Source organism: Heterodontus francisci, chromosome 9 (genome assembly GCF_036365525.1).
Source record: "Heterodontus francisci isolate sHetFra1 chromosome 9, sHetFra1.hap1, whole genome shotgun sequence".
Taxonomy (NCBI): Eukaryota; Metazoa; Chordata; class Chondrichthyes; order Heterodontiformes; family Heterodontidae; genus Heterodontus; species Heterodontus francisci.
Window position 1 is genome coordinate 38,837,157 of NC_090379.1, and position 144,179 is coordinate 38,981,335.

The following is a 144,179-nucleotide window of genomic DNA, read 5'->3' on the forward strand; positions in this document are numbered from 1 at the left end:
CAAGGAACCTCATGATCGACTGTGAGAATGCACACTTCTCATTTAATGTGAGACTGGCCTCTTGTAATCTGTGTAATACAGCTCTTACCCTTGCACATGTTCTTCTTGGTTTGCTCCATGAATCAGAACATCAGCCATGTGGCAGATAATGCCCTTTAAGCTTTCTAGGATTGTCGGCAACCTCTGCTGGAATATCTCTGCTGCCGGTGCAATGCTGAATGAAGGGTGTGATAAAGGTAGTTAACAATTTAGACTCCTCATCTAAAGACAACTGCCAGAACCCACTATTTGCATCTAATTTGGTGAATATGGAGCTTTTTCCCAATTTGGCAAGGCTGTCATCGACTGACGCCATGGAGTGAATCTCTCTCTCTACAACTTTATTGTGTTGGATAAGGTCCACACAAATCCTAATAGACCTGTTTGGTTTTCTTACTGGAGCCCATCTCAGAGCATCACCTGGTGGGTTTAGACAGTGCCGAAATAACTCTTTGGTTTAGCATGGCAGCGATTTCCTTCTTTATTTTTACCAGGAGTGGCCATGGAACCTTTCTCGGAGTGAAAAAACATACTGGTTCTGTCTCTTCATTGAGATGGCGGGGTGCACGAGCGAGATTTACTCTGCGGAGCTGCTACAATATTTAGCACAGCAGCTCATTAACATGGCCGGGGCGGAGGGCCCACCCCCACCAATGACGTGGGAGGGGGTGGGTGTCACTGCGCAGGCACTGGCGCCATTTTTAAAGGGTTTCAAACCCTTCCAATACATTTAAATTTTTAAAGTTCTATGGAGTGTGAATTAAAAATGAAAAACTTAATAAATGTTTTGATACCCTCTCCTACCCCACCCAATGACTAAACAAATTATTGCTTGACCTCCCCCCACCAAATAAAACTTACCTTTCAGTCCTGAAATTCCCCCCCAAAGTTTATAAACTTTGAACCTTACCCCTTCCCATCACCCCCGAGACTAATCAGAAAGGTTTCACCCTGCTCTCCCACCTCCGCCCTGAAAACATACCTCCTCCCACCTCCCCACCAATGTCACGCATCAGATCTCCGGTCAGAGATCCGAAGGTGCAGGAATCCTGGCAACCAGCCGGAATATGGCAGCGGGACGGCCGACGGGAGCAGATAGGTCATTAATTCATTAATTAACATATTTAAATCCTACTCCAGTCGCCAAGCAGTGGGGAGGCCACCACGAGGCCTCACCGCCACTGGTAATAAGGGGCGGGGCCTTCCCGTCCTCGAGGCCTGTGGTAGGCCTCTCCCTGAGGCATTTTCCAGTACCCTCCTCCACAACCCCCGATGTCGAGGGGCCGGTAAAATTTGTCGCAGTGAGTGCATTGTTTTTACACCAATGGAAAACAATTTGTGCCCTCTGGTAGTCTGGAGAGGTATTTACATAAGAACTTCCTGGGTCAGCGTTGGAGGTGTCCTTTGTGTAAATCCCAATGAAAGCAGTTGTAATCTGCAGTGCTGCAAAGGCATTAAAACTTGCAAAGCAACATGTTTGCACCTTGGACCTTGCAAAAGCCAGCAATCCCACAAAACTGGATGGCCTTATCATGTGATACCAGAGGTGACAAATTACCCAGCTCCTTTTTCAATGAATATGCCTGTTCTGCCATTATGGGCAGCCTGAAATGATCCAGTGGCAAAAAAATTAAGTGTTATGGATATCTTTATAGCTACAGAGATAGCAGTGTGGTCAAATGGCCATGACTACAGGTCATTATGCAGTAGGTGATGGAACTGTTGCCTGTTTTGTGAAACTCACTCTACTCATACACATCTCCTTGTTAAGGTCCTCAAATGACCTCTGCTGCCGTTACATTCTATACTGTCATGCTCACAGAGGGAACAGAGATGAAATATGAAATGAACTGATGGAATTATGAAATAAAAGTAAACTGGTGAACCAAGCTACATGAAAATTAACATTTTGCTACATGGCAACAAGGAGGGAGAGGTTAGGTGATTCCCTCCTGTATTGCCAATCAACATGTTTGTCTGTCGAAGATGGGACTACTATTAATGTCTGGAATTCCCTTGAGGAGGCACATTGGCATGTAAAACAGCCCTTTCCATGCTAATAACTCCTATCATCAAATATTGGGTTAGCAAAGGCTTTTGCAGACAGACTGACTTCGAAGCCAAGGCCAAGATAATAGGTGTGAAATAACACCTATTTAGCAAAATGGACCATATTCACTCACCATTATGTAACAATGGTCTACACGTCCTGGGACATTGTATGAACACCACAGAGGAGAGTGTCTTGAGGCATTTGACTAAAACCAAAATCTGATAAGTTTTTACCTTAAAAGAAGTAACTTCTCAGAGAGGGGTTGTGCGACAAAAAGCCATTCTAGCCAGAGAATCTATGAGATCAACCCAGCTAAGCAAGGAACCCTGCCAGTACCATCTTTAAACTACTGAGGCGGAGAGATTGCAAGGTGACCTTGAAAACTCCCCATCTGAGAAATTGAACCAGGATTTCCACCACCAACTTCAGACTGAATTTTAACCAAAGGAGTCTGCAACACTTCATCAATTCCAAGACAAGGAACATTCAGGCCTGCAAATGCTGTTAAAAATTCCTCTCAGAAAACCAAGAAGGTTTCAAATTGAATTCTTTTTACAACAATAAGACTCTAATTGCATGCTACCCTCTACTCTATCTTTTCTTGTGTGTGCATGTATATGAATGCATAAGTGGGTGAGGTTGCGAACATTTTTGGGCATTGTTTAATAAATAGTTAACTTTCTTTTTTATACCAGAGTTGCCTAATCTTTTCAGGCGGAGGGCCGCATGATGATTTTTGCTCAGCCTGGGGACTGGTGAGTAAATTCCGAAAGATAAAGGCATTAAAAATGTATTTTACTAATAAAAACAACAAATGTGCATTTTTGTGAAGAAGCTTTAAATGTGAAGACTAATTTATTGACTTACTTTCTCGTCACTATATTGAAAACTGATTTAGTGATGTATCTGGCACTGCTGTGCTTGCATAAGTAGTCAATCTCTGCCTGCATGCTTGATGTAGTGATGCAGAGTATTCTGGATAGATACCCATCTGTCAGGAGTGATCTTGATATCTCTCTCTCTCTCTGAGAGACAGAAAGTGTGGAACAGAGAGAGAGCGGGAAACAGAGAGGGGGGGACAGAGAGAGAGATGGGGGAACAAAGAGAGGGGGGACAGAGAGAGAGGGGGAAACAGAGAGAGAGCGGAGGACAGAGAGAGAGGGGAAAACAGAGAGAGGGGAAAACAGAGAGAGGCGGGAAGAGAGAGAGGGGGGAACAGAGAGAGAGGGGCAGAGAGGGCGGACAGAGAGAGGGGGGACAGGGAGGAGACACAGAGAGCAATTTCTCAGCTCTAGTCACGGAGCCCTGGCAAGGATGAGATACGGCCCTGGGTACAGTTTACACCCACGGGCCAGATGGACACCTTGGAAAACCTGTCCTTTGCTTATTTGACTGTTAAAACACTCAGGGATTAAAACACTTCCTTTCAAAAAAACTATCTGCGGTCAGTTGAAAGGTGAAAAGTGGACGTCACCCACACCATTTCACTCCTGCCCATAACAATACATAATCTGCGGTCAGTTGAAAGGTGAAAAGTGGACGTCACCCACACCATTTCACTCCTGCCCATAACAATACATATTCTGTGCATCCTCCTTAAATGGTGCCTGACTCTCCTTTTCTCTAACCTATGCTGCACTTCCTTCATCATAAGAAAGAAAAAAAGAAAGACTTGCATTTAAAATACCACTTTTCACAACCACTGGATGTCTCAAAGCATTTTACAGCCAATGAAGTATTTTTGAAGTGCAGTCACTGTTGAAATGCAGGAAATGCAGCAGACAATTTGTGCACAGAAAACTCCCACAAACAGCAAAGTGATCATGATCAGATAATCTGTTATTTTGTGATGTTTATTGAGGGATAAATATTGGCCAGCACACCGAGGAACTGTATAAAACGCTAGTTAGGCCACAGCTGGAGTACTGTGTACAGTTCTGGTCGCCACACTATAGAAAGGATGTGATTGCAATGGAGAGGGTGCAGAGGAGATTCACCAGGATGTTGCCTGGGTTGGAGCATTTCAGCTATGAAAAGAGACTGGATAGGCTAGGGTTGTTTTCCTTAGAGCAGAGAAGGCTGAGGGGGGACCTGATTGAGGTATATAAAATTATGAGGGGCATAGATAGGACAGATAGGAAGAAATTATTTTCCTTAGCAGAGGTGTCAATAACCAGAAGGCATAGATTTAAGGTAAGGGACAGGAGGTTTAGAGGGGATTTGAGGAAAAAAAATTTCACCCAGAGGGTAGTTGGAATCTGGAGCACACTGCCTGAAGGGGTGGCAGAGGCAGGAACCCTCACAACATTTAAGAAGTATTTAGATGAGCACTTGAAACACCATAGCATACAAGGCTACGGGCCAAGTGCTGGAAAATGGGATTAGAATAGATAGGCTTGATGGCTGGCGCGGACACGGTGGGCCAAAGGGCCTGTATCTGTGCTGTATAGCTCTATGACTCTATGACTCTATGATAACTCCCCTGCTCTTCTTCACAATAGTGCCATGAGATCTCTTACATCCACCCGAGCAAGCAGATGGGATGTTGGTTTAATGTATCATCCGAAAGACGACACTTCCAACAGTGCAGCAGTCCCTCAGCAATACACTGGAGTGTAAGGCTAAATTACTAATTGTATACAAGGACATGGACATCATCAGGATCTGTTACTCCTCACTTACTAATCAGTTGATGCAGACAGCAGATGCACCATATAATTCTCAGTCTAAGGACTGAGAGGGAGATAGAGAATATGATGAAACATGTATGATGCATGTCTGGTGAATTCTTCAAGTGAGAACCAGGCCAAATACAGTAAGAAGGGAAGCAAAGAAGAAAATAAGACTGGCAAAGAGAGACTATAAGAAGGGCAGTTAACATAAAAGGGAGCCCAAATATATCTTCTACTGGCATGTAAGTGGTCAGCAGGTAGTAGGAGGTGAGGTGGGGCCTATTAGGGACAAAGAAAGTGATATATGCTTAGAGGTGCAGGGCAAGGCGAGAATACTTAATGAATACTTTGTGTCAGTATTTACTAAGGATGCGAATGCTGACAAAATATTGGTAGAAGTGCAGATGGTAGAGGTAATGGATGGGGTGAAAATTGGTAAGAAGGATGTACTGGAAAGGCTGGTGAAGGTGGATAAGTCGTTTGGTCCGAATGGCTTGCATCCCAGGTTGTACAAGGAAGTGAGTGTGAAGATAGCAGAAGGACTTGCCATAATCTTCCAATTTTCCCAGAGGATTGGAGAGAGGCAAATGCGACACACTTACTCAAGAAAGGCTGTAAGGACATTCCTAGTAACTACAGGCCCATCAGTTTAACATCAGTGGTGATTAAGTTTTTAGAAACAATAATCTGGGAAAATATCCACAGGCCCTTGGAGACGTTTGAGTTAATTAAGGAGAGCCATCATGGATTTGTAAATGGCAGATCGTGCTTAACTAACCTAATTGAATTTTTAATGAAGTAACTTTAAAGTTGTTATATTGCTGAAAACATAGACATTGTGTTGAAACTTTTCCTCTTGTACTCATCAGGACAAATCGCAAGAATACCAATGCAAGGGAAAGCAACAAATTTATACTGTATGAGAAGAGTTACTCAAGTTATGTGCTAGCAAATGACTATTTAAAGTTGTTAATGAGGTAACAGAGAAGGTTGATGAAAGGAAAGCAATGAATGTTGTCTCTATGGATTTTAAGGAAGCATTTGGAAAAATACCATAATAAAGGCTGGTTAACAAAATTGGGGCTCATGGAGTAGGAGGGCCAGTGTCAGCTTGGATAAAAAATGGGCTTAAGGACAGGAAGCAGTGAGTCGTGATAAATGGTTGTTTTTCAGACTGGAGGATGGTAGACAGTGGTGTTCCTCAAGGTTCAGTTCTAGGACCACTGTTTTTTGATATATATGTAAATGACTTGGATATTGGAATACAGAGTAAAATTTCATATTTTGCCAATGATACCAAACTTGGAGGTGTGACAGACAGTGAGAATGATACCCATCAACTGCAACAGGACATAGCTAGGCTAGCAGAATGAGCAGAAAAATGGCAGATGGAATTTAATGCAGTAAAGTGTGAGGTGATGCATTTTGGCAGAGGGATGGGGGAGGCAATATAGACTTAATGACACAGTTCTAAAGACTGCAGGGACAGAGGGATCTGGGGGTGCATGTGCATTGATCTTTGAAGGTGGCAGGACATATTAGAACAAAGAACAAAGAAAAAAGAACAAAGAAAATTACAGCACAGGAACAGGCCCTTCGGCCCTCCAAGCCTACGCCGATCCAGATCCTCGATCTAAACCTGTCGCCTATTTTCTAAGGGTCTGTATCTCTTTACTTCCTGTCCATTCATGTATCTGTCTAGATACATCTTAAAAGACGCTATCGTGCCCGCGTCTACCACCTCCGCTGGCAACGCGTTCCAGGCACCCACCGCCCTCTGCGTAAAGAACTTTCCACGCATATCCCCCCTAAACTTTTCCCCTTTCACCTTGAACTCGTATCCCCTAGTAATTGATTCCCCCACTCTGGGAAAAAGCTTCTTGCTATCCAACCTGTCTATACCTCTCATGATTTTGTACACCTCAATCAGGTCCCCCCTCAACCTTCGTCTTTCTAATGAAAATAATCCTAATCTACTCAACCTCTCTTCATAGCTAGCGCCCTCCATACTAGGCAACATCCTGGTGAACCTCCTCTGCACCCTCTCCAAAGCATCCACATCCTTTTGGTAATGTGGCGACCAGAACTGCACGCAGTATTCCAAATGTGGCCGAACCAAAGTCCTATACAACTGTAACATGACCTGCCAACTCTTGTACTCAATACCCCGTCCAATGAAGGAAAGCATGCCGTATGCCTTCTTGACCACTCTATTGACCTGCGTTGCCACCTTCAGGGAACAATGGACCTGAACACCCAAATCTCTCTGCACATCAATTTTCCCCAGGACTTTTCCATTTACTGTATAGTTCACTCTTGAATTGGATCTTCCAAAATGCATCACCTCGCATTTGCCCTGGTTGAACTCCATCTGCCATTTCTCTGCCCAACTCTCCAATCTATCTATATTCTGCTGTATTCTCTGACAGTCCCCTTCACTATCTGCTACTCCACCAATCTTAGTGTCGTCTGCAAACTTGCTAATCAGACCACCTATACTTTCCTCCAAATCATTTATGTATATCACAAACAACAGTGGTCCCAGCACGGATCCCTGTGGAACACCACTGGTTACACGTCTCCATTTTGAGAAACTCCCTTCCACTGCTACTCTCTGTCTCCTGTTGCCCAGCCAGTTCTTTATCCATCTAGCTAGTACACCTTGGACCCCATGCGCCTTCACTTTCTCCATCAGCCTACCATGGGGAACCTTATCAAACGCCTTACTGAAGTCCATGTATATGACATCTACAGCCCTTCCCTCATCAATCAACTTTGTCACTTCCTCAAAGAATTCTATTAAGTTGGTAAGACATGACCTTCCCTGCACAAAACCATGTTGCCTATCACTGATAAGCCCATTTTCTTCCAAATGGGAATAGGTCCTATCCCTCAGTATCTTCTCCAGCAGCTTCCCTACCACTGACGTCAGGCTCACCGGTCTATAATTACCTGGATTATCCCTGCTACCCTTCTTAAACAAGGGGACAACATTAGCAATTCTCCAGTCATCTGGGACCTCACCCGTGTTTAAGGATGTTGCAAAGATATCTATCAAGGCCCCAGCTATTTCCTCTCTCGCTTCCCACAGTAACCTGGGATAGATCCCATCCGGACCTGGGGACTTGTCCACCTTAATGCCTTTTAGAATACCCAACACTTCCTCCCTCCTTATGCCGACTTGACCTAGAGTAATCAAACATCTGTGCCTAACCTCAACATCCGTCATGTCCCTCTCCTCGGTGAATACCGATGCAAAGTACTCGTTTAGAATCTCACCCATTTTCTCTGACTCCACGCATAACTTTCCTCCTTTGTCCTTGAGTGGGCCAATCCTTTCTCTAGTTACCCTCTTGCTCTTTATATATGAATAAAAGGCTTTGGGATTTTCCTTAACCCTGTTTGGTAAAGATATTTCATGACCCCTTTTAGCGCTCTTAATTCCTCGTTTCAGATTGCGCCTACAATCCCGATATTCTTTCAAAGCTTCGTCTTTCTTCAGCCGCCTAGACCTTATGTATGCTTCCTTTTTCCTCTTAGCTAGTCTCACAATTTCACCTGTCATCCATGGTTCCCTAATCTTGCCATTTCTATCCTTCATTTTCACAGGAACATGTCTCTCCTGCACGCTAATCAACCTCTCTTTAAAAGCCTCCCACATATCACATGTGGATTTACCTTCAAACAGCTGCTCCCAATCTACATTCCCCAGCTCCTGCCGAATTTTGGTATAGTTGGCCTTCTCCCAATTTAGCGCTCTTCCTTTAGGACCACTCTCGTCTTTGTCCATGAGTATTCTAAAACTTATGGAATTGTGATCACTATTCCCAAAGTAGTCCCCTACTGAAACTTCAACCACCTGGCCGGGCTCATTCCCCCAACACCAGGTCCAGTATGGCCCCTTCCTGAGTTGGACTATTTACATACTGCTCTAGAAAACCCTCCTGGATGCTCCTTACAAATTCTGCTCCATCTAGACCTCTAACACTAAGTGAATCCCAGTCAGTGTTGGGAAAATTAAAATCTCCGATCACCACGACCCTGTTGCTCCTACATCTTTCCATAATCTGTTTACATATTTGTACCTCTATCTCACGCTCGCTGTTGGGAGGCCTGTAGTACAGCCCCAACATTGTTACCGCACCCTTCCTATTTCTGAGTTCTGCCCATATTGCCTCACAGCTCGAGTCCTCCATAGTGCCTTCCTTCAGCACAGCTGTGATATCCTCTTTGACCAGTAATGCAACTCCTCCACCCCTTTTACCTCCCTCTCTATCCCGCCTGAAGCATCGGTATCCTGGGATATTTAGTTGCCAATCATGCCCTTCCCTCAACCAAGTCTCAGTAATAGCAATAACATCATACTCCCAGGTACTAATCCAAGCCCTAAGTTCATCTGCCTTACCTACTACACTTCTTGCATTAAAGCAAATGTACCTCAGACCACCAGTCCCTTTGCTTTCATCATCTGCTCCCTGCCTAGTCTTTCCCTTAGTCACGCTGACTTCATTATCTAGTTCCTTACAGGCTTTAGTTACTACCTCCTTACTGTCCACTGACCTCATTTGGTTCCCATCCCCCTGCCACATTAGTTTAAACCCTCCCCAACAGCGTTAGCAAAAGCACCCCCAAGGAGATTGGTTCCAGTCCGGCCCAGGTGTAGACCATCCAATTTTTAATAGTCCCACCTCCCCCAGAACCAGTCCCAATGTCCCAAAAATCTGAACCCCTCCCTCCTGCACCATCTCTCAAGCCACGCATTCATCCTGACTATTCTTTCATTTCCACTCTGACTATCACGTGGCACTGGTAGCAATCCGGAGATTACTACCTCTGAGGTCCTACTTTTTAACTTGGCTCCTAACTCCCTAAATTCTGCTTGTAGGACCTCATCCCGTTTTTTACCTATATCATCGGTGCCTATGTGCACGACGACAACTGGCTGTTCACCCTCCCCCTTCAGAATGTTCTGCAGCCGATCTGAGACATCCCTGACCCGTGCACCTGGGAGGCAACATACCATTCGGGAGTCTCGTTTTCGACCACAGAACCGCCTATCTACTCCCCTTACAATCGAATCCCCTATGACTATAGCCCTTCCACTCTTTTTCCCGCCCTTCTGAACAGCAGAGCCAGCCACGGTGCCATGAACCTGGCTACTGCTGCCTTCCCCTGGTGAGCCATCTCCCTCAACAGTATCCAAAACGGTATACCTGTTGTGGAGGGAGATGACCGCAGGGGACACCTGCGCTGCCTTCCTGCTCTTTCTCTGCCTTTTGGTCACCCATTCCCTTTCTCCTTCAGCAATCCTAATCTGCGGTGTGACCAATTCGCAAAACGTGCTATCCACTACCTCCTCAGCATCGCGGATGCTCCAAAGTGAGTCCACCCGCAGCTCCAGAGCCATCATGCGGTCTAACAAGAGCTGCAGCTGGACACACTTCCTGCACGTGAAGGAGTCAGGGACATCAACCGTGTCCCTGAGCTCCCACATTGAGCAAGAGGAGCATAACACGGGTCTGAGATCTCCTGCCATTTTTAATCTTAAGCTTAACTTAGTCTGAAATTTAGATAAATGAAAAAGGAACGAAAAGTTTTTGCCAATCACACGATAAAAAACAAAGTAGAAAAAGCCTTACCTTATCTGCACACCACCGAGTCCTTTTTTTTTTGGTTAGAGGAGGAGGGCAGGTGGGAGACACTACCCATGTAGTGTCTCGGGTTCAGAAACGGCCCAAATATATAGGGTTTTACTTACCCAGCAGCCCCTTGGTCCGCCGAAAACAAAAGGAAATTAAGTTTAAGCTGAAATTGACCTTCCCAGCTGCTCACTCGCTCGCACTCTCTGCTCCCGAATAAGCTGCTGCAATGAAAGGCAAGTTATTTTAAACGGCCCAAATATATAGGGTTTTACTTACCCAGCAGCCCCTTGGTCCGCCGAAAACAAAAGGAAATTAAGTTTAAGCTGAAACTGACCTTCCCAGCTGCTCACTCGCTCGCACTCTCTGCTCCCGAATAAGCTTCCCAGCTGCTCACTCGCTCGCACTCTCTGCTCCCAAATAAGCTGCTGCAATATTGAGAGAGTAGTTAGCAAAGCATGTAAGATCTTGGGCTTCTTAAATAGAGGTATTGAGTACAAAAGCAGGGAAGTTATGCTGAACCTTTATAAAGCACTGGTTAGGCTACAACTAGAGTATGCATCCAGTTCTGGTCGCCATACTTTGGGAAGGATGTGAGGGTCCTTGAGTGGGTGCAGAGGAGATTTACCAGATTGGTTCCAGAAATGTGGGATTTTAACTACAAGGTTAGGTTGGAGAAGCTGGGGTCATTCTCCTTGGAGCAAAGGAGATTGAGGAGATATTTGATAGATGTGTACAAGATTATGACAGGTTCAGATAAGGAAAACAAATAAAAGTTGTTCCCATTAGCTAATGGTACAAGGATTAGGGGACACAGATTTAAGATTTTTGTCAAGAGATGCAGGGGGAGGTGAGGAAGAATTTTTTTATGCAGCAAGTGTTAATGACCTCGAACTTTCTGCCTAGTAATATGGCGGAAGGGTGGAAGCGGAAATGATGAATGATTTCAAAAGGAAATTGGATGGGCACTTGAGGGAAATAAACTTGTAGGGCTATGGATATAGCGGGAAAATGGGACTGATTGAATTGCTGTACAGAGAACCAGCATGGACTCAATTGGCCGAATGGCCTCCTTCTGTGCCGTAATGACTCTATGACTCTGTTTCCTTAGTGTGATACAAGTGTAAAAGCAGGATTTGCAATGTCACTTGTCCTTGATATAATATATCTAAATAACAGCACTCAGGACTCAGTGGGTGGGAATTCAGCACAAAGGAATTCAGGCAGAGCAATTTTATGACAGAGCACCAACAGAAACTGCTTCTGCCCAATTTTCTGTCCTGGCTCCGGTGACCCCACCTCACTTCCCTGAGGCCCGGGTTCCAGTGCTGGACGTGAGTCCAAGGCCTCTGCAGTACCAGCAGTGGCCACCGCTAGCAGTGGTGCTGCCTATACCAAAAGCAAAATACTGCGGATGCAGGTCAGCTATGTGGCCTGGTCCAATCTGCACCTTCTCCTTTGTTATCTCTTGCCCCACCCCCACCTCACTTGTTTATAATCTGTGACTTTTCTAATATTTGTCAGTTCCGAAGAAGGGTCACTGACCCGAAACGTTAACTCTGCTTCTCTTTCCACAGATGCTGCCAGACCTGCTGAGTGATTCCAGCATTTCTTGTTTTTGTTGCTGCCTACACTGCTGAGCTGCCGGCCCTGTGATTGGCTGGCAGCTCTTTAAAGGGACGGGGATCCCGGCGCGGGTCACTTATGCAGTAAAACAATGGAAGATCGCTCCGGGGGGACACGAAAAGACTGAGGTGTGGCTCCCTCCGTCTTTTTGGCCTGGCCACGGGAGCCTCACCTCCTCCACAAAACCCAGCCCAGAGGATGCACTTACACTGCAACTGTGATGTCAGTGCAAAGAAATTTATAGTTTAAATCTATATTTTAAGTGCAGCCAAATCCAGGGTCACAATCTAAGCTGACTCAAGAATGAAGTGGAATGAGCATCTCGAGAGAGGAGGGTCACACTCTGCTTTGTTTCCGAATCAGATCAGGCCATAACTCTGGATTTACACATCACGGATGGGTTTTCCACATATGTGCATATAGCCCATGATCCTTCACCCATTCACCTCAATGTGCAGAAAATCACAGCCTGATGACCAGTAAACCTAAATCTACAAGTTTAATTTACTGGGATGGAAAACTTGTAGCATTATGCACCCATTCATGTATTAGATCAAAAAATCAGTTTGGTATACATTGATACACCACCTTTAAATTCACAAAACGTTTTAAGGCACATCACAGTTGGAGATCAAACACTAGTAGGAATCAGAGGGAATGGAGGATGGAGACCAGAAATATGGTGAAAAAGTAGACTTCAAAGATGCTTTTGAAGGTTGGCAGACATATAGGAAGGTGAAAGAGCTTAGGGAAATAGTTATGAGAGAGCACAATGCTGAAGGCTCTACCATTGACACCAAAGCTTACCGGTGGTGAGCAGATAGTCTACCAGAATTGGAAGAGTAGTGGTCTAAAGAAAGTTGCAGAGATAGGGGGTACTGAGGCCTTAGAGGAACTTCTAGACAAAGACAAGGATTGGCAAAGACAGGAGTTAATTTTTATGTGGGATAAAACATAGACATTGGAGTTTTGGTTGAGTTCAGAATGCTGCTGAGAATGTAATTGAAAGAGTCTTATGAACAAAATGGATCCAGCTACAAGAACAGGAATAGAGCAAGAACAGAAGGAAAAGCCAGAGTGGGAGCCAGAAATGGGAAGATGTTGCTAATTGTAGTGAGCAGGAAAGAAGCACCATCCTTTACGCCATAGGCAGGAGCTTGGCAGTGTGGTGAGTTCTGGAAATTGTAGTCTATTCCACAGCAGAAAGACACTTGCACATGTGCACTTTAGAACATGGTAGTAAATTAGCTAAAAGAAAAGATAGACTTGGAGTTATATAGCGCCTTACTCGAGCTCAGGACCTTCCAAAGCACTATACCGCCAAGTAAGTACTTTTGAAGTGTAGCCAGAAATGCAACAGTCAATTTACATGCAACAAGGTCCCACAAACCACAAGTTGATGATGACCAGATAATCAGTTTTAGTGATCTTGGTTAGAGGGCTAAATATTAGCAAGGATACAGCTGGGTGAAGTTGGCAAAATAGAGGTTGTATCCAGAGTCCAGGATATTAAGAGGTTCAGTGTGACTATTGGTGAACAGGGAGAAAGTTATTGGAACTAGTTTTATGAATAAGTTTTAAGAATTGTGCATTTTTACTGTAATTACTGAAAGTTTAATTGTTCGCTGCAAATGGTACAGACATGCAATTGATAATTATATTATAAAACATTGAAGGATGAGGTCGCTTGGCTTTTAAAATGCATTAGATTGAAATTAAATGAACAGTTTAGCGTACATAGCTAATTGTTTACTAATACATGCATACATTCATACTTTGGCCCATATTCTTTCCATTCAAACGTATGCTGTATCTTTATACTCATATAATTCGTATTTGACCACACATGCAAAAATGAGCCTTGTAGACAGATGGTAGTTTTCAATGGAAATATCTCTACATGGGGCAATGTCATTTGGAGTCCCATCTTCATAAATTATTTGGGTGAAGGCATTCACAAGTTTGTTGATGGCTCAAGAATAGAGTTAGGAATTTAAATCAAATACACAGGATAAATACCAAGTTAGACATAGTGACATCAGTTTAAACATGGATAGGATGGGAATAGAGGGATACGGTCCCCGGAAGTGCAGAAAGTTTTAGTTTAGGCAGGCATCAAGATCGGCGCAGGCTTGGAGGGCCGAATGGCCTGTTCCTGTGCTGTACTGTTCTTTGTTCTTTATGGGCAAGGAAATCTCCTGCTGATTACCATCCACTGTTCTCCCTCAACTGATAAATCACTTCTCCTCCATATTGAACACTTGGAAGAATCACTGGGGGTGGTAAGGGCACAGAGTGTACTCTGGGTGGGGAACATCAAGTCCATCACCAAGAGTGACTCAGTCGGACCACTATTAACTGAGCTGGCCGAGCCCTGAAGTACATAGCTACCAGACTGGGCCTGCAGCAGGTGGTGAGACAACCAACACAAGAGAAAAACCAACTTGACCTCAGCCTCACCAACCCACATGCATCTATCCATGTCAGTATTGGTAGGAATGACCACTGCACTGTCCTCATGGTTACAAAGTCCTGCTTTAACACTGAGGACACACTCTATTGTGTTGTGTGACCCAACACCATGCTAAATGGGATAGATTCAGAACAGATCCAGCAGTTCAAAACTGAGCATCCATGATGCACTGTGCGCCTTCATCAGCAGCAGAATTGTATTCCACCAGAATCTGTAATGTCATCTCCTGGCATACCCCTCATGCTATCATTAACACCAAGCTAGGGAACCAACCCTGCTCATTGAAGAGTGTAGGAGAGCATGCCAGGAGCATCACCAAGCATACCTAAAAATGAGGTGCCCGTCTGGTGAAGCTACAACACAGGACTATATGCATGCTAACAGTGGAAGTAGCATGCTATAGACAGAGCTAAGCAATTTCACAACCAATTTATTAGATCAAAGCTCTGCAGTCCTGCCACATCCAGTTGTGAATGGTGGGGGACAATTAAACAACTAACAAGTTGAGGAGGCTTCGTGAACATCCCCATCCTCAATAATGGTGGACCCTGACATAGGAGACTTTAATTTTCCCAACATTGACTGGGATTCACTTAGTGTTGGAGGTCCAGATGGAGCAGAATTTGTAAGGAGCATCCAGGAGGGTTTTCTAGAGCAGTATGTAAATAGTCCAACTCGGGAAGGGGCCATACTGGACCTGGTGTTGGGGAATGAGCCCGGCCAGGTGGTTGAAGTTTCAGTAGGGGACTACTTTGGGAATAGTGATCACAATTCCGTAAGTTTTAGAATACTCATGGACAAAGACAAGAGTGGTCCCAAAGGAAGAGTACTAAATTGGGGGAAGGCCAACTATACCAAAATTTGGCAGGAGCTGGGGAATGTAGATTGGGAGCAGCTGTTTGAAGGTAAATCCACATTTGATATGTGGGAGGCTTTTAAAGAGAGGTTGATTAGCGTGCAGGAGAGACATGTTCCTGTGAAAATGAGGGATAGAAATGGCAAGATTAGGGAACCATGGATGACAGGTGAAATTGTGAGACTAGCTAAGAGGAAAAAGGAAGCATATATAAGGTCTAGGAGGCTGAAGAAAGACGAAGCTTTGAAAGAATATCGGGAATGTAGGACCAATCTGAAATGAGGAATTAAGAGGGCTAACAGGGGTTATGAAATATCTTTAGCAAACAGGGTTAAGGAAAATCCCAAAGCCTTTTATTCATAAATAAGGAGCAAGAGGGTAACTAGAGAAAGGATTGGCCCACTCAAGGACAAAGGAGGAAAGTTATGCGTGGAGTCAGAGAAAATGGGTGAGATTCTAAATGAGTACTTTGCATCGGTATTCACCGAGGAGAGGGACATGACGGATGTTGAGGTTAGGGACAGATGTTTGATTACTCTAGGTCAAGTCAGCATAAGGAGGGAGGAAGTGTTGGGTATTCTAAAAGGCATTAAGGTGGACAAGTCCCCAGGTCCGGATGGGATCTATCCCAGGTTACTGAGGGAAGCGAGAGAGGAAATAGCTGGGGCCTTAACAGATATCTTTGCAGCATCTTTAAACACGGGTGAGGTCCCAGAGGATTGGAGAATTGCTAATGTTGTCCCCTTGTTTAAGAAGGGTAGCAGGGAAAATCCAGGTAATTATAGACCGGTGAGCCTGACGTCAGTGGTAGGGAAGCTACTGGAGAAGATACTGAGGGATAGGATCTATTCCCATTTGGAAGAAAATGGGCTTATCAGTGATAGGCAACATGGTTTTGTGCAGGGAAGGTCATGTCTTACCAACTTAATAGAATTCTTTGAGGAAGTGACAAAGTTGATTGATGAGGGAAGGGCTGTAGATGTCATATACATGGACTTCAGTAAGGCGTTTGATAAGGTTCCCCATGGTAGGCTGATGGAGAAAGTGAAGTCGCATGGGGTCCAGGGTGTACTAGCTAGATGGATAAAGAACTGGCTGGGCAACAGGAGACAGAGAGTAGCAGTGGAAGGGAGTTTCTCAAAATGGAGACGTGTGACCAGTGGTGTTCCACAGGGATCCGTGCTGGGACCACTGTTGTTTGTGATATACATAAATGATTTGGAGGAAAGTATAGGTGGTCTGATTAGCAAGTTTGCAGACGACACTAAGATCGGTGGAGTAGCAGATAGTGAAGGGGACTGTCAGAGAATGCAGCAGAATTTAAATAGATTGGAGAGTTGGGCAGAGAAATGGCAGATGGAGTTCAATCAGGGCAAATGCGAGGTGATGCATTTTGGAAGATCCAATTCAAGAGTGAATTATACAGTAAATGGAAAAGTCCTGGGGAAAATTGATGTACAGAGAGATTTGGGTGTTCAGGTCCATTGTTCCCTGAAGGTGGCAACGCAGGTCAATAGAGTGGTCAAGAAGGCATACGGCATGCTTTCCTTCATCGGACGGGGTATTGAGTACAAGAGTTGGCAGGTCATGTTACAGTTGTATAAGACTTTGGTTCGGCCACATTTGGAATACTGCGTGCAGTTCTGGTCGCCACATTACCAAAAGGATGTGGATGCTTTGGAGAGGGTGCAGAGGAGGTTCACCAGGATGTTGCCTGGTATGGAGGGTGCTAGCTATGAAGAGAGGTTGAGCAGATTAGGATTATTTTCATTAGAAAGACGGAGGTTGAGGGGGGACCTGATTGAGGTGTACAAAATCATGAGAGGTATAGACAGGGTGGATAGCAAGAAGCTTTTTCCCAGAGTGGGGGATTCAATTACTAGGGGTCACGAGTTCAAAGTGAGAGGGGAAATGTTTAGGGGGGATATGCGTGGAAAGTTCTTTACGCAGAGGGTGGTGGGTGCCTGGAACGCGTTGCCAGCGGAGGTGGTAGACGCAGGCACGATAGCGTCTTTTAACATGTATCTAGACAGATACATGAATGGGCGGGAAGCAAAGAGATACAGACCCTTAGAAAATAGGCGACATGTTTAGATAGAGGATCTGGATCGGCGCAGGCTTGGAGGGCCGAAGGGCCTGTTCCTGTGCTGTAATTTTCTTTGTTCTTTGTTCTTTGTAAGTGGAATAAACAAGGCTGAAGCATTTGCAACCATCTTCAGCCAGAAGTGCCAAGTGGATGATTTATCTCAGCCTCCTCCTGAGGTCCCCACCATTGCAGCCGCCAGTCTTCAGCCAATTTGATTCGTTCCACATGATATCAAGAAACAGCTGAGCACATTGGATACAGCAATGGCTATGGGTCCCAACAACAACCTGGTACTAAAGACTTGTCCTCCAGAACTAGCTGCACCCCTAGCCAAACTGTGGCAGTACAGCTACAACACTGGTATCTACCCAACAAAGTAGAAAATTTCCAAGGTACATCCCATCCATTGAAAAGCAGGACAAATCCAATCAGGTCAATTACCACCACATCAGTCTACTCTCAATCACCAGCAAAGTGATGGAAGGTGTCATTGACAGTACTACCAAATGGCATTTACTCACCAATAACTTGGTCACTGTATGCTCAGTTTGGGTTCCACCAGGACCACAGCACCCAATCTCATTAAAGCTTTGATCCAAACATGGACAAAACAGTTGAATTCCAGAAGTGAGGTGTAAGTGACTGCCCTTGACGTTAAGGCAGCATTGGACCAAGTGTGACATCAAGGAGCCCTAGTAAAATTGAAGTCAAAGGGAATCAGGGGGAAAACTCTCTCCTGGTTGGAGTCATACAAGGAAGGTGGTTGTGGTTGTTGGAAGCCAATCATCTCAGCACCAGGACATCACTGCAAGAGTTCCTCAGGGCAGTGTCCTAGACCCACCATCTTCCACTGCTTCATTAATGGCTTGACTTCCATCATAAGGTCAGAAGGGGGGATGTTCACTGATAATTGCACAGTGTTCCATTCCATTCACAACTCCTCAGATAATGAAGCAGTCAATGCCAGCATGCAGCAAGACCTGGATAACATTCAGGTTTGGGCTGATAATTGGCAAGTAATATTTGTGCCATGCAAGTGCCAGGCAATGACTATCTCCAACAAGAGAGAATCTAACCACCTCCCCTTCACATTTAATCGCATTACCATCACTGAATCTCACACTATCAACATCCTGGGGGCCACCATTGGTCGGAAACTTAACTGGACTAGCCACATAAATACTGTGGCTTCAAGGCCAGGTCAAAGGCTGGGTATTCTGTGATGAGTAACTCACCTCCTGACGCTCGAAAGCTTTTCCACAATTTACATGGTATTGGTCAGGAGTGTAATGGAATACTCCTCACTTGCCTGGATGAGTGCAGCTCCAAAAACAGGCACTAAGCTTAACACTATCAGGACAAAACAGCCCACTTGATTGACACCCCATTCACCACCTTAAACATTCACTCCCTCCAACACCAGTGCACAGTGGTTGCATTGTGTGCTATCTGCAAGATGCAGCAACCCACCAAGGCTTCTTCAACAGCACCTTCCAAATCCACAACCTCTGCTGTCTAGAAGAACAAGGGCAGCAGACGCATGGGAACACGACTAGCTGTAAGGTCCCTTCCGAGTCACACACCATCCTGACTTGGAAATATATTGCCATTCCTTTACTGTCGCTGTGTCAAAACCCAAAATTCCCTATCTAGTAGCATTGGGGTTTACCTACACCACACAGAATGCAGCAGTTCAAGAAGGTGGCTCACCCTCACCTTCTCAAGGGAAATTGGGATTGGCAATAAATGCTGGCTTTGCCAGCAATACTCACATCCCATGAACGAATACAAAGAAAGGCATAACAGGTGAATGGCTGGTATCTGGCAGGTGTTCAGTGCGGTGTAATGATTTGGGTCTGGGTAATTCCTATCATATGTCTACAATGCAGTGATATCCGCTAAAGCTACTGGAGCAGGAGAGATACCTGTTGGTTATAATGAATGAAAAAAATGACAAGACCACTGGACTAGCAAATTTGGTTTCAAATGATATTATGAGAACAGGACAATATAAAACTACAGATACCAGAGTTGCATAAGTGCAGCCACTTTTAAGGTACTATGATTAGTTTTAGTACATGAAGATGATGGTTGATTTCGGATTGATGAGTAAATCATTGGAAAGGGGATGCTGCAGCTTTATTAATAATAGCAGGTGCATAGGAAACAAGGGTTATGCAAGCTTTGGGGAAAATACTGCAGAAATCTTCACGTAGCCCCTTCAATACTGCCACAGTGTTTTTGCAGGGTGCCCAAGTTAAGTATTGTTGATTTTGTTTCGACTCTAAACAGATTGTATTTTACGGCTACTGCTTTTTGAACAAAATCTTTACACTGGGCGGCCCCTCCCAGTGTTTTTTTACTTACTTTTGTCAAAGTGCCTGGACAACGCCGCCCACCCCTTTGTTCTTGTTCTATCCCCCTCACACTTGGTGTGAGTCGTGGTTGCAGATGGAAGCGCCGTCCGGCGAAACCTTAATCATTAACATTCCGCACAGGTTCAAAGACTCAGGAATGCCGGCTGCGGCGCAATGCGATTAAGTAGTGTAAAATGCAATCACCAGTTGAACTTCTAAGTGTCAGCGGCAATGGTTTGATCCTGTCCCACTCCCTTATTCCTTGTATTTAATTGTACCATAGCCACGCCTGAACGTAGATGCATGGGATGTTTGTGAGCACAATGTATACATATAAAACATATTATAGTATTTACTCATATTCTGGATCTAATTTATAAACGCAAAACGTTATAATATTCAGCCGTAGAAATGGAGTAAAAACATGAAACGTGTATGTTATTCAGAGATTTACTTCGCACGATACGATGCACATAAAGTTACACGTAGCCTGTAATATTGCAAACTGTTGTGTGTGTTTGTGTAACATCAGCATCTGCGCCTGGTAAATGGTGGAATGTTGCATGTAACAAGCTCTTACGAGACAAATAAATACGTAGACTATAGATCCACACTGATGTTTATACATCCATTCTGTAAATAGATACGAACACCTACATTTCAACCGCCACAGAAACAATAGTGTAAACAATCGCTTCCTTGGAGAGAATCCCTTCCAAGCGGCCTGATGTTGACCGTCCCCCCACCTCTTTGTGTCGGGAATGTTTGATGATGAGGTGACTGCTGGCTGCCGCAGGACACAGCCATGTGCCGACAAACCCAGGGTGTCTCCGACTCACAACTCCACCTAACAACACGACACAGCCACACACAGCCTCCATCTCCAGCCAAAACCAGCGAGTTCAACCTCTCCAGCCACTCCGGAAACAAGATCTGCTCTTCTCTACATAGACAATTTACTTTTGTTTTAATTGACATCAGCAAGGCAGTCGCATACAATTCTTTCTGCAGTGTGAGATCATTCACGCACCAATGGTTTCTGGTGTTGCTGAATCTCAGTCTGGCTTATGATTTTGCTTTGTTTTTTAATTCAGTTTTCTTTATTTTACCGACTGGCTTGGAATAAAACACATATACATAAAATGTTGATTCCAAAGGAAGGCCTTTCATGTTAAGTACGAGGATTCAGAGTAACTGACTGCAATTTGCGAATGCAAGAAAAGGGAAGGTTTTGGCGATCTAAGATGAAATTTCCAATAGAATCGTCAAGAAAACACACTAGTTGTGACCCTCCAGGTTGGTACTGTATTGCAGATAGAATTTGTGTGTGCGTGTTTGCTGTTAGGATTTTTGTTCCATGAATTAAACGGTATTTGTCCATGGGTTTGATATTCTTAGCGTATCATTTAAGGTATATATGCATAAACAAAACGGTAGACAATTTCGTGAGCGAGTAATTGTTGTCCTTAAATGGCCAAACGTTTTCCTGGTTTCACCGATATTTACTGGCGAGAATTCGTGTTAATGGGGTTCCCACTTCAGATGCTGGCATTTTGTAAGGCTGCACTGTTAATGGAGCAGTTGTATCGGGGCATCTGGCCGTACGGCTTAGATTTCAATAGAAGGGATCTTTGAATATGCAAATCTTTATTGATTCCAAAATGCATAGTAGGAACATCATTTATTTCTCCCGCTTTCCGTTTATTTCATTGCCGTTTTTGTTTGAATCAATGATTTGGGCGGCTGGTGCAGCTGTGGTGGAGTGTGTGTGGGGCTGGTTGGTGTTTTTTTTTGCTTCATTGCACCGACCTCAGCCAGCACACAGCTGAGGAAAAACCCGCAGTCTGGTTCAGGAAGAAAGGAACAAAAAAAAAACCCTCATTTTTTTGAGATTGCACTGTATTTCATTGACATATTAAAATGTAAGTCTAATATGTTTATACCTCTTCAGCTTTTAACCGTCTCCCCATTCGCTATTCCTATTGCTGCTTTGACATATTCCCGTTGAGGTGATGTGTGAAAATGGTTCTTTCAGCGCAGCTCCCCTAATACACACTGCACAACAATTTCAAAACATTCAACAGGAATACTTCCCCCATTGAAAACTAAAGTCTGTTGACTGCTGAATATAAGGAGGGCAGTATTAACCGAGACACTGCTGTGTATTTCAGGTAAACATCATTCCAAACAGATTTTAATTTCTCGTTAACAGACCCAAACTCTTCATCATATTTGTTAATTTTCTGACTGCTTTAAAAACTGTATTCAAACATCCAAACCGACTTTTGGATTAAGCAACTCCCATGACGGGTGGGTACATTAATTGGCCGCAATAACAAGTGTTGCCTCGGAGTTATCGCTTCGTTGCAGGCAGAATGAATTACATGCAAATCGACCGTTTCCGGTAACCCTACACAAGATGTCAGTTTCTGTCAATGCTTTCAATGATTCTAAGCCACTGCTGCTGGCTCTGGTCATCTTCGTAGAATGATATAATTGGCCATTAAAACAATGCCTAATAGATAGAGCCCTTATATATTGAAATGGATTTGGAATCTGGCCGAAGTAGACGCTTGGTATCAGTTAGCGCACATTTGACATTGTTGCAGTTAGTATATGTTCATTAACATTATTACAGCTGAGAAGATATAGGTATGGGTCGGGGGAGAATAAACGATTGAATTTATAGTATTGAGACACTCTCACCTCAGTGTCTGAATTCTGTTCGTATAGTTTAACGGTTCCATTTCCCCTACACGCTGAAAGGGGAATGACCCAGTGTGCCAGGGTCTACACGCGCGAAGTCTGACACAACTACAAGTAACTTATTTTATGAGAAACAGTACACGATGGTAGCGCCGTCACGAGGGAGCGCTACTGGTGTGCCCCTATTTAAAACTATGAAAATACTACTCCCGCAGTAGGAACACCTTTGCATGACATGATTGCAGAGGGCAAACTTGAAGAGGCTGATTTGGACATAATTGAAACAATGGGCGTTCCACTAACCTGCACACCTCCAGATAACATCTGATCACAAGGTCGGACTCGGAAGGAAATATGAAGTTAGTACGTAACCTAAATTGATATCAGACTGACAGTTAAAGCAGCACAATGCCCCGTCCTGGGATCAGAGTTATACTTCATTATTTTTGTTTCAGTCGCTGTTCAATCCACCGTACAAGCCTGTGATCCAAAGACTAACGGGCACTACCCCGTGTCCAGGCTGTCCATATCCTCCAGAAGCACGGTGGTAGCCAGCATGGAGAGTGGCTCCCAGTCATCGCCCACAGTTATGAAGTGGAAGACAGTGCTGGCCATCTTTGTGGTGGTTGTGGTTTACCTGGTGATCGGAGGCACGGTCTTCAGAGCCTTGGAAAAACCTTTCGAAAGCAAACAGAAGAATAAGATCACGACAGAGAAATCCAATTTTCTTCGGAATCACCCTTGTGTGAACCCCGGAGAACTTGACACGCTTATTGAGGTGAGGAAATGGAGTGACAGCTGTGCGCTCAGGTTCAACTACGTGCATCTCTTGTATGAAAGTGGTTGGATAAATGCATGGTGTCGATCAGCCGAATTCTCCTCACCAAAGAAAGTTTACTTCACTTTAAAGAGAAAGAGCTTGTTCGGATTTGATAAAGGGACGCGGTATGTTTTTGAGAGGGAAAGGAGGGTTTTGTTCAGACTTAATGCTCAGTCCTTACTGACGGGCCATTTCGAGTTTCTTTTTACCCATATGACCACCTTGATCCACACAACTAACCCTCAACAGATGTTTAAACACCGGGAAAGAGTGTCAAATTGTTCCGGTTACAATGACTTTTTTCAAATAATTATCTTTATTTTTCTTATTTAAACATCTTTGTTGTCTTAAAGATTGCATGATGTTTATGGTTAAACCTAAACAAGTTCAGGATGTTCGCACAGCCGAAAAGTAATTTTTGAACAACGTCTCGGGTGTAACTAATAACTCGCATCCATTTCTGGGAGTGAGAACATGGAGTGCTGGAAATACTCAGCAAGTCTGGCAGCATCTGTGAAGAGAGAAAGAGAGTTAACATTTCAGGTTTGCGACCTTTCATCAGAACTGGCAAAAGTTAGAAATGTAACAGTCTTTGAGCAAGCTAGAGGAAGGAGGGGGGGAAGAAGAACAGGAAGGAAGGACTGTGATAGGACAGAGAGGGGAAGAGATTAAATGACAGACGCCATGGAACAGAGAATGCAAATCGAGTGCTAAATAGTAGTAGCGAAAGACAAAGCACGAGTCCAGAGAGAGTGTTAATGGTAGAATAATGAACAGGTCTGTATGAAAGCAAAAACATGAAAAATAAGTTTAAGACCAGCACATGGTTAAAAAAATACATAAAAAATAAATAAACAAAAAAATGGGGCTCATGGTCTGAAATTATTGAACTCAATATTGAGTTGCTGTAGAGTGCCTAATTGGAAAATTAGGTGCTGTACCTTGAGTTTGCGTTGATGTTCACTGGAACACTGCAGCAGGCCGAGGACAGAAATGGGGGCGTGGGAACAAGGTGGAGAATTAAAATGTCAAGCAACCGGAAGCTCGGGATCATGCTTGTGGACCAAGTGGAGGTGTTCTGCAAAGCCAATCTGCGTTTGGTCTCCCCAATGTACAGGAGACCACACTGTGAGCAGCGAATACAGTATACCAAATTGAAAGAAGTACAAGTTACACTGTTTCACCTGGATGGAGTGTTTGAGGCCTTGGATGTTGAGGAGAGAGGAGGTAAAAGGGCCTACTCAGTCATACTCAGGCCCTCTTCCCCAACACTTTTTCCAGTACATTGATAACGGTTTTCCTGCTCTCGCCCCGAACTGGCAAACTTCATCATTTTGCTTCCCATTTCCACCTTTCTCTCGCCTTCACATGGTCCATCTCCGACACTTCTGTTCCCTCCCTCGACTTCTCTGACTCCATCTCTGGGGATAGGCTGTCCACTAGTATTTATTATAAGCCCATCAACTCCCATGGCTACCTTGACTACACTTCCTCACACCCAGCCTCTTGTATGGATTTCATTTCATTCTCCCAGTTTCTCTGTCTCTGACACATCTGTTCCAATAATCAACCTTCCACAACAGCACCTCTGATATGTCTTCCTTTTTCCTGAAGCGAGGATTCCCCCACACTGCAGTTGATAGGGCTCTCAACCGTGTCCAAGCCATTTCCCGCACATCTGCCCTCACCCCTTCCCCTCCCTCCCAGATCTGTGACAGGGTTCCCCTTGTCCTCACTTTGCACCCAACCAGCCTCCACATCCAAAGGATCATCCTCCGCCATTTCCACCACCTCCAGCATGATGCCACCACCAAACACATCTTCCCTTCCCCTCCCCTGTCAGCATTCCGAAGGGATTGTTCCCTCCGCGACAGCCTGGTCCACTCCTCCATCACCCCAACACCTCATCCCCTTCCCACGGCACCTTCCCATGCAATTGCAGGAGATGTAATACCTGCCCTTTTACCTCCTCTCTCCTCACCATCCAAGGCCCCAAGCACACTTTCCAGGTGAAACAGTGATTTAAAACAAAAACAAGAAATGCTGGATTCACTCAGCAGGTGATTTACTTGCATTTCTTTCAATTTGGTATACTGTATTCACTGCTCACAGTGTGCTCTCCTGTACATAGGGGAGACCAAACTCAGATTGGGTGACTGCTTTGCAGAACACTTCCGCTCCGTCTGCAAGCATGATCCCGAGCTGCCGGTTGCTTGCCATTTTAATTCTCCACCCTGCTCTCATGCCCACAACTCTGTCCTCGGCCTGCTGCAGTGTTCCAGTGAAAATCAACGCAAGCTCAAGGAACAGCACCTCATTTTCCGATTAGGCACTCTACAGCCTTTTGGACTCAATGTTGAGTTCAATAATTTCAGACCATGAGCCCCATTAGTTTTTGTTTATTTATTATCATTTTTAAAATATATTTTTAATTTTATTTATTTTTTGACCACGTACTGGTCTTAAACCTATTTTTCATGTTTTTGCTTTCATACAGACCTGCTCATTATTCTGCAATTCTCTCTAGACTCATGCTTTGTCTTTTGCTACAACTATTTAGCACTCTATTTGCATTCTGTTCCATGACATCTGTCATTTAACCTCCCCCCCACCCCCCTGTCCTATCACAGTCCTTCCTTCTTGTTCTACTTCCCCCTGCCCCCTCCCCCTCCCCCCTTGCTCAAAGGCTGTTACATTTCTAACTTTTGCTAGTTCTGATGAAGGATCGCAAACCTGAAAGGTTAACTCTTTCTCTCTCCACAGATGTTGCCAGACCTGCTGAGTATTTCAGAACTTTCTGTTCTCATTTCAGATTTCCAGCAACCGCAGTATTTTGCTCGACATTTCCAGAAAGTCGTGGTTCTTCAAACACAAGAACACTCACTTCACTTTTGATTTCGGCATTAATTTAATGCACCACCGTACCATGTGCAGATAATTCACTAGTTTTCAATCAGTGCATTAACAATGGCATCACCTGAACAGTGAAGTGTGCAGCGTATTTGGTATCCATTTAGCCAGTAGTTACCAGTCAGATGGTGCTACGAAGAATACAGGAAACGAAACAATGAACAAACGAAACATACCATACCAATTAACTGTTTTTTTAAAAAAAGAGCCGGCAACTGAACATAATATATGACATTTAAACCTCGATTAATACTCACCTGTGCATTCTCTGTTATACTGAATACATAAAAAGATTCACAATTAAATACCCCTTCCACCAACTCAAAATGTTCCAAAGTGCTTTACAACCAATTAAGGACTTTTGAAATGTAATCACTGCTGTAATGTAAGAAACATAACAGCCAATTTACACACAGCAAGGCCCCACAGATATGCATAAGCTAACGACTCAATATGTTGGTTGAGGGATCATTACTGGTCAGGAATAAATATTGGCAGAAATCCCTAGCTGTTCTTTGAGTAGTGTCATGGGATCTGTTACATAGTGGAAGTGGGTGATTTAAAAAAAAAACTTTACGAAACTGGCATATATTGGGAATCTGCAGAATGACAATTCCTGAAGAATAGTTCATTAAATAAAAAAGACTGTTTTACCAGAATTAGTTACAAACATAGATACAAAGGAAACAACTCTACCTCTCTTCTGCATGGATGCTGCCTGACATGAGTGTTTCCAGAAGTTTCTGTTTTTGCCTTAGCATAATCTGAAATATTCAAACCAGAAGTGTTCAAACTTTTTTAAAGTGGGCCACTTAGCTGCATATCATGAAACCCAATAGTACAGTTACAGTGTAAAACGCCAAATAGATAAAAACACTTCTTCATAAACTCAGTCAAGAGTTAAAATGCATAACAATACTTCCTTCCAAGCAACGTTGCAAATTAAATTTAAATTTAGTACTACAGTTTCAACGTGCTGCTGGTTTCTGGAGTGGCCAGTAAGACAGTTTCTAAGGCTTTGTGGGTTGGATAGTTAGGGTTCGTGGGCTGTATATGGCTTACATGTAGTATTTTGGACACCTCTGTAAAACTGTAGATTTGTACTCTCACAAGTATATATTTCTATTTCTTTACTGTGGATTTTAAAAAAAAGTACCATTTATTAATGTACAGTCGTTTCTTTCCAGCATGCAATTGAGGCTCTTGGTGCTGGAGTGAATCCTGTAGATAACTCAGCTAACAATACAAGTCACTGGGAACTTGGCAGTGCCTTTTTCTTTGCTGGGACTGTGATAACCACCATAGGTAATTTTTTCAAAAAACTTTGTTACCAATATTAATAGTGTATGTGAAAACAGTTTCAGCACAATGTAAAGTAGTCCAGAATCTCTATGTGATATTCTGCCCCTGTTATCTTTTACACGTAAACTAGATGCACACTTTACCAGTACCATAACTAAGAATGGAAATTTGGGTGAGCCCCAACTTACGGTGGATGGGCAATGGCCAGAGGTCTGCTGATGTCTCTTGTAGCGTGTATTCGCTTTGTTCTCTATTTTGAATAGTATTGAATAAATGCACAACTGGAGTAGGTGTGACTCAAAATGAAAAAAAGTTTTTCAATAGTGATCATAAATGATCATCTACTTAGAGCATTGGGTCAAGCATTCCAAATTAAAATTGAAGCATGTTTATGAACCACAAATTATGCTGAATGTATCAGGCCTGAAAACACTCTGCCTGTAAACTGTTTCGGCACACATACATGCAAAACTGACCTCTGATACTGTTTTCTTCTCCTCCTTCCCATTCATCCATTCAAAAAGTTTGCTTCCATTCTTGAATTTGCTAACAATTTGGGGGAAACATATGATACAATAATAGCAACTGTACCCCTTTTCTGCACCTGTCCTTCCTTCACAATGATTACATTGTTCCTGTTTGTGGGTTCCTGGAGCCTAGCTAGCTGAGCATCTGTCCTGGAGTGGCTCCGGCCCCCCTATTGCACTATCCTGTTGGCAGCTTATGATCTGATAGCCAAAAGCAGTCCATCCTTGAATGAGACTTGTGTGTTTGATGAATCTGAAACAACTCATTGAAAAGGATAAAAACTGTTGGTTGAATCCAAAGGCAGTGTAAAGAAAGAAAGACTTGCATTTATATAGCACGTTTCACAATCTCAAGAGCTCCCAAAATGCTTTACAGCCAATGAAATACTTTTGATATGTTATAATGGAGGAAAGGCAGCAGCTAATTTGCACACAACAAAATCCCACAAACAGAATTGTGATAATGACCAGATAATCTGTTGGTTGAGGGATGTAAAGGATTTTCTGACTGAATTGTAATAAGCAGTGGCTGCTTTATTTACTGCTGATGGACTGTCCAAAGAAACAAAAAACACAAAATAAAAATGCTACCTTATAAAAATACACACAGGCCTTACACTCAGCAACATTCCCGATCTCCTGTTCATCAAGATAAATTCAACACTTGTCAAAAAGCAAGCAGTCATAGAACATAGAACATAGAACAGTACAGCACAGTACAGGCCCTTCGGCCCACGAAGTTGTGCCGAACCTTTAACCTACTCTAAGATCAAACTAACTACCTACCCTTCATTCTACTATCATCCATGTACCTATCCAAGAGTCGCTTAAATGCCCCTAATGTATCTGCTTCTACTACTACCGCTGGCAGCGCATTCCACGCACCCACCACTCTCTGTGTAAAGAACCTACCTCTGACATCTCCCTGAAACCTTCCTCCAATCACCTTAAAATTATGCCCCCTGGTGATCGCCCTTTCCACCCTGGGAAAAAGTCTCTGGCTATCCACTCTATCTATGCCTCTCATCATCTTGTACCCCTCTATCAAGTCACCTCTCATCCTTCTTCGCTCCAATGAGAAAAGCCCCAGCTCCCTCAATCTTTCTTCATAGGACATGCCCTCCAGTCCAGGCAGCATCCTGGTAAATCTCCTCTGCACCCTCTCTAAAGCTTCCACATCCTTCCTATAATGAGGCGACCAGAACTGAACACAATATTCCAAGTGTGGTCGAACCAGGGCCTTATAGAGCTGCAGCATAACCTTGCGGCTCTTAAACTCAATCCCCCTGTTAATGAAAGCCAACACACCATACGCCTTCTGAACAACCCTATCAACTTGGGTGGCAACTTTGAGCGATCTATGGACATGGACCCCAAGATCCCTCTGTTCCTCCACACTACCAAAAATCCTGTCTTTAAGCCTGTATTCCGCATTCAAATTCGACCTTCCAAAATGAATCACTTCACACTTTTCCAGGTTGAACTCCATATGCCGCTTCTCAGCCCAGCTCTGCATCCTGTCAATGTCCCGTTGCAACCTACAACAGCTTTCCACACTATCCACAACTCCAGCAACCTTTGTGTCATCGGCAAACTTGCTAACCCAGCCTTCCACTTCCTCATCCAACTCATTTATAAAAATCACAAAGAGCAGAGGTCCCAGAACAGATCCTTGTGGAACACCACTGGTCACCGAGCTCCATGCTGAATACTTTCCATCTACTACCACCCTCTGTCTTCTATGGGCCAGCCAATTCTGTATCCAGACAGCCAACTTTCCCTGTATCCCATGCCTCCTTACTTTCTGAATGAGCCTACCATGGGGAACCTTATCAAACGCCTTGCTAAAATCCATATACACCACATCCATTGCTCTTCCTTCATCAACGTGTTTTGTCACATCTTCAAAGAATTCAATAAGGCTTGTGAGGCATGACCTGCCCCTCACAAAGCCATACTGACTGTCTCTAATCAAACTATGCTTTTCCAAATAATCATAAATCCTGTCTCTCAGAATCCTCTCCAATAATTTGCCCACTACCGACGTAAGACTGACTGGTCTATAATTCCCAGGGTTATCCCTATTCCCTGTCTTGAACAAGGGAACAACATTTGCCACCCTCCAATTATCTGGCACTACTCCAGTGAACAGTGAAGACGCAAAGATCATCGCCAAAGGTGCAGCAATCTCTTCCCTCGCTTCCCGTAATATCCTTGGATATATCCCGTCTGGCCCTGGGGACTTATCTGTCCTCATATCATTCAAAATTTCCAGCGCATCCTCCCTCTTAACCTCAACCTGTTTGAGCATATCAGCCTGTTCCACGCTGTCCTCACAAACGACCAGGTCCCTCTCACTAGTGAATACTGAAGCAAAGTATTCATTTAGGACCTCCCCTACCTCCTCTGACTTCAGGCACAAGTTCCCTCCACTATCCCTGATCGGCCCTACCCTCACTCTGGCCATCCTCTTGTTCCTCACATAAGTGTAGACCGCCTTGGGATTTTCCTTAATCCTACCCGCTAAGACTTTTTCTTGTCCCCTTTCAGCTCTCCTAAGTCCATTCTTCAGTTCCTTCCTGGCTACCTTGTAACCCTCTAGAGGCCTGTCTGATCTTTGCTTCCTCAACCTTAAGTAAGCTTCCTTCTTCCTCTTGACTAGCTCTTGTCATCCAAGGTTCCTTCACCCTACCATCCCTTCCCTGCCTCATCGGGACAAACCTATCCAGCAGTCGCAGCAACTGCTCCCTAAACAACCTCCATATTTCTGTCGTGCATTTCCCTGAGAACATCTGTTCCCAATTTATGCTCCCCAGTTCCTGCCTAATAGCATTGTAATTCCCCCTTCCCCAATTAAATATTTTCCCATCCCATCTGCTCCTGTCCCTCTCCATGACTATAGTAAAGGTCAGGGAGTTGTGATCACTATCACCGAAATGCTCTCCCACTAATAGATCTGCCACCTGGCCTGGTTCGTTGCCAAGCACCAAGTCCAACATAGTCTCCCCTCTAGTCGGCCTATCTACATATTGAGTCAGGAAACCTTCCTGGACACACCTGACAAAAACTGCTCCATCCAAACTATTTGCACTAAGGAGGTTCCAATCAATATTAGGGAAGTTGAAGTCACCCATGACAACAACCCTGTTACTTCTGCACCTTTCCAAAATCTGCCTCCCAATCTGTTCCTCCGTGTCTCTGTTGCTATTGGGGGGTCTATAGAAAACTCCCAACAAAGTGACTGTTCCTTTCCTGTTTCTGACTTCCACCCATAATGACTCAGTAGACAAACCCTCCTCGACGACCTCCCTTTCTGCAGCTGTGATACTATCCCTGATTAGCAATGCCACTCCCCCACCTCTTTTACCTCCCTCCCTATTCCTTTTGAAACATCTAAACCCCAGAACATCCAACATCCATTCCTGCCCCTGTGATATCCACGTCTCCATAATGGCCACAACATCGTAGCTCCAAGTACTGATCCATGCTCTAAGTTCATCACCCTTATTCCTGACACTTCTTGCGTTAAAATAGACACACTTCAACCCATCATACTGGCTGCAACTTTGCCCTGTCAACTGTCTAACCTTCCTCACAGACTCTCTGCACTCGGTATCTGCCTGTTCAACAGCTACCCCATCCACTGATCCGTAGCACCGGTTCCCATCCCCCTGCCAAACTAGTTTAAACCCTCCCGACGAGCTGTAGCAAACCTCCCGCCCAGGATATTGGTGCCCCTCCAGTTCAGATGCAACCTGTCCTTCTTGTACAGGTCCCACCTTCCCCAGAAGGTATCCCAATGATCCACATATCTGAATCCCTCCCTCCTACACCAGTTCTGTAGCCACGTGTTCAGCTGCACTCGCTCTCTGTTTCTAGCCTCACTCGCACGTGGCACCGGTAACAATCCTGAGAATACTACTCTGCTCGTCCTGCCTTTCAGCTTCCAACCTAACTCCCTATATTCGCTTTTCAGGTCCTCATCCCTTTTCCTAGCTATGTCATTGGTACCAATATGTACCATGACCTCTGGCTGCTCCCCCTCCCTCTTAAGAATCCTGTAGACAGTCATGTAGATTAGATTGAGACACCAGCAATAATAATGCAGTTACTGCTGATCTCAGATGGCACAATTATGATGTGAATGGTGTAAAGTTATTGAGGTTATTCGGTAGTAGTTATGGTGGAGGATGATGTAGACTAGGCCATAATCGGAAACTCCTCCTGCTCTTCTCCCTCTCGCCACTGCCTCCCCCTGACAAAAGTCTCTCACTTTTCATGCACATCGCCCTCATCTGGTTTCGTCCTTACAAAACAAACAAGAAGAAACAACACATAATGGGCACTGGCAACACATAATGGTGATTCGCACATCAGATTCCATCAGCCAGACATCCCCAGCCTCATTCCTCCTCCTCTTCTTTCCTGTCCTTCACACTCAGTGCACTGCTGGCTGGTTTACCACCAAATCAACATGACACTCACTAGTTATCTGCGGGGTGGCTCAGCCCTGGCTGGGTGTTCATTCTTTTTGTTGTTGTTTTTTGTTATTTTAATTGTTTCAAATTGAAACTTGCTGCGTCTGCTCTTGTTAACTTGGAGCAGAAAACTCCTTACATCACTCACAATGTGGCTCACGGCTAATTCGTTACTGGAGATTTTTTCTCCTCTTCATACCTCACTGCAACCTCAGGAGAAAATTTTGCAAGATCATCAGTGCAGCTCATTACCCCCACCCATGCTTCCACATCCTCCCCTCTTCCTCACACACAGACTTTATGGTTGGTTGAAGGGAACTGGGATATTACAGACACCAATATATGAGAACCAGTTGAGACTTCGCTGCATTCAGAGCACAGACTTAGATTTGGGTGGGAACTGATGTTAATTGAGTGGGCCCTGTCTAGACTCCTATGCCTTATTGCAATATCTTTCAATTATGAGAGGATAGATTTTGAGATAAGTCCTTTCAAGGAAGTATTTGTTGCACATACTGGTTTTACAAAATCATCTATATTTCCTTCAGCAGTTTTAGCCTTAAACACTGCAAACTTTTGACTAAACCCCGCACAATTCTAACTCTTTTCTTTCTTGAAAAACCTCCTCAAAACCCATCTCTAATTATGTCTTCACTCATCTTTTATTGCTTGGTGGCTGTTTCTTTTCTGTGAAGCTTCTTGGGATGTTCACTACATTAAAGGCACTATATAAATAGAAGTTGTCGTATATGTTGGGAGAAAACTACACTATCCTGGTCTGCTGCACTCCCAAGGAGACATCACATTACAGGTCAGATGGGGGTTTTGGTTTGCAATCAGCTTATGTGAGTGACTCAGTTAGTATTGTAAAAGAGAATGCATTTATGATTTGAATTGGCAACCTATCTTTCAATCTTCTAAAGGCCCAATGTAAAGCATAAGGAACGGCAGTACACAACCAAACCTTTTAAACATGTTTTTCACAACATTATGAACAGATTCATTTTGAATTCAGTGTGTATCAAATAAAGCTTCCATGCTTTGCTGTAGCTATTATCAAGTGTTAATACTAAGGATAGAAGAAATGAATAAGCATGGTCTTTGTTTTCATTTAGTTAATATGTAAATCAACTACGGGTTGAATTCTAGAATCGTTATTTTAAATCATTTTAGAAGTAAAATGCATTTGATGAAAATGATACAGAAAATGTGGTATGTTCTGCAAATTTATTGCATGATTGGTACCCAGAAATGAGAAGTATGCTCTTCTAGTGAGGCTTAGAAACTGATCTTATAATAAGGGCTTCTAGATGACCAGAATGTCATTTTTTTCAGCAGTGTGGTGTAGCAGTCTACTGTACCATTGTATTAACAGGTAAGGAGTTCAGAAATCCCATACCTGGTACATAGACAAAGGGAATGCACTTCATTTTGAAATGACTTTCTTCAAAGTACTAATCAAAATAAAAATACATTCCCAGTGGGGAGCTATGCTTATACCAGCAATTTATCATCATCTGAAAAAAGATTATTTTTTTCCACTTTTTTTCCACTTTCCTTTCTTCCATGTGTATTAATTTTCAAAATTCCCTGCCTTAGCATTTTGCTTTCAAGTCTTTGCTCTTGGTTATTTTTTGAAAACCCTTCAACATAAATTTTACCCTTTCTCCCTTTAGAATGTAATTATTTTTTAAATACCAAGAAAGATCCATTGGGTCCAGCAAGCCCATCATTTTCTTGTAATTAAAACCATTAATTTGCCTTCCCGCCATAGAGGCAGTCCAATGATCCAGCACTCCCAGAGAAGCTGCATTAGCAAAGGATGTGGGTCAGAGATAAGGCTACAATATTTTACCCCCCGTTCTCCAATCCTAATTTCCTGTAGGCACGGCTTACCTCTGGGAGTGCAAAACTACAAAATTTCTCTTTACCCTTTCTCTATCCTAAAATGAATCAAATTGTCTCTTGAACCCATTTTACGTTGCCTGCTTCAATGCTCTTCATGATAACTTACTCCACAATTCCATTACCTTATGGGTGTAAATGTGTCACTCGACTTCCCTTCTTACAACTAACTTCCTAATTTTTAACGTGTCTCCTGTTATTTGAATACTGCATCATAGCCACTAATTTTCCTGGAGTCAATCATAATGCTGGAAAGTTCACTTGGGTCATCTCTTCTCATCTCCTTCCAAAATAATAAAAAAAACTTCCGTAAACTTTTTGCATAACTTGGAATTCTAATATCCAGAAACGTACTAGCCTCTGCATCCTCCCAAGATCAATAATATAGTTCTATGATTAGGTGACTAAAACTACACACAATATTTCAGATAGGGTCTGCCTAATGCTTGCATAGTGACAATAGTTGATGCAGTCTCTTCTTGTGTTAATGCAATGAAATATCTTTTCTAACATTGTTTTGAAATTACTTGTCACGCTTTCATGACTTCTGAAAGATTCTTTGCATCATTTTTACATGTTTAATTGAAAACGTATCTGCTGTTCAGTGAATGTTCACTGAAGTAATTTATTTCATAAAGATAACATTTGTTTATCCTATTTTATATTTGTCTCAATGGAGGTCTCATATATTAGGCTGATTTCACATTAGCTTATTCTTATGTGTTTTCGACAGCACTATGGCATTTGAACATCTTGGTGCGGTGTTATTTTTCAACAGTACAATGCTAAGAAATGGGCACATGGATTGACTAATGACCTAAATTGACCCATTATGAAAGAAAGCACAAGAAAAAAGTATTATATTTTATAAAATCTCAAGCGCATTTAAAGGACAAATATTATGTATAACAACTTTTTAAAATAAGTAAACAGTTATAAACTGATTATTAGTTTAGTTTAGAGATACAGTACTGAAACAGGCCCTTCGGCCCACCGAGTCTGTGCCGACCATCAACCACCCATTTATACTAATCCTACACTAATTCCATATTCCTACCACATCCCCACCTGTCCCTATATATTTCCCTACCACCTACCTATACTAGGGGCAATTTATAATGGCCAATTAACCTATCAACCTGCAAGTCTTTGGCATGTGGGAGGAAACTGGAGCACCCGGAGGAAACCCACGCAGACACAGGGAGAACTTGCAAACTCCGCACAGGCAGTACCCAGAATCGAACCCGGGTCCCTGGAGCTGTGAGGCTGCGGTGCTAACCACTGCGCCACTGTGCCGCCCAATATATGAATATTTCTGTTTATCAATGATGAGATTAACTAGGGAAATTAACTTGTAGGAGTTACTGAATCTAAGATTGTGAAGGAGCAGAACTAATACACTCTGATTAAGATGAGGTCCCTTAACTTAATGACTGGAGAAATATAGGTGTTAATTCAGCTCCTTCACTATAAAGCTCAGTAACTCAATAACTCTAACAGCTAATTTCTCAAAGCTTGCCATCAATAATCACTGTTCAAACAAGCATCTTGAAAAAAGCATTTCACTAATGTGTTGGCAAGTGATAAGTGTGGGTCGGTGTTAAGCTATCAGTACATCTTGTAATAGATTCATTGATTACTATCACGGGATATGACCAGAGAACAGATGTCGTCAATGAAAAGAGCCCTCAAATTTAATATGATGTGGTAATGGTAAGACCAGTGTTACGACCAGGTGAGAAAGAGGTCTAGGGTTCCCTTTCTGCCTTCACCTGGTCTTACCATAACGGGGTTAAATTTTAAACACACTGTATTTTTAGCTCTCGCTTGGTGAATCCTTGTTCACCACTTTCCAATTATAAGGCAAAGAAACCAGCACAAGCAGACTTTCTTAGGTTTAAAGACGAAAAGTTGAAACTTATTAAAATCAAACTTAAACTCTAATTTGGTTAACACCTACTGATACATGACGTGCCCACGCTAGCATGCATACGCAATACACACATGCAAATAGAGACAGAAAAGAGCAAAGAAAAATAAAGTGGAAAAATTTGAGGCAATATCTGAAGAGCTTTTGTTATGGTTCTTCGAGCTCACTGTAGAGTCCTTGATTGTAGGTAGATCTTGCTTTTTGTTGGGGCCCAGTATTCTTCTTAAACCTTGTTAACTGTAGGAGACTTTTCTGTCTTGGGGTTCATGTGTCTTCAGTGATTTAGAGGCTTGTGAGAAAGAGATGGGAGCAGACAGGAGAGAGATCTCAGTCCAGAAGCAAACAGCTTTCTGCCCAAACTGTTTGTACATATTCAAAAAACTCAAGTTGCCCAGCAGGTTAGTCATGTGACTAGCTGGTTTGATCATGTCCGTTTGTGTATTCGGCCATCTTAGCAGTCAACCTGGAATGCGAGCTCCCCCACCTTCAACGTCTGGTGATCAAAAGTCCATTGTGGGTTGAATGTCAGGGAATGGCTGCTTTGTCCTTCCAAATCCTGTCTGTTAATATGCAAAAATGTCTTTTCCAGCCATGGCTAGAAAAGTAACAGTTTAAAATCAATGTTCATGACAAAATTCATGTACCTCATTCTTGCCAGGTGGGGGCCTAGCATTACACTAGCGTAAAAATAACTTTATCTTCACTGCTGGTATTACTCTACTGAAAAGCAAAATGTGAAATACAGGAGAGAAGGCCTGTGAGATAGACCAGCCCTTTTTGCTGAGCCTCAGGATTACAGAATGAATCATAGAAAGCTGCAATACAGGAACAGGCCATTTATTCCATCATATCTGCACCACTGTTTTTCTTCATTTGACATGACTAGTCTATCTCCACTTTCCTCCTTACACCCCATATCCTTTAGCATTGTGCTTTTCAAGCAACTAGTTACTTACTTTTCAAAATAGTTTAGAATTCTCTTCTACTCATTGTTGAGAAACTTTGTTTCAAATAATGGGTTGAAGGGAATTATAACTATACTTCTAGAGTACCTCCTTATCAACAGAGAAATGAGAAAATTTGGAATTTACTTTAACTCCCACTGTGGGCTATAATTTTCAAAAAGGGTGCCAATAAATTAATACTCTTGAATACCACTAGTTCAATTATCAAGCTGCTTGTATGATAAGAGCTCAACATTTATATTTCCTTGAAATAGCAGCAATGAAAGTGTGTGACAACATTGGTATATAAACTACTAAACCAATTTTAAAAGTTGCAGGTGGAAAATATATTTTATATTTTCACACAGCATAATCACAAATTGCCAACAACTGAATACTTATACTGCATAAGAGATGTATTCACAGACTGACTTAGCTTTTCCCAATTCCTTAACACTTATGATAGAATATTGTCAATATAATATTAAAGGCATATTTCATTTCGTAACCTTCAGTTTATGCATGACTAAAATTTGTTTGTTAATGAAAGAAAGAAATAAAGTAAGAAGAAAAAAGACAAAGAAAGAACTAACTTGCATTTATAAGTGCTTTACATGATCGCAGGATGTCCCAATGAAATACATTTGATGTGTAGTCAGTGTTGTGATGTAGGGAAATTTGTTACAAGGTTAAATAAGCGAGGGCCATACCAATATCCATTAAAGTTTTAAAAAATAGACTTTGGACATTTTAGGAAATGAGGAACAGGAGAAGGCTATTCAGCCCCTCGAGCTTGTTTTGTGCTACAAAAGGAAAATATATTTTATAAGCAAATTTTAATTTCCAAATTAAATCTGATGATTGTTCATCAACAATCTACTATAATAGTAAACCCGTTATTCAAAGCTTCGTAGAGATGTGCCTTGCTAATTAACTGAACATAGTTATTTTGTGCATTTGGATTAGGTCTAATTAGCATAATACATTAATGTATTATCTATAATGGTATAACATTTGCAACCTTCATATACTATAAACAAAGTATGTACAATTAATAACATGGAGAGTTAATGCTGGTATCATTCATTCTTCATGCTTATTTTTTCCCTGATATGCAGGCAAAGAAAGAATTACAGAACAAAAATAGATTTATTAACATTCTCTTTCAATCCATCATCTCTGAACTGTTTCTTCTGGGATATTGCCGATTTTATCGGTTGAACATTTTTGTTGGATACACAAGACAGATTTTTTAAAAAGGTGTCAAAGCTTCCGAGTCTAAACAGGCAAACTGAATATCAATTTTGGATTGCTATGGGGCAGGATTTTCAGGAACAGAGATGGACGGGGCCTGAAAATACCGGGACCGGCCGGCGTGCTGGTTTCCTGATCCCATTCTCAGCGTTAGCCATTTTGGCCGAGGTGGGTTTCGGGCCAACGGGGCTGTCCACCCCTACAAGGTGGGCAGCCAATTAGGCTCATTAAGAACCTTGTTAAAGTTAAGGAGGGTGACTGGGATGTTCCAGCTGGCCTCCAGTTTCCTGACGTGAGGGGAGGCAGATCAACTGCCTGGAGGCAGGCACCCAGCAGCTGGCTAGAGCGCCCATGCTCCAGGCAGGCCTACAGGCCCTCCCTGCCTGTCTGGGTTGGGGCGGGGCAGCCAAAGGCCCTATTTACCTCCCCCCCACTACCTCCACAGGGGTAACCTGGCTGCTTTCTCTATTTTTTATTTGAATTTTTAAAAATGTGGCTGAGGGCACCTTCCTGTTGAAGTGCCATCTCAGTTACTTACTACTCATTGCATTCGGCTGCTCCTCTGAAGCTGGAAGGCTTCTGATTGACCCTCCAGTTTCAAGAGCCCACCTTCATCCTGAATTGGACAGGAACATAGGACTTAGGAACAGGAGTAGACCATTTGGCCCTTCGAGCCTGCCCACCATTTGATAAGATCTGATCTGGTTGTGGTTTCAACTTGACTTTCCTGTCTGCCCCCCATAACCCTTTGCTCCTTTGTCTATCAAAAATCTATCTAACTCAACCTTGAATAAATTCAATGACCCAGCCTCCACTGCTTTCTGGGGAAGAGATTTCCACAGACTAACGACCCTTTGAGAAAAAAAAATTCTCCTCATCTCCATCTTAAAAGGGAGACATCTTATTCTTAAACTGTGGCTGGAATTTTTTGGCTCCCGGCAACTCCGGGGCAGCCGAGTTGGAAGAGGCCGAGAAAACCGAATCTGCTTCGCGTCACCCGCCCACCGGCATCATGCATAGGGCTGCCAATTAGCGGCCCCTCGGTGTATTTGACATCAATGGGGCGTGCGCAGCCAGCTGCAGCAGTGGGTTTGGGGGCGGGGCCGATGCCAGCCCTGTAAAAAGGCAGACAGCAGTATAATGGAGCAGCCGCTCAGGGGAATACAGCGGAGGAGGAGTTGGTAGTGTAACTGTTGAGGTGACCAGCTGAACAGTGAAGAAGTGAAGGAAGACTGACAGTGCTCAGGGGCAGGAAAGGAGCCAACATTTGCAGACGAAATCCAGAGTGATGGAGGGGAGAAGGTTCACCACAGCCCCCCGTTTCTCAGAAGAATCTCTGCAGGTCCTCCTTCAGGTGGTGGAGGCAAGGCGTCACATATTATTCAACGCCAATGGCCGAAGAAGGCCTGCAGAAGTGACCGAGAGGGCCTGACTGGAGGTTGCTGAGGAGGTCAGCAGCCATTGTGTGGTACGGAGGACATGGCTCCAGTACTGCAAGTGGCTCAATGACCTGCTTCGCTCTGCCCGGGTAAGGGGTACTCCTCATTAATCTCATTGTGAATGTGTCAGGGAAGGGTCAGTTTGTCCTAATGATGCAAGGTGGAAACCAGCAATGTGCAGTCCTTTCCTGCTGCATTGTATTGGGACGCAGGATGGTCAGGTCTGGGATGCATGGTGATCCAATAGTGTTCAAATTGGGCACTGCATTGCAGTTGCACTGAAATGCATCAACAAACCCAATGGGTGAGGGTGTGAGATACCAAATCATATGGCTAAACTAGATGTGCTTGTTTAAATAGGAGAAGAGGGCTCACAATGCCCGAGAGAGGTCCCGGACCGGTGGTGGCCGGGGCAATCAGTCACACCTGACCAGTATGGAGGAGGATGCCTTGATGCTGGCAGGGGAGGACAGAGGACGCGCCGTGGCAGATGGCGAGGTTGGCAGTCCTGGACAGCAGAGTGAGTGACCCATAAAGTGGTGGGAGGGTGTAAAGGTGGGGAGGGTGTGTTGGGGGGCAGTTGCAGTGGTTATTGTCTCATGCACTGAAGTGTGCTAATAAAAGTTGATTCACACAAATGTGTGCAAACTGTAGTAAGGGACATGTGCCTAAATCTGTGATGCTGATCAAACTGATCAATCTGATTCTCCCTGCAGGTGAAATACATCAGCGGCCAGGAGGGGTCTCGTGGGCTCAACAGTCCCCTCTGAGGATGAGAAGATCACCTCAGAGGGTGCACCGTCACATCATCGCACCTCATCAAGCACCAGTGCAGAGACTTCCACTACGGTTGGGATTGCTGTCTCCATGGAAACGATGTCACTTGCGGGTGTTAGCACAGCACAGTCGCTGGACCAGCCACCAGAGGCAGAACCTGATGACGCACCTCTGAGAACATCCATTCAGCGGGAGATGTTGCAGGTTCAACATGCAGTGCATGTACATCTGGCGGACTTGCCAGAGACGCTGCGAGCCATAGCACATACTCTGGAAACGTCCATCCAGGGCACGTCAGCTGCAAACTCTCAGGCATTTGTCCATCTGGCATCCTCCGTTGACAGATTGGCAGCTGCAGTGGAGGGACCAGCACTGGAAGCCATCTGTGATATCAGGGGGAGTGCAGCCTCCCTGGACCAGGCTATCAGGGCGCAAACTCAGATCCGCATGCGGCAGGTCGAGGCTGCTTATCCCTCTGAGGTCAGCTTTGAGGACCAATCGAGCTGCAGGAAGGCACAGGGGCAGTAGTGATAGCACATGGGAGCTCCTCTCAGGGCGCTCCTGATGCATCATGCAGCCCCTTGCTCCCTCCACTAGTGACGTCAACCGCAAACTCCCAGGGTGTTAAAGGGTGCTCCTGATATTTCTCATGAGCACCCCGATATGCCGCTGCCTGCACGGCCACGAGCAGACAGAGGATGTCCGCCAAAGTCATCAAGAGCAGGGCAGCAGCCCGCTCAGCCACCGGCCTCTGGTGAGTCTGGTGGCGAGGGATAAGAGCACCCGCAAATGTTTTAAGAAATCACAGTAACATCACTCCTGGTCACTGGGTTACCTTCCGATTATTTATTTCAATTGCACATTACATCACTGCAAATAAATTTGTGATTTGAATATTTAACTTTGCATATGTCATCCATGAGGTAGCATCAGACATGGTTGCGCTCCTGAAGTGGTTATATATGAAAGGTCACACACCTGGGTTGGGTTCATCATGACGTGATGTTGTTTTTAATCTGATCATCTCTTCCCTTGGATGTGCGTGTCTTTCCCCTCTCGCAATTCCACAATGGCTCAGTGCATGCCACAATGTGAAATCTTTGCACGGAGCGATCCTCTCAAGAGAAACGCCTGCCTATTAGGGCATCCCGGGTCTCTCTTGCTCTTAATTCCGGAGGACATTCTGCTTCCTCTACTATGAGATCATGTGGGTGTTGCCGATCGTTCACATCAGAAACTCTATCTTCATCTGATGACGCCTCACGTTTACCTTGAACTTCCTCAATGGTGTTTCCCCTTTCCATCGCCAGGTTATGCAAGGAGCAGCAAACGACAATAATCCTGGATGCCCGTGCTGGCGCATACTGCAGTGATCCACCCGAGCGGTCCAGACGCCTAAATCTCATCTTGATCAGGCCAATCGTTTGTTCGATTGTCACTCTTGTGGTCGCATGGCTCTCATTGAAGCGTTCTCAGCATGACCTCTTGGGATTCTCACGGGTGTCATCAGCCATGTGTCTTCAAAGGATAACCTCTGTCGCCAAGTATCCAACCTTACAGTCTGTCGGGGGGACTGAAAAGAGCAGGCACCTGAGAGTTTCTGAGAATGTATGCATCGTGGCAACTCCCTGGGTACCGTGTACAAACCTGCATGATTCTCTTCCGATGATCACATACAAGCTGAATGTTCAATGAATGGAAGCCTTTTCGGTTAATGAATGCCCCTGAATGACCCGCTGGTGATCTAATTGCCACATGCGTACAGTCTATCACACCGTGAACCATTGGGAACCCAGCTATTGCACTGAATCCTCTTGCTCTTTCAGCCTGACTGGTGTCGTCTGTTTTGAAACTAATGAAATTGTTAGCACGTCTAAACAGTGCATCAGTCACAACCTTTATGCAGTGGTGCACAGCTGCTTGGGAGACTCCGCACAAGTCTGCCGTCAAAGCCTGGAAAGAGCCACACGCATAAAAGTTAAGGGCGACGGTCACCTTTAGAGCGACCGGCATTGGATGACCACTGAGGTAGTTTGAGACTACATCCACTGTCACCATCTCACAGAGAAATGTCACGGTCTCACGTGACAGACGCAGCCTTCTTCTGCACTGGCGTTCCGACAGGTGCAGGTAGCTCAGACGCAGTCGGTATACCCCACCCTGTTAGGTAGGCGCGTCTCCTGATATGTGTTCGTTCTAACCAGACTCTGCCACCTGCTCTCCCTCCCACATAATGAGGAGACACTTGACCAGCTGATTGCACATGCCCATGCCCAGCTGTCCTTCTGCCCCTGATTGGGGCATGGTCCTCCTCCTCTGAAGAGCTGTCTCCAGAATGCACAATCCCCATTGTTGGACTGCTTACCAGATTCAATGACAAAATCTCTTAAGTTCCAGCTGTCAGGACAGGCACACACAACCCCCTCCCTTCCACTCACTGACTCAGAACAGATAGGGCCTGAGCTGCAGTGAGTCAGACTCAGTTGGAGCCCTCTGCACAAGCTACAAATGTCTACAATTTATATAACACACAAAAACTCTCAGAGATAAGCCAACACCAAAAACCTTACCTCCAACACACTCACTGATTGCCTGCCTTCCACCCTTTTAAAGCTTCCGGGTCCCCGACACGATCAGTGACCCGATTTACGGCCGTAAAGTCAGACGGCCACAAAAATTTCCAGCAATTGCCTTCTCAATTACTTTAAGTGCCTTGAAATTACTTGCAGTCGGATGTGCGAGCAGCGACTTGATCGTGCCCGACTTCCTGGATCGTAAAATGGCGTCTGTGCGTGATGACACCAGAGACTCAATCCGATGTCATTGGACGCCGTTTTATCACCCGGATGCCTCCGAACTGACCCAATTAAGGTAGGTAAAATTCTGGCCTGTATCCCCTAGATTCAGACTCCTCCACACGAGGAAACAACCTCCCGATATCCACTCTATCAAGTCACCTCGGGATCTTATATGTTTCAATAACATCACCTCTCATTCTTCTAAACTCCAATGGGTACAGGCCCAACCTGTTCAACCTTTCTTCATAAAATAAGCCATTCATCCCTGGAATTAGTTGTGTGAACCTTCTCTGAACTGCTTCTCACCTGTCTCCATGCCAATTAATGGGGTACCCCCGTCAAAATCCCAATCAGCAACTGTTTTCCCTTGGGCGGGGGGTGGGGTGGCTTTGGGACCTGGAAAAAGGACCCAGCTCCTGTTTCTCACCCCTCAAGTGAAAATTCAGCCCGATGGTCTCTAAACAGATCTCTAATTGTGGGTTCTCAGATAAAAAATTATTAAATGCAGTGCTGCATGGCACTGATCTAATCTACTATAAGGACTGACCTAACATATAATTGCTGAAAAAATACATTTCTTCTTTTGTTTTCCAATGTAAGGAATAAGACACCTGGAAATAAAAGATAGAGTAGTAGTTTAATTGTGCAGTTTGGTAATTCTCTGATTAAACCCCAGTTGCCACTTCTAAGCTATATCTTTTATGTCTATCTCTAGAACTATTTGATGATCTAGTGTTTTAATTCCTGACAACTGTCCATTAAGAAGCAGCAGCATGTCTTTACTGTTATATCCCAAAAAATATGTTCTTATTTATTTTAATAGGTTATGGGAATATTGCACCCAGTACTGAAGGAGGGAAAATATTCTGCATCTTATATGCATTGTTTGGAATTCCTCTCTTCGGCTTTCTGTTAGCAGGGATTGGGGATCAATTGGGCACAATCTTTGGTAAAAGTATTGCAAGAGTGGAGAAAGTATTCAGAGTAAGTTGACAGATATTCATTATTTTACTATATTATTTTATGCACTATGAACTCTATGGACTACTAACTGTTCATTCTCAGAAAAGTTCTGCTATACTGAACAATTGAACAAAGTAAAAATTGCTTATGTATTTAGCAAATATTACATCATTATAGATTCAAATGTTCACATGTTTTACTCTATTAATGTAACATAGTTCTCCCTTCATCAGAAAAGTTAGTAGATCACACTTCCTTTGATGCATTATGAGAGAATGATCCATGTATGAACAGACAGCAAAATAACTAGGGCAATTAAAATAGAAACTTGACCAAAACATTGTTTTTCAATGGAGCAGAGTTATTAGATACTAAAGTATAAATGATATTATATCAAACTATAAGTTACACTTACATGATGCTGTTATATGTTTTTAATTCATTTTTGGGATGTAGACATCACTGACAGAGCCAACATTTATTTCCCCTGAGAAGGCAGTAATGAGCCTAATTTTGAACCACTGCATAGTTGTCTTGATAAAACTGAGTGGCTTGTTAGGGCACTTTAGAGGGTCGTTGAGAGTCAACGCCACGTTGGTGTTGGAGTGGAATAGCATATAAGCCAGACCGGGTAAGGATGGCAGACTTACTTCCCTAAAAGACATTCGTGAACCAGTTGGATTTTTAACGACAATCTGACAGCTTCATTGTCACTTTTACTGGTACTGGCTATTTATTTCTAGAATTTTAAAAAACTGAATTCAAGTTCCCAAATGGCCATTGTTCTAAACTCTAGAATATCAATCCAGTAACATAACCAGTCCACTCCTGTACCCAATGTTATACCAAAGAACGGTGGCATTCCAGGCACTGCAGAGTGTCCTATGGGTTGAGAAATATTAAGATATCCTTAGAATTTAGAGGCAATTTTTCTAATGTGAAAAGACTTAATCAAAAAATTATTATGTCATTCTTCAGCTACTGAAACTACCGAAAGAAAATCCACTGTATCTTCCCTAACTACCTACAATGCTTCTTTCTACATAGGAAAAAAAAATGCTGTTGTGTGATAAATACTCAGCATACAGTTAAAGCACCCTCCCATATATCCCACCCAGAACCGAGGATGTTTATTAGCCTCAAAAATCCATATTCTTGTCTCAAATCAATTTGACATTTTTAGATGTTAGAATTTTGTTATGAAGACTCCAAAATAGACAACAGAGAAATAAATATTTCACTCTGCATAGACCCCCAACTCTGATGAGCGTCAGATTTGGGACGGATTGGTACAAGGAAAAAGCAGGATTTGTAAATAACTGTGGTTCGTAAATGTAGAAATGGTCTGCAACAATGTTTTATGGCTTATGTGTTGTTTTTAGAGTTAGCACTGAAACTTGAACATTTAATATGTGGGATGTAAATTAATTCTCTTTGTTGCTACACCAGAAAATTGACTGAGTATCATTTATTTAACTAAGTTGCTACAAATTATATGTAGCATGAATTTAAAGATTTTATGAAAGTAGCATTTTTGTTCAATTCAAAGGATCTGTCATAAAGGTTTTATTAGGCAACATACAGTTGTGAATGTGAACCTGAGAGGAGATAACACTTTGGAAACACCTAACAACAAAAATACTTGTGCTTTGCTGTAACTTAATTTGAGTTACTGCTCACTTAATTCAGTTTTGAACAATGAGGAAATAAATGTTAGCAGTAATGGCTGTGAATAAAGAAAATACATAATTCCACGGAATGTTTTCAAAGACTGTTTCATGAGACAACATAGTGACTGTGATGTCCTTGGGACTGGAGTGAGCTTTAGCTGAGTTTAGTATAGGGTATGAGACAGAGACTGAGACAACAGGCTGTTGAACACAAAGGCTTCTTCTTTATTCTGTTTAGCTTCAATTTCCCTTTGCTAGCATGTATGTTCTAGAGTAGCCTCAGAGTACACGATGCACAATGCAATTTCAAAACACTACAACACCACATCCCTCACCTTCTTAGTAAATGACAGACATAGCATATTTCAATGGTTTGTTTCCAATAAACTTAAACATAAATAGTTCACTTTGTAACATATTCACATACGTATGATGGGTGTTTTCTCTCACGAATAGGATATCATCTGACATCAGGTGTAGTCTCATTTGACTCATGTTCTTCATCTGAGGTGTCAATGTCAGAATTGGATTCAATGCTTGTGAGTAGTGTTTTCAGGGCTTTGAAGAATGACGGGTTTCTTGTGATGATTTGTGAATTGCACTTAGCAGTGATCACTGATCCTTTTGTGTTGGTCACAACAAACGGTTGGATGTCATGAAGGATTGTTTGCTTTCCAATATGATCATCGTGTTTCACAAGTATGTTATTTCCTGACTTTAACAGTGTAGCTCTTAATTTCATGTTTCACTCTGCATTTTCTTTCATTATATCCTTCTGTTCTCGATTGTGTTCCCGTACATGTTGATCATTAGCTCTGCGGGGTAGCTCAGGTAGACATGCCCACATAAGATGTGCAAAGATGAATGTAGCTGAAGGTTTTCCAGTAGTCGAGTGAGGTGTTGCTCTGTAGTTACGAAGAAAGTGATATAACTCTTGCTTTCATGACTAGTTCTCAGCTGTAGCTATATGTATGATTTTTTTCAAGGTTTGCATAAATCTTTTGACTTTGCCATTAGCTCTTGACCAATGGGGTGTGATTTTCCGATGAGTGAACCCTAGGTAGTTTGCGAATTTACTGAACTTATTACTGTTGAATGGGGGTCCATTGTCAATTCTTACCATTTGAGGAATTCCAAACAAGGCGAAGATCTGGTCAAGATTTGGGATAACTACTTTTGTTGAAGTTGACAGAACTAATTCCACGATTATGAATCTGCTGTAGTCGTCAGTGACAACAAGCAGGTGTTCTGGGCAAATCTGTGAAGTCAATGCTGACTTCAATCCATGGTCGTGGAGGTAGTTCAGACATCTTGAGAGGATCATGAAGATTTTACATTTTGGTTGCTTGATATGGCAAACACTGATCGATTTTGTGCTCTACCATGCAGTCAATTCCTGGGAACCATACCTTTTCCCTAAGGAGTTGTTTGGTTCTGACAATTCCTTGGTGTCGTTCATGTGCCATATCGACAATATATTCCCTCAATGAGTGTGGAATGACAATACAGTTGTTGTGTAATACGAGATCAGGTGCGGTTGTAACAGTGAGCTCATTTCAAACATTGTGTGTGAGCGATGTTATTTGTAGATGCTTTCTCGATCACATCTTTCCAATTTTGTGATTCCATAGCCTTCATACATGATTGCAAAGCCTCATCTTGTTTTGTTGCTGCTTTGATGTCAGATAATTTTAGTGACTTTGGCACCGCATTTATGCTTAGGTAGTTAAGATGTTGTTCAGCAGCCTTTTCCTCATGACTGTTGGCAACCACTGTTGCGAAAGATAATCCACCAGGTTGAGCCTGCCTGGCTGATACTCAACATGGAACTCGTACTCTTGTAGTTTGCATATCCAATGTTCTATTTGAATGGGTGGTTTGCTATGTGGATTGTTGAACAAATTCATTAGTTGTCTCGTGACCACTAGATCGGTTATTACTTTAAACTTGCTTCCATATAGGTTGAGATGTAAGTTTAAGATACCCCATGTGATTGAGAGCACTTCTCTGTTTGTGAATAATGTCGCTTTACAGGTGTTAGTGATCTGCTTGCCATTGCAACGATTGATGGGTTACCTGGCTTGTCTTCCTTTACAAGAACTGCTCCTAAGCCAACTGGGCTTGCATCCACAACTAGCTGGGTGGTTTTCTCAGGGTCAAAATAGGTATTTGTGCAACTTACTGACAAATGTTTGATCTGGTGTACCACCTGTTGTGTGATTTAGTCCATTCCCACTTGGTGGTCTCTTTCGTCAGATCGTGTAGGGGGACAGTTTGCATAGCGAGGTCCGGAATGAAGCGATTGCAGTACGAAACAAGTCCTAGCAGACTCTGAACTTCTTGCACATTTGTAGGATCCGCAGCTTCAACTTTCCATGGATCTGGTGCCACTTTTACACCATAGAACACTGAACACGTGACTGAAGAATTCAATTCTGCTTTCATTAAATGAGCGCTTGTCCTTGTTTGAGGTGAGATTACATTCTCTGAGACATTGTCGGCATGCATATAGGTGTGTTTTGAGCTCACTTTCAGTGCAGCCATAGATGAGAACATCATCACTGATGTTCAGGGTGCCTTCAAGTCCTTGAAGTGCAGATTGAATCAAACGTTGAATTACCTCCGCTGCTGAACTGACTCCAAAGTTGAGCTTCTTGTATTAAAAAAAGTCCGATGTGAGTAGAGAATACAGTAAGCTATCTCGATTCTTCTGCAAGCTCGATTTGGTGGTAGCCTGCATTGAGGTCAAGTTTAGTAAAGTGTTTAGCATCATTCACTTTCCCTATGATGTCATCGATTGTCAGTGTCAAATGTCTTTCTCGTTGTATGGCTTGGTTTAGTGATCACATATCAAAACAGATTCTAATCTGGTTCTCGTTCTAGGGTTTCTTGATGTCTTGTATGGGTGAGACCAAGGTGTACGCTCAACCCTAACTTTCTCTATAATGCCAAGGTCAAGTAGGCTTTGAAGTTTCTTCTTTGTCTGTTTCCTGACATGAAATGGTATTCGTCGCCATTGATGCGTAACATGAGGATCAACATGCTGCTTGGATGTAACACCTTCAGCTTGCCAATACCAGCAAAGTGATCAGCATACAGTTTGAGAATGTTTTTGTTATGCAAAGGAATCGCATTTGTGACTGCAATCATGTGCAGATCTGTTGCTGAATGGAAACTGATAAGCGTGCCACATTCTCCCAATATGACATAGAAAAGAGAATTCGTTCTAGTGTTTTTGAATGTGGCTAGTGTTTCAAAAGTTCCAAGGATTTTCAACGGTTTGTCACTATTGTAAGGGAAAGTTTTCATATTCGCTGGCTTGCAGCGAATGGGGCAATCTTGAAGTTTGTTGAATGTTTTTTTCCCCAGGATATTGGCAGACACTTCTGTGTCTATGAGAGCATCTACGTCCGAGCAGCCAATGGTCACAGTGACACATGGCTGTTTTCTGTGTCTGAGAGAGAGGACAAAAGTATGTTCAGGGCCATCTGCCTCTACTTTGGCTACATTCTCTTGCCTTTTTGCTGTGGTACTGCTACATGACATCCTTCTGTTGGCATTGGTCTTAGTAGTCGATTTTGCTGGTGAGCGACAAACACAAACAAAGTGGTTGGGTTTTCCACGAGCTTTACACTGTTTACCAGTAGCAGGACACTCTGTCCAGTGTGGGTAAGCACTGCCACAGTGGAAACATTCTTTTGATAAGTTTGTGAGATGGCTGTTGTTTCTTTGCAGGTGCTTTCCTGGCACTTGAACGATGAATAGTGTTCACAGGAGTTGAACTTGGGAGTGTGGCAGTTACTGTTAGCAGCCTCAACTTCAGTAGCTCTGGACTCTGAAAGCGATAGTGATCTTGCTAACTCTAACAACTCTGACAGATTTCTGTCTTTCTTCAGTGCTTTTCAGTGTAGTTGACTGGAGAGACAGATTTCCAGTTCGACATGTTCAACATCACCAAAGTCACATTTGGTTGCTAGTTGCTGCAAAATCATGCAATATTGGTCAATTGTCTTGTTTACTTCTTGCTTATTGCGTTGCAAGATAATGGTTTCGTATATGGTGTTTTTCTTGGGCATCAAGTGGGTCATCAGTGCATTTATCACTGAGTTGTAGTTATTTTTCTCAGGTGAAGTGTCTCAAAGATATCTTTTAATTTTTCACTTCCATAGTGTAGATGCAAGGCCTTTTTCTTGTGTCATCTGTGATTACGAAACCTCTCATCTAACCTTCAAAACGTCACAGTCACTTTTGCCAATGTGGGGATACAGATGATGGTTCTGAATGTACATCAAAGGTGGCAGGTTGGGCATAGATAACACCTTATTGATCAGCAACACAGTGATAAAGGATCTGAGATCACGTTCCAGAGGAAGGTGCTCTGTAACGATCCGAGATTAAATATATATATATTTCTTGATTGGATGGTTATTTTGGAGAGATTAGTGCGTGAGTATACACTGTACAAGCTTCCTGTTTGTCACTTGAACCCAGTCTGCAACTGAAAATGACGTCAGTAACAGTAAACAAAAGCTTCCAATATTTTCATATCTGAAAGCAATGTTTCCGTTTTTTTTAACCATCCTTTTCTTTTTCCTGTTTACCTCATCACCATTGTGATGTCCTCTGGACTTGAGTGAGGTTTAGCCGAGTTTAGTATAGGATATGAGACCGAGACTGAGACAACAGGTTGTTGAACACAAAGGCTTCTTCTTTATTCTGTTTTGGTTTCACTTTCCCTTTGTTAGCATGTGTGTTTTACGGCAACTTCTAGAGTACACAAAGCACAATGCAATTGGAATTTCAAAACACTACAACACTACAGTGTTGGGTGTGACAATACATTATTACATGCAGTAGAAGGACATACGTTTTCACCTGCAGTTCCCCATGTGGCATTTGTTTGTAGTAACAATGGAGTTGAGGCCTTTCTTCATAGAGAATACTAGAAAATTGAAGGCATACCATCTTGGGTGACTGTTATTACATCCTTGCAGATGGTTATGGAGCAGTCTAATTAGCAAAGCCACCATCCCACTGTTTCAGCAAGCGAATGATGTGTGACACCTTTAACCTAAAGAGGGAGGAAAACAAAATAAAATAAATAAAAAATAAAGGGAACCTTTTGCTTCATGTTTATGAGAAGTATGTTGCAATCTACCTTCTTTAAAGAAATAGGCTTTCTGGCAGCATATAAGTAATGCAGGAGACATTGGAGTCACAATCCCCTACATTATTTGTCTAAATGTGTACTATATTTTTACTTGTAATTGTTAAATCCTGCCAAATCATTAAACAGCATCCTAATTTTGGAGGAAACATTGAAAAGCCTCAGACAGGCAATGAATTGTATATATAACTTTCCAGTTAAATGGATCTTCTGAACAGATGAATTAGATTTGTCATAGCAATATCAATACCGTTATCAGTAAGTCATTAAAAGCTGTTCTCTGATGTGTAACTTTATATGAAATTGTTGCAACAATACCAGCAAGTAGTAAATTTTCAGATGTAACTTGTTTATTAATTATATGATTAATGCAAATATATGGGTCATCAGACTAAATTTGCTGGATTGCCAAGGCTGTCAACTAAAATGGCTTAAAGAATATATGGAAAAGACCTTGCCCAAAATTGTTTGTGCAGATTTTAAAGACAAAATAGATTTGCACCTTTAAATCCTGGGTTGATAGTTCATGAAATATCTTAGACCAGTCTCCCAACAGTTCTTCGAAATGATCAGTTTTCATGCAAAGGATTCTGAGTTCAGAAACTAATATCCACTGAGATTCAAATTGCTTTTACTCAATGGGCATATTTATCAGATCCCAACCTGATTGCTGGATGGAGTGCTGCATAACAGTGCAACAGTGAATCTCAGTTAGACCAAAATCAACCCTCCCATACTATGTGTCAGCCATTTATAAATGTGTACTGATGGTATAGAAGTTTATGATAAAGGCTATCATGCCTTTTGGGAATTATATTTGGAGACATCAGATCTAAAGGGAATACTGACAGTGATGGGGTCAAAGTTCCAGTCAGGCCTGGGATAGTTCTGGGGTTGGATTGCCTGAACAGGGACTGAAAAATTGATTTTGGTGCAACTGTTTTCCAAAGGGTGAGGTTCATGGGTAGATCATTGACCTGATTCAGCCCCCCACACCTCCCCCCCCCCCCCCCCCCCAAAATTCAAGAGGGGATGTCTGGGGAAGTTCCTGTGTTGCCCTGGGAATTTTTCCATTTACATCCTTAAAAGGTTTCATTTGGACTCATACCAATTAAAAGTTGGGCTGAGTTCAGCTGAGGCCATAGGAAAGGTGCCAAACCTTGCCAGAAGTAAAATAATAAATCCTGGAAGGGATTGATTATTGTACACAGCCAGACCTGTGGCTCCATTGGAATTGAAAATCTTCCAATGCCGGTTTCTCTATAGCCTGGGAACAGCCTTGTTGTGCGACCTAATGGGCTGCATGTGTTTCACTGTCTTCTGGCAGGCAGATTGGGAGTGGGTGCTTCTGATGTGTCTTATGGGTACCAGCCACCAGCTTTGAACATACTAACGACCCCCACAATTTGGGATAAGGTTGGTGTCGTTCAAAAGAGGTCCATCAAAAATTTGGCAGCCCTACTTCCCCACTCACAGTCTGATCCAGCTAAGCGATCTGAATTGGGTTAATTTATTCAGTTTTGTCCTGCATCCCATATGATTTTTTAAAACCAATAGTTCTTTTCTTATGCCACATCTGACTGAGATGGCAGTTAATTAACCAGCATTGCTCTTTGAGTACGGTACTAGGAGTTGTGCAAGAATGCCCTGGTTTGTCTTGCCTTTTGATTTTTCCTCCAGCCTGTATGGAAATATCTTGCTTTTGCTCTACACTTTACGCTGATAGCATGGCTAAGGATAGAATTTCACCATTTGGTCAATTGGAAAGGAGAACCCAAACCCTACCATTTTATGGGATAGTGCTCTGAAGTGCCAACATGCTGTGCTACCAACCTATCCTTCAATGCAGAATTTCTGATCAATTTGGACTTCAGATGCCTCTTGTATCCATTTCAGGTAAATGTAGTAATAGGCGTTTGTGAGTGGTAACTGAAACTACACCAGAGGGATTATATTATTTCAGAATCCAAATGCAAGCCTTAACCTCATGAATCCAAAAATCAAAGTTTGAACTTCATGTTCAGTTTTGGATTTATATTTCCTCAAACAGTATAGTGGTTTTTGGACCTCAGAGATATATGCCTGGAATTTCCACAGATCAGCAGAACTCCCGGAAAAATGGTATAAACAGCTGAAAACAGCCACTAAGTATAGTTTCTCCAGGGCTTCCACTGATCCTCTGTTGAGGTTTTTTCAGGAAATCAGGAGAAACTTCTGGAAATTCTCTTCCACGGTCTTAAGTCAATCCAGAAAGCCGTCACCTCTCTCTGATAGCTATTTGAAAAGCATTTTTTTCAATTGCTGACTCAAATGATTATGAATTTATTTCTTTTTCTTTAAATGTTATGCTAAATTTTGTGTATATAGCATGAGGGATATTAATGCTGGCAACAATTCCCCAACGACATGTCTTGTTACACGACTTACTGAAACAGTCATTTGTGATCTTTCATTTGTCAATTTAGGTCAAATTAGGAGCAATTTTATGTCCTGGGCACATGCTCATTGATATAAAATCAACAAAGTTCATTTCACGTAAAGCCCTTACACCCAGTAGCGAGAGGTGACTGTCGGTACATTTACTTCCTAAAAGTTGAGCTGATGACAAATTCACAGTACTCCCACTGCTGGTTGTACTTGGAAATATGAAAGAATGACTTGCATTCTTCTAGCGGCACTGATGGCCCACATTTCCACAGGTCTTGTGAATGTCACCACGTTTGATGGTGCCACACGTGGATAGAATACAGTGCCAAGTGGAAAAGTAACTAAGTGCAACAACGGGAGGCTGCTCTTCTGTAACTGGCATGGCAATGTGAAAGTCCATTTTCCTTTGATCCAGTATCTTAACAGAGCCCCCAGAAGTTAAAGAGCAGTATGATAACTACAGCAGCACTGCTGCAACCCCTCCACCCCCACAGAGTGGAGCCAGTTGGACAAGATCTCAGAGGTAAAAGGCACAACAGAATTTGTCCCCTATCTGAGCATTTCTCCTAAAATCCATGCTCAGAGGCTTCATTTTGCTTGGGGGCAAAGTAGGAAAAATGTTCCATTTCCCAATATCTATGACCTAATGACTATTTGGTTACAATTATCTCTACCAAACAATATAAATGTTAGATATAAATATTAATTGCTTGTCTCTTCTTTTCAGAAAAAGCAAGTGAGCCAAACTAAAATCCGAGTCATCTCCACAATCCTTTTCATTCTAGCGGGCTGCCTTGTTTTTGTGACTATCCCAGCAATTATTTTCAAGCACATCGAAGGTTGGACAACTCTGGACTCCATCTATTTTGTTGTTATCTCCTTAACAACTGTAGGATTTGGTGACTATGTAGCAGGTAAACAGTGTACTGGCCTAAGATTATTTCAGGTACAAATTTATGGCTTTAATAAGTTTGTTTAATTTATGTATTTCCTAATTGTTTAGCAATCAGCATTATATTTATTTTAAAAGCAAAATACTGAGGATGTTGGAAATCTGAAGTAAAAACAGCAAATGCTGGAAATACTCAGCAGGTCAGGCAGCATCTGTGGAGAGATAAACAGAATTAACATTTCAGGTAGATGACCTTCTGATGACCTATCATCAGAACTGGGAAAGGGAATAGGTTTTGAGAAAGTGAAAGGGGAGGATGGAAAAAAGAATAAAAGGGAAGGTCTGTGGAGGACAGGAGAGATGAAATGCCAAAATGTTTCATGGTACAAGGACAAAGGGAGTGGTAATAGCACAAATAAAGAAACAAAAGATGTGACTAGAGGAGGTGTGAATGGCAGGATCATGAATAGCTACTGTCCAAGAGAAAAGACAAGGAAATAACAGAGAAGCAAGGGAATTAAAAACAATCCAGCAAAGAAAAAAGAAATAAAATGCAGGCAGAGGTTATGTTCTAAAATTGTTGAACTGAATTTTGAGTCCAGAAGGCTGTAATGTGTCCAGTTTGAAGGATGAGGTACTGTTCCTTAAGCTTGCATTGAGCTTTATTGGAACACTGCTGTAGGCCAAGGACTGAAAGGTGTGTTTGGGGCCTTGGACAGTGAGAAGGGGACAGGAAAAAGGACAGGTGTTGCATCTCTTACTCTTACATGGAAAGCTGCTGTAGGAAGGGGAGGATGGGCAAGGGTATCACAAAGGGAATGATCCCTTTGGAATGCTGAAAGGGGAGGAGAAGATGTGTTTGGTGGTGGCAGAAGGTGGCGAAAATGACACAGCATGATCCGTTGAATAGGAAGTTGGGGTGAAAGGCGAGGACAAGGGCAACCCTCTCGTGGTTCTGGGAGGGAGGGGAAGGGGCGAGAGGAGAGATGCGTGAAATAGAATGGACATGGTCGAGGGCCTTGTCAACCATGGTGTGGGGGATTCCTCAGTTGAGGAAAAAGACATACCAGAATTGCTAATATGGAAGGTTGCATTGTCAAAACAGATATTTATTTCCATTTATTATTAACTCCAATCCACTTCATATGACTAGAATAAGGGATCAGGATCAGGCTACAATTTGTCTAACAAGGGATGCATGTAAATCTGAGTCAAAAAACCTGAGCTATCTGAGATATTGTTTGCAAAGTTGGGAAGCATGTACGCCCATGATTCGGAAATACTGACTTTCTGAGTTGGTCTTTGGCAGGCAGAGCATTGCATTAACGGCTGTCTGAGTGACCCTGGCATTTTAAACAGCCTGTCGCATAAATCTTACGTACTACAGCTCTGCTATAGCTATGTCTGATTATTTTACAATCCAGAAAGTTTTTAACTACTTGGAATGAAAATAAAAATAGTGAGTACATCCTCTTAAATTTAAAAAAATGTTCCCAATGCCCAATGCATTCCAGGAAGCATTTAAAACTCAACTTTGTAGAACAATTATACAAACTCTGGTGCATAATGAACTTTATGTTTTTATGCAAAGTTATGGGCATATAGTTTCCACTAGAGGTGCAATCAGCAAAAAAGAACCAGGAAGCATTGGACACTACATCGATTTTGCTGAGGTTGTCATGCTGACTTTTCCACACAAACTCATTAGCATAAGCCCGAACATAAAATATCCCATGAATCAGTACAAATAAGCAGTGTATTTGAATTAATCGATTCAGGAAAGGAATAGAGCAAATGGTGCCTGCCTCAAGGTACTGGGTGGGGTGATATAAAAGGCAAGAGAAAGGATTTCCTTTTAGAATGAGTGTTATGCATGTTCTTCTTTGGCCTCCTTATCTCAAGAGACAATGGGTAAGCGCCCGGAGGTGGTCAGTGGTGTGTGGAGCAGCGCCTGGAGTGGCCACAAAGGCCAATTCTAGAGTGACAGGCTCCTCCACAGGTGCTGCAGAAAATTTTGTTTGTCGGGGCTGTTACACAGCCGGCTCTCCCCTTGCGCTTTTGTCTTTTTTCCTGCCAACTGCCAAGTCCCCTCGACCCACCACACTCCAGCCCCGCCTCCATGACTGCCCGCCAGCTCTGGCGAACGCCAGCAACTGACTCCCACGACTTGTGATCAATGTCACAGGACGCCACGTCGCGTTTGCAGACGTCTTCGAAGCGGAGACATGGACGGCCGGTGGGTCTGACACCAGTGGCGAGCTTGCTGTACAATGTGTCTTTGGGGATCCTGCCATCTTCCATGCGGCTCACATGGCTCACATGGCTCACGTATATATGTATATATTGTTAAACTATCTGTAAAGTGTTAGGAACTAATTTGCTAGGAACTAGTTGTTATGTTTAAGTGTTCCAGTGGGGGCCTCATTCATGGCTGCACTGGGGTGTCAGGTTATATGTAACACAAGAATCAGGCGATACAGCACAAAGCATGTTGCTAAATTAAACAAGACTGACTCCAGCCTTTTCCAAGTTTAAGTGTGATTCTTTCCAACATCTGGGAACCAGAAACAACATAAAGACGAAACAGTCAGGCTGAAGATCACAAGATAAAACACTTGTACAATTGACTGCTGGTCCCTGCTGTCTACAGTTAACTAATGACTGCAGCAGAGTGGGACACACCTGCGTGGCTTCAATTGACTGCGAGTCCCAGGTTTTTGATATACCAAGGGCGGATCAATTGGCTGCATTTAGACTAATTTAAATGGAACTTAAAGTAATTGCAAAATAAGCAGGAGAAACAGACCAGTCTTCAGTTGACTGCTGATCAGATTATTAATGTTGGATTAATATGAGCCTGGATGCTTGTGCACCCAAGTGTCTGGGCAAGCTGGCTGGAATTTTATGTTGGACGGGAGGCCCCGCCCACCAGCCAAAAAGTCGGGGACGAGCCCGCCTCCGCCAGGCCTGGGAGCCACACTACGATTTTACATTGGCCTCCTGCAGGACTTCCGCCCCTCTGAAGCTCTGAAATAATTGCTCACACTTATGACACCTTCAACACTTGATAAACCACAAACAATAATGTGGTATTTTTAATCCCATTTGTGTGACTTTACAAGGAGATTTTCAAATGACAAATTTAGGTTCTTTTGGCAGTTTGCTGTAATTTTCTCATATGTAAGGCGCAGGCTTTAAGATTTTTTTCTAAAAATGACTGAGTGTGTGAGCAAGACTCCTGAGGTTGGATATTTTTAATATTTAATAGTTCATATTCTTTGGCTTGTAGCCTTTTCTGTTGCTTCACCTCAAGTTATTTCTGAGGCAATATAGCAATCCCACGGTAACTAAAACTTCTGCTTCAGTAAAGTTCAAATTAGAATAATGAGTAATTATTTGCATCTCCATTATGCAAGCCTATGGAAAATATGGATGCCTTCTAATACAAGAATCTGGAGACATGATGCTGTGTATGATTTTGAATATAGATTAATGTGATAGTGAAAGCATTTTCATCCTGTTGCATTGTTCCAGAGTAGTGAAGATAATCATATGCATTATGACAAACTAGAATAAAGTTGTGTTACTGTCTGAAGCTTTAGTTGTTAGCAAACCTGATGTAATATTTATTTTAAGACAGATAAATATAGATGGATGTGTGTTTGTACGGTACCTTTCACTACCTTCTTTTGTAATTTAGTCACTGTCGTAATTTAGGAAATGCAACAGCTAATTTGCGTGCAGCAAGTTCCCACTAACAGCAGTGAAATAAATGATCGGACAATCTTTTTTAGGTGCTGGTTGAGGGATTAATGTTAGCCAGGATGCAAACAACTGCCACAATAACTAAATTGTTACTGTAACAGCTCTGTTACTCCTTTGCTTTGCTTTTGGTGTTTCTTTGAGTGTGTTATGACCAGGTGAGAAAGGGGTCTAGGGTTCCTTCTCAGCCTTCACTTGGTCTTGCTGTAACAGGGTTTAAGTTTCAACACACCATTTTTTTGAGCTCCCCTTTAGTGAATCCTTGTTCACTAACTTCCAATTATAAGGCAAAGAAACTAGCCAAACAAGTTTGCATAGGTTTAAAGAAAAAAGGTTGAACTTTATTAAACTTAAACTCTAATTAGGTTAACACCTATGGAAACGCGACGCGCCTACGCTAGCATGCATACGCGATACACACATGCAGATAGAGACATAGAGACAGAAAAGAGCAGAAGAAATAAAGTGGAAAAGTTTGAAGCAATATCTGAAGATGGTTTTGGTTACTGTTCTTCGAGCTTGCTGTAAAGTGTCTTGCTTTTTGTTGGGGCCCAGTATTTTCCTTAAACCTTGTTCGATGTAGGAGACTTTTCTCTCTTGAAGTTTGTGTGTCCTCAGTGGGTCCAGAAGCTTGTGACAAAGAAATGGGAGCAGATAGGAAAGGTCTTCTCACTCCAGGAGCAAACAGTCTTTTTGAGTTCAAAAACTCTGTTAGCTAGTTCAAAAACCCTGGACCAGCCAGTTAGTCATGTGACCAGCTGGTTTAACCAGTCCTGACTTTTGTGGATTGTATCACCTTAGCAGTCTCTGGAATGTTCTTCCTTACAACTTCAATGTCTGGTGATCAAAATCCATTGTGGGTTGAATGTGTCAGGGAATGGTCCTTTTGTCTCCACAAGTACTGTCTGTTAGTATGCAAATGTTATGCAAATGTCTGGCAGCCCTTGTAACAGGCCTTCTCTTCCCAGTAACAGTTTAAAATCAATGTTCATATGACAAAATTAATATGCCTCATTCTTGCCAGGTGGGGGCCTGCTTGACAATTGTAAGTACCATTCCTTTGAAAACATCCCCATAAATTACAATGCAATAATGTCTGGAGTTCAACATCAAATTAGTAGCTAGTTATCCTATTGTTACAAATATCTGTTGGAAAAATTGTCTGATGTACATGTTGCAATTTAAGTAAATTTAGAAATGAATGGAGCAAATACAAGAGTAAAGTGCCAAATGTTTATTTTTCAAATGCATTTATCTCTGTGTCCAATGTTTATATCTTAGTATTTTCCTCCTTGTTTTACACTTGTATTACCTTTGCATTATCCTCTGTGGATGTATACTGGTAGATCACCTCCCTGCTCTGTCAGATAAGAAAATTATGAAGCTTGATGGACCTAAAAAGGCAGAAATTAACAACAAAATGGGGAGCATTAGATGAAAAATAGAGCATGCATTCCATTTCTAACAGTATAAATTGATTACTCAATTCATCAGAAGGGTTTTCGAATAAGTGGCAAATCCATGAGAAAAATGGTCAGTTGCATTCTAGTACGAATGCACTGAAGAGAACTTGAAAACTGATGATGTATTGTATATGCTGTAAGGTGTTGAAGGGATCCATTCTTTAACTTGTGAGCTAGCAATCAATTACTTAAGCACATATAACAGATGTTCTTCTGAATAGAAATATAACTCAAATTCACTAACTCAAACTGCAGCTTTCACTTTTTCTGTTGTTCTGTGATGGATATCAGTCTCAACTGATATGAAATTAGCTTCAAACTTATGAATACTAAGATAAGTTCAAATTTTACATAGAACTAAAAATAATTCAGGGATGAATAGCAATTTATGGTCTCAGACTGGTATTTTACATTGGGTGGGAGGTCCCACTCAATATTTCGCTCCCCAGGCCCTTATTGACCTTGGGTGGCACTTCCACCTCCTTGAGGCAGGAAGTCCCGCCTAATGGAACTGCTGGCCAATCAGTGGGCTGGCAGCTCTCAGTCCTAGCAGCATCACTGGGAACGGTGGCCACTGCTGGGACTATACCCAGCCATCGCAAGTAAGGTGAAGGACGGCCCTGGAACGAAGGTAAGTTTTTACCTGGCGGTGTTCTTGGGGCCTTTGCCATCTGCCCGCCGAGGGTAAAATACCCACACCTCCCACAATTTTACGCCCTCCCCTCCTGCCCCACCCCCCACCAGGTCTCCTGCCCGCTCTTTGGGGGGGCTGTAAAATTCCGGCTTCAAACTCTGTTCCTTTGTTTATCGAAAATCCTAAGTTTTTCTACTAGTTTGCTTCATGCATTTTTTGATACCTTGCCAATGGCAGGGCCCGATGTTAGACTAATCTCATGACTTAATGTATTACCTTCTATTAAGAGATAAATAATTAAAAGAGCAGGATGTACAACATAAATTAGGATTGTGATATGGCAACAGAAACAGCAAGACACATGCCCGATCTTGAAGACAGACAAAACAGTGGCCAGTATTGTATCTGAGGTCAGACAGACAGTAATGCATTTATGTCAGCAAAATACTGCCGTTTGTGACAAAGCCTGTGCTTTTCCTATTGATTTCTAATTTGGAAATAATAATTTTAGCTGTGTGTTTCCAGCTGAGTTTGATTGAAACTGGCCGAAGCCAATCAAACCAAATATCTGAACCAAGGTCAATTTACTTTATGCTAATCAGAACTGCTGCTATTTTGAGCGTTTTTGAGTTGGTGAGTATTTTTGCAAATTTTAACACTTACAAAAAATGCTTTACAAAATGTTGGTCATCATCAATGTTTCTGACATTGCTGAAAAGGCATCTTGTGTCTGTGTTCTACTGTCACTGAATGATTACATCAGGTGATAGAGGTTAGCAGTTGCAGTGAAATTAGATTATCTTTGAAAATTAAGTAATAGGCTCTCATTTTCCAATGTACTGTGCAATATCAAGAAACAGTTAAAAGTTATATATCTATAAAATGTGTGCACTTAGTTCCATGTAATCTGTTTATTCAGGCGGAAACATAGCTATTCAGTATCGAGAATGGTATAAACCATTAGTCTGGTTCTGGATTCTAGTGGGTCTGGCCTACTTTGCAGCTGTCCTCAGCATGATTGGAGACTGGCTACGTGTGATATCCAAGAAAACAAAGGAAGAGGTAAGGTGCTGTATTTACTTTTGAAACATGCAAGCCCTTTTGGAGCTAAAGGCCACATAGGATACCATAGGATATATGGCACAGAAATAGGCCATTAGGCCCAACAAGTCCATGCTGGCACATATGCCCCACTTGAGCCTCCTCCCATCTTTCCTCATCTAAATCTATCATTGTAATCTACTAATTAAAATCCAGATCTAGGGAGAAGGCTGAAGAGCAGGTTACTGTATTATCCCAGATCCAACAGATCCTGGGAATAAATGCATAAGAGGTTCACTGCATCAGGAGAAATGCCGAGATCAGTGTACCCATCATTGTGTACCTGCTTCTTACTCATCCACCCATGGAACAAATCTAAAGATTGCGCTGCTGCACTCTCATAGAGATAGCATGCCAGACATGGAGACAGCAGTTGTCCATTTTCTCAGCACACTATTGCTGCAAAATTAGTTGTAGGACACAACTCTAATACAGCACATTAATACTTTGCACAGGAGAATATGAAGCCCTTCTTCAAGCGAGTATGGTGAATACAAACAGTCTGTGTACTGCTTTGCACAGAGAGGGAGGTGGGAGGGGACTGAAAATGGAAGTTCAGCTTATAAGGAATGTATGGCATGTTCTTGGGTTGGACAATGTGTAGATTTTCATAGCAAAAACAAATTGTTCAGTGGGGTGTATCCATTACTAGGAGAAGTTCTTGATCACAGAATGCCTCACCAATCTCCCTGCCTGTACATCAACTCCTTCCATGTTGATCTCCTCCCCTGCCTCATCCTCTTTCTGTGGTCCTGCAGGCCCATTGGCCTTCTAATCGAGCTGCTACATGCTCCCTCCTCGTTGGATGGCAAATTGTATTGCAAGATGGTGATGATTTTGGAGACCTTGGCTGAAGTGGAAAGCAACATCCTGCCTGAGTAGTCCAAATAACGGAATCATTACTTTAGCATTCCTAAGGTGTGTTCGACAGTACAACGGTGGTGGCATGGAACTCGTACTTGTACTTTGCTATGCCGGGGTTTCTATCTGAGGACATGAGACAGATGCAAATGGTAGTTCTGTTCTCCCAACACCCATTCTATCGAAGGTTACAAATAATGTGGGCACTATGGAATGTTACATAATAAAAGCATCATGACTGATTCCTGGATACTGGGCATTAGTTTGCAGAAGCCATCTGAATATTTAAGGGCTGGTATCCCTTCCAGTTCAAGTATGCATTAGAGTTGATGTGTGGAACACTGATCGCAACATTTATAGCAGCCTGGGCTCTTGGGAAGCCTGCCAGTCAAAATATTCTGTGCCTACTCTAGTTTCCACTGGTAAACATGGCATCAGTCACTTTCTTTATACAGATATACACCAGTTTGTCTGGCAGATTTCCCATGCAGTGACCTGGAAGGATCCCATTGCATAGCAATTTGATGCCATTGAGACCTTTGCAGCTAGCTGAGAAGCTATCCCAGACATTGAAGTTGTCTGTAAGACAAACACAGCACAATCATTGCTTCTGCAGTTAAGTGGAGGCAGAAAACTCTGGTCTCCTCCAACTTAATCAGACACAAGTGTTGTAGTGTATAAATACAGGATATTGATGGGAATGAACTTGCTGCCCCCGTGAAGATTTTGTCCCCGCACGAAACTGATCTCATCAAATTCATGCAGCACAATGGGAACAGCGGTTGCAAAGACTGTAGAAACTGAAGGCTTTAGTAAAAGGTCAGAAATGCACAGTGCTCATTGCCAAGAAAAAACTACAGTTCATCACCAACTGTAACCTTGCTTCAAGGGGCTTGTTTCAAGAAGGTTTTAAGTAGTTAGGTCCATTTAACTGTCATTTGTATGGGTGAGGTGCACTGGGGCAGAGATTCACCAAAGTCATGAAGTTTAATTAAAACTAGGGTTCTGCCTACTGCTAGCACTGTTTCCTTTGGCTCATAAAAATCACATGTTACGAACTTCAGTACACAAAGTATCCAGCACCTGAGTTTGCGACACACCCGCCATCTGTGTGGTTCCACAATGCCAGCAGAGCCTCATAAAATCAGAGTTGGAATGCAAGCTTCAGTACTAAACCACAACTGTACCTCAGTGAATAACCCAGAAGCCAAGGATGCTACAGATATTAATGAGGGGCATTATCTGAAAAAGTTCATAAACAGCTTATCAAAGGTGATACAGTCGCCCTGCATTGCATGGCTCTAGTTTTAAGAAAACAGGGTGTGTGGCATTTAATGTTAAATCACTCTTCTTTCAGTTGTGAGACCTGCTTAGACAGGTGTAATTACAGTCTTCACTCTAAGGGGCTCTCGAGACTGAAATGAAGTCAGGGTGTCTCAATTTAGCTTCTGGGGATTTGAAACTAGCAACAAAGAATTTCCCTTAGAAAGCATTAATTGGCTTGCATGTTATTTGGTGATAGATCCCAAAGGTAATTTTTAGTATCTTGAACCTTTGTGCCAGCAGAATCAGAGATGATTGTTCATTTATTTAAAATCAAGAGTTCATTATGTTGCAGTCTTCAGTCATTTAAATATTTTGTTCCATTGGTACATTTTAAAGACTTTGTGAAACTCAAAAGGAAAAGCTCCATTGTACACATTAATGAGCAGATGGTTCAAGAAACGGGTTAAACCTTCACAACTCAACCACTACATTTATCACTTTGCACTTCAAGTGGTTAGGAAATTGAATAATTCTTATCTAAGTTGAAGGAAACAAAATGCTCAATACATCGCTGGAGAAAAAATATTTTGGCAATCCATTATCTAAAATAAACTGCAAAACAATTTTGCTTCTGTTCATATAAAAGTTCCAACATTTTGCAAACTTTTCAACATGCAAAAAAGTATAAACTTCAACATATCAGAGGGAGAGAAAAGAACCTGCAAGATGATGACAGCCTACCGAATGTAAACTGACACTGCCACAAACGCAGACAATTTTTGTTTTCTTTGCTATTTTGGATGTAAAGTTGCCTTTATTTAACAGTATTGTTGATCTTACACATATTAGTGTTGCCATGTTACTGAGTCATTCTTTGTGTTTGTGTAAAAATAAATAATGATTACTACGTTCCTGCAGGTTGGTGAAATTAAGGCTCACGCCGCTGAATGGAAAGCAAATGTGACAGCAGAGTTCAGGGAAACACGAAGACGATTAAGTGTGGAAATTCATGACAAACTTCAAAGGGCAGCAACCATCCGAAACATGGAGCGAAGACGGCTTGGCTTGGACCAACGAGCCCATTCCCTTGACATGCTCTCCCCTGAGAAACGGTTAGCGTTTGCGGGTCTAGAGACGGGTCAATTCAAGGCATCATCTCAGGAAAGTATAAACGGCAATTCTAACAATCTACAACAGAAAGGAACAAGGCAATATGACAAACACATGCAAGGAGCTTCAGAAGATAATATCATCAATAAATTTGGATCTTCAGCAAGAGGGGTCAAGAGATACAAAAATAAAGAACTAAAGAAAGAGATACCAGAGAATATTAGAAAAATATATGAAACATTTGGAAATTGTACGCTGGATGAAGAGAAAAAGGATCAGGAAAGCGAGAAAGAAAACAATACAGATGTTCCAGCTATAACAAGCTACGTTCAACATTCAGAAGTAGAGGATGACCGAACACCCAACGAAGCCAAAAATCCAGAGAATAGGAAATTACTTGAAAAAAAGATATGAAAACACTATAGTGAACAACATAAAAAGTTTGTTTGAAGACTTTTTTAACTATTGACATGTGCCTTATCATTTTAAAAATGTGAGAAAACCATTTTCACACGTGCATGGTCTACACAAACCTTTTGATTGATTGATTTATTATGCCACTGTGATATGAACTACCAAATATCAAACATCGGCTTGAATTAATCTGTTTGAACTATGGGAATGTGTTTGAAGACACATCAATACAAACTTGGGAAAATTATACGTGGACCTAGTGCTCATTACCAATGCAGTATATCTTAGGAAAGAAGTGGATGGCCCTGTATATTATCAGAAGTCCCACTAAATCTCCTTACATGTTTATTACTGAGAGGATTCAGCTTTGGAATATTTATTTCCACTAATTTATTATAACTGTTCTCCAATTTTTCAACAAACATTAGTTTGTTTTAGGAACCTTGTTGCATCTGCTTGGCGTGTGCTGTATGATCCTTTGAAGATGTTACATTTCTGATAGGTGTAAGACTTCTGCAGCAGAGCAATGCCGCAGAGTTATACCATTGCAATATTCTAGTGTAATTGTTGAAGATGGACATAAGCACTGAAAAAAAGACCGTGGTCTGCATGTCCGTGTCCATGTCTTTGTAATTTAATAAACAACATCTTGGATTGATCTTGATAAATGTTGATTTCTCAGGGCTCTCGTCCTGCTTTTACAAAGTTTCCTATATTAGGTTTTAAAAAATATAGGGTGTTGGGAATAATATTACACTAAAGTAATAACTCAAAGAAAGCATGTTGGTGTATGGATCTATGATCATTCTCTTGTTGTCTGTGAGTCTTCTGCAATTAATGCAATTAATTGGTATTGGTTCTTGAAAATTAACATCAATAAAATGAAGACAGAACCTGATTAAAATTAAGCAGATATTTTTCATCCATGTTGTGATATTTTTGTATTTTCCCCCGTATTAAGACTACCAGCCTCTACTCAGCCTCCTGCTTTAGAGGCTGGTAAAACAGGTTTACCCCACAGTTGCTTTCAATGCAAGTGCTGCATTTCAAAAAGGACCATAAGGATATTCTCCCTGGGATAGACACTTCTCCTCTGTGGACTGTTTCATTTAGCAGCTGGTTGGGGACTGATGCATGGATTCATATCGCTACCTAGTATACTTAGGTCAGATATTGCTGGGATTTGAATTTTCAACCTCAGCAATTTGAAAGGAGTGGTTTAATTGATACAAAACACAAAGACCTTGAAAATCCAACGAGTGGGGGACCGCATCCCAGTTTAAGTGCCAGTATCCACCCTGCCATTTTGGACTCAAAGCTCACAGATTGGAGAAGGGACCTTTGATAGCTTGGGGGAGTATTCTGCCTTCTGGTCGAAGAATCTGGGAACACCAGTCGAAGCTGTTTTTTTGCCCCCTAGCCCAGAACGGGAGCACTCCACTGTGTCAGGGAGTCACTTGTAATATATTAGAAAAATTTATGACCCTCCATCTTTGGGAGCTTAGGCTCTGATCCAGGCCTGAAACCCCAGATTGGCCTAATATCTGTAAGCACATGTAACACCTAGTCTCCTCAGGTACAGTCCTGACCCCACATTGAGTCCCAGCTGAGGGTTGGGGTGTGGGAACTCTTGACATGGGGAGTCCCTGCACCAGGTTAGTACCCAGTGTCTAAGTTAATATCTGAGTCCTGGCTGATTTTGTGACTGTTCCAGTGGACTCCCGTTAAAGCTACAGCAGGAGTCTGCCAGAAAGGCCAATGAATTTCAAGGCCAGATTGTATGTGTGTTTTTAAGTGTTGAAAATCAAAGAATCATGTTGTTTTAAAATAACACTGGAATAATTTAAGATCATTTACAACCGGTCAAGTGAGAAGGATGTGATGTTATAGCTAGAGCATTTCTAACGAATAATCCACATTTCATATTTCTTTATTTCTCTGAAGTTGTACAATTATTTTTTTACTAAAAAAAAACTTTAAGGTGTTTACTTTCTGTGATTCTTTGATGTCATTATTGATGACTGTATTGTATCAGAACAAGATTATTTTATGTCCAGAAAGCAGGAGATAAATAATGTGCTCTGAACTGATTGGGCACCTCAAAAGAATAGCATTCCTATGTGTTATTTTATGGCAATACTTTAATACTAAAGTACAATGTGAATTCTGCAAAGCTAAAAAAGAAATTTTCTGCTGAATCATCAGAGACAAATAACTCAGTGCAGGATGTCAAAATTCGGATAGTCAGGTGCTGAAAGATAGAATACTGGAGCCTCGTCTTTGTTCCCTTACATGCTTTTATTTACAGAGATTTTGTCAAGCCTCTAGGGACGGGCTGGGAGGCGGGGGGCGGGGGGTGGGTGCAAATAATGGCGATGGAAGGTGGGGGAGGGTGGTGTAGCCGTCGTCTTCCCGTTGCCATGACATTGTGCCAGTGGTGGGGTAAGTGGAGCACGGCCCGCCATCCATAGGCCAATTGTGCCACTTGTGGCCAATTAAGGGCCAATTCTCCCCTCTGCTACATCTTTCAGTGGTGGATGGGTCCTCCTGGTGAAACCTGGAGTCCTCCATGCAGGCCTCAGTGCGGGTGGGGGCCTTCCTAATTAGGCAATCTGTGGCTCACAGAGGGCCCCCCCCCCCCCCAGCAACACCACCCCCTCCATCCTCATCAATTAGGGCGGCACAGTGGCGCAGTGGTTAGCACTGCAGCCTCACAGCTCCAGGGACCTGGGTTCGATTCCGGGTACTGCCTGTGTGGAGTTTGCAAGTTCTCCCTGTGTGTGCGTGGGTTTTCTCCGGGTGCTCCGGTTTCCTCCCACAAGCCCAAAGACTTGCAGGTTGATAGGTAAATTGGCCATTATAAATTGTCACTAGTATAGGTAGGTGGTAGGGAAATATAGGGACACGTGGGGATGTTTGGTAGGAATAGGGGATTAGTGTAGGATTAGTATAAATGGGTGGTTGATGTTCGGCACAGACTCGGTGGGCCGAAGGGCCTGTTTCAGTGCTGTATCTCTAATCTAATCTAATCTAATCTAACCACCCCTACCCCCTCGTCAGGGCCTGCCTGACTGGCCCTGGTGATCCCCGACCCCACTTGCCTTCTTCTGAGGGCAGCATCCATTGCTGTGTCTCTTGGCTGGCTGCAATCTCAGCAGTGGTCACTGCTCCCATTGGTGCTGCTGAGACTGAAGAGCTGCCAGCCCTCCGATTGGCCAGCAGTGTCTGGAGGTGGGCTGTTGTCCTTTAAAGGGGTGGGAGCCCTGACAATTAATTAGGTACATGATGGGCCTGAAATATAGCCGGGGGTCTCCCAAACGGCAGAGGCAGTGTTGCCCCGCCCCTGCTTTCTGGCCCATCATTGGGGCCATGACTGCCCCGACAAAATCCAGCCCACGCATTGCATACCATGCGCCTCTGACAAAAATCCCTTTTTATACATATATTTTATATATAAGCACAGGTGAGTCCCAAATTAATACCCACTACCTGAATACAATTAACACCCAATTGATATGGTTATGACTGACTGCTCCAGTCAAAGCCCCCAATCAAAATATACGACTCTGATTGTGGTGGGAGAAACGCACTGTTAATTCAATCCCGTCCCTCCACAGATCGCCTAATGTATCATTTAAAACTTTCCAAATTAAAGAAAGAACCAGTCAAATTGTACCATCTATTAACCCCCGAATGAGGCTAACCAAATCTGGTGTTTTTAAATCAACAAATTAACTGTTTAATTAAAAAAAACTAAATTCTTAAACACTATTAAGATATAAACAACGTTTAAAAAATAGAAAAAATTAGAGTCCTTGCAAATTTACGGTCCAATGTTGCTTGAATGTTGCCGTCTGATGGGGAAAACAGGTTCTTCCACAGTAGAACAGTCCGTAGTCTAATTCCAGCAGTAAGTGATGCTTTCTGCCTTCAGTTTAAATAATCAGAATATTTTCTGCAGCATTGAGGCGGAAAAATGTGGATCCAGCTATCACACTGTGTAATATTAAGTTTTGTTTTCTCCAATAAGTCAAAGACCATGTGAATTTGTCACATTGGTGATATCCTTCTGAGATTTATCACTTCAAATGGAAGGATGCCATTTAGATTTTCTTCATGGTGACAACTGGTAAATGGATCATCCTTTGTCTAAAGCTACTGCACACTAACTGGGGATAAATCAATAAAATTACTGACTTGTAGAGAGGCTAGTGGAAGATTTAATAAAGATTCTTACAATAATGAAGAGTTTTGGTAGAGTGAAGAGGGAAAGATTCCTTCCTCTGGTTGGGGAGTCAGTGTCAATGTATATCAATATAAACCTGTGACTAAGGATGTGAGGCGAGAAATTTGGAGAAATTATTTCCACAGAGAATTGTTCGAGAGTGGAATGCTTTGTTATGTGGTGCAATTGAAACAGATACCATTGCATCTTTTAAGGGGAATAATAGATAAATTTTTGATGTAGACCCCAAGATACAGGGCTATGAGAAGAGGGAAGGACAATGGGTTTGGATTGCTCTAATAAAGAGCTGGCACAAATATGATGGGGCAAATGTGTGGTAAACTTCCATTGGTCTTTTGTCTCACAATTCAAAATTTCAAATGTTGACCTCCATACCACTATTTTATTTTCAAAAAACCCTGTTTAGCTCAGACATTGAAATTGTCTTGATTTCGGCTCGCCAGTGTCCAGCTGTGTATTCAAAGATATTCATAGTGGTCCTTTACTGGAACCAAACCCTAACCTACTGTTTGAATTGATCTTTCACACTCCACTTGCACCGGTGCTGATCACATTTCTGGCATACACACTGAAATAGGATAGATTTAAATCCTGTAGCCTGTCCAGAGAAGCACAACGTATAATATTGAATTTTAGCTACCAGAGGTTTGTTATTCTTTTCTTTCTATACTGTATTCCGTAAACATTGTGTATAAAAATTTGTATGTGCTCAAGAAAAGGGACTCACCTGAATGGATAGGTCTGAGCCACACCTAATAGTGGACTTCGGGTCTCATTATCATTGAACTGACAGGCCATGGGCACTTAACGATGTCCCTAGATAGCTCATCGAAGAGACCTCAGGGATCAGGCTGCTGCACAGTTTGGCCCTTAGCTAAGTCCTTAAAGGGGACCAGAAAGGGGGAATGACCAGGAAGGCAGCAGCCGGGAGGGGGCTGTTGGGCCTGTGGTGGAGAAGTGGTAGCTGAAATGGCCCATGATTTTAACATGGGGTTGGGAGGAGCATTCCAGCTGCGCCCTGATCCACATTCAAGTGAATATTTTGAACAAAGTTACCTTTCTGGTGGCGGGCAGGCCTGCAGCAGTCATTTTAATAACTGCATGTTAAGTGTTTGGCAGAAGAAATAGGGAGAGGCAATATATACTTAATGGCACAGTTCTAAAGAGTGTAAGGTACAGAGGGACCTGGGGTGCAAGTACATCGATCTTTGAAGGTAGCAGGACATATTGAGAGAGTGGTTAGTAAAGCATATAGGATCTTGGGCTTCATAAACAGAGGCATTGAGTACAAAAGCAGGGAAGTTATGCTGAATCTTTTTAAAGCTCTGGTTAGACCTCCAACTGGAGTATTGTGTCCATTTCTGGTCACCACACTTCAGGAAGGATGTGAGGGCCCTTGAGAGGGTACAGAGGAAATTTATCAGAATGGTACCAGGAATGGGGGATTTTACTTACAACGTTAGGTTGGAAAAGCTGGGTTTGTTCTCCTTAGAACAAAGGAGATTGAGGGGAGATTTAATAGAAGTGTACAAGTTTATGACAGGCTTCAATAAATTAGACAAGGAAAAACTGTTCCCATTAACTAATTGTTCAAGGACTTGGGGACACAGATTGAAAGTTTTGGGCAAAAGATGCAGAGGGATTATGAGGAAGCACTTTTTTATGCAGCGTATGGTAATGACCTGGAACTTACTGCCCACAAGAGTGATGGAAGTGGAGATGATCAATGACTTCAAGAGGAAGTTGGATGGCCACCTGAGAGAAATAGACTTGCAGGGCTACAGGGATCTAGCTGGAGAGTGGGACTGACTGCATAGTTCCATGGAAAGTGGCATGGGCTTGATGGGGCGAATGGCCTCCTTCTGTGCCGTAAATGACTCGCTAAAAAAAAGACTCTAAGCCGCATGTAGACTTTGCACTTGCTGTCTCGGGAAAACCAACATTGCGAAAGGGCCTCAAAAGGGCATTGGACCCTTTAATTGCATATGGACACCTATTTTTGTTCGTAGACAAATATAGCGGGCTGTGCACTTCTGGTTTAAAATAACTCTGCGGATCTTGTCCACCATATTGGAAATGTAGGCCCCCAATTTAGTATCCAAAAACAGGAATGATGCCGTTGATTTTCTAGGCCCTAAACATTTCTTAATGATTAAGAAAGGCAGTGCTGCAACCTGTCCTTTTAAATAGTGAGTAAAATCTCGGAGGTTTTTTTAGAGGAGATTAAGTCTCTGTTTACAAGAGCCCCAAAAGGCACGTGGCATTGTGGGTAGAATGACTTCATGTTTCTAATTTGTGTTTGGTTGTGTTACATCATTTTCCATTAAATTCTGACTCATGAGATGTCTTCTTCCAGATGTGTCCCTTTGTTTGTGAGACAATATTCTATGGAAAAGTTTGCTGTGCAGCTACAGAGCATTCAGTCATGATAATGCACTGAACACCACCAAATTCTGCACACACTAAAAGTCTACGCTTGAGATCATTCAGCAGAGGATGATGTACAGTTATTATCACTGAACATGGTAGAATTTTTTTGTGTTTGCTAAATAACTTCAAAACCACGACCAAACACTGTGCAGCTATAGAACAGAAAATATTTTCCCCCTGTGTTAGCTGTGACTCAGTTGGTAGCAGTCTTGTGTCTAAATCATAAGGTTCTAGGTTCAATTTTCACCCAGGGTCTTGAGCACAAAAATCTAGTGCAGTACTGAGGAAATGCTGCACTATTGACTGTGACAAAGGTAAATTTTTGCTTCTCAATCTGTTTGCAGCCTTTGACACGGTTGACCCACACCATCCTCCTCTAATGTCTCTCCACTGTTGTCCAACTGGGTGGGACTGCTCTCATCTGGTTCCATTACCATCCACCTAATCGTAGCCAGAGTATCACTTGCAATGGCTTCGCTTCTTGCTCCTGCATCGTTACCTCTGGTGTCCCCCAAGGATCTATGCTTGGCCCCCTCCTATTTCCCATCTACATGCTACCGCTCGATGACATCATCCAAAAAAGCATAGCATTAGTTTTCACATGTATACTGTGACACTCAGCTGCACTCAACACCACCTCTCTCGACTCCTCTACTGTTGCTAAATTATCAGACTGTTTATTCAACGTCCAGTACTGGATGCTCAGAAATTGCCTCCAATTAAATATTGGGAAGACTGAAGCCATTGTTTTCGGTCCCTGCTCCAAACTTTGTTCCCGAGCTACCAACTCCATCCCTCTCTCTGGCAACAGTGTGCGATTAAGCCAGTCTGTTCACAACCGTGACCTGAGATGAGCTTTCAACTTCATATTTGTGCCATGACCTTCTATTTCCACCTCTGTAATATCATCCGACTTTGCCTTGTCTCAGCTCAGCTGCTGCTAAAACCCTCATTCGTGCCTTTGTTAACTCTAATCTTGACTATCCCAACACACTCCTGGCTGGTCTCCCACATTCTACTCTCTGTAAACTTGGAGGTCATCCAAAACTCTGCTGCCCTTGTCTTAACTCGCACCAAATCCCACTCCCCTATCACTCCTAAGCTCGCTGACCTACATCGGCTCCTGTTATAGTACTCCTTTAAGTGGGTGTGGTTACATTTTCAGTACACTTTTCTAGAGCAGAAATGATGTAACATACCATATGACCGAGCCTCATCCTCAATCTGCAGCTGATTACCAGACAGACCAGACATGTATAGATATAAAAAAGAGCAAAATACCATGGATGCTGAAAAATAGACATAAAAACAAAAAATGCTGGAAAAACTCAGCAGGTCTGGCAGCATTTGTGGAGAGAGAAGCAGAGGTAACGTTTCAGGTCAGTGACCTTTCATCAGAACATGTACAGATGTTCTCTTGCAATGCAATGCCATGCTACTACCCTCAATAAAGGAAACTACGATTCAAGTGTTAACTGACCCTTGATACATGGTTAGTGCCTTAATGTCTGAAGTCATAGTAAGCACAAAGAAAAGAAAACATATTATGGTGGCAGCGGTAGGGATTTTTTCATTTTAGAACCCACCATATACAACATCAGCCAGGAAGATTTGAAGAGTTGAAGACTTGAAGATTCTTGAAATCTAAGTTCACCATGTGCAGTGTGGAACTATCAATAGTGGAGAAACTGAAAGTGGCTGCTAAGCAATGATGAACTTCAGAGTCAAAACCGGTCAGTCGATAAAGGGGGTTGGCGTAAAAACCAAAGACCGCTACGCAGCAAGTTCTGTAAGTTTTAAAAATTGGAACAGTGCATTGAGAGGTATAGCGCTGGACAGTGCTCAGCTAGGGAAGGCGAGTTGCAGGGACATGGACAACCGGATTGATTGCGAGCAAGGGAAATTGGAACCGTTGTTGAAATCAGGCCGAGAAGGGTCACGAAAGTTAACTGTGGAAACAAAAGTAAAAGTCTGGAAAGGTCTGTTTCTCCATTACAGGCTGTGCAAGCATTGTGGTACATCCCTGTCACAACTGAACTTTGTGGGCGGAGTCAGGAAAAAGCGCGCGAAGTGGAATACAGCACCATCCATCTTAACTAGTGCTTCAGCAATAGGACAGGCTGTGTCTAGCTGAGGAACTGTCTCTACAGTGACTGCAGCATTCAGGCCCTGGGCAGCAAAATGACAGGAACATCGTTTTAAAACACTGAAAGCAGCAGGAAAGCCCTGAAAAACTGGAAAACTAACTCCAAAATTTCTATGAATCAATTGGAAAGTGGCCCATTTATTATTGGAGTTCAGGATGTTCAAACAAAGAATAAAGCTTATCGTTCGTCGACCTGGGAGTCTCTGAGCCAGGTCAGCAAGCTATCAAAATTTGTATTGCGATTGGAAATGAAGGCCTACACTGATTAAATACATCTAGGCTCACAGATAGGAAGACCAAAGAGGTCTGAAGAAAATCTGGACAACTCTAGAAGACCAGTTAAGAGCCCAAATTATTTTTGCATCTATAGACTAGAGTTTATGGTGTATTGTCAGCAACCCCATGAGTCCATTGACCACTTTATTAGTAGGTGCATGGAAAAGGGTGCATACTGTGACTTTTCAGACATGGAGCTAGCAGAAAGAATCGCCAAGCTGGTGATTGCATCCACACCGATCGATGCATTGCAGAAAGACCTGCTAGATAAACCCAAAGGTTGCAGCATTTACAAACTGCTCCAGGACGGAAACAAATATGAAGCCATCATAGAGGGCCAACAGAGTCTACAATGATCCACGTCCAACCTCAACGGTGAACACACTGATGAGAGTATCCAAGCCTGGGAAGCCATGTAAGAGATGTGGACTTCTACACGCGCTAAAGAGTTGCCCAGCATTCTTTGATTTCTGCAAAGCATGTGGCATGAAAGGTCACTGGCAGAAACAATACAGAAGAGTAAAGGCTGAAGGAGCTGCGAGGAGTCATGCAAAGGTTCCAGCAGACCACAAGCAGACAATACCTTTAGGCAACAAGAAAGACTGGAGCAGATTCAGCAGGAAACGCATGCACAAGATAGCAGACAAAATGGACAGTGGCAATGAAGAGCAAGCTGATGCAGGGCAAGGTGAGCACACTTTCTATATCGTCCATATCACAGAACACATAGATGTCATTGCATCATCTGAAGTTTTTGCCATGATCCAGATCATCTATCCACAAAATGTTGGAAAACATTCGTTATTGGACAAAATAGATACAGGAGCGATCACAAACATCCCCTCTGCGGATTCTACAAGAAATGTACCCAAACAAATGGAAGGCCTTGGCGAAACCAACTGCTATAAAATTGTCTGCTTACAACAGATCAGCCATCCCATGCTTAGGATCCATCGTAATAGAGCGTAAATATAACCAGTCATTATGGATGCCGCAAGACAAAAGGGTCCATGCGATTGCAGGTCTTCCGGCATGCCGAGATCTAACCTTGGTGACGATACATGTGATCAACCAGGTGCCGGAAGGCAAACCAGTATCAGAAGATACGTCCATTACTTCAGTCAGCGATCTAACAGCACAGTATTCAAGTTGCCTTGATAGAATTGGCAACTCCAAGGGAGGCACAACTTTACAACTAAGAGAGGATGCCGTACCATCAATCGACCCACCACACAAATCCAGCATCCACATTCCGTCCAAGTTGAAAGTCGAACTGGACAGGATGGAATCATCAGAAAGATACAAGAACATACGGGTTGGTGTAGCTCAATCATGAATGTAGTCAAGAAAGACGGATCACTTAGAGTCTGCCTGGATCTAAGAAGGTTGAACAAAGCTCAAGTGTTGTCCACACAAGAGTCGCACACTGGAAGAACAACCTATAATTAATGGGAGCCAAATTTTTCTCAAAACTAGTTGCAAAGAGTGGTTATTGATCAGTACATTTGGCTGAGAAGAGCTGACTACGTTCCATACCCCACTTGGTCAGTATTGTTTTCAACGTCTTCCTTTTGAGCTATCAATTGGCCAAGATCTCTTTCAGGCGCCTATGGATCATATTACTTGTACTGTAGTAGGTTGCATACACATAGCAGATGACATTGCCATGGTGGGAAGGAGGAAACAGCAGCATGACAGAAATTTACATCTCTTGATGCAAGCAGCATGCAAAGAAGGGCTGGTATTTAACAGTCACAAATACAAGATCAATGTACAACAAATAACTTTTTTGGGTCAATATACGCGTGTGCAAATATTTGTTCTGACCTCAGCAAGCTGGAAGATGTTCATGAGATGCCAACACCCCAGTATAAGGAGGATCTCCAACATTGTTTAGGTCTTTTCAACTTTTTCTCTCCATATATCCCAAATTTTGCGCAGAAAGTGTCGTCTCTAGGGGGATTATTGAAGTGTTACGGCCAGGCGAGGAGGGGGGCTCACAGGCTCCCCTCGTCCTCTTATTTGACTGCAACAGGGTTTATTTCTTTTAAACAGTTGTTGTGCTTACCACTTTAGTGAGTATTTTCCCTTTTACCTTTGTTGTGATCATAAAAGAACCAATCGGAAAGGTTTTCTTGGGTTTAAACAGAAAAGGGGTGAGTTTATTACACCTAACAATCTAAACCCGATCTAAATAAAATAATACAAAAACACTACACATTCATGCACACACTCATACGCAAAGAGATTAGAGTGTGAGAGTAGATTTGTGGTTGGATTAGAGTCCCGAATAAATAAAAAAAATTAATACACAGTCTGTGAGGTTGGAAGATTCTGTGGTCTCCGGTTGAAATTGTATTCTTGAAGTCTCTGGCTGGTCGAAGTGCACTTTGTGGCTGGCCTACTTGGCTCAGGGTTTTCTTGGAGGCAGACTTGTAGGTGGCTCGTTTCCCCTGGTGACTCTGTCTATAGCAATCTGTAGGCTTGGAGGGTACATAGTCGCAGATGGTTTTCAAACTTGCAATGTTATCTGGAGAGAGAAAGGAAAAGAGAGAGAGAGAGATGCAGCCCTTATGCTTCTGCTTCTGCGCAGTTTCAGTCACTGGCTTGTCTGTGTTTGTCTAAGGGCAACTCCCAGCTTTCACAGAGATGGAAGATGGTCACATGACTGCCTCAGTGTATTCTCTCGAACCTTCTAATGAGATTCAAGGTTAGGAGTTTCCATCTCCTCAGGCCTCAGGATACCAATATTTACACTTGGAGGGGTTTGCTCTTTCAAAGTTAATGTGTCAGAATGGCCTTGAATGCTGTGGGAATGAAGGCAATCTTTGATAATTCAGTTACTAGAGCAAGCCATTGTTTTGGGTACAGGCTTATCAGACATGTGTCTCCTGTTGGAGGCCTTGGAATGTGAAAGGTGTTTCAGATGAAAATTGTGGAGGCCATCTTGGCTGCCAGTTTTTAAAAAAGTTAACGGTAGGATTTTTTCCATGAAAAGTTTAATGTAAGTTTTCAACTGATGAACTAAAATTCCTGATTTGGCATATCATGTTTTCTTGACAGAGGAGGAGGCGCCTTTTCTTTGGCACAAAGTCCACCAAAATCTTTTCCAGGAATTGAAGAAGTCAATATCGGAAGCATCTTTGTTAGTTTTATGACTCCACAGAGATGACCACTCTCAAAGTGGACACATCCCAGAAAGGATGAGAATCATAGAATCATAGAAAGTTTACATCAGAGAAAGAGGCCACTTGGCCCATTGTGTCTGTGCCAGCCAAAAAATGTTCCATCCATTCTAATCCCACCTTCCAGCATTTGGTCTGTAGCCCTGCAGATTACGGCACTTTAGGTGCACATCCAGACTTCTTTTGAATGAGTTGAGGGTTTCTGCCTCAACTACCCTTTCAGGCAGTGAGTTGCAGACCTCCACCACCCTCTGGGTGAAAACACTTTTCCTCATCTCCCCTCTAATCTTTCTACCAATCATGAAATCTATGCCCCCTAGTCACTGACCTCTCTGCTAACGTGAAAAGGCCCTTCACCTACACTCTATCCAGGCCCCTCAAAATTTTGTACATTTCAATCAGATCTCCCCTCAGCCTTCTCTGTTCCAAGGAGAACAACCCCAGCCTATCCAATCTTTCCTCATAGCTGCATTTTTCCAGTCCCAGCAACATCTTCGTAAATCTCCTTTGCATCCTCTCTCGAGCAATTACATCTTTTCTGTGATGAGGTGACCAGAACTGCACACAGTACTCAAGTTGTGGACTAACCAATGATTTATACAGTTCCAGCGTAACCTCCCTGCTCTTATAGTCTCTCTCTCTTTGGCCTCCTTGTCTCAAGAGACAATGGGTAAGTGCCTAGAGGTGGTCAGTGGTTTGTGAAGCAGTGCCTGGAGTGGCTGTAAAGGCCAATTCTAGAGTGACAGACTCTTCCACAGGCACTGCAGGTAAAATTGGTTGTCGGGGCTGTTATACAGTTGGCTCTCGCCTTGAGCTTCTCCTGCCAACAGCTAAGTCTCTTCGACTCACCACTCTTTAGAGTCATAGAGAGATACAGCACTGAAACAGGCCCTTTGGCCCACCATAGTCTGTGCCGATAGTCAACCACCCATTTATACTAATCCTACATTAATCCCATATTCCCTACCACATCCCCACCTTCCCTCAATTCTATTACCATCTACCTACACTAGGGGCAATTTACAATGGCCAATTTACCTATCAACCTCCAAGTCTTTGGCTATGGGAGGAAACCAGAGCACCCGGTGGAAACCCACACGGTCACAGGGAGAATTTGCAAACTCCGCAAAGGCAGTACCCAGAACTGAACCCGGGTCGCTGGAGCTGTGAGACTGTGCCGCCCTTTAGCCCCGCCTTTATGGCTGTCCGCCAGCTCTGGCGATCACTGGCAACTGACTCCCACGACTTGTGGTCAATGTCACAGGACTTTATGTCACATTTGCAGACGTCTTTAAAGCGGAGATATGGACGGCCGAGACATATGTTCTTATATTCTATAAGAATAAAGGAATAATAAAGGAAAGGATTCCATATGCCTTCTGAACCACCTTATCGACCTGTCCTGCTACCTTCAGGGATCCGTGGACATTTACTCCACCTCCTCTACACCTCTCAGTATTTTCCCATTAATTGTGTATTCCTTTGCCTTGTTTGACCTCCCCAAATGCATCACCTTACACTTCTCTGGGTTGACTTCCATTTGCGACTTTTCTGCCCATCTGACCAAACCATTAATATCTTCCTGCAGCTTACAGCTATCCTCAACGCTATCTACCACACTACCAATCTTTGTGTCGTCCTGATCATGCCCCCTACATTTACGTCCAAATCTTGCCCTGCGGAATGCTACTGGAAACAGCCCGCCAGTCACAAAAACATCCATTAACAATTACTCTTTGATTGCTGCCACTGAGCCAATTTTGTATCTACCTTGCTGCATTTCCCTGGATCCCATCGTATTTTATTTTTTTAACGAGTCTGCCATTTGGAACCATGTCAAAAGCCTTGCTAAAATCCATGTAGACCACATCAACTGCACTACCCTCATCTATCGTCCTTGTTACTTCTTCAAAAAATTCGATCAAGTTGGTTAGACAAGATGTTCCCTTGACAAATCCATGCTGAATATCCTTGATTAATCTGCGCCTTTCTAAGTGACAGTTTATCCTGTCTCTCAGAATAGATTCCAATAATGTGCCCAGTGAGGACTGGAAAATGATGGTCAGACCTTCCGCTTTTGCCTCTCTTGCTTCTTTTAACAGCCTGATTAGGAGCAAAGAACAAAGAACAAAGAACAGTACAGCACAGGAACAGGCCATTCGGCCCTCCAAGCCTGCGCCGATCTTGATGCCTGCCTAAACTAAAACCTTCTGCACTTCCGGGGACCTGATCCCTCTATTCCCATCCTATTCATGTATTTGTCAAGATGCCTCTTAAACATCGCTATCGTACCTGTTTCCACCACCTCCCCTGGCAGCAAGTTCCAGGCACTCACCACCCTCTGTGTAAAGAACTTGCCTCGCACATCCCCTCTAAACTTTGCCCCTCGCACCTTAAATCTATATCCCCTAGTAACTGACTCTTCCACCCTGGGAAAAAGCTTCTGACTATCCACTCTGTCCATGCCGCTCATAACTTTGCAAACCTCTATCATGTCACTCCTCCACCTCTGTTGCTCCAATGAAAACAATCCGAGTTTATCCAACCTCTCCTCATAGCTAATGCCCTCCAGACCAGGCAACATCCTTGTAAACCTCTTCTGTACCCTCTCCAAAGCCTCTACGTCCTTCTGGTAGAGTGGCGACCAGAATTGCACGCAATATTCTAAGTGTGGCCTAACTAAAGTTCTGTACAGCTGCAGCATGACTTGCCTATTTTTATACTCTACGCCCTGACCGATGAAGGCAAGCATGCCGTATGCCTTCTTGACTACCTTATCCACCTGCGTTGCCACTTTCAGTGACCTGTGGACCTGTACGCCCAGATCTCTCTGCCTGTCAATACTCCTAAGGGTTCTGCCATTTACTGTATACCTCCCACCTGCATTAGACCTTCCAAAATGCGTTACCTCACATTTGTCCGGATTAAACTCCATCTGCCATTTCTCCGCCCAAGTCTCCAACCGATCTATATCCTGCTGTATCCTCTAACAATCCTCATCACTATCCGCAACTCCACCAACCTTTGTGTCGTCCGCAAACTTACGAATCAGACCAGCTACATTTTCCTCCAAATCATTTATATATACTACAAACAGCAAAGGTCCCAGCACTGATCCCTGCGGAACACCACTAGTCAAAGCCCTCCATTCAGAAAAGCACCCTTCCACTGCTACCCTCTGTCTTCTATGACCGAGCCAGTTCTGTATCCATCTTGCCAGCTCACTTCTGATCCCGTGTGACTTCACCTTTTGTACCAGTCTGCCATGAGGGACCTTGTCAAAGGCTTTACTGAAGTCCATATAGACAACGTCCACTGCCCTTCCTTCATCAATCATCTTCGTCACTTCCTCAAAAAACTCAATCAAGTTAATGAGACACGACCTCCGCTTCACAAAACCATGCTGCCTCTTGCTAATAAGTTCATTTGTTTCCAAATGGGAGTAAATCCTGTCTCTAATAATTTCCCTTGTAAGGCTCACTGGCCTATAATTTCCTGGATTATCCTTGCTACCCTTCTTAAACAAAGGAACAACATTGGCTATTCTCCAGTCCTCAGGGACCTCACCTGTAGCCAATGAGGATACAAAGATTTCTGTCAAGGCCCCAGCAATTTCTTCCCTTGCCTCCCTCAGTATTCTGGGGTAGATCCCATCAAGTCCTGGGGACTTATCTACCTTAATTCTTTGCAAGACGCCCAACACCTCCTCCTTTTTGATAACGACATGACCGAAACTATCTACACTCCCTTCCCTAGACTCATCATCCACCAAGTCCTTCTCTTTTGAATACTGATGCAAAGTACCCATTTAGTACCTCGCCCATTTCCTCTGGCTCCACACAGAGATTCCCTTCTCTGTCCTTGAGTGGGACAACCCTTTCCCGGTTACCCTCTTGCTCTTTATATACGTATAAAAAGGCTTGGGATTTTCCTTAATCCTGTTTGCCAATGACTTTTCATGACCCCCTTTAGCCCTCCTGACTCCTTGCTTAAGTTCCTTCCTACTGTCTTTATATTCCTCAAGGGCTTCGTCTGTTCCCAGCCTTCCAGCCCTTACGAATGCTTCCTTTTTCTTTTTGACGAGGCTCACAATATCCCGCATTATCCAAGATTCCCGAAACTTGCCAAACTTATCCTTCTTCCTCACAAGAACATGCTGATATCTTGCAGAATGGCAAACCCATTGCATTCGCATCAAAATCTTTGTCTGCATCACAGTCAAACTATTCAAGCATTGAGAGAGTAACATTAGCCTTGGTGTTCAGAATAATGCGCTTTCACACATAGCTATTCAAAAAGAGATTTGTGGTAGAAACAGATCATAAACCACTCGAGATGGTTTGGAAGAAGCCATTGACTAGCTGGCCGCTGAAATTGAGATTCCTATTGGTAAAAATATAGGGTTACGACTGCGATGTGTGGTACAAACCTGGCAATTTGATGGTTACGTTTCATATTAGAACATTAGAACATTACAGCGCAGTACAGGCCCTTCGGCCCTCGATGTTGCGCCGACCTGTGAAACCATCTGACCTACACTATTCCATTTTCATCCATATGTCTATCCAATGACCACTTAAATGCCCTTAAAGTTGGCGAGTCTACTACTGTTGCAGGCAGGGCGTTCCACACCCCTACTACTCTCTGAGTAAAGAAACTACCTCTAACATCTGTCCTATATCTATCACCCCTCAACTTAAAGCTATGTCCCCTCGTGTTTGCCATCACCATCCGAGGAAAAAGATTCTCACTATCCACCCTATCTAACCCTCTGATTATCTTATCTGTCTCTATTAAGTCACCTCTCCTCCTCCTTCTCTCCAACGAAAACAACCTCAAGTCCCTCAGCCTTTCCTCGTAAGACCTTCCCTCCATACCAGGCAACATCCTAGTAAATCTCCTCTGCACCCTTTCCAAAGCTTCCACATCCTTCCTATAATGCGGTGACCAGAACTGCACGCAATACTCCAGGTGCGGCCTCACCAGAGTTTTGTACAGCTGCAGCATGACCTCGTGGCTCCGAAACTCGATCCCCCTACTAATAAAAGCTAACACACCATATGCCTTTGTAACAGCCCTATTAACCTGGGTAGCAACTTTCAGGGATTTATGTACCTGGACACCAAGATCTCTCTGCTCATCTACACTACCAAGAATCTTCCCATTAGCCCAGTACTCTGCATTCCTGTTACTCCTTCCAAAGTGAATCACCTCACACTTTTCCGCATTAAACTCCATTTGCCATCTCTCAGCCCAGCTCTGCAGCCTATCTATGTCCCTCTGTACCCTACAACATCCTTCGGCACTATCCACAACTCCACCGACCTTAGTGTCATCCGCAAATTTACTAACCCACCCTTCTCCACCCTCATCCAGGTCATTTATAAAAATGACAAACAGCAGTGGCCCCAAAACAGATCCTTGCGGTACACCACTAGTAACTAAACTCCAGGATGAACATTTGCCATCAACCACCACCCTCTGTCTTCTTTCAGCTAGCCAATTTCTGATCCAAAGCTCTAAATCACCTTCAACCCCATACTTCCGTATTTTCTGCAATAGCCTACCGTTGGGAACCTTATCAAACGCCTTACTGAAATCCATATAGACCACATCCACTGCTTTACCCTCATCCACCTGTTTGGTCACCTTCTCGAAAAACTCAATAAGGTTTGTGAGGCACGACCTACCCTTCACAAAACCGTGCTGACTATCGCTAATGAACTTATTCTTTTCAAGATGATTATAAATCCTGTCTCTTATAACCTTTTCCAACATTTTACCCACAACTGAAGTAAGGCTCACAGGTCTATAATTACCAGGGCTGTCTCTACTCCCCTTCTTGAACAAGGGGACAACATTTGCTATCCTACAGTCTTCCGGCACTATTCCTGTCGACAATGACGACATAAAGATCAAGGACAAAGGCTCTGCAATCTCCTCCCTGGCTTCCCAGAGAATCCTAGGATAAATCCCATCTGGCCCAGGGGACTTATCTATTTTCACACTTTCCAAATGCTAAGCAGTTTACCCAGTCTGGCGTAGACTGAAGAAGTAAACATTAATTTGCAAGTCAATTTCATAGATGTAGAGCTAGAGGATTTACTCCATGTGGATCTGATGAACTTTGCGCAGCAGAACTGTCAACAGTTCCAGGTTGAGGCAATGAAGGATCAACAATACAGTTTCTTTGGAACGCAATATTAGAAGAATGGCCAGACTTGATTCAGGATGTCCAGAAGCATGTGAGACAGTTTTGGGCATACCGAGATGAACTTGGTATATCCAGAGGAGTTATTTTTAAAGGTAAAGAGGTCATCATGCAGGAAGCATTGACATACTACAACAACTACACTAATGTCATATGGGCATTGATCGGACAAGAAGATTAGCCAGGGAAAGAGTCTATTGGCCGGACAACCACACCAACACTGAGCTCACAGTGAGGCATGCCAAGAGAACATGCCAAGTCAGCAAATGGAACCGCTCATTCCTCATGAGGTGCTGACTCATCCATGGGCCAAATTATGTCCGATATATTCCATATCCATGGGGATGATTTCTTAGTTGTCACTGACTACTTCTCAAAGTATCTTATTATCTGTCAATTTCACAATACATCAAGCGCAACGGTCGCTGAAACAGTAAGTGCCATTTTCAGCCTATTTGGAACACCGAGGAATATCATGCTGGGCAATGGACCTCAGTCATCCAGGGACATATGCGAAAAGTGGGGCATTGATCACACTACATTATCTCCACACTACCTGAGATCCAACAGCATGCCTGAGAGAATGGTTCGTACGGTGAAATCATTTATTCAGAAGTGTAGGAAAATCAAGCAGGATCTACACATTGCTATGCTTCACCTCAAAGCCACTCCTCTGAGCACAACGATACCCTCACTGGCAGAACTATTATTTGGCAGGCATTATTTGACGTATAAATCTACCTCACTTTCATCACTCAACCCTTCCAGAAGTGAGAGAGGCATTTTTGGAACACAGGGGAGGATGAAGGATGTGCATGACAGGAAAGCAGGTAAAGAATTGCCAGGTCTATGGATAGGACAGAAGTACGAATTCATCATATCACGGAAGGTGCATGGCAGCCAGCTGAAGTAACATGGATCTTTCCAGAGCCAAGGCCATAAGAGCTCAGTGGAGCAGCTTTAAGAAGAAACGGAGGGCAAATCAGAGAAGTACCTCATTCTCAACATCCAGATAACTCCATTGCCTCTGGGACAAGGTTCCAAGACCACATTCCATGCAACATCCAAGCATACTACACCCATAGATCACTGTGAGAAGATCCAACAACGTAAGCCAACATTACAGTTACTAAATTGGGACATGTGAGCCGACCGCCACAAAGTGGGATTTGAACCCATGTCCCCAGAGCATTAGCTTGGGCTCTGGATTACTAGTCCAGTGACATTACCACTACGCTTGGTGCCAGATTCAGACTAACGCTGGAAAAGGGGAAATCCACGCCACAGAGATTGTTAGATCATTGTGGGCATCTTTCTTTGAGGTCAGCAACAAGTGCCATTGCTTCACTGCTGGCTACAAAATCCAGGCCTATATGTTTTCTCAAATCAAGAGAGATATGGAGGAGTGCCACAAGAGGTGAAATGATGGTTCCAGGTAGATCAAGGAGAGATTACTGTGTATGCTGGATACTAGGAAATTTACAGCTCCTGACTGCTGAGGGCTTTGCTGGGTAGCAGGCAGCAAGATGGTGTTAGATGGTGCCTTATAAGTTATTTACATACTTTTGCAACTAGTACAAATCACTGAATAATTCTTATCAGTTTCTGAAATGTCCTCTTTCCCACTCTCTTCCCTCTTTATATCAACAACCTCCTCTGTTCAGCATCCAACCCTATTCATTGTTTACTGATGATTCCATTCATCACATTCTTTCAGGATTCATGTCCTCACTCCTCTCATAGCACAATACATGATCATTTAAATATTCTAATGAGGTTGCGTGCCTTCATTTTAATAGTTGTTATATGTTGAACCACAGGCAGCAGGGTTCCTGGGCCTCGGGACATACAGCAGCTTAAAGAAGGGAAAAGAGCAGCAGTATTTCCTCCAGGCCCAACAGGTTAACCCAGTAAGTTCCCACCCCCATGAGCTGTCTACTTCCCCCCACCACCACCATCTACTCCACCAGGAGACAACCACCACCCCCACCCCCCCCACCACAATTGGGAATCCCCTGCAATCTGGACCACCTCCCTGCAATGTGACATAAACGTGTCCCTGCCATGATCTTTCTCACTCTCCCAATATAACTACCCACTCTCTTAAGCTGCAGGTTTATGAAGCAGTTTTTCCATGGCCGATAGGTCTCCAACCTGTCAATCAGTCTGCCTGTGGGCAGAAAAAAATTTCAAGCAGTCCTGCATTAAATTCTGCAGGATATTCGAGAAACTCGTTCTTCAGGATTTCCCAACCTCACAACACAGAGCAGCACTCCCACCCAACCTACCACACGCAGAACTCACCTCCAGGCTAAAATCCAGGCCTTGGTAAATTCAGTATAATCCAAATACACCAGTTTCAGTATTTCAAAACTGTATGTTCAGTTAATTTCCTCATAGTATATAGAAAAAAGGAAAGCACCTGTCTGCTATTTTAGTTAAGTGATAACATAAAGTTACTGTTTAATTTTCTTTCCCTTTGTCCCCAACAGTCCTTATTTCACCAAAAATACAGGCACTAGAAGGGCTGAGGTAGACTCATATCCATTAGTTTCCTGCTATTCATTGCACTGGACCCAGGATGTTACCTGTTGTCTCTGGGGCCAGGCATGTGGGTGTGCACTATTCATGAACATTTTACATAATGCAACATTTAAACAAAGCCAAGAGCCCCAGGTGAATTAAGGTATTTGAACGTTGTTAAAACAAATAAAATATGAAACCATTTTCTCCTGTACTTATACGTGTCTTGCTTACCATTAATATCCATTTGTATGATTACAGAATGTTTTTAAACAATATATTTTGCTTCCTGTAGCTTAACATTTATCATTTCTGCGGGAATATCGTTTACTTGTGGGAAAGTGGAAATTTTTTTAAAACAAGTTCAGAGGAAGGAAACAGTACTGGAGGGAAAGCAGGACCAGGAAATAAACAAGATAAGGTAGCAAGTATAAACAGAGGCTTCAGGAAGAGATTTAAAAGAACAACACAATGGGGGCAATTTCGGCCAACTTATATTGAATGGGGTGTTACTGGCTTCAAAAGAGGATCGTTAAACTTACTACCTCATTAACACCATCTTCAGCCATCATTACTTTTAAAGGGGCCTACAACTAGGCATCCGAAGTATCCGCCTGTTTCACACAGTAGACCCTTACAAAATCCAAATGAAGCACCTATGAGGTACGTAAGACCCTGACTGCCATTTTGGGAGGCAACTAGACGGATGGTATGCCGTGCACACTTTGCTCAGTTTCTCTGGTGGTACAGCCGAAGAAGAAATAAAAAGATACATTTAGAATGATTCTTGTGGGCTGGGAGGAGTGCAAGTGTTCCCTGGCCTCAGAAATATAATCATGGCTCTGGCTTGTCCTGGACATTTTGGCCTTCCTGATGATAAAAACAACAACATCCACTCTCTGGATTGTCTTTACTCCAGGCCTCCAGACCATCTGATATTTCATCAGTCCGAATCTGGCAAGCTGCATCAGGACACCCGTTGGTAGTGGGCACCTCACCTGCTTTATTGTAATGAGGCCTGTGTCTCAAAATGGTTCTGGCCTCTATGTCCCCAGCACGGGTGAGTAGCTGGCACACTCCACCATCGGCCACCCAAAAGTTAAATGCTTCCACAATGAATGCAAGACATATCTGGAGAGGGATCGAGGGAAATTTTCAAATTTGCCTGATACAAACAGCGCAATATCGGGCAGCCCAAAGGCTACCAGGCCAGGGAGGGGGAGGTTCATGGCCATATGAGGGGGGCATGGGGCAGCAGTAGCACCTGAATATATTTGTGGGGCCCCAAGGGACACTTCTGCTCATCCTGGCAATGAAAATAATTTAAAACGTGCTTTGAGGTCTCTTTGACAATAACAACATTGGGCAAGTTGGCATTTGTAGAGATTGGACGATGAGAGATCAGAAAATAGGGAATTGGAATTGTCGTGTCTGGGGGTGAGTAAGCATGGATGAGAGTTTCCACAGGGAGGAGTGGAACATGGTAGAGATTGAACATTGAAATAGGTGGTCTTGCCGATGGATTGATAAGGAGTTGAACAGGTAGTCAAAGTTTTGTACAGTCAAGTTCACCCCAAATATTTAGCTGGGAAGGGGAATGAAATCAGTAGAATGGATATAGAGTTTATGTTGGAGATGAAAATGATGACTTTGATCATCCTGATGTTAAGTTGCTGCAGTTGTGGCTTAATACCAGATACACAGTCTGACAGTACAGAGTTGGTTGTGGTGTTGAGAGGTGATAAAGAGGTAGAACCAGATGTGATCAGCCTATGTATGGAAGCTGACCCCATGCCTGCAGATGATGATGAGCAAATAAAAACTTCATTTTAACTGAACATTGCTATTAAACAAGCACTATTAAAAGTGCTCAGTTTGTACTGGTCTTGATTGATTGGTGATAAGGTATCCTGTAGATTCCCACAAATATTACTAGCTCATCTATAACAGCAGATGATATTTTAATAGAACAGCATAAGAATGCCTCGTAGGAATTGGGTCTACTGGGCAGTAGGTGAAGTGGTTATGCAAATTAGCTAAATTTCTAACCGCACCTTGTTTTTTCCTAAGTACTTAGATCTATTACCCAGCAATGTATGAGATGCAGAGTTACCTTTGAATTGTGTAGCAGCCATTCCATATCAAGTTTAAATTATTCTTGATTCAGTATACCAGGAGTTTTCTGTAGGACATTTTAGATGTCAATAATGTGATGCAATCACACTGGTGGTGGACCACTGCCGTCTGGACACTGCATGCCCTTACAGTGCTCTTACATAGAATTACATACACAGCACATAAACAGGCCACTCGGCCCAATTGATCCATGCTGGCGTTTATGCTCCACATGAGCCTTCTTCCATCTAAACCTCTTCCAACTCTATCAGCTTTGCCTTGGAGTCACACTATGATTTTACATGGCCTAGGCCCTTAATTGGCCTCGGATGGGACTTCCGCCCCCTGAGTCAGGAAGTCCCGCCTCCAAGAGCGGCCTGCCAATCAGCGGGCCGGCAGCTCTCAGTCCCAGCAGCGCCACCCGGAGCGGGGGCCACTGCTGGGACTGCAGTCAGGGAGAGGAGCAAGAGGGACACCAGCCCTGGAAAAAAGGTAAGTTTTTGGGTCCTCGCTGGGGACAATAGGCCAGGCTCTGGCGAGGCAAGGAGGGTCGCTTGTTGGGTGAGAATTTAGTTCAGTGGGGGCTGTTGGGCCGTGGGGGGGCCCTTTGTGGGGCAGAGGGCACCTGATCAGGAGGGACCCCCCCAGCCTGCAAGGAGGCCACCAGGTTTTACTGGGTGGCCTCCTGGAGGTCCTGAGCTGCCTGCCTGCTGCTGGTAATATGCCAGCGATGGCAGGAGGAGGCTCTTAAGTGGCAGTTATTTGGCCACTTAAGGGCTTTAATTGGCCTGGGGCGGATGGGCTTTTCTTGTCGCCACCGCCCCTCATAAGATTGCAGTGGAGTGGGAAGTTGATGGAAACAGCACCCCCCACCATCCACTCAACTTTACTCTTCCCCCCACCTCCAGCCTGCTCCTGTGGGTGGGGGGGGGGGGTGTGGGGGGATGGTGTAAAAGTCAGTCCGATATCAACAATGGGGTGAAATAGTAGGATTATGATAGTAGACATTTCCAAACAAAAACACTGATTATAGTTAAATAAAATACAAAGCAATTTTACTGTCTGAGTATCTGATTTTCAATTTTCTTCCTCTAGTCCAGTAAAATAATTACAGCTTTAGCGATCATGGGGAATGAATTCTCTCCTTTAAATGCTGTTTTTTCTCTCTGAGTTTATGCCTGGGAAAAGGATTGGACCAGAATACTCTACTCTTCACAGGAGACCTTTCACACTGACACTCTATTTCACAAAGTATGCTCCAATGAAAATTATAGTCACAGCAAAGCACCAACTGAAGTGCAAAAGTGGTAATGGAAAGTTCAGCTAGATGAATAACCCTGACAGGAAAATTATAAGTTGTATGGCTTTATTTTCAGTTTATTAGGTTCTTCTTGTTCCCATATATTGGGTGATAACTCATGTTAATATCTATGCCAATATAAGGGCATCAATTATTTGTCATCTCTGTGACGGATACCAGTCTGTGGATGATGCCAGGTGATGTAATTGTTCTAACTGCACAGTACAGACTCAGACTGTACAAATTGATGCCACAATGGCAATATGTAATTCCTAATTTAGAGAAACAGAGCGTTAAAATTCTGTAAATAATGAAATTTCATCATCACAAGACTCACATGAGTAAGCAATTTACCATTTAGGTTTTGACAGGTACAAGTCGTACTGTTCACATTTGAAAAAACACATTTACTTTCAATGTCTTTGACACTATTCAACTTCTGCATTGAACTGGCTAGTAAATGTGATAATTTATAAATGATAATTTCTATCTGAAGCTTCAGTGGTAAAATATAGTAAGCAAATATAATCATAGAATAGTTACAGCACAGAAGGAATCCATTCGGCCCGTCTTATCAATGCTGACTCTCTGCATGGGCACCTCAGCTAGGCCCATTTCCCAGTCCTTTCCCTGTAACTTTGCAATTTTTTTTCTGTTCATGTGCTTTATCCAATTCTCTTTTGAACACCACGATTGAATCTGCCTCCACCACACTCTCAGGCAGCGCATTCCAGCTCCTAAACACTCACAGTGAAAAAACTTTTTCCTCATGTCGTTGTTGGTTCTTTTGTTGATCACCTTAAATCTGTGTCCTCCAGTTCTCGACCCTTCTGCTAATGGAAACAGTTTCTCTTATCTACTTTGTCCAGATCCCTCATAATTTTGGATATCTCTATCAAATCTCCTCTCAACCTTCTCTTCTCAAAGGAGAACAGCACCAGCTTCTTCAATCTATCCACAAAATTGAAGTCCCTGATTCCTGGAATCATTCTTGTAAATTTTTTCTGCACCCTTTCTAAAGCCTTCACATCCTTTCTAGAATGTGGTGCCCAGAATTGGACACAAAACTCCAGTTGAGGCCAAAACAATGTTTTATAAAGGTTCATCACAACTTCCTTGCTTTTGTAGTATATGCTTCTATTTATGAAGATGAAGACCCCATATGCCTTTTTAACCACTTTCCCAACCTGCCCTACCACCTTCAATGATTTTTCCACATATGCCCCCCCCCACCCCCCCCCCCCCCCCCCCGCCGCCAGGTCCCTCTGTTTCTGCACCTTCTTTAGAATTGCACCCTTTATTTTATATTGCTTCTCCTCGTTCTTTCTACCAAAATGTAACACTTCATACTTCTCTGTATAAGATTTTATCTGCCATGTGTCCGCCCATTCCACCAGCCTGTACATGTCCTCTTGAAGTCGATCACTATCCTCCTCACAGTTCACTATACTTCCAAGTTTTGTGTCATCTGCAAATTTTGAAATTGTGCCCTCTACACACTGTCTAGGTCATTAATGTATATCCAGAAAAGCAGTGGTCCGAGTACTCCTGGGGAACCCCACTTCCTCCAATTCGAAAAACAATGTTCACCACTCCTCTCTGTTTCCTGTCATTCAGCCAACTTTGTAGCCATGCTACCACTGTCCCAATTATTCCATGGGCTTTAACTTTGCTGGCAAGTTTATTATGTAGCACTTTATCAAACACCTTTTGGAAGTTCATGTACTCCACATCAACTGCATTACCCTCATCAAGTCTGTTACCTCATCAAAAAACCCAATCCAATTAATTAAACATAATTTGCCTTTAACAAATCCATGCTGGCTTTCATTAATTAATCCACACTTGTCCAAGTGACTGTTAATTTTGTCCCGGTTATCGTTTCTACAGCTTTCCCACCACCAAGGTTAAACTGACAGACCCCCTAGTTGCCTGTAGGTACAGTAACTGAAGTATTCCTAGGAAAAATTACATTTGTAAGCTACAAAATCATTTTACTATAATATTCATTTATTTTAAAATGCAGTTGGCAGGAAAACCCTATATGCCAAATGGGAAATATTGATTTCATCGGTTGGAAACTTACATTAGACTTTTAATGGAAAAAAATCCTACAGTAACTTTTAAAAAATTAGCAGCCAAGATGGTCACTGCCATTTACATCTGAAACACCAGGAGCCTAAACTGGGGACACAAAGTCGAACAAGCAGCTCAGCCAGAAAGATGCTTTGGCTAACTGAGTAGATTAGCCAGATAATCCTCGTTCATGAGCCATTCAAAGTCATCCTGAGGCATTCATAAATGGAGATGACCCTTTGGAGGATAAACACTGGCAACCCCACCTAAGAGGTTTTGGATTTTAGACTTTGGACCTCATTAAAAGCAAAGGGGATTGATAGAACCATGTGACTGCCTGCTCATCTCTGAAGAAACTAGAAGTTTTGTAACACAGACAGCAGACAAGGAGTAACTGAGTGCAGAAGCAAAGAAGGTGACTGCTCCCCTGTATGTCTTTCTCTCACTCTCTCCAGAAAATATCAAGAAAAGAACCATCTATGACTGGGGGGGACCCTCCAAGCCGACAGACATCTACAGCCAGCAACCAGGGAAAGAGAATCAACTACCAATTCTGTCTTCAGGAAAACTCTGAGCAAAGCAAGCCAACCAAAGTGCACTTTGACCAGCGAGGGCTACAAGAATACAGCTTCAGACGAGGACTACTGGATTGACAGACTGTATTTAAGTTCCACTTATTCTGGACTTTAATCCAAGCACCAAATCTGTTTCCCTCTGTAATCTATTTGTGTGTGTGTGATTCTCATGTGAATGTGTACGTGAATGTGTAGTGTGTAATGTGTTTGCTCATTTCCCGGCGGAGCAGCAGGAGAAGGTAGCGACTCTTCGTTGGGTGAGTGAAGGCATCAGGAGCTGTGTTTTAAAAGTAAGTACTTACTGTTTTACTTACTGTTTTCCTTGTCTTTGAGTTTCTTTTGGCGCCGGAGGAACCGGAAGCTGGTCGGCAGCGAGGACTCCTGGGTAGGTATTTTCCTTAAAGGTGCGGAGCTCCGTGGACTCGGCCTCATTTCCCGGCGGAGCAGCAGGAGAAGGTAGCGACTCTTCGTTGGGTGAGTGAAGGCATCAGGAGCTGTGTTTTAAAAGTAAGTACTTACTGTTTTACTTACTGTTTTCCTTGTCTTTGAGTTTCTTTTGGCGCCGGAGGAACCGGAAGCTGGTCGGCAGCGAGGACTCCTGGGTAGGTATTTTCCTTAAAGGTGCGGAGCTGAGTAAACCCGAGCCACTACACATGTAGTGTCTCCCACCCATCCTCCTCCTGTAACCTAATAATAAGACCCTTTTTACCCTCCTCCTCTAACCAAAAAGGACTGAGCAGGTAAGCTATTTACTGTTTTTGTTAATATCTATAGTTGTACTTAACTAAGGGGTAATTGAATAAAAGAAATGGCAGCCAGTGTAGTGTATTGCTCCTCCTGCAGAATGTTCGAGGTGAGGGGAACCTCCGGTGACCCTGCCGACTTCACCTGCTGGAAGTGCATCCGTCTCCAGCTCCTATCAGACCGTGTTAGGGAATTGGAGCTGGAGCTGGATGAACTGAGGATCATTCGGGAAGCTGAGGGGTTGATAGATAGAAGCTACACGGAGGTCGTTACTCCACAAATCAAAGGCAGCTGGGTAACAGTTAGAGGTGGGAAGAGGTCAGTGCAGGGATCTCCTGTGGTCGTTCCCCTCAACAACAAGTATACAGTTTTAGATACTGTTGGGGGGGACGGCCTATCGGGGGCAGGCTGCAGTGACCGGGCCTCTGGCACGGGGTCCTGCACTGTGGCTCAGAAGGGAAGGAGGGAAAATGGGAGAGCACTAGTCATCGGGGACTCGATGGTGAGGAGTACGGACAGGCGGTTCTGTGGGCGCAGGCGAGACGCACGGATGGTTTGTTGCCTCCCTGGTGCCAGGGTCCGTGATGTTTGTGATCGCGTCTTCAGGATCCTTAAAGGGGAGGGGGAGCAGCCAGAGGTCGTGGTGCACATTGGCACCAACGACGTAGGAAGGAAGGGTGGCACAGATGTTAGAAGTGAGTTTAGGGAGTTAGGCTGGAAGCTGAAAGCTCGGACGGACAGAGTTGTTATCTCTGGTTTGTTGCCGGCGCCACGTGATAGTGAGGCTAGGAATAGGGAGAGAGCACAGCTGAACACGTGGCTGCAGGAATGGTGTAGGAGGGAGGGCTTCCAGTTCTTGGATAATTGGACTGCATTCTGGGGAAGATGGGACCTGTTCAAACAGGACGGGCTGCATCTGAACCAGAGGGGCACCAATATCCTGGGAGGGAGGTTTGCTAGTACTGTTCGGGAGGGTTTAAACTAGTTTGGGAGGGGGATGGGAACCGGACTTGTAATCCAGGGACCAGTGGGTCCACTCAGAAAGACAAAGAGTGTAGTGAGGTATTGGGGAAGGTAGCACTGTCGCAGAGGACAGATGGGCACGGAGAAGGGTTAAAGTGCGTATACTTCAACGCAAGAAGCATCAGGAATAAGGTGAGTGAATTGAAGGCGTGGATGGGCACTTGGGACTACGATGTTGTGGCCATCACTGAAACGTGGATAGGTGAGGGGGAGGAATGGTTTTTGGAGGTACCTGGTTATAGATGTTTTCATAAGATTAGGAATGGTGGTAAAAGAGGTGGGGGGGTGGCATTGTTAGTTAGAAATAGTGTAACAACTGCTGAAAGAATTTTCGAGGAGGATCTGCCGACTGAGGCACTGTGGGTTGAGGTCAGGAACAGGAAAGGAGCAGTCACCTTGATGGGAGTTTTCTATAGGCCCCCCAATAGCAGCAGGGAGGTGGAAGAGCAGATTGGGAAACAGATTTTGGAAAGGAGCAGAAGTCACAGGGTAGTAATTATGGGGGATTTCAACTTCCCAAATATTGATTGGCAACTCTTTAGATCGAATAGTTTGGATGGGGTAGTGTTTGTGCAGTATGTCCAGGAAGCTTTTCTGACTCAGTATGTAGACTGCCCGACCAGAGGGGAGGCAATATTGGATTTGGTACTAGGTAATGAACCAGGGCAAGTGATAGAGCTGTTGGTGGGCGAGCACTTTGGAGATAGTGATCACAATTCTGTAGCATTCACTGTGGTAATGGAGAGGGATAGGTATGTGCAACAGGGCAAGGTTTACAATTGGGGGAAGGGTAGATATGATGCTGTCAGGCAGGAACTGAGGAGCATAAGTTGGGAGCATATGCTGGCAGGGAAGGGCACGGTCGAAATGTGGAACTTTTTCAAGGAGCAGATAGTAGGGGCCATTGATAAGCATGTCCCTGTCAGACAGGGAAGGGATGGTCATGTGAGGGAACCGTGGTTGACAAGAGAGGTTGAGAGTCTTGTTAGGAAGAAGAAGGATGCGTATATAAAGTTGAGGAAAAAGGGCACAGGCATAGCTCTGGAGGGATACAAGATGGCCAGGAAGGATCTGAAGAAAGGGATTAGGAGAGCTAAGAGAGGGCATGAAAAATGCTTGGCGGGTAGGATAAAAGAAAACCCCAAGGCCTTTTACGCGTATGTCAGAAATATGAGGATGACCAGGGGGACCGTAGGTCCGGTCAAGGACAATAGCGGGAGACTGTGTGTTGAGCCGGAAGAGATAAGTGAGGTTTTGAATGAGTACTTCTCTTCGGTATTTACGAATGAGAAGGGGTGTATTACTGAAGAGGACGGTGTGAAACAGACTGGTAAGCTCGAGGAAGTGCTCGTTAGGAGGGAAGATGTGTTGGGGTTTTTGAATAACTTGAAGATAGACAAGTCTCCCGGGCCTGACGGGGTATATCCAAGGATGTTATGGGAAGCAAGGGATGAAATTGCAGAGCCGCTGGCAATGATCTTTTCATCTTCTCTGCTGACGGGGGTGGTACCAGGTGATTGGAGGGTGGCAAATGTTGTGCCCCTGTTCAAGAAAGGGAATAGGAACAACCCTGGGAATTACAGGCCAGTTAGTCTTACTTCGGTGGTAGGCAAGTTGATGGAAAAGGTGCTGAGGGATAGGATTTCTGAGCATCTGGAAAGACACTGCTTGATTCGGGACAGTCAGCACGGTTTTGTGAGGGGTAGGTCTTGCCTCACAAGCCTGATTGAATTCTTTGAGCAGGTGACCAAGCAAGTGGATGAGGGTAAACCAGTGGATGTGGTGTACATGGATTTTAGTAAGGCATTTGATAAGGTCCCCCATGGTAGACTTATGGAGAAAGTCAGGAGGCATGGGATAGTGGGGAATGTGGCCAGTTGGATTAAGAATTGGCTAACTGATAGAAGGCAGAGAGTGGTCTTAGATGGTAAATACTCAGCCTGGAGCCCAGTTACCAGTGGCGTGCCGCAGGGATCAGTTCTGGGTCCTCTCCTGTTTGTGATTTTTATTAACGACTTGGATGAGGAAGTCGAAGGGTGGGTCAGTAAATTTGCAGATGATACAAAGGTTGGTGGAGTTGTGGATACCGAGGAGGGCTATTGTCGTCTGCAAAGGGACTTGGATAGGTTGCAGTGCTGGGCTGAAAAGTGGCAGATGGAGTTTAACCCTGAAAAGTGTGAGGTCGTCCATTTTGGAAGGACAAACATGAATGCAAAATACTGGGTTAACGGTAGGGTTCTTGGGCATGTGGAGGAGCAGAGAGACCTTGGGGTCTATGTGCATAGATCATTGAAAGTTGCAACTCAAGTGGATAGGGCTGTGAAGAAGGCATATGGGGTGTTAGCGTTCATTAGCAGAGGGATTGAATTTAAGAGCCGTGAGGTGATGATGCAGCTGTACAGGACCTTGGTAAGGCCTCATTTGGAGTACTGTGTGCAGTTCTGGTCGCCTCATTTTAGGAAGGATGTGGAAGCCTTGGAGAGGGTGCAGAGGAGATTTACCAGGATGTTGCCTGGAATGGAGAATAAGTCTTACGAGGAAAGGCTGAACATTCTAGGCCTCTTCTCATTAGAAAGGAGAAGGATGAGGGGTGACATGATAGAGGTTTATAAGATGATCAGGGGAATAGATAGGGTAGACAGTCAGAAACTTTTTCCCCGGGTGGAGCAAAGCGTTACAAGGGGTCATAAATTTAAGGTGAAGGGTGGGAGATATAAGGGGGATGTCAGGGGAAGGTTCTTTACCCAGAGAGTGGTCGAGGCATGGAATGCCTTGCCCGGGGAAGTTGTTGAGTCAGAAACTTTAGGGACTTTCAAAAGGCTTTTGGATAGGTATATGGATAAAGGAGAATGATGGGGTATAGATTAAATTGTCCTTGACAGAGGACAAAGGATCGGCACAACATTGTGGGCCGAAGGGCCTGTTCTGTGCTGTATGTTCTATGTTCTATGTTCTATGTATTTTTACTATTTTTAAATTGGGTTAGAGTGTTAAGTATAATAAACTTAATTCTTTCTTGTTTAAACTAAGAAAACCTGTCCGATTGGTTCTTTTGCAATCACATTAGAGGAAAAAGGTAAAACATTCACTGAGGTGGTAAGCACAATCACTGTTTTTAAAAAGGAATAAACCTTGTTGCGGTCAAATAAGAGGAAGGACGATAGAGGAGCCTAAGACCCCCTCCTCACCTGGCCGTAACACAGTGGTCAGTGAATTAAACTTGACTTTTAGAGTTTTAGAGGGAAACAGTTCAAAGACCTAATTGTTAAAGCTGTTCTTTGCCCCTACCCTTCCCTGTGCAAGTAAAGAGATAAAAACTATAAGGTACTTTTAAATAAAACAGTTCAAGGTAAGTACCTCCAAAACTGTCCTGTAGCTTTCCTGCTACTTTCAGGACTCAATTTAATCTAACAAGGGTGACTTATCCGTGACTATAACAAACCACTATGGGTACAGGTAGATGCTGGTTATAAACGTAGCAGATTTATTATGTAGTTTACATTCAGTGCAAAGAAGTAATACTTAACAAAGACAATAGTCACAGTCTGTTCCACAGAACCTTAGCGGTAGCCCTCTGAGTGACTGTGGCGCGGTCTCTCATTCTCTTGCTGTGTTCTGTTGACTGAAGATTCTCTTCTTTCTTCCCCTGGATTTTTTGTGCTGCTTCTCATGTTCAATAGCTGTTCCCATACCCTTTTTCTCTTTGAGCCCGTGTGGCAACTGACAATCGCCTAGGCTATATCGCTCATTCTGTTTAATCATCTTTTTAAAAAAACTTTAACATTAAATTTATGTTTAATTTTCTGGTATCACTTTGTTCCTTTTCTTGCAACTTAGTTATTCCTTATCTAGAAATTTCATACAAACAGTTGTTACATGAGTTACAGCAATGTCTTTTACTCTACTGATAACAGATCTTAGAAGCTTTAAACCTTCTGTTTTAATTGTAACTCAGTTAATGCTCTGTTTTTCATTATCTGTTAGTTTCAAACATACCACTACATTCTTTTCCTATTTAACTCAAGGTTTGTTTTTCGCTGCCAGTTTTTTTGAACATAATCTTGGCTCAGCATTAGGCTTGCTTCTCAATCGCATACCTTGTTTAACTGAGTTACACATATTATAGTTATTTTAACAATATTTTAAAGCATTATTATTTATCATAATCACTTTTAATTAAGCTTATACATTTGAAGACATTACACCAAGCAGCGAACTATCTTACACCTCAGACTTCATAAAATTTCCTGTTGTGATTATGGACATGCTGGGAAATCTTTATCTAACAGATTTAACTCTTCAATGGCTGATAGATTTTTATAAAATGAATAATAAGTATGATGGAAGTTGTCTGTTGACCTCTGCAACTGTGAGGACTATTAACTTTGCTGAAGTAAAAATGTCTAAATAAAAGCAACTACAAAAAAAAATGAACTCAATAGAATTAGTTTTAGTTCACAGGATGTGAGGATAATACTTTTCACAGACTTCCCTGGATTTGAAAAGATTAACTAACTTCATAAATATGAATTAGGAAACTGATGCCAATGCTGTGTATCATAAAGAACTTCCCAACTTTGTAAATAAAGGTGAGCGCAATGATATAATCACCGATGCAGTGATATCAAGTCACTAATAAATACACATGGCCAGCATGTTCAGCTGGCGAGCCTGGATGCAGGCCATGTGAAAAGATGGCTCCTGGGCAGTCAGTTCCCTAGGGAGCTCCTCAATGTTCAGGTTTATCCATGGCCTTCTGCTGCCATCCGTTGCTCTTTCTTGCTGCTACATCCTCTCGTCTGCTGTTTAAGTTTCCCTGATTCTAACAGTGGGTGCATTTTTAGCCTACACTACAAGTTAACTGCTAATTTAAACAGCCTCTGTCTGCTGGTACAAATGCCATCCTCCGACCTTACTTTGTGAGCTCTGATAAAGATCTGGATAAGACCTGGATGTGGTTTCTCTCTCAAATCTGGCTTCAAATTCCTGGCTTCACTGGACATCAAGATCATGCTTCTGCGCTAGACTACATTGGAAATATGTAAGACTCTGCTTCCATCCTTAATCTGCTGTATTTCTTAAAAATTCATTCATGGTGTGTGGGCGTCGCTGGCCAGGCCAGCATTTATTGCCCATCCCTAATTGTCCTTGAGAAGGTGGTGGTGAGCTGCCTTCTTGAACCACAGCAGTCCGTGTGGGGTAGGTACACCCACAGTGCTGTTAGGAAGGGAGTTCCAGGATTTTGATCCAGTGACAGTGAAGGAACAGCGATATAGTTCCAAGTCAGGATGGTGTGTGACTTGGAGGGGAGTTTGCAGGTGGTGGTGTTCCCATGCATTTGCTGCCTTTGTCCTTCCAGTTGGTAGAGGTCGCAGGTTTGGAAGGTGCTGTCTAAGGAGCCTTGGTGCATTGCTGCAGTGCATCTTGCAGATGGTACACACAGCTGCCACTGTGCGTCGGTGGTGGAGGGAGTGAATGTTTGTAGATGGGGTGCCAATCAAGTGGGCTGCTTTGTCCTGGATGGTGTCGAGCTTCTTGAGTGTTGTTGGAGCTTCACCCATCCAGGCAAATGGAGAGTATTCCATCACACTCCTGACATGTGCCTTGTAGATGGTGGACAGGCTTTGGGGAGTCAGGAGATGAGTTACTCGCCGCAGGATTCCTAGCCTCTGACCTGCTCTTGTAGCCATGGTATTTATATGGCTACTCCAGTTCAGTTTCTGGTCAATGGTAGCCCCTAGGATGTTAATAGTGGGGGATTCAGCGATGGTAATGCCATTGAATGTCAAGGGGAGATGGTTAGATTCTCTCTTGTTGGAGATGGTCATTGCCTGGCACTTGTGTGGTGCGAATGTTACTTGCCACTTATCAGCCCAAGCCTGGATGCTGTCCAAGTCTTGCTGTATTTCTACACGGACTGCTTCAGTATCTGAGGAGTCACGAATGGTGCTGAACATTGTGCAATCATCAATGAACATCCCCACTTCTGACCTTATGATTGAAGGAAGGTCATTGATGAAGCAGCTGAAGATGATTGGGCCTAGGACACTACCCTGAGGAACTCCTGCAGTGATGTCCTGGAGCTCAGATGATTGACCTCCAACAGCCACAACCATCTTCCTTTGCGCTAGGTATGACTCCAGCCAGCGGAGGGTTTTCCCCGATTCCCATTGACTCCAGTTTTGCTAGGGCTCCTTGATGCCATACTCGGTCAAATGCTGCCTTGATGTCAAGGGAAGTCACTCTCACCTCACCTATTGAGTTCAGCTCTTTTGTCCATGTTTGAACCAAGGCTGTAATGAGGTCAGGAGCTGAGTGGCCCTGGTGGAACCCAAACTGAGCGTCACTAAGCAGGTTATTGCTAAGCAAATGCAGCTTGATGGCATTGTTGATGACACCTTCCATCACTTTACTGATGATTGAGAGTAGGCTGATGGGGCAGTAATTGGCCGGGTTGGACTTGTCCTGCTTTTTGTTTACAGGACATACTTGGGCAATTTTCCACATTGCAGGGTAGATGCCAGTGTTGTAGCTGTTGTAGTAGTTCCTAAAGTGTGGTGCCCATAATTGGACACAGTACTTCAGCTGAAGTAAGGGAGGGAGAAAAAGGAGACAGAAAGGAAAAGTAAGAAACTAATTAAAACTTTTAAATGTTAAGTTTAAAAATGTCTAGGAAGAATTTACTACCCGCAGGAGTCAGACCGTTGCAATTGTTCCTTTTCTGGACCTCCAAGTTTGAGTTTCATGTCAGGAACGTAAATCACATCATCAGCAGGGTCTTTATGACATGAAATACCAGTTCTAAATGTCTGCAGTAAGATTCATTCATATTTACAGCACAAATCCAGCAATTTCTTGATATTTGTCGGAGTTTGACGGCGAGCTCCTGCTTTTATGTGGCTAATGGCAGAGTGACGCAAAACATTCAGAAATTTGTGATGATTTGCGACTCATGGCGTAATATCTCCTCCTCACCATAAATGTTTGGGTTTTTTGCGAACTAATAATGGCGGGGGCTGTGAAGTCACCATTATTTTTCTTGCAATTTCTTGACCAGTATCTACTCTCTCTACCTTGTGCAATTATTTTTTAAATTTCAATCAAAACTAATGGAACTTATTCAAGTGAAGTAACAGAAGACATTTTGAAGCAGGTTACTTTTTGGCTGTTCCCAAAACTGAGTCTGCCTGAAAGGTTGACTTTAAACTTTTACCTTTAACACTAAAACCAACCTATCACAATCCACACACCCACTCCTAACACCAATTGTAAGGTTGTTATTAATTTAGCTCAATTACATTAATTAAAGGAAAGGAAACAAATATGTAATTATAATGTATAAAAGTAGGGTTGGAACGTTTTCTGATCAAAATAATCCCATGGAAAAATGGGTTTCATTACCAACCTTAGTTTTGTGTATATGTACATAGCACAAAGATTATATGCCTCAAATTGTCATTCTTTTCATAATTCCTGATCAGACGCTAATATGTTATTCAAAGATATAAAGGGGTGAATTTTAATCTATGGTGGTGGGGTGGGGGTCGCGGGGTCGATGAATGCAGGAGGTTAAAACATAACAAAATGCAGGGAAACTGGCAGGAACCCGCCCTGCTGACTTTCATATTTAATTGGTGTGTATTTCTAAGTGTGTAGGAAACCCTCATGGAACTGGTGGATCTGTGATTTAAATAAACAAAAATTCACCTGACTGAAGATTTAACACTGGATTCTGGCTTTAACTGCCAGCGCACAGGTTTCCCAGACTGTCTGAAACTCACCACGGTCAACCAAGTGAGATTGACAAGACTCTGAAATCAACAGGCTAGAAAGCCTTTAAATACAGAGCAATGCTAGCTGCTTCTTTGCCCAAGTGCCGAAGGCTTTTGCTCACAGTACTTGCTCTGAAAGTGTGCTTTCACTGCTTTGGAAATGATTTCCAAAACTTTGAAGGTAATTTCTGCTACCTTGGATGTTTTTGACTTTGATCTGCACTTCACAGCTGTCAACCTGCTCAGAAGTATTGCAGCAACTTATGCAGCTGTACCTTGTAGCTCTGAAGAAGAGCAGCAGCAGCAACACCAACAGCAGCAGGACCAGCGCCAGCAGGAGCAACAGCTGACATCTTCTCAGCCACCTGCCACTTCACAGGACAGAGGGGATGGACACAGAGCTCCAGCTTGAAGGAGGTGATACTCCCAACACAGATTATACCGACAGAGGATCAGCTTTCTGGACATGACTGAGCAACTATGCCTCAGGAGGCTCAGAATTTCTTGGCAGGTTGCTGCTGACATCTGTAGCCTTACGGAACGAGACCTGCTTCCTAGTGGACCAGGTGGGCATGCATCAAGGTCACCACAGCCCTGAATTTCTTTGCCTTGGGCTCATCCTAAGATTTTGCTGGAAACATCTGCAGAATTTCACAATCTGCTGCGCACAAGAACATTGCCCAGCTGACTCATGACATGTTTGCCAGGGTTGCCAATTACATCCACTTTGCAACTAATGAGGCCGGTCAGAATGAGAGGGCCCTCGGATTTGCTGTAATGACTAAATTCCCATTGGTTCAGGGAGTCATAGACTTCACACATGAGGCAATTAAGGTAGTATTCGTCAGTTGAAAGAGATTCCATTCTTGCAATGTTCAGCTGGTATGTAACTACCAGGAAATATTCATGCAAGTCTGTGAAAGATATCTGGGAAGCTGCCATGATGCCTTCATTCTACATCAGTCAAATCTCTCACAGGTTTTCACACCTCCACACAGAGTAAGTGGGTGGCTCCTTTGAAACAAGAATTACCCTCTCAGGACATGACCAATGGCACCTGTGAGGAGCCCCACCACTGATGCAGAGGAAAGACATAACTGGAACCACATAAGAACAAAAGCGCTCATAGAGCAAGCTAATGTATTGTTGATGCTGTGATTCAGGTGCCAGGATAGATCTGGGTGCGCCTTTCAGTATGTAATGGCAAGAACTTGAGAATGGTAATGGTCTGCTGTGCCTTGCACAACATAGCCCCGCAGAGAGGACTGCAGTTGCAGGAGGAGGAAGGTGATGAACACTCTGCATCTTCAGAAGAGGAGGAGGAGGATGAGGAAGAGCAACAGAGGAGCAGGAGCAGGAGGAGCCTTGTCTTGGCCAAGATCTCTGTAGCCACTCACCTACCTGCCAGAGATGCCCACGGAGGACTTATACAGGCACAATCAGCTAACCTGAGAATGTGTAGCCAGATGGAACATGAACACTGAACCAACTGGGCATCCCCCCCCCAACACAAAGCATATCCACACTCAGTTATCCTTTCATCTCACTGACACCCACTACTCGCCTTCTACTCCTGTCATACCAATTTCATCAAGGATGATAGACACTGGGCAGGCAAAAAGCAACATTGGAGATGACTGGATAATAGAGTCAATGGCACATAAGCACTGACAATAAATTTGACACATAACTGACTTTTAGACACCCAAGTGATTTCTCTTGTGCAACCACAAAGTCTTTTTCTTCCTCTTCCTATTAATTCTACATGGTGCTACCCCTGTGGCTTCACCAGAGCTAGAGCCAGGCTGCTCATTCCCCTGCTCTGACTGCTCACATGTTCATGGCCAATGTCCTCTGGGTTTTAGAGCGGTTGAGGACCCTTCCAAAGACTGCCCCACCTCCACCTGTGCAGGGACACACACGGACACTGGGACAGAAGGCAGCATCTGGGGCTTTGACTGAAGGGGTTGAGGGGGGGTGGGTGTGGGTAAGAGCAGAGCCTTAAGCAGCATCCCCACTTCCATGTGCCATTTCTCCACCTTTCCTCTTATGGCCCACCTACACTTCCCTGCTAGCCAAGAGCTGGAGAACACTTTGCTGCATTTCAGTGAGGCACTGAATGGCCAAGGCAAGGCTTTCCTGCATCCATTTAAATTGGCAGACTGAGTGTGCAGGCCATTAGTGAGGGCCAGAATGCCCCTGCTTGCCCGACACGTCTGATGCTCCATACAGGTGGTCACTCTTTCCGTGGAGGTGGATGTCTGTGCAAAGGCCTGAAACGTCATAGTACTCCAATCTCTCACCAATGGTGCACCAGTGGGAAATGCGGACAGAACCTCACACATTTTTTGTTGCTGCTCCAGAATAGTCCCCTTTGTTGATGATCACCGAGGCTCAGCATCTGCGTCCAGCTGAGCAGAGCTTGGAGTGTCGTGTGCCCCACCACCACCGCCCCCCCCCCCCCACCCCCAGTCCACTGCTGTCCCTGTTTCCAACATCTGGTCCTGCTCACTTGTGATATGTGGCTCACCATGTGACAACCCACCTATCTGCCTTGGAGGACCCACTGTGTATCTGAGCTGGTGAAGGGTGTGAATAAGTCATTTGACGGCTGCTTCTTCAGAATGCACGACCTCCTCTGAGGACGCCCCGGCCTCCTCCTGCTCCAGCTCCTGCGTTACGCTTGAAGGACCTGTGGGAGATGAAAGACATGATGAGAACTGACAAAGGGAAAGGGTTCAAAGTCATCACTGTGCAGATGATCGTATTTCAGTTACTAGTGACATCAATTCAACATGAGTGAGTGTTGTGTGCCATTGGGCTGTGTGATATCTAATTCATCAGCAGGTATCTGGGAGACCCCCTTCTCTCCATCTCCCATGGCCATGCACTCTGCCATTCTGCTGATCTCCATTGCTTCCTCCTCTGCAGATGTCAAGGTGGAGCTAACTGGAGGGCCATCCCAGTTCTCTGTCTTTCCCTGGTATTCTGCACTCTCTTGTCCTGCAAGGAGGGATAGAAGAGAGTTATGAGTGTGGGAAATAGAATTTATTTTGAGAGGGTGGAATGACAGCATTAGTTGTGGAGGGTGACTGTGAGGGATGGGTGTGAGATGGCAATATGAGAATGGGTGTCAGTGTTGGCTTTTCAGATGGGATGTGAGGAGTTGTCTCAAGAGAGAAGAATTGCTGGAGCTTTAATGTGTGTTGGTCTGACAGGAGAGGGCTGGGGACGTCCGAATGAGGGGGTTGGCACTTGAATGTGCCATGCCACTCACCTTTCCTGCTCTGATGAGATTATTGAGACTCTTGTGGCACTGTATTCAAGATTGCAAGACCATCTTCCTATTGCTCACTCCTTCAGCCACTTCCAGCCGTGCCTGCTTGGTTTCAGAGGCTGGCCTCTTCTTCCATCCACTGGGAAGAGTATTTCGCTGTGGGCCCTTACAGCCCGCAGCATTACTTTCAGCGATGCCTCAGAGAACCGCAAGACAGCATTCCAACATTGAGACTCCATCTGTACAGTTGCTGTCCTTGTCCTGACAGTTGTAGAATGGATCCATTCTGACCCCTGCCAGAGGCCCATTAAATACTGAGGCTTGAACAGTCCAGTGTGAATTGTGATCACGCCTGCCTGCTCTGATTGGTCGGGAAACCGGAAGTGGTTTGCTAATGCCGTGGCTGAGTGAAAAAGCCATGGCAAAGCCGTCTCCACTAACGTTTGGGTTCCTGACGCGCTGCTGACCTCCCCTGCTGCGTGCCAGCCAAATGTTATAATTCTGCCCAAAATATTTGCATAGATTTAATACAGATTTATTTTTAAATCCTCAAACCTGTTTTAAAAGTATCCTTAATTGTGAGAAGCATAAAACCATTACATAATGATTCATTCTTTCTCCATTGTTAATCTTCATTTACAGATCATTAATTTTTTTGTAGATATCTGTAAAAATATTTTACATGGAACTAGCCACATTGTAATAACTCAAGAACATCCTATATTAAAGGCCTGCTCGGGTCTGCACATGAGACCCGACTCGAACCCAACAGAACCCCATCCGACCCCGAGCCCGACCCGGCCCAAGTCCTCCCATATTTTCCCACGCCCGACCCGACCCGACCGTCAGTTAACTTACCTTCCGTTTTTCACTTTGTTCCTTACCTACACAAGCTTAAAATAACTGTAGCAAAACCATCCAAAAAGTCCAAAAAGTAAATTAACATTAGACTCACTTACCTGATGTGTTGATAGAGCTTGTCTGACCTGGCCCGACCCGACCCGACCCGACCCGAGCCCAAATGCCGGACCCGGAAGTGCAACCTGACCCGAACCGAACCCGACACATGTCATCGGTTCCCATCGGGATTGTGTCGGGTAGCAGGCTTTTACCTATATGCCATGTTGTCATTAGATCAATGTCTATATTGCAAAAAGGCACAATTTGTTTTCATTTGAACTGCAGAGTCCATTTAGAATATTTTAACTCCATTCCCCTGTATAGTAGTTTATTGATTTTTCTTCTTGATGGGTCCACAGTTCAAACTAATTCTTCAAATCCTGTAAGTGGCTAGACAACAATTGTTTGGATTATAATAAATTGTTACTTCATATTCACAGAAACGAATTGCTTTTTAAAAGCAAGTTACGATATTTCTCCTGAAATCAGTGAGTGAGATTTTGGCCTGAATTTTATTCACGCACCGTGCTCTGTGGCCATGTGATTTGAACCCGGTGGCGTGCCCGCATTCAGCCGCCACCACCGAACCCCTGTGATATTACACACAAATGAAATGGTGGCCCGCACACACGGGGAGCATGTCGCGGAGCAGCAGCGATTCCAAACATGGTGGTTCATTAGCTAGGCCGCCCTGCGATGACGTGGAGGTGTCGGGCGAGCCATCCCCGGCAACGGCATCCGGTGCCACTGCGCAGGCGCTGGCGCCATTTTTAAAGGGTTTGGAGCCCCAAATGACTATTTCAATTCTTAAATGATCATTGCATATTACAGTTATAAAAGTAATTGAAAAACTTTTTCCATCCCCTCTCCCAACCATCCCAATAGCCTTAAATTTAATTCCTTGCCTGCTCAACCCCCAAAATACTTACCATGACGATGTGACCTTCCACCCCCGAAGTTTGTAAACTTTAACCCTCAACACCCTCCGGCCATTCCCCCAACCAATATGAAGAGTTTGACCCCGCTCCCCACACTCCCGCACTGAGAAAAGTACTTCTTTCCCCCCACTCCCCACAGGAGTTGGGCCTCATTTCTTCAGATGGGGATCTGAAGGCACGGCATTGCCGGCTGCCAGAATGAAGATCAGTGCAGCAAATCAGGAGGCGATGGGACCTTCATTAATTCGGGTAAGGTAATTTATTTAAATATTTAAATCATGATCTTGTCGCCGAGCAGCGGGGGTGCCATCACGAGGCCTCTCCACCTCCGTTGAAATCAGGCCGGGCCCTCTCAGCATCCGGGTCAGTGCTGGGCCTCATCCAGAGCGATCTTCATACCTGACCCCCCCTCCACCCCCACCATTGTTCCCGACGTCGAGGGTTCTATAAAATTCAGCCCTAATTTATTGATGTAATATCATTAATGCATTTTATTAATGATGTGAAACCTGCTCCCAGGCCTTCAATGTTGCTGTGAATCACCTATGAGGAGGTGTATGAGTGCAGGCTGAAAAGGACTGTCTCTTGTACTCTAATTTTCTGGTCCATCTATTGAGAAGTTCATTCAAAATGTCTGTTACCAGGCAATTTCTGACAAGTAATTTTAAAGCAAACATTGGTAAAATGGAGAATTACAGCACGTTAGAGAACACAACTCTCTTCTAATAAAGAGGTATGATGGCAAAAGTTGTCTTGCAGAAACAAAAGTTACTAAATAGTCTGTATTTGTTAAGGGGAAATTATTTTTGTTATTTGTTTATGATTAATTTTATAGTCAGCAGTGCAAACCTCAACTTAATCAGAAAAATTGAAATAGCTTGAAATATGAAATAAAACTTAAAAATGCTGGAAATGCACAGATCACAGAATCATGGGGATAGTTTTGACTTTGTACAATAGTGTAAAATAGGTGATAGTGAATTGGCAGCCTGTTTAACATCTCTCCTGAAATTTTATTTCCATTGACATTATTTAGATTTTTCAGCTCACCCTTCATACTGATTTATATTTACGCCATTATTTGTTCGAACATTGATCCATCCACGGTGTGATGAGGCCAATAGTGAATCAGGACATCCCAGCCAATGGATTACCCCGCAAACCAACCACATGGCACAACAAATAGGTGGGCACAGAAGCCATAAGGCAGATTGAGGTGAGGCACTAGGAGGTGAGCGAGCTGCAACTTCTGAAATCAAACCACATCAACTTTAAAAAGCTAACTACAGTTAAAAAAAAATTCTTTAAAAGCTGTAAAAATAATCTCCAGTGACTTCACTATCCTTTTCCACAGAACTGTTGACAGAAGATCAAAAGAAATGCCCTTCCAATTTTTGGGATGAGGATTTGTGCACTGTGTTAGAAGAAATTGAATATCAAGGGTAAGGACTCCCTGAAATATCAGCTGGGGCAGGGGGGGGGGTGGGTGGGTGGGCGGAGGGAGGTAGCTGAGGTGCTTAGCATCACATCAGACATGCCACGTACAACCAACCACTGCTGGAAGAAATGCAATGACCTCATCAGGGGAGACAAGGTAAGCATTCCCAGAGTTTCAATTTGGAATAATTTGTGCATTGGAAGTATTGGAAGATCAAAAGTCATCTGTCTCTATATTAAAGAATTGCTTGAGGTGCAAAGGGGTTGCTGTTCTAATCTATTTGCGGAGTGGGGAAGGTCAGGTGTTTTCAGAATTTGATCTACTTGTTTGATCAAGGCAGAATCCAAAGTGAAGTGAGTCATAAAAGTATGTTGCCATGGGAGACAAAGTGGCCAGTTGATGGATTTGACAGATTCACTCTCTGCTGAGGAAAATATATCAATTCCTGAAAAGAAGCCTGTCAGATAGCCATCTCTACCTCACACACAGCAACCCTTCTAACTCCTGCTGGGCAAGTTGTTGCATAATATGCTTGAGCATGCGGACTGATGAAGGAGTTGCCTTTTTGAAACATTTAACATTGCGTGAGAAAAGGGCCCTGCAGCTACTTGTGCCATGTGCCTGCACCGGCTTGAGATTGACACCATTGTGGTATCATCAATTGGGTTTCATTTGCTTGGTCTCCTATGCAGCGAGCCAACCAAGGATGAGAGTAAGTGGGGGAAATATAGATATTTTATAAATTCTGCATTGGTTCGAGAGGTTGGATGTGGAAATATTGATTCTTCTTGTGACTGCCAGTGACATAGACCGCTGGGTCAAATGACCTTTCTCCATGCTTTGTGTGGAATTCACAGCTGACATAATCCGATGAATTAACATGCTGCACCATTTTGACCTTTTATTCTTCTTTCTGACAGTTGCACAAGGACTCACAGAAATGAGGGAAGGGGGCCTGAGGTGGAGTCTGAGTGGGAGGAGGAGGCTGAGGAGGCTGAACCCTTTGGTGAGTTGGGGTTTCTATGGAGTAACTCCCACCCCCAAGCTGCACTGTCAGGATGCAGATATGGACGGGATGCACAACCATTGCAACCTTCCTTTCTACCACCAGTGAACAACCCTTCCTCACCAGCTCCTGGCTCCACCCACAAAAATCAGTATCGGGCCTGTGAGATGGGAGAGACAGCAATCACTCCAAGTCCAGCATGGCAGAGGGTCAAGGGAGCATTCATGAGATGTGGGCGCTGTTGGAAAGACCAGCATTTATTGCCCATTCCTAGTTATCCTTGAGAATATGGTGGTGAGCTGCCTTCTTGAACCGCTGCAGTCCATGTGGATTATAGCTTTTTGTAGTGGTTTTGATACAACTGAGTGCCTTGTCGAGCCATTTCGGAGGCACGTTAAGAACCAACCACATTGCCGTGGGCCTGGAGTCACACACAGGCCAAACTGGGTAAGGTTGTCAAGTTCTTTTCCTTAAAGGACATTAGTGAAGCAGTTGGGATTTTACAAATGTCCAGTCGTTTCAGTCACCATTACTGCCATAATTTATATTATATATATATGTTACTGCTTAATTACAACTCTATTTAACTTACTGGATTTACATTCCCCATGTGTTGAGATGGAATTTAAACTCATGTCTCCAGATTATTTGTCTAGTCTTCTGGATTATTAGCCCAATTCTTCTTCTTCTTTGGCCTCCTTGTCTTGAGAGACAATGGGTAAGCGCCTGGAGGTGGTCAGTAGTTTGTGGAGCAGCGCCTGGAGTGGCTATAAAGGCCAATTCTAGAGTGACAGATTCTTCCACAGGTGCTGCAGAAAAATGTGTTTGTCGGGGCTGTTACACAGTTGGCTCTTCCCTTGTGCTTCTGTCTTTTTTCCTGCCAACTGCTAAGTCTCTTCGACTCGCCACACTTTAGCCCCGCCTTTATGGCTGCCCGCCAGCTCTGGCGATCGCTGGCAACTGACTCCCACGACTTGTGATCAATGTCACAGGACTTCATGTCGCGTTTGCAGACGTCTTTAAAGCGGAGACATGGACGGCCGGTGGGTCTGATACCAGTGGTGAGCTCGCTGTACAATGTGTCTTTGGGGATCCTGCCATCTTCCATGCGGCTCACATGGCCAAGCCATCTCAAGCGCCGCTGACTCAGTAGTGTGTATAAGCTGTATTAGCCCAGTAATGTATCCACAATGCTACCAAACCCAGTTAAGGATGATCACAGCATAGGAGCAACTGGGAACAGGACTATACGGATACATAGCCAGTAAGGAGGATGACGCAGAAGCATCGCAGTTATCTCCAAAGTCTAGGGTCCATCGAGTGCCAGATGATGTTTCTCTTTGGTAGGCTGACATGACCGGTCACAAGCTGGACAACCTGTGCCAGGTTATTGACTGGGCACCTGCAGTTGACATGCTTGCCAGCTACTCCTCCTCTAGCATTGCCCACCAGACACTTATGCTGCCTGAGGGACATGCTGCTGAACAACCAGGAAGGCAGCAGTTCCCTAGGACACATCCTTCCACCCCTGTTTTTTTTCGAGTTGCACAAGCCTCGCAGGACTTGGCTGCTGAGGATGACCCTCCAATGATGCAGCCAGCAGCTGCCTCATCACAGGAGGCAGTGCCAGTAGTCACTTAATCACTCTTACCCGTGCCCCTCGGAGCAACATCTACAGCCATCCCAACTGACATGTCGGACTTGGAAGCCGCTCACATGGAGTAAAGGACTCATACATGGGGGAGGGAGGATGCGAGGTGCAGTGCATGTATGAGAAGCATGGACCTTTTCATTCAGAATCCACCTCCTCCTTTGATGAAGGGTCATCGACCTGAAACGTTAACTCAGTTTCTTGCCACAGATGCTGCCAGACTTGCTGAGTATTTCCAACATTTTCCGTTTTTATTCCACCTTCTCCTGCTCAGTCTCACCCTCAGCTCTTCCTGACGCTGCCTTCTGACTCCAGCACTCTCTCTGTGCATAGTTTAATATCTTATTTCTGGTTGCTTTTATTGCTGTTAAATTATCATCAGAATAAGTTATTCAACACTTCTTGCAATTTAAAAAATGTTTAATACTGTACATCATATTTACATTTTAAATGTTTCAGATTTTTTTGTACTATTTATAAAACCATGCACAACTATTTGATTGACTATTTCATCACAGTGCTACCACTGTTGCTGCTTACTTGACAGGCAGTGATGTAAGCATGTTTACTGCAGAATAGTTATTTACTGCCGGTAACATTTCAATGCAAACTGCTGTTAAAACAAAATATTTGCACTATCTATGGAACATACTAGAAGGATAACTCAATGCAGAGTTGCTACTGCTGGCCTTTGAATTTGTCCTTATTATATCTGCTGCATTGTTGTACAACTATGCTTCTTTATGTAGAGGGCTGTGGAAGTGTCTAAAGTAAAGGATAGGTGATTGTAGAGGAACATAGGAGCAGGAGTAGGCCATTCAGCCCATCGAGCCTGCCCCGCCATTCAATATGATCATGGCGGATCATCCACTTCTATGCCTTTTCTCCACACTATCCTCATACCCCCTTATGATATTTGTATTTAGAAATCTGTCAATCTCTATTTTAAACATACTCAGTGACTGAGCGTCCACAGCCCTCTGAGGTAGAGAATACCAAAGATTCACAACCCTCTGAGTGAAGAAATTTCTCCTCATCTCTGTCCTAAGTGGCTTCCTCCTCATTTTGAAATTGTGTTCCCTGGTTCTAGTGTATGGATGTTATTTGTATAGATTTCCAGAAAGCATTTTATTACGTTTTTTTTTGTTAGTTATTGGGATGTGAACATTGCTGGCAAGGTATTGCCCATTACTCATTGGCTTTGAGTAAGTGCTTGTGAGCCACCTACAACTAAGTGCTTTGCTAGGCCATTTCATAGGCCAGTTACAAGTCAACCACATTGTTGTGGGTCTGGAGTCACATGTAGGCCAGACCAGGTAAGGACAGTAGATTTCCTTCTCTAAAGGACAGTAGTAAACCAACTGGGTTTCTACAATAATCTGCTAGTTTCATGATCGTTAGTACTGAGACTAACATTTATTCCAAATGTATTAATTAATTCAATTTCTATTCCCCCAGCTGCCATGGTAGGATTTGAACTTATGTCTATGGAGCAGTAGTCTAGGACTCTGGATTACTAGTCCAGTAACTACCACTATGCTACCACCCTCATAAGAGACTGTTACCTAAAGTTCATGGAATTGAAGGCATATAATTGATTTGGTTAGGAAATTGGCTGAGTGGCAGGAGACAGAAAATAGTGATAATAGGCAGGGACTCTAATTGGCAGGATGTGACTAGTGATGTCCCATAAGTATCTGTGTTTAGGCCTCAACTATTCACTGTATTTATTAACAACTTAGATGGTGGGATAGAAAGCCACATATCCAAATCTGCCAATGGCACAAAGATAGGCAACATTGTAAGCAGCGTGGATGGAAACATACAATTACAAATAGATATTGATAGATTAAGTGAATGGGCAAAACTGTGGCAAATGGACTTCAATGTAAGCAAATGTTAAGTCATCTGCTTTGGACCTAAAAAGGATAGAACAGCGTACTTTATAAAGCCTGAAACTGTGGAGGTCCAAAGGTACTTGGGGGTCCAGGTACAAAGATCATTAAAATGTTAGGGTGGAATAGTCAGTTACTAGGGGACATAGGCTTAAGGTGAGAGGGGCAAAGTTTAGAGGGGATGTGCGAGGCAAGTTCTTTACACAGAGGGTGGTGAGTGCCTGGAACTTGCTGCCGGGGGAGGTGGTGGAAGCAGGTACAATAGCGACGTTTAAGAGGCATCTTGACAAATACATGAATAGGATGAGAATAGAGGGATACGGACCCCGGAAGTGCAGAAAATTTTAGTTTAGGCAGGCATCAAGATCGGCACAGGCTTGGAGGGCCGAATGGCCTGTTCCTGTGCTCTACTGTTCTTTGTTCTTTGTCATGAACAGCTACAACAGCATGTGATGGCCACGTAGGGAAGACAGCAATCCTATGGAAATTAATGAACCTCTCTCATTGCTTTGCAGGGGGCATGTTGTATTTAATGCAGTCAGATTCTCTGCAGAAAAAAATGGAATTTGTGACCTGTTGAATGCTGGTCCTCACAGTTCGTTGGACAATAATCAAAGGCCACCAGTGCCTGACAGTAAGGAACAGCATTTGTAGCAATTGTGAGCGATGCTTATCTTCATGTGACCATGTGGAAGGTAAAACGCGGCTTCAGGTCTTCACCGAATTATAGTGAAACATAGAAATATACAGCACAGTAGGAGGCCATTCAGCCTGTTGTGCCTGTGGAGGTAGTAATGAGTAATCTCCAGCCATGGTGCGTTACCCAACATGCCAATCCTGTTACTCCTTCTTCACATTGTCCATAATGATCAAAAACAGTGGAGTACACAGTGGCAGGCATTGCAAAGCTTTCATTCCCTTGTGTAGAAAGGCCCTGGGTCTTGAAAATAATCGCCTACCAACACTAACAGGACTCTGGATGCCAAGACCTCTAAGAACAATTTCCGGACTGCTGGATTTAGATTCCACAGCTGCACAGGTCCCTTTGTTGGCCTCGCAGGCTGAGTCATGTGAGGGGCATAAATCATGTCATTACTATATCAGCCACACAATTATTTTCCAGCGTTATGTGGCTGCAACAAGATTAATGGCACATATTTGCCATTGACTTCAACAATGTTTATGTGTCACACCTTTCTACATATTGTGAACACATAACATAATAAATGAAACATTTTCTTTTGAACTGCACTACCTGAAGTATCAAAAAATTATTAAAATCTTAATTTATACTTTCCTCTAAATTGGAATGTAAATATAGAATGAAAACAAGTAATTTAACTTATGAAGCTTGCTCTCGAAGTTGCATATTGTGTATTCTTCTTAACTTTTAATCTTCTGAAGAACCAATCACACAGATAATAATTGTAAGAAAGAAAAATCATCCATGTCAATGAAGTAAAAAACTCAAGGCTATAATTTTAACATTAAAGTAAATCCTGACCAGTTGCTCCTAACAGATAATATAGTCCCAACACCAATGAAGCCACAATGTCCTTTAGAGCACCTATCTTTATAACTCACATTTCTAGCCAGATGTGTGTGCATTTATTTTTAAACATGTTAATCATCATAGCATTTACTACTTATTGGAGTTTATTTCACACATAGTGGCGCAGTGGTTAGCACCGCAGCCTCACAGTTCCAGGGACCCGGGTTCGATTCTGGGTACTGCCTGTGTGGAGTTTGCAAGTTCTCCCTGTGACCGCGTGGGTTTTCGCCGGGTGCTCCGGTTTCCTCCCACAGCCAAAGACTTGCAGGTGATAGGTAAATTGGCCATTGTAAATTGCTCCTAGTGTAGGTAGGTGGTAGGGAATATGGGATTAACGTAGGATTAGTATAAATGGGTGGTTGTTGGTCGGCACAGACTCGGTGGGCCGAAGGGCCTGTTTCAGTGCTGTATCTCTAAAAAAAAACATATATGCAGGAAAAAATATTCCTTTCAATGTCTGGTCTTGCATGTGGCTTCCCAATTTTATACACATAAGGGAAGATTTCTTGTTCAGGAGCCTGGGTGTATTGAATTGCCTGGGTGCTGCTCATACAGGAAACTCAGAGAGGGGGATTACATGCTTGTAAGCAAGCCCAAACAATTTTCTGTCCACTTAATGTCTAGAAAATCATTAGAGCTGCTATATGGACATGTGATTGTCCTTTGCATGTGATCTTCCCAATCTTCCTCTTTTCTGTAAAAATATATTGTTTAAGAGGCTATTTAGAGGAACTAGGCATTGCAAGAATTAAATGACCCTAAACATTTTTTCTAGACCAGCTGCTCTGCAAAATGCCCTGCTTTTAGACTCAGACTGATGTATCAAGTATCCTTGGTATTATAAAAACTAATAGTTGATGCTCGAAGAGAGGGAAAAATAGATTGAAACTTAAAGCTATCTAGAGCATTATCTTTTATCTCTCTTTATAATTGTAGGAATGCGCTGACAACTTATGTTATTTGTTGGAATATAATCAAATATAATCCCTGTTATGACCAGGTGAGAAAGGGGTCTAGGGGTTCGCTCTCAGCCTTTTCCTGGTTTGGCCGTAACAGGAATTAATTTTTAAAACACCATTTTTTTAGCTTCCCCTTCAGCGAATCCTTGTTCACTGTTCTCCAGTTGTATTGGCAAAGAAATCAACCAGACAGGTTTTTTTAGATTTAAACAAGAAAGGTGTAAGTTTATTAACCTTAAATCTCTAATTCGGTTAAAACTACAAAATATACGCGACGTGACCATGCTGGCATGCATATGCAATAAACACACACATGGATAGAGACAGAAATGGAGAAAGAATTAAAGGGAAAGATTTGAAGAATAGCTGGAGTTCATTTACTGTTTTGTGACTTCGATGTAAAATCTTTGATTGCAGTTAATTCTTGCCATCTCGTTGGGGCGCAGTGCACACTTTCAAACTTGTTTTGATGGTTTTCTGTCTTGAGGCTTAGTTTCTTCCATGGGTCCCTGTCTTTGCATGAGGAGGGAGAGATGCTGTCTTCTTGAAATCCAGTTGCAGTCTCTGCTTTTCGTGAGGGTGGGGGGGGGGGGGTGGTGTGGGGGGAGAGATGCTCTGTCTTCAAGTTCAGCTGCAGTCTGTTTTCAAACTGCTCTGTGAACACAATTCAAACCAAACCTGGGCCAGCAGGCCAGTCATGTGACTAGCTCCTTGTTTGGACGAACCTGCTTGGTGAGGTTTTGTGGATTCTTTTAATCTTAGTAGATATCCTTAGTTGGGGGCTGGAATGCTGACTTTCACACATTCAATGTCTTTCGATCAAAATCCATTTGGTTAATTGAATCAGGGAGCAGTTCTATTGTCTTCTCCAGGCAACTGTCTCCCAGAATGCAAATGAGCAGTATGTTTTCAGCCACTGCTGTGATCTCTTTAAATAAGTCATCTTTTCAGTTAAGCAACAGTTTAAAATTAATGTTCTGTGTGATGAAATTAATATGCCTCATTCTTGGCAGGTGTGGGTTTACCTCACATCCCCTTTTACTGTTTTTCAGTATTAAGCTTTGCTAGGTTGCAGTTTAATGTTAAGTTTGCTAGACTATAAGTTTATTAGTTTAGTTTCTTGTCTCCTCTTGTTAGGACTAGGGAACGGCATGTTGCACCTCAGCTTTATTTACAGTTAAAACTCTTGTTGTCTTCAAGCTTCATCATCAACTGTGGAAACAGAAAACAAGAACAGAAAAAGCAGAGAAAGGAGATGCAAGGCCTGTGCCTGGACACATAAATTGCTGGGCCCATGATTGGGTAGAATGGGGGGGGGGGGTGGGGTTGGTGAGGCATGTAAGATACATGATATAATGGATTTTTCTGCAGTTCTGGTTTTTGGGGCATATCCTAGGGACCTACGGTTCCTCTTAGTGTATAAAAGCCAAGGAGGAGACTGGACAGGTATACAAGTGTACCTGAGTAGCTGGTATGAGGAATAAATCATGCCTTCTACGCAAGGGTCAATGGTGCAGTATAATTCTAGATTGTTCCTTGTAAATTGTTGCTCAAGTACAGTGTATTAGATGTAAATTTTTTTTAAACTTACCAATATGGAGCCAGCTTCGAACTTTTGAACAGGCTAAAGGCATTTTAAATTTAATCCAATACTGTGCATCCAGGTGATCCAATACAACCAGGTGCAAAAACAGGAAAACTGTCCAGTAACCAGCTAGTGCTGTGATTGTAATTTAAATTAAGTTAGTTAACCTCCTCACATGCATACTATGCAGACCTTTCAGCATTTAAAGGCCTGGACCTTATCCTCTTTCAATCATTTTTTCTAATATAAAAAAATACAAAGCTATCCTGTCTGCAGAAACAAGGAATAACTATTCATCATAATACTTTTGGTGCATAGTTTTGCACAGTGGAAGCACATAACAGGAATTCAAGCACGTCGCCATGAATTTCCATCCCTTAATTATAATGTGCCCAAATTTCCATATGACGCTGTGCTCCTGGAGCACTGAAAATGGAAATTTACCTAACAGAGTTTAGCCGAATCAGATTTCTCCTTTGCTTTGAACCCTCTGTTGTCAGCATTAAATGAACTAAAATAGGTTCGGAACCATAAGGAGCACAATCAGTCTTTACTAACCTGAAGCAAGTAAGCTATGAGGAACTAACACAATTGCTGAAGGATAAATTGACTTGACACTAGGAATTCACATTATTCCAAAGTTTCTGTATTAGAAAAAAAAGCAATAGTTGGATCATTATTTTCTTTTCCTGCACTTTATCCTTCTTTGAAGTTTTCATTGACTGCTGCCACACTTCCTTCCTCATTCGGGAGGCTGCACAGATTGCACTTTAGTCTCAGTGTCATTTATTGATTGATGGGCAGCAGGTGCATTTATTTCTGAAGAGATGGCACTAGAATTGAAACTGCCAGTTAATCTTTACAATGAAATGGAGTGATCAAACTGAAGAATAAGAAGCAACTTAGAAATATTCACGGTAATCCAATGAAAAAATGTAATGATAGGAAATTCATAATTGGACCTTAAACCTGTAATGCTTTCTGTAAGTCAAGAAACAAAACCTCAGAACAGGATAATTGTCAGTAGTAAAAAAAAGGATTGACTTTTTGTAATAGTTTAAAAGGGTATGGCTAAAAGAAACAAGGCAATACATTGAGCATATAAATTGGATCATGGCAATAACTTGATTCACAATTCTGTAACTAGATCAAAAGATTGTTGTTATCAAATGCTGATCCAGAATTTGTTCCACTTTCCTATAGCTTACTTTCAATGGAAAGCAACTATTTCTGTAAAGAAACTGCAACATTGCGAAAATATATTAGTTGCTGAGGCATGGTTTGAAACACAGCTCAGAGAAACAGCTACCTAGAATGAAACTGACAGTTTTTTATTTATATATTTTGTTGCCACACTAATTAAATTAGCTTTACAGCCTTAGGTCTTAGACCAGAAATAGTCTTTTAACAGTTTATCTGGCTCAGTACTTAAAGCCAGGCAATGACTCATACTCATCTCTTAAACAAAACAAATCAGACTTTACTCAAAGTCATTTGATCGTCAATGGGTGACTCAGGTCTTCTGTCTTGGTAGCCAAGGTGTAGTATTCCACAAAAACCTGGAAAAGAAACTGTTGGTGTGGGTGATGATTCTGCATTGATGTTTACAAGTGACCTTTTGTGTCATTAAATGTTATTTATACTTCAAGTTTTAATCTGGAGCCACATTCTACAAATGCACAGAAGAAAGAACTTGCATTTATACAGTGACCTCATGACATGCCAAAGCCCTTTACACAGCAAGGTCCCACAAACAGCAATGAAGTGATTATCAGGTAATCTGTTTTAGTGATGTTGGTTGAGGGACAAATATTGGCCAGGACACAGAAGGGAACTCCCCTGTACTTTGAACAGTTCCAGGGGATCTTTTACATTTACCTGAGAGGGCAGACTTGGTTTAATGTTACATCCAAAAGGAAGCACCTCTGACAGTAGACCACCCCTACATCAACTGCCCTGAAGTGTCAGCATAGATTAAGTGCTCAAATCTAGGGAATGGGGGTGAAAGACGCTCTTTGGTCTGCCTGAAACTTGCTGGTCTTCCAATGCAAAGAGTTGTCCACCACTGAGTGTTGCAGATTGGCACATTCCAAGGTCCAGGACTATGTGCTGAGGTATGCACTAAAGCTTGGGGCAGCTGCCGCAACAGTTCAATGGGGAAAGGTCGCCGTGTAGGTTCCCCCTGCCATTGTATACCGAGGGGCTGGAACCCGTGTAAAACCCCTTGGGCCGTATGCATCAAAAACGTTTTTGCTGTGTAATGCAAATATACATTGCATATAAAATGGAATGGCAAGAGTTGTGAGGCACCTCGTGTTCTGCATAAAAAAATATGATCTCTATTGCACATTCCAAAGTGTCAAATTAAAACTGTTTGGTAATGTATTTTTTTTTACAAATTTTTATGAATAATGTATCTTTTTGGAAAACAAAATCTAGGGACTGGGGCAGGAACTGGCACTTTTCTGACTCACAGGCAAGGCTGAAAGTGGGGTACCACATGCAGAAATAATACACTACCTTTGACTTCACAACTGAATTATTGAATTCAATTTATAAAGCTAAGGGTATAATATGGAATTCAAATGTAGAGGACAGGGGCTGGCAATGTGTCCATGCATTTTTTTTATTCATTCGGGGAATGTGGGCGTCGCTGGCTAGCCCAGCATTTATTACTCATCCCCAATTGCCCATGAGAAGGTGGTGGTGAGCGGCCTTCTTGAACCTCTGCAGTCCTTGGAGTGTAGGTACACCAACAATGCTGTTAGGAAGGGAGTTCCAGGATTTTGACCCAGTGACAGTGAAGGAACGGCAATTTAGTTCCAAGTCAGGATGGTGTGTGGCTTGGAGAGGGATTTGCAGGTGGTGGTGTTCCCAAGCATCTGCTGCCCTTGTCCTTCTAGATGGTAGAGGTCCTGGGTTTGGAAGGTGCTGCTGAAGGAACCTTGGTGAGTTGCTGCAGTGCCTCTTGTATATGGTACACACAGTTGTGTGTCAGTGGTGAAGGGAGTGAATGTTGAAGGTGATGGATGGGGTGCCAATCAAGGAGGCTACTTTGTCCTGGATGATGTCAAGCTTCTTAAGTGTTGTTGGAGCTGCACCCATCCAGGCAAGTGCAGAGTATTCCATCACACTCCTGATTTGTGCCTTGTAGATGGTGGACAGGCATTGGGGAGACAGCAGGTGAGTTACTCGCTGCAGAATTCCCAGCCTCTGACCTGCTCTTGTAGCCACAGCATTTATGTGGCTGGTCCAGTTCAGTTTCTGGTCAATGGTGGCCCCATGGACATGGGTACATGGAGACCAGTGTCTGTGGTAAAAGATTTTGAGGTCTGGTAATTTCAGGGATGAGAAATTTCCCATTGGCTTCTTCTTACTGATCAGACCGACTTTTAAAAAAATCACACTGTCAGTTTCACAGCTTACAGCTGACAGGTGCTGAGAGCAAGAACTTCGGACAGATTGGGGGTTTTCTGCTGGGTTCCAATGTTTTTTCAAAATCCTGCCAGAAAACCCCAAATCTATCCAAAGTTCAGAAACTGCTGTTCCTGCTCTCAGCAATGGTCAGAGAGAAGAGGGGGCAGAGAGAGAGAGAGAGAGAGGAAAAGGGAGAGGGGGTATGGTAAAGGGGTGGGGGCAGAGAGAGAGAGAGGGTGAGAAAGAGAGAGGGGGAGGAGTGGGAGAGGGAGAGGGGGACAGAGAGAGAGAGAGCGGAACAAAGAGCGAGAAGCAACACAGAGAGGAGGGACAACATGGCAGGAGCAACACAGAGAGGGGACAGACCAATACAGAGGGGGTATAATACAGAGAGGGGGGACAGCACAGAGGCTGGAACATAGAGAGGAAGGAACAAGAGAAGGGGGACACAAAGAGGGGGACACAGAGAGGGAGGGGAAGAGGGAGAGGCAGACAGAGAGAGGCAGGCAGAGAGAGAGAGGAGGGAGAGAGTGCAATCAAGATCACTCCTGGCAGATGAATATCTATTTTTAATTCTCTGCATTGCTAGAACAAGTGTGTGGGCAGACATTGACTACTTGTGTAAGTGAGATAGTTGCTAGGTATCTCACTAAATCAGTGTCCAACATAGTGTTGAGAAAGTAAGTCAATAAATTAGTCTTCTCATTTAAAACTTCTGCACAAAAGTGCAATTTGTTGTTGTTTTGATTAATAGGTAACTAAGTGTTTAATGCCTTTATCTTTCTGAAATTGTCCCAGTGGCCCCTTATGTAAGACAAAAATTGTAATGTGGCCGCACCCCCCCCCCCCATGCGAAAAGTTTGTACACCCCTCTCCCTCTCTCCCCGTTTCTCTCTCTTCCCCCTCTCTCTCTCCTCCATCTCTCTGCACCCTCCTCTTTCTCTCCCCTCTTCTCTCTTTGTCTTTGTCCTCCTGTCCCTAGCAGCTAGGTTGTTTTAAAACACAAGTGTAAAGGCTTGTGTTATGTTAACTCATTTTACAATGGCAAAAAGCAGTTAGGGAATGTCTTGATTTCTATGTTCTGGCACGCACTACTTTCACTTGGGACACAAGCTCGGTGATATGTTGTAAGTTGCTGGACTTTTACTCATATATAAATGTCACAATTCTGCTGCTATACATTTGGAGTCATATTGTTCCAGAACTTGTATTGAGGAAGAAAACAGGCAAGAAAATCCAAGGAATCTCCAGAGGTCAGCATTGTAAGTTCCTCATGAATACAAGAGCACAGTGTAATGGGGCAAGTGATAGTGGCAAAAACAGGATGCTGCTGACCCATATACAATAGTTAGTAAATACAATGTAACTGATAGCTTCAATAAACAATGAACTGTCTATGATTCCTTAACAAATTCCATGCTGCATTTGCAGTTTTAACAACTGTCGGGGAAGACATAGTATAATTTATTATGTTTCAATGACCATGTTAGAAACAGTCATTAACTGATTTTTTTAAACTGCAAATTGGATTAAAGGACAAGTTTTACAAGTATGTCAAAGATCAGTAACTGCATCATTTACTATTCAGTTTGAGGGCAGATAACCTGAATGGCCAATGTCATTTGAAAGTTGTCTGTATCATATAATTGCATTACGTTAAAAGTGCACTTTTGCTACCAGGTAAGAGATTTGCTTTGGACATAAATTGGTTAGCCTGGAGTATAATCTTACAGATAGAGATGAAGCATTTTATAACTGAATAACACATGCAGTAACAACTGCTCAACATTTTTGCAAAAAAGCTTTTTGTTAATAATTATCTTCTCAGAGCTGAATCAGAATTGACAGTGATATAGACATAAGTGAATTTAAGAGAATCACTTTATTGGAGGAACTGAAGGGTGCTCTTTATTTGTAATTGTGTTTATCTAATTTTGTCATAAGCTTTGGTGAGTAAATGACATTTTTTTTTATTTTAGAGATACAGCACTGAAACAGGCCCTTCGGCCCACCGTCAACCATCAACCACCCATTTGTACTAATCCTACATTAATCCCATATTCCTACCATATCCCTACCTTCCCTCAATTCCCCTACCACCTACCTATACTAGGGGAAATTTACAATGGCCAATTTACCTATCAACCTGCAAGTCTTTGGCTGTGGGAGGAAACCGGAGCACCCAACAAAAACCCACACTGTCACAGGGAGAACTTGCAAACTCTGCACAGGCAGTACCCAGAATCGAACCCAGGTCATTGGAGCTGTGAGGCTGCAGTGCTAACCACTGCACCACTGTGTCAACCACTGTTGTTTCTGCATTTTAGAATCCAGGACCTGGTTAAACAGCCTGTCAAGATAAATAAGCTAGTCTTGGCTACCTACTATTAATCTCTCTGTCCCTTCCTGTCCCACTGTGCTTACACTGTCCTTTTGTAGGCTGCCCTGTCTTCAGACACATATAACAAGCAGGTGGAGAAGTTGCACAAACATTGACCATCACGGGTTAAATTGTATTGTGACAATAGCAGTGTGAGAAATGATCCATCTTCCTATTGCTGATTATTCTACTGCCTCACCTCAACAACCACAATAACAATCCTCTCCTTGAGTTTCATGGTTTATTGGATGGATTTGCACTCCTGATACAGTGTGAACCCACAGAGGTCATCCGCTAGGGTTCACCTACCACCCCATGACATGGTGGCATGCTCCATTCTGTCAACAAAAGTAACTTGAATTGGCACTGCAAACTATTTTGCTTGTTTTCTAGCTAATACAGTTGTGCTGCTCTCCATTGATGTTTGCTTGGCTACTTTATTTATAGGGAGCAAAGTGTTTTAAATAAGACTGTATTTTGATGGCATTAGATTGACTATACATTTTCTTTACAGATTAATTGCCCATGTCCGCGGCTGAGTCAATAATTTTGTCAAATGTCCGTGGTGCAACATGTTGGTGCCTATCCCTGATAGAGGACAGCTTATATCTGATCAAATAAAAATTTGTAGAAGAAATAAGCAATACTAAATAGCAATTAAAATGGCACAGATAGAAGACTGAGAATGAAATAAGCAAAAGGAAAATTGTCCTTCAGAATGACAGCTTATTAACAATAGAGGAAAGACATGCATTGCAATGGAAATTGAGTTTTACATGCATTTCATTTTGGAAACAATTACACAGAGATAAAATTTGACTACCAGCAAAATAATGGTTTATAAAATGCAAAATCCAAATTGGATCAAATTGTTTCAGAACAAGTTATGGGTTATATTAACGATCCTGCACTCCCCAGGAGTGCACATGTTATACCCATAACAGCTTTTAAAAATGATAACATTTGAAACATTTTAAATTTTGCATTTATAAATGGATTTTGTACATTATTCAGAATTGCCTGTTTGGCTCACTGTGAAACATGGGCGACTTACAGATACCAGGAAAAGAAGCTCAATAATTTCAATCTTCACTGTATGCGGCGCATTATGGGCATATCCTGGCGGGACAAAATCAAAAATGTAACAGTCCTCTCAAGGGGAGAGCTCCCAAGTGTGTTGGCACTAATTAAACAGAGGCAGCCTCAGTGGATTGGACATGTCCACAGAACGGAAGACGGTTGCATACCCTAGGATCTGGTGAGGTAGCTGGGACCAGACAACCAGTGGTGCGCCCAAAGCTCTGCTTCAAGGATGCTTGCAAGCGTGACATGAAGGCCCTAAATGTCGACTATCGCATCTGGGAGTCACTAGCTGGCGAACCAGGGAAATGGAGACACATCCTGTGGCCTGGTGTGCAGTACCACTATGACCATTTGCTACAGCAGCTTGGCAACAGGCACCAATGTCAAAAACAACTCACAGCGTCACCTGGCGGCTTCATGTGCGGCACTTGTGACAGAACCTGCCTCTCAAGAATTGGCCTTCACAGCCATCAGCAAAGGTGCACCAAGCAAAAACACCCCATCTAAATGGATTGTTTGCTGAGTGCCCATCATCTTTCGTAGATGGAAGGATGCCAACCAATGCTTTCAGTGATCAATCATAAAGTTGTGGATTCGAGCCCCACTCCAGTACTTGAGCTCACAATCTAGGTGAACATCTCATCCTTTGCTTGAGACTCTAAGTTCTTGAAAAAGCATATGGGATCATTGCCTTTATAAATAAATGTATAGAGTACAAAAGTAAGGAATTTATACTAAACTTATGTTAACACTGGTAAGACCTCAGCTAGAATATTGGGCTGAATCTTAACTCCCAACAATGGGTGGGTTGGAGTCGTGTCAGAGGTTAAAATGCAAAAAGTCTGGAACAGGAAACTTCATTGTTGCTGGGTCAAAATCCTGTAACTCCTTACCAACAGCATTGTGGCAAACAGTGAGGCTGATACTAATCCACTGCAACAGGACATAGACAGGCGAGCAGAATGGACAGACATGTGGCAGGTGGAATTTAATACAGAGAAGTGTGAGGTGATGCATTTTAGCAGAAGGGATAGGGAGAGGCAATACGTACTCAATGGCATAATTCTAAAGAGTGTGCAGGAACAGAGGGACCTGGGGGTCCGTGTGCCTAGAAGGTGGCAGGAAATGCTGAGACAGTAATTAGCAAAACATATGGGATCTTGACCTTCATAAATAGAGGTATCCAGTACAAAAGTAGGGAGGTTATGCTGAACCTTTATAAAGCTCTGGTTAGGCCACAGCTAGTTCTGGCTACTACACTTTAGGAAGGATGTGAGAGTCCTTGAGAGGGTGCAGCACAGATCTACTAGAATGGTTCCAGAGATGAAGGATTTTAGCTACAAGAATAGGTTGGAGAAGCTGGGGTTGTTCTCATTGGAGCAAAGGAGATTGAGGGTAGATTTGATACAAGGTGTATAAGGCGATAACAGGTTTAGATAAGGTATACAAAGAAAAGCTGTTCCCATTAGCTGATCATACTAAGACTAAGGGACACAGATTAAAGGTTTTGGGCAAGAGATGCAGGAGGATGTGAGGAAGAACTTTTTAAAGTAGGAAGTGGTAATGACCTAGAACTCGCTGCCTACAAGGCTGGTGGAAGTGGAGACAATGAATGATTTCAAAAGGAAATTGGATCGGAACTTGAGGGAATTAAACTTGCAGGTTTATGGGGATAGATCGGGGAATGGGACTGACTGGTTTGCTCTATATAGAACCGGCATGGACTCAAATGGCCTTCTTCAGTGCCGTAATGACTCTATGAACGCACCCACTTTCAGTTTTAATGGAGGCAGGAGAAGGAGTGGGCAACCAACCCGCTCATGGGAAACGGTTTGGTTATTTCAATATTATAATGAGGCTGCAAGCCTTTTTTTAAGAGTTATTCTATTTTAAACCAAAGGCTGCTGGTTTCCCGGGCGTTGGGAAACAGATTGAAGAAGGCAAGAAGGGCTGAATCCATGACGTAAGTGCCTTTACAGCACTGCTTGAGGAGCAGGAGTATTTCCTCCAGGTCCATCAAGCTACCCAGCAAAACTGTTTCACCCCTGCAATCTGTCTGCTTCCACACTCACACCCGGGACCCTCCAAACCACCATTGGAGCCACCCTGCAATTCTGACTCTCCCATGATCTGGACCTCCCTCCCCACGATCAGGACACCCCCACCACTGTGATCCAGTATCCCCCGCCACCCCCCCACTCCCGCCACCCCACCCCACAATTTGAAGTCCTCTGCGATCCAGACCACTCACAATCTTGAACCCCCATTCTGATCCATACTGTGCTCTGCGATTCAGATCCCCCACCCACCCCCGACGATCTCTCCCACTCCTCCAATACACCTATCTGCTCCAAGACTTCCTGCCAGAAAGACCTCCAGGCTGCCTGTGGGTGGGAACCACACACCAAAAAAGTTTAAAGGAACCCAGCAGCAAAATTCTGCAGGACAGTCGGGAAATCTGTTTTTCTGGGTTCCTGACTTCACAATAGCTTTCCCCCAACCCTGCATAGTATTTGCCTCTAGGCTAAAAACCAGGCCATTGTGTCCATTTCTGGACACCACACTTTAGGAAGGACGTTAAGGCTGTGGAAAGGGTGAAAAGGAGATTTACCAGAATAATACCAGGGATGAGGAACTGCAGCAGTGTGGAGAGACAAGCGAAACTGGGATTGTTCACTTTAGAGCAAAGAGGGTTCAGGAGGGACTTAATAAAGGTGTTCATAATTATGAAGCGGTTTTGATAGAGAAAGTCAGGAAAAACTGTTTCCACTGGCAGCAGGGGTTAGGCCGGCAACCAGAGGGAACATATTTAAGATAATTTGCAAAGGAACCAGAGGGTAGATGATTTTTTTTTTAATGTGGCATGTGCTCTGATCTGAAATGCAATCATAACTTGCAAAAGGGAAATTAGATATATATTGGAAAAGGAAAAACATTTCAGGACTATGGGGATGGAGCAGTGGAGTGGGACTAATTGGATAGCTCTTTCAAAGAGCTGGCACAAACATGATGGGCCGAATTACCTCCTTCTTTGCTGCAAAATTCTATGACCCTGTGATAAACCAAGATCCTATGAATGTAAAAGATCCAATGGTACTAGTTGAAGACAAAGGGCTGGATTTTAAGAGCCTGCTGTAGATGTTGGCGGTGAGCTCAAAAAATGGTGGCCTGCAAGCACGCGCCGCACGCCAAACAGCCACTGTGATGGCTCATTTTAATAGCTGTTTCAGCTGGCCCCCACCCCCTCTCTAGTTACATGGAGGGGGGTGGGCTGACTGTCCCCGGGAATGCGTCAGCTGTCTATGCGCAGCCATGGCGCCATTTTTAAAGGGCAGCCAGCACTGCCAATCAATTTAATTTTTAAAGCAGTTCTTTTTCTTTTGGGCCTCCTTATCTCGAGAGACAATGGATATGCGCCTGGAGGTGGTCAGTGGTTTGTGAAGCAGCGCCTGGAGTGGCTATAAAGGCCAATTCTGGAGTGACAGGCTCTTCCACAGGTGCTGCAGAGAAATTTGTTTGTTGGGGCTGTTGCACAGTTGGCTCTCCCCTTGCGCCTCTGTCTTTTTTCCTGCCAACTACTAAGTCTCTTCGACTCGCCACAATTTAGCCCTGTCTTTATGGCTGCCCGCCAGCTCTGGCGAATGCTGGCAACTGACTCCCACGACTTGTGATCAATGTCACACGATTTCATGTCGCGTTTGCAGACGTCTTTATAACGGAGACGTGGACGGCCGGTGGGTCTGATACCAGTGGCGAGCTCGCTGTACAATGTGTCTTTGGGGATCCTGCCATCTTCCATGCGGCTCACATGGCCAAGCCATCTCAAGCGCCGCTGACTCAGTAGTGTGTATAAGCTGGGGGTGTTGGCCGCTTCAAGGACTTCTGTGTTGGAGATATAGTCCTGCCACCTGATGCCAAGTATTCTCCGAAGGCAGCGAAGATGGAATGAATTGAGACGTCGCTCTTGGCTGGCATACGTTGTCCAGGCCTCGCTGCCGTAGAGCAAGGTACTGAGGACACAGGCCTGATACACTCGGACTTTTGTGTTCCGTGTCAGTGCGCCATTTTCCCACACTCTCTTGGCCAGTCTGAACATAGCAGTGGAAGCCTTACCCATGCGCTTGTTGATTTCTGCATCTAGAGACAGGTTACTGGTGATAGTTGAGCCGAGGTAGGTGAACTCTTGAACCACTTCCAGAGCGTGGTCGCCAATATTGATGGATGGAGCATTTCTGACATCCTGCCCCATGATGTTCGTTTTCTTGAGGCTGATGGTTAGGCCAAATTCATTGCAGGCAGACGCAAACCTGTCGATGAGACTCTGCAGGCATTCTTCAGTGTGAGATGTTAAAGCAGCATCGTCAGCAAAGAGGAGTTCTCTGATGAGGACTTTCCGTACTTTGGACTTCGCTCTTAGACGGGCAAGGTTGAACAACCTGCCCCCTGATCTTGTGTGGAGGAAAATTCCTTCTTCAGAGGATTTGAACGCATGTGAAAGCAGCAGGGAGAAGAAAATCCCAAAAAGTGTGGGTGCGAGAACACAGCCCTGTTTCACACCACTCAGGATAGGAAAGGGCTCTGATGAGGAGCCACCATGTTGAATTGTGCCTTTCATATTGTCATGGAATGAGGTGATGATACTTAGTAGCTTTGGTGGACATCCGATCTTTTCTAGTAGTCTGAAGAGACCACGTCTGCTGACGAGGTCAAAGGCTTTGGTGAGATCAATGAAAGCAATGTAGAGGGGCATCTGTTGTTCACGGCATTTCTCCTGTATCTGACGAAGGGAGAACAGCATGTCAATAGTCGATCTCTCTGCACGAAAGCCACACTGTGCCTCAGGGTAGACGCGCTCGGCCAGCTTCTGGAGCCTGTTCAGAGCGACTCGAGCAAAGACTTTCCCCACTATGCTGAGCAGGGAGATTCCACGGTAGTTGTTGCAGTCACCGCGGTCACCTTTGTTTTTATAGAGGGTGATGATGTTGGCATCGCGCATGTCCTGGGGTACTGCTCCCTCGTCCCAGCACAGGCATAGCAGTTCATGTAGTGCTGAGAGTATAGCAGGCTTGGCACTCTTGATTATTTCAGGGGTAATGCTGTCCTTCCCAGGGGCTTTTCCGCTGGCTAGGGAATCAATGGCATCACTGAGTTCCGATTTGGTTGGCTGTATGTCCAGCTCATCCATGACTGGTAGAGGCTGGGCTGCATTGAGGGCAGTCTCAGTGACAGCATTCTCCCTGGAGTACAGTTCTAGGTAGTGCTCAACCCAGCGGTCCATCTGTTTGCGTTGGTCAGTGATTATGTCCCCCGATTTAGATTTGAGGGGGGTGATCTTCTTGATGGTTGGCCCAAGAGTATCCCCCCAATATTTGTACAATAAATTTCTAATGTCCCTTTCCCAATGACAATTACATTAACTATTTGCCCTTCGCCCCCCCCAAAACACTTACATTTTAAATCTGACCAGTTCCCCCACAGACTGCACAAAGTTTAAAGTTCACCCCTTCCCACCATTCCCTTCCCATTGTGTTTATTTCACCCCATATCCCTCCCCCCCCCCCAATCACATTGAAAATCTTAACTCCTTCCCCCTCCCCACCAGTGTTACCCCGGCTTTCTCGGGATGGGGAATTGAAGGACTGGGAATGCTGGCCGCCATGCTGAAGATCACTGCACGCCTGGAAGATTTAAATTTATGAATGTCAGTAATTTCAATATTTAAATCCAGGTCCCGTCACCCAGCAGCGGGGGGCCGCCACAGAGCCTCATCACCACTGGGAGGATCGGGCTGGGCCCTACCAGCATTGGCCTCCGTGGCGGGCCTCTGCTGGAACAATCTTCTGCCTCTCCCTCCCCCTGCCATGGCGCCCGACGTTGTGGGCTTGGTAAAACTCAGCCCAAAGAGGGGAGTTTTCTCCATATTTTAGCCAACAGTCACCAACTTTAGCTAAGTTCACCAAAAATATTGCTGTCAGTGGGACTTTGCTGTGTGCATCTTTGCTGCCATACCTGCTTACATCGCAGCAGTGACAACACCTCAAAATAATTTATTTTCCATGAAGCACTATCCTGTGGATATGTAAGGTACTATATAAACTCAACATCTTTCTCTACTAATCAGAATTTAATGTGAATGCATTCCCTTTCCAAAGGGATAATTCACAATGTATTTTAGTCTCTTACGTAAATAATATGGATGTCATAATTGTTAGGGCAATAATAGACATCATAACGCATATCTGAATACAAATCAAATTTGATAGCAGAACTGTATAACACCTCAGTAATGTATCAAATTTACATGATATTAACCATATTGATGTTAATTAACTGCAATCCAATCTAAATTCCTTTCACCACCAAGTAAACAATCAACAGCTCAAAATTAATGTGTTAAAGTAATGCAGTAATCCCACTGCATTGTACAGTTCATGGTAATATCTTAAAGTGATGGTTACTAATACATCCAATTTTGACAATTGTTTAATAATTGCGGCACAGTATAAACTGTAGATAAAATATAGTTTTACTTGACATCTAGTCTATGTAACTGTAGTAATATAGAGACAATTTTGATTATATGCAATATCCATTCATATGTATATATTTTCATCCTTTAATTTCAATGCCATTCTCAATGGGGCTGAAAAATCACTTTCATCAAGTAATCAATGAGGATCTACTATCCAGTGTTGGCGACCAGGAAAATAAAACAGCTCACAAGTGATACCTTCTGTGTCTCTCAGTACCATCGTGGTATTCTATGTATATTTTTCAATCCAATTTTCTTTCCATTTTCATTGCTTATTTCTCTGTTTCAGTTTCAAAAGTGTAGCTGCTCTTGTATGAAAATGTATATTAATTCATAACTATATCCATATTGCAATTAATTCCAGGTGCAGATTGAGTTTAATAGGGCTCAAGGTTTGCCAAGGCAGTCTAGGTATAGGCTTGATGACCTACATTGGCTCCCAGTCAAGCACCATCTTGATATTAAAACACTCATCATTGTTTTCAATCCCTCCATGACTTTGCCCCTCCCTATCTCTGTAATGTCCTCCAGCCCCACAACCATCCAGAATATCTACACTTCTCTAATTCTGGCCTCCTCTGCATCCCTGATTTTAATTGCTCCACCATTGGTGGTTGTGCCTTCAGTTGCCTAGGACCCAAGCTCTGAAATACCTTCCCTATATCTCTCTGCCTCTTCACCTCACTTTCCTTCTTTAGGACACTCCTTAAAACCTACCTCGTTGACCAGGCTTTTGGTCATCTGACCTAATATCTCCTTTTATGGCTCGGTGTCATATGTTGTTTTATAATGCTCCTGTAAAGGTGCTATATAAATATAAGTGGTTGTTACTATTGCTATTTTGTGTGACATTATAGTGTTCCACTCAGTGCCATCATAAATGAGGATGAACGTCTGTGGACTGCACTTTTCATTGATGACATGACTTGAACATCATTTTGTGATGTCAGATTGAGAGGGGTGCGGCACAAACTGGGCTGAATTTAGTGGAGCCGGCAGGGCTGGCTGAAAAGGCGGTGGGAACCCTGCCTCGGCCATTCGGAGTCCCCCCCCCCGCCGCTCAATTTAACGGTACCCAGGCAATTAACAGCCCAGCATCGGGAACCCCGTCCTTTAAAGATGCCGGCCAAACAGAGGGCTGGCAGCTCAGTAGTATCGGCAGTGCCACTGGGAGTGATGGCCACTGCCTGTACTACAGGAGGCCTTAGAAACAGGCCTAGTGCTGGAGACCCGGACCCAGGTAAATGAAGTGAGGTCACCGGGGCCAGTCTGGCAGGCCTCGGCAATAGGGATAAGGAGGGTGCGTGTTGAGTGCAAAGGGATGGGGGGGTTCAGGGAGATGGGTTGTTTTCTGCCGATGGACCTCTGTGGGCCACAGATTGCGCACCGTGGAGGGCCCCCAACCAGGACCGCAGGGAGGTCACCTCATTTTACTGGGCGACTTCCCCATGTGGTAGAGACTACCAGAGGAAGGCCATCATCGGCCTATCCCACCCCCAACTTAATTGCAGTGCGACTGGAAGGTGATGGGCTCCCCTCCACTCCCCACCCCCCCGCCCCACTCCCCTGCCTCCTGTCGCAATTCTATGGGTCCCCCTGCTTCCTAACCCGTCTCCGGGGGGGCCCCATTAAATTCAGCCTAATGTGTGGACTGGCATATAGTTTTAAGGCATTACAAAGAATAACGAGGTGGTACTGAGAGACACAGAAGGTGTACATATAACATGTAGGATTATGGGGAAATTCAGTAGATTGTAAATCTCCTTTAATCTACTTTTCATGCAACATTCAGAGATCAAAAAGCACTAGCTTAGCCTTGGTGGCAGGGACAATCTTCTCCACTTCAGCCTGTCCAATAAAGACAGCAGCACTTGTTGCTTGGGATGTCTGAAATTTAGCTACTGTGTGCTTGTGGTATCTTCAAGACTACAACCCTCAAGGTACCTGTTATCATTAATTCCAATGGAAAAAGATATTCTATTTAATTGAAGCTACTGGAAGGTACAAATAACATCATCCTTTATTTGTCACCAAAAGAGAATCTGCAAATCTAATTTATTTTTGTGGAGGTAATTCATATTTTGGTTCTCAGCGTATTGTACACCATCCCTGACCAAGATCAGAGTACCTAAAACATACAATCTAAAGCATATGTAACATTCTGGCCAGAGGTTTAAGTGCTGGCATTGGATAGGTTCATCATGGAGTCACGTGCATACCGAATTAGGTAGTTCTGAAACAGTTGCTTAGGCAACAGAATCACTAATGTTAAATTGATTACCATGATTTTAATATTCTTTCCAACACTACTGGTTCGCAGTATACAGTAAAATGAATGAAGTGCTTGAAATCAAATGAGGGTGGATATGGCAAAGAATAAATAATAGCATAAAGGAAACTTGGTTGAGCGTGAGCTGAAATGAACATACTTGCCAATATTGCATATTTAGAGTAGGTTGTGGTATTCTGAATGACTGGTTTCACCAAGTTTAAAGAAGAAAAATACTTTTTGGTTTAGATATGGACACGATTGACCATTACTACTCTATAGGGATGCATATTCAGATAAATTTGAACAATCAGATCCATCTTGCTGTTTTGCATTTCTTCGTATAATCTTATCATTTCAACAAATGAAATGTTGAATTCAACTCTGCTACAGCACCCTCCAAAGAGAATACTGTGTCTTTGCAGGTTTTTACCCACGGTTTACATAGAAACATAGAAATTTAGAAAATAGGAGCAGGAGTAGGCCATTCGGCCCGTCGGACCTGCTCCGCCATTCAAAAAAGATCATGGCTGATCATCTAATTCAGTACCCTATTCCCACTTTCTCCCCATACCCCTTGATCCCTTTTGCATTAAGAAATATATCAATCTCTTGAATATATTTAATGAATTGGCCTCCACTGCCTTCTGCGGTAGAGAATTCCACAGGTTCACCACCCTCTGAGTGAAGAAATTTCTCCTCATCTCGGTTCTAAATGGCATACCCCGTATCCTGAGACTGTGACCCTGGTTTTGGACTCCTCAGCCATCGGGAACTTCCTCCTGCATCTAGGTTGTCTAGTCCTGTTAGAATTTTATAGGTTTCTCTGAGCTCCCCTCTCATTCTTCTAAACTCTAGTGAATATAGGCCTAGTCGACCCAATCTCTCCTCATACATCAATCCTGCCATCCCAGGAATCAGCCTAGTAAATCTTCTTTGCACTCCCTCCATTGCAAGAACATCCTTCCTCAGATAAGGAGACAAAACTGCACACAATACTCCAGATGTGGTCTCACCAAGGCCCTGTATAACTGCAGTAAGACATCCTTGCTCCTGTACTCAAATCCTCTCGCAATGAAGGCCGACACACCATTCGCCTTCCTAACTGCTAGCTGCACCTGAATGCTTGCTTTCAGCGACTGGTGTACAAGGGACACCCAGGTCTCGTTGCACCTCCCCCTTTCCCAATCTATCACCATTCAGATAATAATCTGCCTTTATGTTTTTGCAACCAAAGTGGATAAGCTCACATTTATCAACATTATACTGCATTTTAAAATAATATAGTTGAAAACTGTCACTGCGCATGTGCATTTTGGAAAGTATGTTTTGCAGTCACATTTTCATTACTGGTTTGCAAGGAATCAGTTCAGCAGTTTGCAGGTGTTTTACAACGTGTGACTGAATCTGAGTTTAAATATTTGCAAGAGTACAGAATACATGAACTTTCCCCATCACAAGGTTCAATTTCAGGTGAGGATGTTCCTGGGAATTTTCTATGTTCTAAAATGTTTCAGCTTCAGCCCTGTTTCCATTCAGAATGATCGCACGTTGAAGGAAAACAGCATCCATAAAAACATTCTTGTTTTTTTCCTTTAAATTTAGTCTCCATGTTTACGAATAAGCTTCTAATGTTGGTAACAGATGTGGTGCTGTTGCACACACTATTCCATATTTTGTAAAGCAGTCATTCTGTTTTGTGGTACAGTCACTCCATAGGATAGATCCATTAGATGCAGTCAGATAGATGACTGACATAGGAAGTGTTCAAAGCAGGGAGCAGCACGTAGCTGATGAAAATGCTAAATAGCAAATATTACCTACTTTGAACAGACATATGCCCTGATTTATTCATTCATTGCAGTAAAGAATTATTACCAAAGATGTTAAATATTATTAAATTTATAGAATTATTGATCTATTAATTAATGCCAATCTTCTATTTTTAAAACACCAGCAAAGAAAAACACAGCTAGATTGCGACCATATTTCGACAGCATTGTTTTGTTTCTTTAAAGAAGCCCAACCTCTAATAAGTTGTATCTGCCATCTTATCCTCAATGTATATGTTCAATATGGGGGGAGGAGGTTAAGTGGGGGATATATCAAGTATATTTAAAGTTGAAACCAGCCATCCACTTTTATTTTTCATCCTTTCCAGATTTCCACTAATGACTGAGAAAAAGCTTGTGGATGGATACACAATTCATTCTGTATGCTTGCTGACAGGAAAGGAAAATAGCAAAATGAGCAGAAAGAAATTCATTTCATAGCAGTCATTGCGAGCAGCCAAAATAGTTATCCAGAGCATTGTTATTATGTAGCTTAGCAATAGATTACTGAGAACCACTGGAAACAGGTCATCACTAGAAGCTTCTTCAGGTAAATGGAAATAACTGTTAGGGAAGTTGACAAAAACGAAGAATCTTAGTACTGCAGGGACTTTTAGCACGATTTGTCTCCTCACCAAACACATTAGAAAGTGAATTTGACTTTTGTACAGAAATGCTGTCGTGCAGCTTGAAATGAACTATTAGTTTCCGACAGTCAGACAGCGAAATGCAAACCCGGCAGTCACGTATGCTTGTGCATGATTCCATTTCTCAGACATGTTTCTCTAAATCACTGAATTAGAACAGTCAACATTTGGAAAATTGGATCTGGTCTACAGTGTTTATCAATCAGCTGATTGTTTTGGTATTTGTCACTATGAGCGAAATAAAAAAGGGTTTTTATTTTTCTTGGGTTATTGATAAGCTTTTATGTTACCCTTCAATTAGCACATTTATAAGAGACTTAAATGAACTATAAGGGAAGTGCCATTGAAAGATTCTGATGGAAATTGAAACATATATAAATACTGGTAATTTTAAGTGGATTGGAAGCTTTTTTCAGTTTCTCCATTTCTACTGCTAAATGTGATATACATCAATTCATTGTTACACGTCACTTAAGTGCTCTTTAAGTCAGGCCAACAAAGCATAATTTAGAGTTAATAAACACAACAAGCCTTAGGGGCTAAAAATCGATGTGCCAGGCCATTTTTGGTCACATTTGGTCTAGTTGACTCGAATACCTTAAATGTGAAATACCTTCAGTTGGGGCATGACAGATCTTGATTTTATACACACATTAGAGCAGAATTTCAACTTGCACCCATGCCCACATGAACACAACGATGTCAGGTACATGGCTTATTTCTACAGTAATGGTGAGCTGTCAGTGCTACTTGCGCTTGTAATGAGAAGCTTGCCCATTTTGGGGGTAGGACATCAAATGGGGCATGGCAACTTAAAGACAGCCTGTATCTCTTAAATGCTAGGTGCCTTTGGTGAATGGTGAATTACTGAGCAGCTGCTGAATGAAAAGCGTCTGCTGCTACAGTCCCCCATTTCCCAAAGTGTGTCACAGAGTTCCTGATGGAGGAAGTATTCAGCAGGATGAGGTGTTGTTCCCCACAGACAAGCACAGTGTGCTCCAGCAGATAGCCCAGCAACAGTGGTCAGAGGTAGCTGAGCATATGAAAGCCAGAAGTCTCACACTACAGACCCATCAACAATGCAAAAAGAAATTCAATGACCTGACCAGAGATGCTAAGGTAAGACACCTATTCACTGGTTTCTTAAATGCTGCACACAGCCCTGCATGACACTACTGTAGATCCAGCACTAACAAGCCTTCCCATACTGATTTCATCTGCAATCACAGCAGTACTCTTCAATGTTCTTCCTTCTCCTCCCACTTGCACACTCCACACCTGCTACCGATGAGCCTTTTCTCATCCTTGACTTTCCATAGTTCTTAATTTCCTCTATGGAAACACTTTTAGAACTCTATAAAATGCATTGTGTCATTCAGCTGAGTCTATGGCACCCAAGCGTGTGTTATAATGTTGCATGTATTGTCTAAGGAAAATGTTTTTGGCTACAGGCATTTGATTAAATAGATTTTGTGTGCAGTCTTCATCAATTAATTTAATGTTAGTCTTTTACACTTAGTGGTGGAGACTATCATCAGAACAGTGCCACCTTGCTTTTACCATATGGCTTATTTGGAGACAGCTGAGAGGAAAACAACCACAAACCCCCTTGACAGATGCTCAAATCATTCGCCTTAGCCTCTCCTGACCCAGTAACAACTTTTTCCCTGCTGTCGATAGGAATCCACCCTCTCCTTGAACATACACCTGCTCCATGTCACCAAATGACTGGCTTTGATAGTTCTTTCATCCTCGGGGTGGCCACTGCTACACGACTTTAGGACAGTAAAGCCACAAATATATAAATCTTTTAAAATCTTTACCTTATCAATGTGCTTTTGGTGCTGTGAATAGTGTTACTGAATATGCCACACAATCATCTTAATACTGAATTAACAGAATTAGCATTCCAAGGACACCTACCTAAAACATTAGTTTCTTGCTTCAGCAAGCTTACAAATGAGTCATGTTTTAGAGAGGACGGAAGGTAGTTTCATTTATGTAATTGCTTACGTTCATAATCTGATTTCTGCAATGACATTCATTGTTGGTACAGTTTCAATAAATTATCTCATGTCACCCATTACACATAAGTCATTTTGTGCCATCTGAGAAATGAAGCGCTAAGTGTCTGGGATGGAACGTCTGTTTTGGAAAACCACACAGATGCAGGACAGGAGTCAAAGCAACAAGGTAAATCTGTCATCTTTTTCTGCCAGTCTGACACGGTCTGTCCTGCAACAAAAAAGAAAGACAGAGATAAAGGTACACAGAAAGATCTTATGGAATGATATGCAATGCCTTCACCATGAATCGTGCAGTTTAAGATGATTTGAGAAGTTGCTGCCTCTGATGTGTTTGCCACTGATCCATCAGAATAGCTGATAGGCCATTTTTCCATTTAATTTTTAACTTTCTACTGCAGAATCTATCCAGCTTGTTTTTCTTTCAATATTAATTGAGGACCTGGAGGTCAAATATATTTCTGTATTTCAGACTTTGAAATGTCAGGAGCATTAGGAACACAAGTGGCCTTTCAACCCTTCAGGCTTGCTTCTTTGTTCAATTAGATGAGGGCTGATCTTACCGTAGTTCAGACAATACAATTACAGTGCTAATAAATTGTTATAAACAACATTAGAAATGTTACATTAAGGCTGAGATGGAAATAAAGTCGTATAAAAGCTGTTATGTCTTGTACCAACAGTATGAATCAATGCCACTTGTAATACAAAAAATCTTCCCATCAATATAAGTAAAAGACTGACCTTTCTGCTGACACTCAACTCTACTCATTCCGCTAATGTCTTTCAAATTTCGTTTTCCTAAATTTCTCTTTTCAACTTGTGATTATTTTTTTGAAACAGTTTCCTTAATTCTCTTTCATTTTATTTATTTATTTAAATTTATTTTAGGGTTTTCATTTGCATTATTTAACCATTTCAATCCAGGTTTTGATGCTTGTAATGAGAAGCTTTTTATGTTGTCTGATGCAACAAAAATGAGATGCGTGGAGTCCAGGTTACTGAAGATCTCAAACAGGTTTATTAACAGCTAACAAGTATATACAGTGCAGAGCTAACTATTTACAGGACTTGCTTCTAGGAGTTACAGTAGCAGAGTGACTCTGGCTCTGAGTCACATGACTGCATCCTGGTATTTGGCTCATTAGTATACTAAGATCTTAAAGATTCATTTCTCTTAAAGGCAATCACACAACAATACTTACCTGATATTTGGTATATATTACATTTACAACTATTCCAATTTTAAAGCATTCAGTTTTAATCTGGTGGTTTTTCTAGTCTACTGTTTATTTCCCAATTGCTTTTCCCCATTTTGGCCTTCTTTGTTAAAATTTGCTGCGGAGAAACTGCCTTTAATGTGTTTTTGTTTTCATGGTGACCGTTTGGAGCGCGTGTCCAATCGCGGGGGTCGCAAAGAAGGCCCCACATTCGTCCCTCTCATTAATTAAAATAAAATGGAAGGGCTGCCAGCCCTTGTGCAGTTCATTGTGAGCTCGCTTAATCTCTGGTGTCAACTTTTCAAATTGCTGATGCCATTTAAGGAACCCCATCGCTTAAAGGGGCAAAGCACTTTGGCTGCAGGCAACTGTCACTGAGGATTGTTGATAATGGCGGGCAAAGCAGAAGCTGCAGGGACACCTTGATTTTCTGATGCTGCTCTGGAGGTTCTTGTGGAGGAGGGGCTTCTAACGCACTAGGTGGCAGGAAGATATCCAGACAAGCTGTCTGGCATGGATAGGCAGAGGTTCCACCTTCAGGCCTCTTCAGGTGCTGCAGTGGCGAACTTGTTGCGTCGCCACCAGAATTTTCTGGCCTTGCAACAGTGAGCTCTGTCATGGTAGACGGGATCCTGGCAAGAGCCCCCCCTGCATAATTAATGACCACCTTACGTCAATGGCCTTGCAGGGGCAGGCAGAGGTTTTACAGCTATACAGAAGTCTTCATGCCATGGCTAGGACCTGGCACATCCAGATCCCAGTGAATTTGGCTATTATGGTGGACATTTTTATTTAATTCCTAGAATGTGGGTGTCATTAGCAAGACTGACATCTCTTGTTGTCCTGGATTAAACTGAATGGCTGGCTAGACCACTTCAGAAGGTAATTAAGAGTCAACCACATTGGTGTGGAACTGGAGTAACCTATAGGGCAAAGGTAGCAGGTTTTCTTCTCTAAAGGACATTAATGAATCAGTTAGGTTTTTTGACAATCTGACAGCTTCATGGTCAGTTTTTTCTGATACTAGCTTTTTTATTTTCAGATATTTTTTGACAACTGAATTTCAATTCTCAAGCTCCAATGGTGGGCTTAAAATTGTGAAAAAAATAAACAATGCACCAAATTTTCAGCAGTGATGTAGTTAATAATTCTTGCAAAATACATACCAAAGCTTGATTGAGAGCAGAGATACGACATGGATCATTAAGTCTGTTTAAAAGGCTATATAAATGGGGCAAATTACTTGCTGCCTGCATTGCAATATTGATCTTGGAATGTCCTAGTAACCATAGAAACTGAAGATCAGGCTTAAGAACCTTTACTGACATAGACTGTAAACAAAAGGAAAGTAAGGTCTCCGTTGCAGAAGTAAGTAGCGTTTTTCTGGCTTACAGGGCATGCACAATACCTTGTAATCCATCATCACTTATCGTCAATCATGGTGTCTCTAAAAACCCCAATAATCATCTCAAGAAACAGCAGCACATAATACGCTGGGAGAAAGCTCATGGAGTGAGTGAGCTGAGGCATGTTTCTTTGATCTTTATTTGATGTGAATTGCAACAAAAGTAAAAGATTGTAAGAGGCATATTTTGGACTCAGTGGTTGATATTCTTATTGAACTGGTCGTTTGGCAGTCATCAGGTAATGTCTGTAAGCCAAGACAATGACTATTGAAGCTTGCTGTGGGCATGCTGAGTAGCCCAGGACTCTCCACATGGTTTCCTTGATATAGGAGGAGCGGGACCAAGCTACGCCCTCTCCCAATCTTCCAGAATTTTGCAGGACCCTAGTTGGAGTCCTTTTTTTTATGCTTTCATGGGATGTGAGCATCATTGGCAACACCAGAATTTATTGCCCATCCCTAATTACCCTTGAGGAGCTAGCCTTCTTGAACTGCTGCAGTCCATCTGGTGTAGGTACACCCACAGCACTGTTAGGAAAGGAGTTCCAGGATTTTGACCCAGCGTCAGTGAAGGAACGGCGAAATAGTTCCAAGTCAGAATGGTGTGTGGCTTGGAGAGGAACTTGCAGGTGGTGTTGTTCCCATGCGTCTGCTGCCCTTGTTCTTCTAGGTGATAGAGGTTGCATTTGGAAGGTGCTGTCAAAGGAGGCTTGGTGAGGTGGAACTGGGTTTGGACCCACTTTCTGCTCGTCCCTCAGATAATCCACCTGATTTCTACTGACAGCCCAAATGATATGTGCTTTTTTTAAATATTATCAGTAAAACTATGAAGGACCGAGAGGAACAAGAAAAGACATAATAGTTAGGGCATAATTGGGCATTTGCACAGTTGCAGAAAGTATGCTTCACAATGTTATTTTATTTAGTCAAACTGGCTGAATGTGTTTCCTGAGAACATTGGTGCCTGTCCACTACAAATTTCTGAGAAGTGTGTGGGTTTCCATCCAGAACAACCATTTCAGCGAGACAACCACCAGTCACATTTCAATGAGGCCCGGGAATTAAAATACCCAAACTTGTATTAAGCTCACCTCATTAAAAACCCATGCAAAATCAGACTAGGCTTAAAATCAAAGCCACTGTATATGTTAACATTTGTTTGGAAAGGATTAGCTTACTTCTGATGAAAGGTCACTGATCCGAAATGTTAACTCTATTTCTCTCTCCACAAATACTGCCAGACCTGCTGAGTATTTCCAGCATTTTCTGTTTTTATGTTAGCTTACTTCGTTGAGTTATGGGGCAGGATTTTCAAAGCCCGCTGAGGGCGGGAGCGGGTGCGCGCGCTATTTGAATTTCTCATTCTCTGGAAAGCACAGCTATTTTCGAAGTGCCGCCAAGAGGGAGGGAACAGGTCAGGTTCACACCTCCAATTAAATGTCTGATGAACTCATTCAAGAGCTCATTAACAGGCTTGTCAGCAACAATGCACAATTTTTAAAGGCTGGGAACAGGGAAGACCCCATGTGGGGAATACAATAGGGTTCTGAAGTCATGAATAGTGTGGAGGGCCATGAGGGCTATGGAAAGGGTTGATTAAAATAAAACAGATGAAATAACTAAAAATCAGCAGCTTCAGAGTAGCTATTGCCGCTGCTAGAAGAGTTGCATTTCTCAGTGAAGAGTGGCAGGAATCTGGAGAGGGAAGTGAGGCTGCTGGCATCATTGGGGCAGCTGGGGTTGGCAGAGGAAGGCCTGGTGAACAGACAAAGCCCAGCCGGGGGAGACCAGATGGGAACAGGCTACTCTGACATTGGACAGAGCATCCAGGATGAGCTGCAGCAGGAGCAACCTCCTGGACAGCAGGAGGCCAGAGGAGCACAGTGGGAGGCTGCAAGGGGAAGAAGGCACTACCCAAGACATCGGGTCTACTGCCCAAGAGTCAGCTACCTGTAAATGACAAGAGTGCCCGTGCTGTAGGAGGCTGCGCCTATCCAGGCAGATGGCTGTGGACCTTTGTGCTTTGATTCACTATGACTTGAGGTCTCACAGGCCCCAGAGCTGTCCCTTACCTGCAGCCGCCAAGGTTACTGTCATCCTGAATTTCTATGCAATGGCTCGTTCCAGGGAACAGCTCCAGACCTAGGTGGCCTCTCGCAGTCAGAAGCTCATCACGCCATCAGGCAGGTCACGGATGCCATATTCCGGAGGGCGGGGGACTACATCCACTTTGACTCTGATGGGCCTGCAAAGGCACTGAGTGCTTTGGTCTTTGCTGCCTTCGATGGATTCCCGCAGGTCTAGGGCATCATTGTTTGCATCCACAAAGCCAACAAGGGACCAACAGACCAGCCAGTCAGATTTCTCAACAGAAAGGGCCACTACTCGTTGAATGTCCAGCTGGCCTGTGACCACAGGAAGTGAATCTTGTACGTCTGCACCCAGTTCCGGGGTATGATTCCTCCATCCTGCGAGAGTCCCAGATACTGCACCTCTTCAGGCCTACATCTAGACTCCGTGGGTGGCTGCTGGACGATAAGGGCTATCTCCTAAGGAGGTGGCTTGTGAAGCCCGTTTGAAACCCAGACACGGATGGAGAGAGGAGCTACAACCTGAGCCATCTCCGAACACAGACCTGCATTGAGCAGACCATTGGCCTCTGAAAGACATGTTTCTATTGCCTTGACCAATCGGGTGGTGCTCTCCAGTAAGAAATAACCAGAGTGCTACATATCATAGTTGTCCGCGGCGCCCTGCACAACATGGCAATACAAAGAGGCCTGGAGATGGATGAGGAGGAGAAACTGGAATGCCAAGGACAGATTTCCTTCCCTAAAGGATATTAGTGAACGAGATGGATTTTTGTGACAATGCAGTAGTTTCACAATCACCCTCGCTGATACTAGTTTTTTTTCTCAAGATTGTTATTTAATTAACTGAATTTAACTTTCCCAGCTGCAGTGGTGGGATTTGAACTCATGAGCAGAATTTAAATGAAACCGACCCACTCTCAGTGGTGGGACTGGCAGTGAGTCAGGAAGCCCATTGTTGCTGGAACGAGTTTAACTCAGCCACGGCATCAGCATCCACTTCCAGGTTTCCCGACCAATCACAGAGTGCAGACATGACGAGGGCCACAACTATCAATGGAAGGATTTCTAATTAAAGCCACCCTGGTAGGGGTCAGAATGGCTCAATTTCAGATTGATTCCTGAGGCTTCACCAACCACTAAAATGGAGACGCCATGTGGGAGGCTGCTCCCCCCACCCCCGCTGGTGGTTTTCTGATTGTTTCCCAGAGGTCCTGCAGCGGGCTGTGAAGGCCTGCAGAGAAGTATTGCTCCCCATGAACACGAGGATGAGGCCAGCCTTACAGGCCAAGGAAGCGTGTCTGGAAGTGGCAGGTGAAGTGAGCAGCTGGAATATGGTCCCTTGCATCTGGATTCAGTGCCACTAGAGGTTCAATGACTTCATGAGGGAAGGAGAGGTGAGTGGTGTCCCACTTTCAGGTGTCAAACCCCGCACTCTGACTTCCCCAGCATTCTCCTGTACAACACTCCTCAGACCAACACATCTTGCAGCTTCACTCAATCCTCTCTCTTGAGACACCTCCTCACATGTCCATCTGAACAGCCAACATTGACACTCACTCTCATCTTATTGCCAACTCATATCCATCCTCACAGTCACCCTCCACAAATGTTGTCATTCCATCCTTTCCACACAATCCATTTCTCACACTCATAACTTTCTGCTTTCTCTCCTTGCAGGAGAGAACCGGGGGTGGACCTCCAGTCACAGCCACCCTGACCATTGCAGAGGTGGAAGCCATGAAAATCGGCAATGTTGTAGAGTGCATGGCCATTGGTGATAGACAGATGGGGGTCTCCAACATACTTGGTGATAGAATTACACAGCACACTGCTACATGGCACTTAACAATCACTCATGTTGAATTGCTTTCACCATTAACTGAAATGTAAACATCTACACAGCGATGACTTTTAACCTGTTCCGCTTATCAGTTCGAATTCATGTCTTTCATCTCCCACAGGTCCTTCAAGAGCCATGCAGGAGCTGCAGGGGAAGGAAGCTAAGGAATCCTCAGAGGAGGTCGTGTACTCTAAGGAATCACTGTCACATGGGTACCCTTCATCAGCTCAGATACACACACCTTGGTGGGGTTGCCAGGGGAGCTAGCTACATTCTCACATGGTGAGGCACAC

The 144,179-nt window shown here is 43.3% G+C and overlaps 1 protein-coding gene across 1 annotated transcript; it reads left to right on the top strand.

Annotated features, from left to right (window-relative positions):
• The first annotated feature begins 21,012 nt into the window (after window positions 1-21,012).
• LOC137373456 (potassium channel subfamily K member 10-like) lies at window positions 21,013-65,321 on the top strand. Its single transcript, XM_068038279.1, has 7 exons — window positions 21,013-21,097; window positions 22,963-23,285; window positions 27,425-27,542; window positions 44,415-44,575; window positions 54,546-54,732; window positions 61,489-61,631; window positions 64,716-65,321. The coding sequence occupies exons 1-7, from the start codon at window positions 21,013-21,015 to the stop codon at window positions 65,319-65,321; spliced, it is 1,623 nt and encodes a 540-aa protein (XP_067894380.1).
• Window positions 65,322-144,179: the final 78,858 nt, after the last annotated feature.

Bases quoted from the DNA above. Each gene is read 5' to 3' on its own strand.
- LOC137373456 (XM_068038279.1), top strand. From the start codon at position 21,013: ATGCAAGAAAAGGGAAGGTTTTGGCGATCTAAGATGAAATTTCCAATA. The intron at 23,286-27,424 runs GTGAGGAAATGG...GTTTCTTTCCAG, and splicing joins AACTTGACACGCTTATTGAG to CATGCAATTGAGGCTCTTGG. The intron at 27,543-44,414 runs GTAATTTTTTCA...TTATTTTAATAG, and splicing joins GACTGTGATAACCACCATAG to GTTATGGGAATATTGCACCC.